The 121,896-nt window shown below is 41.5% G+C and overlaps 3 protein-coding genes across 4 annotated transcripts; all 3 read left to right on the top strand.

The window, feature by feature from the left end:
- The first annotated feature begins 426 nt into the window (after nucleotides 1-426).
- LOC136885934 (farnesol dehydrogenase) lies at nucleotides 427-53,434 on the top strand. The gene is made up of 6 exons (XM_067158633.2): nucleotides 427-708; nucleotides 30,312-30,519; nucleotides 33,490-33,619; nucleotides 39,144-39,270; nucleotides 49,555-49,680; nucleotides 53,270-53,434. Exons 1-6 carry the CDS (start codon nucleotides 577-579, stop codon nucleotides 53,309-53,311), a joined length of 765 nt encoding a protein of 254 aa, XP_067014734.2. The 5' UTR covers nucleotides 427-576; the 3' UTR covers nucleotides 53,312-53,434.
- An 18,336-nt stretch (nucleotides 53,435-71,770) lies between these two features.
- Nucleotides 71,771-107,729, top strand: LOC136886434 (dehydrogenase/reductase SDR family member 11). 2 transcript variants are annotated; one of them, XM_067159210.2, is made up of 6 exons: nucleotides 71,771-71,942; nucleotides 89,130-89,337; nucleotides 93,762-93,891; nucleotides 99,703-99,829; nucleotides 105,758-105,904; nucleotides 107,545-107,729. In XM_067159210.2, exons 1-6 carry the CDS (start codon nucleotides 71,811-71,813, stop codon nucleotides 107,584-107,586), a joined length of 786 nt encoding a protein of 261 aa, XP_067015311.2. In that variant the 5' UTR covers nucleotides 71,771-71,810; the 3' UTR covers nucleotides 107,587-107,729. The 2 variants fall into 2 exon arrangements, with proteins under 2 accessions (XP_067015311.2, XP_067015309.2); XM_067159208.2 differs by lacking the exon at nucleotides 71,771-71,942 and adding an exon at nucleotides 76,978-77,198.
- Nucleotides 107,730-117,212: 9,483 nt separating this feature from the next.
- Nucleotides 117,213-117,827, top strand: LOC136886758 (eukaryotic translation initiation factor 4E-like). The gene has a single exon (XM_067159564.2). The coding sequence runs from the start codon at nucleotides 117,213-117,215 to the stop codon at nucleotides 117,825-117,827; it is 615 nt and encodes a 204-aa protein (XP_067015665.2).
- Nucleotides 117,828-121,896: the final 4,069 nt, after the last annotated feature.

The following is a 121,896-nucleotide window of genomic DNA, read 5'->3' as shown; positions in this document are numbered from 1 at the left end:
GAAGTTCTTGATAATTCTTCGATAGAAGATACTGATAACTGTGCCATTGCTGCGAGGTAGTCGAAATTAGGGTCGTGTAGATAGAGGTTTGGGTCTATAGTTGGAAGGCTGGGATGCGTGAAGCATTGGAAACGGTCAAACTCTTGCGAGGACCGGGTTTTACTTGGCGCAACTCAGTGAGTACTGTCAGTTCAGGTTTAGGTATCGTATCTCAACGTGACAAGAACGGAACGGGTGACTACACTGAGCGCTAGACAAGATATGCTTTCTTCTTTTGTGTGCCTGCCCTGGGATTGGCTGGCTGGCTGGCGAGGAGCTGGTTGCGGGGCGTGAGACGGGAGCTCACGACTGCTGGCTGGTGTGGCGCGCTTCTGGTGGCTACGGGCGGTACTCCGTTGTCTGCTCAGAGCGAGTACTTGGCTGGGAATGAGTAAGTGAGTGAGTGAGTGCTCATGCCGTTAGCTTAAGGAGGGTGCTCTCTCAAGCCTAAATAAGGTAACATTCGTTATCTTATCACGTAACTCACTAGCGGACTATCATAAGCAGAGTTTAGTCTATTAGGCATCACCAGTGAACATGGAGCGTTGGTCAGGTCGTGTAGCGTTAGTTACTGGGACTAGTTCTGGTATAGGAACATTTATAGCCTACCAGTTACAAGACCACGGAGTTCATGTCGTCGGTGTGGCACGGAGAGCGGACAAGATAGAGGTGAGTATCATTTTTTGCTAGGGGCTTTACGTCGCACCGACACAGATAGGTCTTATGGCGACGATGGGATAGGAAAGGCCTAGGAGTTGGAAGGAAGCGGCCGTGGCCTTAATTAAGGTACAGCCCCAGCATTTGCCTGGTGTGAAAGGTGAGTATCATATGCCAGCACGTAATGTTATACGGTAAAAGTCAAATGTCACCGCCCTATTCCCTTTTTTTTTTTTTAATGGCTCATCACTGATGTCAAATTGTCTAGTTATATACTGAAATCATGAGACAAAACTATCAAAAAACTAACCTCAGTGTAAGTATCAATAATGGCAGCTCCCTTCTCCAAGTAAATGATCAGTCAAGATAGTCATAATTAAGTTGGTTTTCTAACTCAAATATTGTAGGTATTAAGTAAATAAACATTCTCTCTCTCTCTCACCCTCACTCTATTTAATGTTATATATTTCAACCTATGCCTTTGCTGGCAAGGTGTAGTGTTTACAGTGCACTATATCTTCTGGTATGGGATACAGCAATTTGTTACCTTCATTGACCTGCCCCAGTCTCATTCTTGGCCAGTGGCGTATACTGAGGGCTACCAAGGCTATCAGTGAAGCCCAAACCTCAAATGCGAGAGATGGAAATCTAAAGCACATTATATTGTAAGCATCTGACACATTGTTCCATTTGCAAACCTTGAAAGCAATGAGAAAACACGTCGCACGTATTTCTGGGAACAAGGCTTCGGAGACTGATATTGCAGCCCAGACTCTCGACCCTTCCCATCGACTCGCCTCACGCGGCTTGCTGCTGTCTGCCTACAGGTGCGGGGACCGGCGGAGGATAGCTGTGCTAGGCTTCGGTCCGTCAGATCGCCACTGCTAACTATCACCATGCGTTACTCATCGTATATACTTCCTCACCTCATCCTTCTGTCTTAAATATATAGATAACGGAGTGCTGGTATTTCACTCCCTTTTACTTCTACATCCTTGTAGGAAGACACTGCAGGGCTGCTCTTATAGGAGTAATATAGTTTTCTTTTTATTGGTAGATCTGCTAAAATGAAACGCAATCTTTCAGGTTTAGTGTTCTCTTTTGTTGGTTGGAATCGAACCCGTGATCATGGGTCGGACACCACCACTGATCTTCCGAGGAAGATAATTAACCATTGAACGATGGGTACGACCACTGTAAAATTCAACGTTGTTATTTAACGATTATGATGATGTTGTTAATAATAATAATAATAATAATAATAATAATAATAATAATAATAATAATAATAATAATAATATAGTAATAATGGTGCGTGGCATCTGCATAGGCTTGGTGGTGACCTAATAAGGATAAAATGAATGGCTAAGACGTCATAAAGACCCAGTTCCCAAGCCAGGGAAATTAACAGTATGAGGGGGTTGATTCTGAAAATTGAACCTGGGCCGTCGGACCAAAGGCAGGCATTCTATCCATTTAGCCTCAAGGCTGGACTTCAATTTGCTAAAACTTAGGCTACCAATTCGATTGATCAGGTGTTGAGTATTGGCGGTAGGAGAGGTCAGGGCAGTAGCTTGTGAAGCAGCCTTGACAACACAGCGCGCAGCTTCGTTGGCTGTTGGCTGCAGCTCAAAATGCTTAAGGCTTGATGTTCCCTAAACCAACTGTCGAAAAGGGGTAGCCTAAGTCTAGTGGTAGCCCACGTCTTGATACCAGCATACGCCACTGTCCTTGGCTTTGACGATGTGAAAGTGACCGAGGTATAAGTGACGCTAGTAATGCCAATCCTTATGCAGCCAGTCCCTGCTATGAATGGTGTGAAAATGTTGCTCATAGGGTCAGTTGATGCATGCATTTCAGTAGGCTTGACAGACTGATATGTAGTAGTGACTTTTGGCCCTGTGAACAAAGCAACGGGAAACTATTTCAGTCATTTACTTGGTATGTCTCCTCAGTGACACCTATGCTATCTATGACAGCTGTTGGCGGAGCTGTGAAAGATCAAACCAGCCTTCGGGCTGAATACCCAGCGTACATATATCAGCCTTTATTTTGATATACGCGTTACTATGACCGTAATCTTCAGTGTTTGCCTTGTGTAAATAATTCAGCTCCCTTCTTGCAATTTGCTAATACTTGTCGGACTGAAGAGAAACCACGCTATAATAATACACACAAGCAAATATATTACATGTACATATGCCGTAAGACGATAAGAATACACACAGGCTAAGTCTGCAGACCGTACCAAAGTCGTGAGAGGACGAGATAAGACTACGTTAGTTTAGATCAGGTTAGGTCATGTTAGGTTGATAACGAAATTTCCTTCTACTTCAAATGAATTGATCTTTATATAGATGAGGTAACGTTGATTTCCTCTTCAGAGGAGTTCTTGCAGAATTTTCTTACTTTTTATACATCATCATTGAAATCTATACATACGAATTGGATGAAGTCGGGCCGTAATAAAATGCGATCGTCACTTAAACTTCGTTATTAAATGTATTATTTTAAAATGCCACAGTTCTACTTACCTGCTATTACCCAAATGGATTTACAATCCTACAGAAAAAGAAAATATGCAACAGTAGTGATTTTTACAAGAAAATATGCTTCACTTATACTCGCAAAGGCAACAGTAGGGATTTTCACAAGAAAATGTGCTTCACTTATACTCGCAAATGCAACAGTAATGTTTTTCACAAGAGAATATGCTTAACTTATAATCGCAAATGCAACAGTAATTATTTTCACAAGCAAGTGTGCTTCACTTATACTCGCAAATGCAACAGTAATGTTTTTCACAAGAGAATATGCTTAACTTATAATCGCAAATGCAACAGTAATTATTTTCACAAGCAAGTGTGCTTCACTTATACTCGCAAATGCAACAGTAGTGTTTTTCACAAGAGAATATGCTTCACTTTTAATCGCAAATGCAACAGTAATTATTTTCACAAGCAAGTGTGCTTCACTTATAATCGCAAATGCAACAGTAATTATTTTCACAACACGACATGCAAGATTAACAGTAACTGTAAGATATCGTATCGACAAGTAGGGTCCCTAAACTGTTAAAAAATAACTATAATCACTACCTTCAGTATTAACAGGGGAGAAAGAGTAAGGTTGTACCCTTTGTGCAGTGGTTTACAACCTTTTTTGAAACCATGGCTGCCCTGACCAAGAACATCCATGCTGCGACTACCTTGTAAGAGACTTGACTTTTACTCTAAAGAATCTGTGAAAATATATACCAACCAACGTACAAGTAAAAAAACTTGTACAAACACAGTACAGTATGAAAAACCTTTACTAAGTTATAAAAAATCAAAACAGAATTTTTTTCTCTTTCTATTATTTTTAAAAATTGAAGACTAAATTAAAATGAAAGGAATATTACCAAAAAAAATATGATGGATAAAGTACAATTTCAGCGCAGAAACTTTTATCAGTGTGAAACCTCAGATTGCCAAACCTTGGCACTAACTGAGAAACAGCTGTTCTCATTTCCTTCTCTACACACAGTTTTGCAGTATGGGGAATTAAAAGTGCGGGGCAAAAAAAATATACAGACACCAAACAGTACCCGAGTTTGTGGAATATAGCGGATGAGGGTTACGGGGGTTATATGCATACAGTAAATATTGGAAAGCTTTTCTTTTTATGCTCTCTGAGCGAAATTCGACAGAGAGGTAAAGGTTGACAGTTTACCATTTTAATTGCAGTACAAAAAATTAGAGGAACATGTTTTTGAACGTATGCCATGCTTCACAAAACAATATCTCACACCCAGCTGTATTACCAACTAAACCTTTATTCTTTACCGTTAAAGTATACAAAAGAACATCGATGGATTTGCGTTCATTTTCAGAACACAAACGGAAATGTTCAAATAGGAGCGAAAACAAAGTGATAACAGTCCTCCAGGGTGGATTTTTATCACAGTTGGTGAGCTTCAGTATGGTGTATGTCCTCCACGAGCATTTATCACAACTTGGCATCTACGTAGTATGCTCCGTATAAGTCGTCGGAGGTCACGTTGCGGTATCAGGTCCCATTCTTCAATGAGAGGCTGTTCGAGGTCTTGGAGAGTCTGTGGTGGAACAGGACGCCCACGAACACTTCTGTCAAGCCTATCCCACACATGCTCAATGGGATTAAGGTCTGGACTCATTGCTGGCCATTCTATCCCTTGAATGTCCAGTTCTCGCAAGACAGCTCTGGTGATGCGCGCTACATGAGCCCTGGCATTGTCGTGCATGAGTACGTATTCAGGGCCAACGCCGTATGCAGCAACCAACACATGCTGTAGCAGTATCTGCTCGATGCACCCCGCAGTGGTAAGATTACCATGGACGACGACAAGATCCGTACAGCCATAAATATTGATGCCACCCCACATCATCACAGAACCTTGTCCGAATCGGTCGCTTTCCTCGACAATATTTGGCATGAACTGCTCACCACGGCGTCTTCATACACGTTGACGTCCATCACGCTCTGTCAGGGGAAATTTGGACTCGTCTGTGAACAACACGTCTCCGTTGGCGAAGTTGCCAGTTGACGTGGGTACGGCCAAACAGAAGGCGAGCTGCGCGATGTTGCTACGTTAGACGGAACACTCAAACAGGACGTTTGGGTCGTAAGGACAATTCTCTTAACCTGTTCCTTACTGTCTGGTCAGACACCGTAACTTCACTGACCCTCCTGAGGTCTTGTTGCAGTTCTCTGGCAGTTGCTGAACGACGCCGCAACGCACAGATGGTCAGATATCGGTGGGGTTGTCATGCGTCCACGACCTTGTCCAACCCTCCTTGTGAACTGGCTTGTCTCACTGTAGCGATTCTACAAGCGGTGAATAACTGACGGAGAGACATTGAGATCCACAGCAACATGAGGTAAAGTCCATCCATCCTGGATCAAAGTGACGGCCCTTACGACTTGAACCTCGTTAAAAATGCCTCATGGGATGTGCTGGTTGACGTACAACATGCTCAAACGACCGCAGTAGTCTGTGTACCTCACAAGGACACACGGACGCGCCGCTATTCACTTTGTTTTGTGGGTTCACCTGACAGTTTAATGCATGACTACACCTACAGATGGAGTATAACTTAGATATGACATACCCTGACTAGCTAAAGTCTCAAGGTATGCTGTACGACCATTGGAACCCCATCTACCAAATTAACGTTCACATACCGGACGTTACAAAACATATTCCCTTAATTTTTTTAGCTGTGTAGTTTTGTGAGATTTGATTCAATGCTATACAATAAAAGTTCACCATATGAACAATATTACACATTTATTACAAATATAAGTACGGCGTGAATATACAATTAAAATAATTTAGTATTTGACTACACATTAGGAAACTAAGACACTAAAGAGACTGCCAGACTGACGAATGCGCCCGGCAAGCGGGTGAAGCATACTTTAGTGTTCATGACCTTGGCAAAAAAATATACCTCTGCTACCCCTCCTCACACCACATGCAGTGTGTCCACTTCTGGTTGCGCCGCTATACAAATCGGTTATCGGCGACGAACGACATTTTGTGGGTATTTTCGCTAATCATTTTGTTAATAGTTCATCATCATCATCATCATCTGTTTACCCTTTAGGTTCGGCTTTTCCCTCGGACTCAGCGAGGGATGCCACCTCTACCGCCTCAAGGGCAGTGTCCTAGAGCTTCAGACTCTTGGTCGGGGATACAACTGGGGAGAATGACCAGTACCTCGCCCAGGCGGCCTCACCTGCTATGCTGAACAGGGGCCTTGTGGAGGGATGGGAAGATTGGAAGGGATAGACAAGGAAGAGGGAAGGAAGCGGCCGTGGCCTTAAGTTAGGTACCATCCCGGCATTCGCCTGGAGGAGAAGTGGGAAACCACGGAAAACCACTTCCAGGATGGCTGAGGTGGGAATCGAACCCACCTCTACTCAGTTGACCTCCCGAGGCTGAGTGGACCCCGTTCCAGCCCTCGTACCACTTTTCAAATTTCGTGGCAGAGCCGGGAATCGAACCCGGACCTCCGGGGGTGGCAGCTAATCACACTAACCACTACACCACAGAGGCGGACTTGTTAATAGTTAAAGAATATAATTGTAGAAATTGCTTTCTTTAATCATTCCTATCTTCAGCCAGCTAAAATGGAATAAAAATGTAATATTTTCTCCACAAAGTGTGTGTGGGGGGGGGGGGGGACAACTGGAGTCTTGATCTGTACTTGGTTTCTATGATTGCCACTGCTAATATGAAAAACTCCACGGCGCCCCTGGAGTTCATTCAAGACGTCCCAGGGCGTCGTGACGCAACGTTTGAAAACCACTGCCTTATTGTATTTGTTTATATGGCAGGGATTAAGCCAATGTAATTGCGGTAAGAGCATGTCCGGCACCTTTGCTGAGTAGTCGGTTCAAAGGATCCTGGATTCGATTTCTGACCGGATCGCGGATTTTAACTATGTCTGGTGAATCCCTCTATCTTGAAACATCTTCATTTATATGCATCACACTAGAAATTAGCACAGAAACACGCAATAGCGAGGACATCTCTTCGTATAGATTTTTTTTTACAATTGTTTTACGTCACACCGACACAGATAAGTCTTATGGTGACGATGGGATGGGAAAGGCCTAGGAATGGGAAGGAAGCGTCCGTGGCCTCAAGGTACAGCCCCAACATTTGCCTGGTGTGAAAATGGGAAACCACGGAAAACCATCTTCAGGGCTGCCGACAGTGGGGTTCGAACCCACTATCTCCCGAATACTGGATACTGGCCGCGCTTAAAGCGAATGCAACTATCGAGCTCGGTTTCGTATAGAGTAGGTCGGCTAGACACCAGTACGATACGATGTCTGTTGCAAGACAAATTTCCAATCAGATTCAGCAATGAGCTCGTCAAGTGATGTAGTAGTGTTTAAAGGCAAAGAAGAAAGTATTGGGTGCATCCGTATAATGTAATTAACGTACTTAAATCAGATTCGACTGCATTGGTCTTCCAGTCCAAACCTGTCTCCTCGGCTTTACTGTAATAAAATAGTAATCGTATGGCCTCAGCTACCGTGTGCAGACATTTCGATTTGACGCCATCTGGCTGTCTGCTCGTCAATTTCGACGTTCCGTTTTACTCTAGGCCCACTAGATGGCAGACCGAGTAAAGCGGATCTCTCTTGGGCGTCTATGGCTGAGATTTAATGAATTTTGGCGGGTAAACACCAAATGTGTCACCAGAGATCTTTTACATGCTGACATCGTACGACATGGAGTATCGAATGGACTTTTTTTCCGCCCTTCAAAAATCCGACTACCTCTGCCGGGTTTGAACCCGCTATCTTGGGATCCGGAGGCCGACACTCTACCACGGATCCACAGAGGCAGCTGGTTTTACTTTAATTAAAAAATAGTGCTTTTCGACAGTACTGCTTATCTACACCTAATTCCTGTTTCCTGGTACCGGGTCGGGTACGCTATTTACGGCCACATGCCCTCCCTGACGCCAACCTCAGATGAATGAATGAATGAATGAATGAATGAATGAATGAATGAATGAATGAATGAATGAAATTGAGTGCTTGTATCCACTGAGTTAACCAATTATCAGGAGGCTTTCAACAAACTTACAGTAGGGATAACCGAGAACGAACTTCAGTTATGAAAACAAAACTGTGTCAATGACTTTCAGGAAAGGAGGCAAACCGACAGTTAATGATGTTGTAATTTTTAAAATAGAAACACCCTCGATCGTCACACATTACAAACACTTAGGAATCACATTACAGGCCCTTGGAAATGTATACTGTATCCATGTTCGGGAGAGAGTTATAGCTGCCTTATCAACTATGAACAGTAGACGAAATTAACGGAAGTTACCATTAAATTCTGCGTTAAATAAATTTAAATTGAAAATTTGGCATTAATCTGGGACCAAGTCGAAAAGAAGAACCTCAAAGAAATCGAAAAATTAAAAGCAGGATTCCTGAAAAAAGGTCATATGCATTTCAAAGTATACACTCTCTCGCCTGGCATATGTAATCGCCAGAGAATCCTTCTACATTGAGGATTTGAGATATGAGCTATTCCTACCTTCAGCAGAAACAGCGACGATATATGATTAGTTTTCTTCGGACAAACTACAAACGGTGGCCTAGTCCTCGCTTTCTTCCCGCTGCTTTATCCTAATGTTGGATTTAACGGAGTCGTCAGGCAGGATTTTGTTTTGTATATCATATGTGTACACATGCACGTATATTACTCAGAATATAGTTAGTTATTTTAGAATCAGTTAAGTTATTCAGTGCCGGCCCCGTGGTGTAGGGGTAGCGTGCCTGCCTCTTACCCGGAGGCCCCGGGTTCGATTCCCGGCCAGGTCAGGGATTTTTACCTGTACCTGAGGGCTGGTTCGAGGTCCACTCAGCCTACGTGATTAGAATTGAGGAGCTATCTGACGGTGAGATGGCGGCCCCGGTCTAGAAAGCCAAGAATAACGGCCGAGAGGATTCGTCGTCCTGACCACACGACCCCTCGTAATCTGCAGGCCTTCGGGCTGAGCAGCGGTCGCTTGGTAGGCCAAGGCCCTTCAAGGGCTGTAGTGCCATGGGGTTTGGTTTGGTTTGGTTTAAGTTATTCAGTGGCGGCTGGTACAGAATGTTAGTTCTGTGCTGTAACGCATACCCCTCCAAAAAATAGAAATATTTAGAAACATACCGGTATGTGGTTTTCAAGAGGCTCTCCACTGAGTTTTCCACACTGAACAAACACGCAAACAACCCCAACACACATACACATTCCTCATAAAAATCTATAAAACTGTATAATTAAACACACAATAACACCTGCAATGCCAAAATATTCACGAACTCAAACACTTCGTGTGAGCGCGCAAAAACAGAACTTCCCAATGTTACCAACATCATTGAAATAAAACCAGCAACGTCGTAATGCAAAATTGCATGTTATGTTTTTATAGTGACATTTATAAACTAGACACTTTAATTAAAGAAAATCGCAATATCATGTCCTTATTTTGACAACATAAAAAGTAAAATTTTTATAGTTCATCGATTTATAAATGTGGCTATGGAATAGACAAGTTGGTAGTATTCTATCCTCTTTGGTATTTAAAGACCTGGCGGGAACAGCTCTACAGTATTTTGTTTTCCAGTTTGCTTTGAGCGATCCCCTCTTATATCCTACTGTACCGTACCCAGGGGTAAATACCCTCTAGGACGATGCCTCCATTCCTGTATGAACATCCGACTAACTCAGGGTTGGGCAGAGTGTGGGTTGGTTGTCGATTGGGTCAGGATAAAAGTCGAAGTTCAACACTAAAATAGCAATCAATGACAGGAAATGGAGGTATAACACGAATGAGAAACAATCATAGGGGGTAAGATGGATTTATTAACAAATATCCCCGATCAAATCACACGAAAATAATTGAATAAAAAAATAATAACTTGTAAAAAAAATGAACTCAAAGTAATAAAATAAATCGAAATCAGAAACGTTAAATGAGTGATAATACAAATTTGACATTAAAAGAAAAACAAGTTCAATAAAGAACATATATAAAAATCAAGACTGAGTATCTTCTCATAGTCCAATGTTTATGTTGTATGGCAACAAGTGTATGCAAACACTGCCATTGGTATTTCGGTATGGAGTTTCACATTATCGCATCCCAACGATACGGTTTCAAAATTAAGTTACTCCCGAGAGTCAACTATTTCCGTAAAATCAAAGTTACATCATGTGAAAAATTACGACGGAAAGAAAAAAATACTTAAGACGCACCGGACGCTATGTAAGGTATGCAAAATACTAGGGGCAAATCCTACACTATATTTACAATAATTCAAATAATCAAACTAAACATATATATACATCGGATATCGAGTAAAGTCTTAAATGCTACACTGCTTCTAATGTGAATCCCGGTTCACTACAAAAGATCTAGACAGAACTAGATAAACCAACAATACATCAGCACTCGGGCTGTTCCCTTTAAAAACAACGAGACAAGGTATACAATCACAAAATAATAAGGTAAAACCATCCTGTAAGAGAAAAACATATAAATAATCCTTGATGTCATGAAGAAAGCAATGGGCAACATTGCCTCCTTCTGCTGCGTTTGAGCGCTCAACAGCGCGGTCATCCGTCATGTACTTCCGGGTAGATTACGAGCTGTAAAGAAATATTGAACTCCACTACGCTAAAGATTGGATTTTGTCTCCCGTGGCCGCCACAAGGAAATACTGTCTCTTTCACACATGCCGATAACACAGGCCAGGACTCAACTTGCCATGAGATAACGCCCATCATCAACTACACGGAAACTCCCGTATATTAATTGCTTCTTAGCATGCTTGGGCCATTTAACAACATCAGACTCAATAGTCTGGAATTAACACTGTCCATTCTGATCACAATATACTCAGAAGACGCTAGGCAGACATACACACATCTGCACAATTTCTCTCTATCTTGTCAGGCATACAATCGGCCTGTACCAATACATTATAATTAAGCATGCAATTATTATCTCATCATTCCTCATGAATCCTACTGGCCTTTCCACATAACGAGACGCTGTTCAAGTCCTTGGCAGACCATCAGGCAAACAGAATCCAACTTAACTTCAAAGATCTTAATTTAACAACGACGTTCTGCAGCTCCTTCTGGCAGCTTCTGTAAAACCATGCATCATGCAAAATAGCTATACCTGTCTCTCTGAATAACCGAAATAAAGTGAATTGATACGTGTTTGACGTAATATAAAAATGAACCTGTCGATCTAGCCCTTCTAGCATATATTTAAGGAAAACTCGGAATATCCTACTCTAAGTACTATATTTACAACAATAACTGATCCTATCAATCCCTCATTTTCCCAAACATCTAATCATAAAGCAAAATAAAAATAAAATAAACATGCATTAATCTCGTATCCGAATCTACCATAGTGACAAAATTTAACAAATACATGCCGTCAGGCTTACTTTAAATGAAAATAAAAATTCTATCTACACTGCCCTAGTACCTTAACATAACTTACATATCATGCCATATATAATACGTGCATCTTACTTTAGATGACTCTCGGGGAACCAGGATAGCAGCTTACATCCCCACTAATTTTGGGATCTACACCATGTTAATCACATCCTTAACATGTGGGAATGCACTTCCTTCCTCTGCAGGTGTATCCATCATCTTGCTGGAAAACAATTCACTGGAACACAGAAGACTATAGTTGATAACCTCTTCGCTGCTTAATGCTGCGAGCCGAAATACCCTTTCTTTTACCAGATCAGCTAACACACTGATTCACATATATATAACACACTTCACTAAAAGGGTAAAATTACAGTTTTAAAAGCAGCCCACGGTTCGGTACGGAAGTTCCACGCGAATACGCGCCCGTCGCGAAATAGTGAAACACTAGCACGTTTCCACCACACTTGTTACTCAGCGGTCACTACACCGTCTTTATCGATTAAAAGTAAACTCTGTCAAAGCACAGTAAATATTACGACTGCACAATTTGAAGTATCAACGAGAACCAGTTACTATTTCTGGAATAACGCCACGTTAATTACAATCACCAGTCACAGAGTTGGTACATCCGCACTGTTCAAACTTTTCCTACAGAGTGCCGAGTTAATACATCCGTACTGCTCAAATTTCAACTACAGAGTGACGCTCTCCAGAGCTTGGATTACTGAGGAGGCTTCGGTGACGCTAATATTGTTGGGGTTCCCGGGTATCTGAACCAACCACCAATCAGAGAGTTCGTCATGTATGATGATACAATACTTATTGTGATATATTTATAAAACACAGCTCAAACATTAGCAAATCTCTTCCACCAATTTCTATAATACATTTCCAAATATATCTAACTTCAGAAACTGTGGAAAACCGATTGTCTACAGAAACTGACTTTATCCACAGAGCATGTTGGTCATCCTGGAATTAATATATGACGCGGTGTAGCCTCCATGTTTGCCAAATCCATAAATTCCCATTGGCTGAAATATCTTGCTTGGTCAGCATGTAATACACGTGTCGGTCCTTGCCAGCGCTTGGGTACGCTTACTTTCTCACGGTCATGCGGAAATATGAAGCAACATCCAGCGACTTACAGTCTTGCTCAACATCCGGTATTAACTATCTTGGGATACGATGCTTTAACATATTGTACTGTAACTTTTTATGAATAAAATTCACATGTTTGGTCAAATAATATTCCAATTATTATTATGGGCCGGTCGGATACGGCTCATCCTCCTCTTACCCAGGGAAAAAAAATGAATATGGAGTATTTATTTTTTTTCTAAATGTATTATTTGACTATTTATAATCATCTGAATGTATGCAATCTCTTTCCTTTAGTACTATTTGCCGTCTCGCAAATTTGTATTCTCTTCCCACAGTCTATCATTATCTTGGCGGATGTTGTAGTAGATGTCAAGTAACGCATGAAAACGTCTCTGCACACCACCACACTCTTCACAATCTTCTTCTTCTGAATAATTGTCTCTTTCCATCTGCGCGAAGTTGACATTCTCCGTGTCTTCTTCCGGGTCATCTGCATCCACCATCACAGGTTCATCATTCGGGTTTTCTTCTTCTTCTCCATCATCTTCACTCTCATCTTCTGCCATCTCTCCTTCTTCTTCTTCTCCTTCTGGGATATCGTCTATTCTATGTTTTCTGTGATCGTCATTGGGCTTTACTACCACTATTTCCTCTACTCTCGTAATTAGGAGCATTGGGATTCAACCTGTTTTCCTGTTGCCTTACACGGTATTCCCTGTACGCAACACTTTCAGCTCCATGACATTCTTCGTTACCATTAGCTTGTATGGCTCCTCTCCACCGGTCTTCCTCCTGCCTTTTTCCTCTCAACTCTTCAACGTATTGTCTTGATTCTTCTCTTCTTTGGTCACGGTTCTCCTGGTAATTGTCTCTTCCTCCTCTGGGGTTTCGCTCCTTCTCGTCCCAACGATAATATGGTCTTCTGGGTCCACCATAATTTCTATACTTGTACCTATAGGTCCTCCCATTATTTCCGTTTGGATAGCTACATCCTCGCTGATTTAGGCTATTACCTTGATAATTATTTCTTCGAAACTGGTCTCTTCTATCTCTCCGCTGCCAGTTACCATCCTGATGTACAGCACTCCTGTTGGCTTGCTCATGTGTCGCTGTTTGAGTCCCTAAGCTTTGATAATCATTTCTCTTCCTTACTTTCGGTGGATTACTTCCTTCTTCCACCCCTACCGTATGGATAGCCTCAACATGCCTCAACCTAGGCTGGTTTTGACTAGATGTTAAGTCTAACTGTCTTAAAGTCAATTCCGCCTCTGCTGCAGTTTTAGCATTAGCTGCAATTAATGTCCTCTGCACTTCAAGAGGTAGTTGTCGAGAGATTGCTGCTATAATTTCGCTCTCGCTTGGGGGCATGTCTAAATCACGAAATTTTAGCATCTGAGAAATGAAAAAAGGAGAATACTTCGTTGGCGTAGTAGCCGGATATCTACGTGAATACAATTCCATCCTCAGTGATTGCTGCGTAGATACGTCCCAAAACTTTTTAAGAAATGCCTCCTTAAACTCCTCATATGTAGTAAATGTATAACGGAAAGCATTCGCCCATTCAGCCACGGTTTCGCCTAGAAATCTTTCTACTGTCCTTAATTTACGCTCTGGTGGTACCTTGTAATCTGCTAAGAAGTCATCCATTTCACGCAAGAAAGCTTTAGGTGTTCTCTCATCATTCCCTGTAAACTTCCGTGGTTTTTCTTCATTGCTCCTCATAATATTATAAATAGGAACATTGTGTGTTTCATTCGGAGTTGAACAATGGACCTCCTGACGCGGTAACTGTAGAAGATCGCTCAACGCTACGTTATCGCTAACTTGACTGGGTGCCTTCTCTATAATGGTTTGTTGCACTGTACATTTTAATTTACTGAGTTCTTTGTCCGTTCGTAAATCCAACAATTCTAACTTATCCTTCATGTAGGCGATTTCCTTCTCAACAACCCCTATCTTCACTTGATTTTTCTGTGAAACCTCTGTCCACGTCTCCAGACTCGAACCAAGTACCTGTAGATCTTCCTTGTTCCTTTCCCGATCAGCCATTATCATGTCTTTGACTTCCTTGCCTGTCTCCGCAATGTCCTCCTTCATTTCCAATCGAATCTGAGTTTCTATTTCCTTCATTCTTTCCTCAGTCTCCGTTTGCTTCATCTTTAGTTTCAAATCAATTTTGTCTTCCGTTTTCTGCTGAGCTTCAGTAATTTGTTTACTGATGTCCACGGTGAACTCTTCCAACCTCGTCTCCGTGTCAATCCGTAACTTATCAATCGCGCCTCGCTGGAGTGTAATCTCTGCTGTAGCTTCTTCTACTGTATGCGATAAGTCTCCCAGCCGCTTATCTGTGCTAGTCATGTGTTCTGTAACCCGATCGGCAATTTCCTCAACAGAATCTCTAATCTTTTCAATTTGCGTCTGTGTTTTAAATTCTACTGTCTCTAGCTGTCTCTCTAATTTTCCCATGCCTTCTAAACAGCATGTACGAACGAAGTCAATTTTCCCCTGTAACTCATTAGTCGCCACCTTAAGTTGCTCCTCAGTTTTCTCCGCCGCCTGTGTTAATAACTGTCTAGTCTCTCTGGACTGTTCTTCGCTTTTTTCCGCAGCCTGTTTTAACTGTTCGTCAGTCCTATCTGCAGCTTGTTTAAATTGTTCGTCAGTCCTATCTGCAGCTTGTTTAAATTGTTCCCTAGTTTCTTCCATTGACCTATCCGCCGCTTGTTTAAATTGCTCCTCCAACTTACTCGAAAGTTCATTCATACGCTCCTGTTCCCTCATCTCGGCCTGCTCTGCCCTCTTGTCCATCTCCTCTAACAACTCCTTCATCGTCAACGCCATACCAAATACGTATTTGAGAAAACGCAGGGATGCTCGCCACTACCTAGTATCCTATACCGTATCTTGTGTACTCCATACGAAGACCATTTATTTTACTGAAAAGCTTCTATGATTTACGTTAATCATATATCAAGAAAACATGGCCTCAAAATACGCCATATAGAAGCTTCCTATGATTTGGGATATTTATCTTCTGCCGCGCATAACAAACAAACGCGTTATCATAACTTTAAAAATAAATTACTAATATCGTAGCCCCAAATTCTTTTAATCCAAACATTAGTAATTTTCCTGTCTTTTGGGCTCTAATCTAAGTACTAGACAACAGTACTGGACCATATTTACGATAAATACCTCCGACTCCAGACTAATATTCCAGCATAGGTTTACCAGTCCTGAATCATCAGCACTCATTGCAAATATCATCAACATTTTCTTAAGACTGAGGCGCTCTTAAGTTCCTAGCCTTACTCTAAATCAAATAAAATTATCGTTACTGTCAATTGAAATTTGATCTACACACAAATTCCAGGCTATATCAAGATCAACACATGTCTGAAGGACACGTCATCGACCACTTTACCTCATTAGAGAAATCTTTTTATAGTTCTCTGACTCAAATAGAGTTCCTTTACTACTACGACACGCCTTATTTATCGGCTATGTTCCTCATTCTTCCTAACATAATTTAAATCAAACTTTTTGCCGATGTCCCTAACGTAATGCATTTAGATTTTACTCTGTTTTCTAAACACACGATTTCCTATGAAATCTTGCCCTTTCATGTCCGCCTACTATCATTCGTAGTACTGAACATGGGACTCTAGACTCAAGTTGTCTGAACGTTAGGTTGCCAGATTCCTAAGTTGCGCCTATGGTTCGAAATTACCTATCTACCTTTCTTAAATTTAATCATTATCTGGATACCAATTATTGGTCTCTTCCAGCTTTCGAACCATGATCCTAATCCTATCTAGCCTTCGGAATAGCTTGTCAAATCACATTCACTCTCGTAAATCTCAATTTGACCTGCCCAAGTTTGTAAGAACAACCTAGACATCTTTGGGTAACACAAAAATACTCCCAGTGGGATACGAACATACACCAAAGTGTCTATTTGCCCTTAGTTGCGGCGCCAAATATATATGTACCGTACCCAGGGGTAAATACCCTCTAGGACGATGCCTCCATTCCTGTATGAACATCCGACTAACTCAGGGTTGGGCAGAGTGTGGGTTGGTTGTCGATTGGGTCAGGATAAAAGTCGAAGTTCAACACTAAAATAGCAATCAATGACAGGAAATGGAGGTATAACACGAATGAGAAACAATCATAGGGGGTAAGATGGATTTATTAACAAATATCCCCGATCAAATCACACGAAAATAATTGAATAAAAAAATAATAACTTGTAAAAAAAATGAACTCAAAGTAATAAAATAAATCGAAATCAGAAACGTTAAATGAGTGATAATACAAATTTGACATTAAAAGAAAAACAAGTTCAATAAAGAACATATATAAAAATCAAGACTGAGTATCTTCTCATAGTCCAATGTTTATGTTGTATGGCAACAAGTGTATGCAAACACTGCCATTGGTATTTCGGTATGGAGTTTCACATTATCGCATCCCAACGATACGGTTTCAAAATTAAGTTACTCCCGAGAGTCAACTATTTCCGTAAAATCAAAGTTACATCATGTGAAAAATTACGACGGAAAGAAAAAAATACTTAAGACGCACCGGACGCTATGTAAGGTATGCAAAATACTAGGGGCAAATCCTACACTATATTTACAATAATTCAAATAATCAAACTAAACATATATATACATCGGATATCGAGTAAAGTCTTAAATGCTACACTGCTTCTAATGTGAATCCCGGTTCACTACAAAAGATCTAGACAGAACTAGATAAACCAACAATACATCAGCACTCGGGCTGTTCCCTTTAAAAACAACGAGACAAGGTATACAATCACAAAATAATAAGGTAAAACCATCCTGTAAGAGAAAAACATATAAATAATCCTTGATGTCATGAAGAAAGCAATGGGCAACATTGCCTCCTTCTGCTGCGTTTGAGCGCTCAACAGCGCGGTCATCCGTCATGTACTTCCGGGTAGATTACGAGCTGTAAAGAAATATTGAACTCCACTACGCTAAAGATTGGATTTTGTCTCCCGTGGCCGCCACAAGGAAATACTGTCTCTTTCACACATGCCGATAACACAGGCCAGGACTCAACTTGCCATGAGATAACGCCCATCATCAACTACACGGAAACTCCCGTATATTAATTGCTTCTTAGCATGCTTGGGCCATTTAACAACATCAGACTCAATAGTCTGGAATTAACACTGTCCATTCTGATCACAATATACTCAGAAGACGCTAGGCAGACATACACACATCTGCACAATTTCTCTCTATCTTGTCAGGCATACAATCGGCCTGTACCAATACATTATAATTAAGCATGCAATTATTATCTCATCATTCCTCATGAATCCTACTGGCCTTTCCACATAACGAGACGCTGTTCAAGTCCTTGGCAGACCATCAGGCAAACAGAATCCAACTTAACTTCAAAGATCTTAATTTAACAACGACGTTCTGCAGCTCCTTCTGGCAGCTTCTGTAAAACCATGCATCATGCAAAATAGCTATACCTGTCTCTCTGAATAACCGAAATAAAGTGAATTGATACGTGTTTGACGTAATATAAAAATGAACCTGTCGATCTAGCCCTTCTAGCATATATTTAAGGAAAACTCGGAATATCCTACTCTAAGTACTATATTTACAACAATAACTGATCCTATCAATCCCTCATTTTCCCAAACATCTAATCATAAAGCAAAATAAAAATAAAATAAACATGCATTAATCTCGTATCCGAATCTACCATAGTGACAAAATTTAACAAATACATGCCGTCAGGCTTACTTTAAATGAAAATAAAAATTCTATCTACACTGCCCTAGTACCTTAACATAACTTACATATCATGCCATATATAATACGTGCATCTTACTTTAGATGACTCTCGGGGAACCAGGATAGCAGCTTACATCCCCACTAATTTTGGGATCTACACCATGTTAATCACATCCTTAACATGTGGGAATGCACTTCCTTCCTCTGCAGGTGTATCCATCATCTTGCTGGAAAACAATTCACTGGAACACAGAAGACTATAGTTGATAACCTCTTCGCTGCTTAATGCTGCGAGCCGAAATACCCTTTCTTTTACCAGATCAGCTAACACACTGATTCACATATATATAACACACTTCACTAAAAGGGTAAAATTACAGTTTTAAAAGCAGCCCACGGTTCGGTACGGAAGTTCCACGCGAATACGCGCCCGTCGCGAAATAGTGAAACACTAGCACGTTTCCACCACACTTGTTACTCAGCGGTCACTACACCGTCTTTATCGATTAAAAGTAAACTCTGTCAAAGCACAGTAAATATTACGACTGCACAATTTGAAGTATCAACGAGAACCAGTTACTATTTCTGGAATAACGCCACGTTAATTACAATCACCAGTCACAGAGTTGGTACATCCGCACTGTTCAAACTTTTCCTACAGAGTGCCGAGTTAATACATCCGTACTGCTCAAATTTCAACTACAGAGTGACGCTCTCCAGAGCTTGGATTACTGAGGAGGCTTCGGTGACGCTAATATTGTTGGGGTTCCCGGGTATCTGAACCAACCACCAATCAGAGAGTTCGTCATGTATGATGATACAATACTTATTGTGATATATTTATAAAACACAGCTCAAACATTAGCAAATCTCTTCCACCAATTTCTATAATACATTTCCAAATATATCTAACTTCAGAAACTGTGGAAAACCGATTGTCTACAGAAACTGACTTTATCCACAGAGCATGTTGGTCATCCTGGAATTAATATATGACGCGGTGTAGCCTCCATGTTTGCCAAATCCATAAATTCCCATTGGCTGAAATATCTTGCTTGGTCAGCATGTAATACACGTGTCGGTCCTTGCCAGCGCTTGGGTACGCTTACTTTCTCACGGTCATGCGGAAATATGAAGCAACATCCAGCGACTTACAGTCTTGCTCAACATCCGGTATTAACTATCTTGGGATACGATGCTTTAACATATTGTACTGTAACTTTTTATGAATAAAATTCACATGTTTGGTCAAATAATATTCCAATTATTATTATGGGCCGGTCGGATACGGCTCACTACCGCCGAGTCAAGAGGGTGCCACCTGCCGCATTCTCATATTGGTCGTAATGCAAGTGCTGCCTCTCTGTGTTCGAACGAACAATCGCTGTGAAGTAATGTCTTGGCTGTTGTTTCCATAGCCTATCGGAAAAATTGGGCACGCATGCGCAGAGTTCCTGGTTTCTGGCTAAAAGCTTAGAAATCCTCTCTGAGCTCTGATCTGCACAGCACCCGGCGTGGAGCGCACAACTCGTTACCTGGTTGTGAGGGGAGCTGAATAATTTCCTATTATTTAGCTGACGTCCTTTTAAATGCACTGTATTTGATTGTAGATAATATTTTTAAAGTAATTTATTTTTCAAATAAGCAATGTGCTGCAGCACTTCAGCACATAAGGAACGGCCGCCCCTGAAGTTATTGATGAACCTAGGTGCAGTTCCTACCTATTTAATCGTTTTCAGAAGGTTAGGTAAGGCCTATAGTAGATAAACAGTACGCAGCTTTATGTATACTCCCTGAGAGGGAGAATTATCATGCTCTATTAAAATTCAAGAGATCCATTTAGGTGAAATCTGGCGCCCATATTACGAACATATCTATTAATCATGTTATTAATTTATTTCAGTTAATTATTCAGTTATGTATTCATGTATATTAATAATCAGGGATTACAAACAAAATACGGGCAGATAAAACGAGTTCCATGCTTTAAATATCTCAGTGAGATCCTAGAACCAACAGGGCTGGAAAAGGAAGCACAGAAATTCCTATTACAAAAGATCAAAAGAGCATATTGGAAAACCCGTGACATCTACAACAAGAAATGCATGTCTATACACACAAAAATCAAACATTATAATACGGTGATTAAATCTGAAGTGCTGTATGCAAGTCAAATCTTGCTACTTAATAATAAAGGTGAACTGGAAAACATCTTGAAGGAGGAAAGGAAGATCTTGTGGGAAATTCTGGGCCCAGAGAAAAAAAAAAGAAGGTTATAGACTCAAATCACGCAAAGCTATGGAAAGACTCTCCAACCTTGCCACAGACATCAGGAAAAGAAGACTGAAATTCTATAGATACTTTCACAGACTATCGTCTTCAAGGCTAATCCACAAGATTTTGACATATACTGAAAAACTGAAGAACGTACCATGGATACAAGATGTTAAAAATGATCTGGAAAAGGCCCAGATAGAAAAATCAGAAATCTTTTACCATCACAAGATAAATAGATGGGTAGTAAAGCCAGAGAATGAAGTCCCTAAAAGATTGGGGACTAAGTGGTCAGAGGAAAGAAAACAGGCACGCAGTGAAAGAATGAAAGCAATATGGTCTGTTAGAAAGGCGAATCGTAAATGCAATGCGTGATCCAGCAGGGTCCACACGCAAAAATATTACAATTTTAACAAGAATGGAAATGAGAAGGACAATTTGGTGGTTGGTTGGGTGTATACAAGATTAAAGTCTCAAGAGAAATACCGATAGTCCTATATGAGGAATGTCAATGCATTTTATGCAATAAGGGTATGGAAGGGAGACTGCTGTACTCAGACCCATCTTTCCTCTCTGAACTGTGACGCGAACTCTGACAAGCATAGTCGGCTGCTCCGTTTAGTGAGCCACATTTGTACTATTTAAAAGGATAAACTCGAAGATATCAAAATAATTTTATACGTCTTCCTCAGAATCGCATGGCACACCAATGCTTGTTTCATAAGGAAAATAATACATTTTGATAGGACTTCTTTACAATAAATTCTTATATATGTTGGACCTAAAGGGAGAATCACCAATAGAAGTAAAAGCCCCAGAAGACCTGGATGTTCTATATAAGAACTTCAAAGCACAATAACGGGCCTTGAAAGTAAAGTGGTTATAATTGGTGTGATCTGTTTCGTAACTGTACAGTTGATAACAGAACATAACTTGGGTTACTTTATCTTATCTCTTTTCTAATCCATTGATTCCAAAAGTCACGAAACACGAATTATAGGTGGTATCGAATATCAGATAACATCTGTGTAAAATAATGTAAAGCCATTGCTATAAATTCGCCAGAGGAAACACAACACAATATCAGAGGTACAAACGCTGTATGATAAATAATTCTTAGTACCTCTGAATTTCGTCCCCAAAAAGGTCTGCAGGCAATAGCTAAACCTTGCATAAACTTACTGCCTTTCTGTTGTAGTTTATTGAAATGGACCCAGAAGGTTAACTTCTTGTCAAGCACAACTCCCAGATAAAGAATATGATTTTCCATAGTAATATTTTGTCCATTCATTTAATTTTAGGCTTTCTCAGTTTCCTTCACCTTGTAACAAGCATGGTCTTCGTTTTCTGGTGATTAAATTGTAACTTATAACCACAACCCCAAGTAAATAAAATGTCAAGAGACAAATTATGCTCTTACTCTCCGATTCCGCACATTTTCTGCTTACCGCACCACCTCTACTGACACAGCTCTTCTTATTGCTGGCATTGAGCCACTATTTCTGACGGCGAAAGCAAAAACTGAACTCACTTTTTCTGAAGAAAAACAAAGTATCACCAATGCCCATTCTGAATAACAATCTAGAGCAACCTTGTCATTTTCTACAGTCTGATCACCCAAGGCTCTTCAAAAACTTCATTTATGAAAATTTTTCAATTACCCATGACTGCTTTTTTTACACAGATGGATCTCGTATACCAAGACCAGATGAACAGGACAGAGTTGGATGTGCCTTCGTTGTTCATGAAAACGATTCTGAGGTGTTCTCATCCCAGTACAAACTCTCTTCCACATGCTCTATTTTCCAGGCTGAACTGTAGGCGATTAAGTCTGCGATCAAATGGTGCAAATTTAACAATAAGAAATCTCGGTTATGAAGTGATTCGCAAGCTGCGCTGAATGCGATAAATAATAAATATCATCTGAATCCAATAGCTGTAGCTATTAGAACCACAGCTCAACAAAGTCCGCACATCTGTTTTGACTGGATTCACGGTCATTGTGGAATATCTGGAAACGAGGAAGCTGATCTCCTGGCAAAAGCAGCGGCTACATCTAATTTGGAAATTACTTCTGACAAAATGTCACCTAGCTACGCTAAGAAAACATAAATAAGCACGTAATCCATCAATGGAACAACATTTGGACTTCTTCCAATAGAGGCCAAGTCACCAGAGAAATATTCTTCCCTAAGGTTTTGAACCGCTTGCAAAGTAACGTGTTGGTGCCAAGCTTTGAAATTACTCAATTTTTGACTGGTCATGGCAAATTTGATTATTATTTTCATCGATTTAGAATCAATCGTCCTGATGGCTACGTGTGAGTCTGTGGATCCTCACAAACAGTGGACCACCTACTGTTTGAATGTGCTGCATTTGAAAGAAGAAGGCATGGCTTGAACTCTCATTTGAATGATTGCAACATTGCATTATCAAAACCCCTGTATCATTTGTTTAAGAAGCCGTGCTGTTACAAATATTTTATTAACTTCATCCACTTCATTTTCCGCCGATTAGATATATGAATTCATTTTCATTGTAAAAGTGAATATGTATTTTAACTATAAACCTTATATACTATGTAAAACAGGGTTCCAAACTGCTATGGATATTCAGTAATAATAATAATAATAATAATAATAATAATAATAATAATAATAATAATAATAATAATAATAATAATAATAATAATAATAAAAGGTCCAAAATTCAGCAAGATACGACTTCCGATGTCGATAGTTCAGTCATTCAGTCATTACTTTCGTATGGTTCAGAAATTTGGGCTGAGTCTTCGAAGTTTGAAAACTACCGGCGAAGGATAGCAGCAGTACAGCGGAGATCAGCTTGAGAATTACAAGTGCATATTGCACGGTATCCAAACCTTAGATCCTTACGGTAGCAGCAGTACAACCGATTGACTTACTTGCCTTAGGGAGATAGGAAGCTTGGCGTACTCAAGAAAAGTTGGGAAAGAAATGTGCCAAGAAGCTGGCTTACGGCCAACGAATGGAACAATGGCAGCAAAGATGGGAGGAAAATCCACGAGGGAAATGGACTAAGCGGCTGAGACCATGTTTGGCGAAGTTTAATATTACCTTACGCAGCTCTTGACAGGTCACGGATTATATACGGAATAGGCAGAGCGAGTGTTTCAGGATGTATTTATTCCAATGATGCTGACGATGTACTTCACACTACGGAATTCTCAGAAACACTGACTTTGTGGTTTTCCTAACTGAAGTCAACATAGGTCATTACTAAAGCCCGGATTTTTATGCAGTTAACAGGTTAGACTGCAAACTAACTTGGTTAGTAGGAAGTGTCGGCCTCCCGCTCTTCCATAATGTAGCAAGAGTAACATAAATTTTAGGGGTTCTGATGGCCGTTCTCCTAATGTTTATGCGAACACCGTAACATAGTCGTTATGAAGGTAGACTATACTTGCTACTGACTTCAGTAAGTTTGCATTCTAACCTATCAATGCATAAAAATCCGGGCTCTAGTCATTACAAAAACGTCAGCAGGAATGTAGCGATTAAAAGCAATGTTATCATACAAAATACTCGATCAAATGAAAAACCGCACATTTTCTCACTTTTAACGAACAGTACTACGGTCCTGATCTAACAGTCCAAAGTTCCAGAGCTGGAAAGACCAGGCCGCAGACAGCCGCGAACACTCCTCTGCCATTATTCCTTAAATGTGCACACTGCTCATTCCAATCAGTACCTCAGAGTAGGAATTGAATAGCTCGAATGCTATGATGAACCAGTGTGTTACGTACCAGCAGTTTCAGCAAATTTTTGAACCAGAGGAATGGCATGCTAAAGAAGAAAGTTATCTTACTCCCCACCCACTTCCCGCCAATATTCAGACAGGCTGTTACACTCGGTACGACCAGGCGAGTTGACAGTGTGGTTAGGGGCGCGCAGCTGTGAACTTGCATCCGGCAGATAGTAAATTCGAACCCACTGTCGGTAGCCCTGAAGATGGTATTCCGTGGTTTCCCATTTTCACACCAGGCAAATGCTGGTTCTATACCTTAATTAAGCCCAAGGCCGCTTCCTTCACACTTCTAGCCCTTTCCTATCCCATCGTCGCTATAAGACCTATCTGTTTCGCTGCGACGTAAAGCAAATTTAAAAAATACTCGGTACGCAGCAGTAATCATATCTTAGGAGATGAGTGGCAACAGAAGACACAACGCAATCACAACAAACAATGGTCAATGTAATTTTATTGTAATCAATTTTATGAGCTTTCTATATTGTAGCCCTTCACATTTGGTTTTCTTTCGAATCTGCGATATTAGGGCGTCTTATAAAATTATTTATAGCGCAGACTGTAGTTCCTTATTTTCCGACTTTACATACCGATTTCCATCAAATTCTTTCTCGTGACTCGGCGCTGATATGGACTTAGTAACAAAAATCCAATGTCATGAATATTTCTGTGATCAAAGCCAGTACGGTAACAATGTATAAGACATAAATGATCGGAAATTTGATACTATATAACTTTAGTTATGTAGTATTTATCAATACGGCCACTAATAATATAAATTTTAGGCCTTCTCCATAACTATTATTTCGCTCAACGTAAATACAATTATTTATGACCTAATTATAGCGGTTTACTTATCGACTTTGCGTACCGATTTTGAAAAAGATACGACCACTAATGACATAAATATATGAGAATCAAATGTTAGGCCTTCCCCTAAACTACCATTTCACTCAGCGTGAATAAAATTATTTATGGCCTAGATTGTAGCAACTTATTCCCCGACTTTGCATATCGATTTTCATAAAATTCTCTTCAGCCGTGTTCTCGTGATGCGTGTACAGACAGACAGACAGACAGACAGACAGACAGACAGACAGACAGACAGACAGACAGACAGACAGACAGACAGGCAGACAGACAGACAGACAGACAGACAGACAGACAGACAGACAGACAGACAGACAGACAGACAGACATTACGGAAAATTAAAAAGTGCATTTCCTTGTTGCTGTGGACACGACTGACACAGAAATGCCATCTTTTCTTAAATTCTGAGCAATGTACAGACGTAACTCTTATTTTTTTATATATAGACTAGCTGATGTACCCGTGCTTCGCTACGGAATTCTATACTGTATACAGAACTGTAGGTTAGGTACAGTACACGTTGTGACCAAGACTGTATTAAATGGCATAGCTCTTAACGTTACCCTGGAAACGCAACGGAGAAATCACCAAACGTCTTTTCTCATATGAAGACTGGGTTAAGGAACTTTCATTGTAATGGTAGGCCCGCTGCCTAGCATCATTCACAATCAGGATGGGGATTATTAATTATAATGGCAGACACTCACTCTCCACCTGCCTTTTTACATCTTCAGGAAGACTGTCTTAGTGGTTTCCCCAACTGAAATGAACATACGTCATTACAATGATGTCAATAGAAATGGCGCGAGTAAAAGCAATGATTTCACATGAAAGAGTCGATCAAATGCAAAAACCACACATTTTCTCACTTTTAACGAACAGTAGTACGCTGCCGATCTAACAGTCCAAAGTTCCAGAGCTGGAATGACCAGGCCGCAGACAGCCGTGATCCGTGAACACTCTTAGTCTCTTTTCGGAGAGGGGGTCGAATAGTGGAGAGTCCCGAGGCAAAAACTATGCCCTTTTATTAATAGGTTTCCTAGGAGTACCCGATGAGTCGGAAAATCTTAATTCACTACACTGGCGGCGGGAAAATCTGAATTGGAGGCAATTTTTTTCCAAGCCAGAGGAGAAACCCCCTCTTCACTGCTAATTTTGAATAAAATGAATGTAGAATTTAATAAAAGTGAAGAGGAATAGGCTCTTTTTAAGAAACCGCTCTTTTTAGGGTTGAATTTTGAGTTATTTAGTGAATTGAGATGCTATAATTTGGAATATGCCTAAATTGTAATTCTAGACCAGGTCATACTACTACTATTACTACTACCGGTACTACTAAGTGATCCTCTGCCTTAAGAGTGCACACTGCTCATTCAAAACAGTGCGTCAGAGTAGGGATCGAATAGCTGGAATACTATGATGAACCAGTTGGATACGTACCAGCAGAACATCACGACAAATAATGGTCTATGTAATGTTACTGTTGATCAATGTTGTGCGCTTTCAATATTGTAGGCCTTCACATTTAGTTTTCTTCCGACTCTGAAATACCACTCTTATCATAGTCGGTAAAACTGAACAAAACATAAATGGTCGGAAATTGTATTCTCTATAACTTTTGTTATGTAGTATTTTTCGATAGGACCAATAACATAAGTATTTAAAAATTAAATTTTAGGTGCCATCCCCTAAACTACAATTTCATACAGGGCGAATAAAATTGTTTATAACTTAAACTGTAGTTTCGTATTCTCTGACTCTATAAACCGACTTTCATTAATTTATGTTAACCCATTTCCTCGTGGCTCGGCGTTGATATTGACTTGGCAACAAAAATAGAAATTCATGAATATCTGCGTTATCAAAGACGGTACGGTAACAATATATGACACAAATGATCGGAAATTTAATTCTATAGAACTTTAGTTATGTAGTATTTATCGACAGGACCACCAATATTATAAATATTTGTGATTTCAATTTTAGACCTTCCCCTAAACTACCATTTCACTCAATGTGAGTAAAATGATTTATATCCTAGATTGTAGTGGCACATCCCCCGACTTCACATACCGATTTTCATTAAATTCTCTTCAGCCGTTTTCTCGTGATGCGTGTACATACATACAGACAGATAGACAGACAGAAGTTACGGAAAAGTAAAAAGTGCATTTCCTTGTTACTATGGACATGGCCGATACAGAAATACGATTCTTTTCAAATTCTGAGCAATGTACAGACAAAACTCTTATTTTATATATATGAGCATTGGTCTATACAAAGAAGGTGTTTAGAAGTTGAAAAAGGAAAACTGTCACCCGAATCTATTGTTCTAGTGATGTTACGGAACCAAGAATGTTGGGATGAGATAGCTGTATATGTAGAAAGTATCCTACGACAGAAAAAAGAGGGATCTGGATGCTCACGAACGCCAGTATAGGAGAAACGAAAGTAGAAGAAGCCTGAGAGAGTAAAAGCACGATGCAGCCCTGAAGTAATGCGAGAACGGTTCCGGGGTAGGAAAAGGGCGTGTGGTTTTTAGTGGGTAAAAATCCCACCCACTTGTGGAGTGCGAACCCTTCACAAGTGTCACAAGTGTCTCATGTAAGATTTTCCACACTCCCTCGTTAAAACATTTCTTCTTCTTCTTGCGTTCCGGCCTTCTAAGGACCATGTTACAATTTCAATTCTTCCTCCTTAGTTGTTCTTTGCTTTTCTTCCAGTATTCTTTCATTGTTTCACTGTGCTTCTTTTTCCTGTCTTCAGTCCACTTTGTACCTGTTTTCTTTTCCTTCCTCCCTTGGAATCCTTCCATTTGTAAGACTTTCTTCCTAAAAATCTTTCTTTCCAATAATTCTTCTTCTCGTATTGTCCGACTCGTTGGCTGAACGTTCAACGTACTGGCCTTCGATTCAGAGGGTCCCGGGTTCGATTCCCAGCCGGGTCGTGGATTTTAACGTTAATTGGTTAATTCCAATGGCACGGGGGATGGGTGTATGTGTTGTCTTCATCATCATTTCATCCTCATCACGACGCGCAGGTCACCTACGGGTGTCAAATAGAAAGACCTGCACCTGGCGAGCCGAACCCTTCCTGGGATATCCCGGCACTAAAAGCCATACGACATTTCATTTCATTTCTTCTCGTGTTTATTATTATTATTATTATTATTATTATTATTATTATTATTATTATTATTATTATTATTATTATTCTTTCTTCTTTCTTCGTTTCGGCCTGCTGTGGACCACGTTATTTCAACCGTTTGCATCCTTGAGCTTTAATTCTTCCCCAGTACTCACGCATTCTCGTTCTGTGAGCCTCCTTTCTTTCATCAGTCCACTTCTTGCCTGTTTTCAACTTTGGCCTTTCTTGGAACCTCTTGTATCCCTGGAGCTTTTTCTGGAGAGGAGCACGTTTCTGGATGTCTTCGAGTGTGATTCCTATTTCCTGAAGGTCTTTTTCAACTTCGATAAACCAGGGTCCCTTGGTTTTCTTATTAAGAAAGTAGGAAAATATCCTATTGGTCTGTCTCTGTGTGCTCATGCGTGCTATATGGCCATAAAAATTAATCCTCCTTTTCCGAATCGTGTCCGTTATCCTCTCCATATGCTGGTACAGATCGCTGTTGTGTCGTCTCCTGTACTCACCATTTTCTTTGATTGGTCCAAGAATCTTTCTCAGGATTTTTCTTTCTTTAGCTTCTAGCTTCTCCATCAGACCTCTTCTGTTCATTGCAAGGCATTCTGCTGCGTACAGTGCTTCCGGGCGTACAACCGAACAATAATGCCTAAGCTTGGCGTTGATGGACACTGATCTTTTGTTGTAGACATTCCTAGTCAGCTGATATGCCATCTCCATCTTGTTGATTCTGTACATGATTGCTTCTTTCTCAGAGTTGTTAGGTACTATCCACTCACCTAAGTACTTAAACTTTTCCACCTGCTTGATTTTTCCCTGTTCCACAATGAGATCTCTGGGAGCTGGCTTGATGTTGGTTATAAACTCTGTTTTTTTGGAAAGAGATTTGAAGGCCAGCTTTTGCTGCCTGGATTCTCAGTTGGTTAATTTGTTTTTCAGCAGTATCTAGGGAATCAGAAAAGATCGCTAGGTCATCTGCAAAAGCTAGGCAGTCTATGATAAGATCATCTTTCTTATATCCTATTCTAAGGCCATTCTCAACCTCTTCCTTGCACATCTCCTTGCGCCATTCCCGAATGATTTTCTCCAGAACGCAGTTGAAGAGAAGGGGTGATAGTCCATCCCCTTGCCTAACACCAGTCTTGATTTCGAAGACGTGTGAAATTTCTCCCCTGAATTTCACCCTGGACGTAGTGCTGGTTAAGGTCTGTTGAATGATAGCTCTCGTTTTGTTGTCTAAGCCCATTTCCTTCAGAATGCGGAGGAGAGTGTGTCGATCTATGGAGTCATAGGCTTTTTGGAAGTCAACAAAAGTAACTACAAAATTCCTATTCCTGGATTTTAGGTACGACAGGACGGACTTAAGGTTCATGATCTGCTCTGCACAAGATCGTCCTTTTCTAAAGCCTCCTTGGTATTCACCCAACTGTGAATCAAGTTGCTCTTCTGCCCGAGTTTGAAGGGCTTTGGAAAGAATTTTGTATGTTACTGAGAGAAGGGAGATGCCGCGGTAGTTGTTTACATCTGTTTTCTCACCTTTCTTATGTAGGGGATGATATTATTATTATTATTATTATTATTATTATTATTATTATTATTATTATTATTATTATTATTATTATTATTATTATTATTATTATTATTACAGGGAGCTGTGGCCACAGCAAGGGAGGCAGCAAAATCCAGAGGTCGGTATCATGCAACGAAGGCAACTCCTGGTAAACTGTACGCCAAAAAATGTGACCTGACTAAGGAAGAAGACATCCTGGCTCTCTTCAAATGGATCAAGGAAACACTGGGTGGTGTCGATATTCTGGTAAACAACGCTGGAGTGTATTGGGGCACTGGTCTTACAGGTAAGAAAAATCTTCAGTTCTGTATCAAAGCAAGATTTCTGATAAAATATGAGGTGAAAGAAGAAAACATGGATTGAAAACGTAGAGTTTTAGGACATAAACTGAAACATGAAGCTCTGAGTATCGCATATTTCAAATTTGGGTCAAGTATTCTACTGTATTACAACTGAAATACACTGCTTAAGGGAAGACGTGCACAAAAGCCTTCGACACAAACATTTTTTATTTTATTTTTTATTTTGCTGAAATTGCTAGCTTATGTTGGGAATCTTGTCTTCGAAGGATTTGGTTAAATTCGGTAGGTACCTAAGTGCACTTGTGACCGGTTTCTTCAGCTCTGTCTTAAAGTTTACTTAACACACGTTAACTAAGAATTGTTATTAATTTAACTCCCCTCTTTCACAAACACATTTCTAGCATTTCTTACGAAACAATTACTGTTAAGGACAAATTAACACGTATCCGTGAGATTTCTGAACGCATTGTGCTGTGAGCGTCTTTTGTTTCTCGAGCATACAGCGCTCCGAGCGGTATATTGGAATTCTAATTTGTCACACATGGTTGACATTGACTATATTATAGGTTATGGTTAGCGGAGACCGCTAAGATGTAAACATGTGCAATAAGTGACAACAAGAACGCTATTATAATTAATACGAGATAAATGTTAGTAATTATCATAGATTTAATTTGAATATATGCGAGTGTGCTTGAAAAATAAAAAGGACGGATGGTTAAATCACAACAGTCAATGTATGTGAGTGCACTCGAAGGCTCCTTCAACTCCGAGAAAATGTGATAATTGATATAAGTCTTGAGTGATATCCAGGCATTCTTTTAGTGCGGGGGAAATATTGCATTGCCTTGCCAGTGCTGCAATGGCAGCAGGAGCTCTGCACATTCTACACACTATTATCTTGCACTCATGAACATAGTCTGCTACAATTACATGAAAAGAGTCTGATGCGTAATATCGAAATTTTCTGTACTTAGCTGCTGTCGTCCATTACCTTCAGCAACAGTGTTTTGACAGACGCCAGTTTCTTTCCTCCAGTCTCGGTCTTGGTAGCTAAGTAGGGAGATGATAGGAAATTCTGTATGCGAAAACTCTGTTTCGCGGGCAGGGAGGGGGAGTAGGGTGTGAGGGGAAAGTTGTAGGTATTGACTCTGTACATTGGACAGGGAAAAGGGAGTGCTGCTTCTTCATCTTATCAATTATTTTTGTGTTTTAGGGAGTAAATATAATTCTTTTGACGAAATAAAAGTAAGGAATTGAATTAATAAGTATATTGTAAGACATCATTTTTGTGGTAAATATTAACCTACTAAACCGTCTCGCTCTCGAAGACTGCGTAAATTCAGTGAATTTACTACGGGTAAGAATGTCTTAATCCACATGCAAGACCTTTAAGTCAGAGTAGCCTCGTATGGGATTCATTAAATGGTAATACAAAGTGTGAAATGATGTCCAGAAAATTAAATTACCCACTCGTTTGTTTCTGTTACGTTTACGAGGTGTTACACTTCCAGTTTCAAGTAATTGGTTGAAGAGGTTCACAAACAATTGTCCAGGTGGGTCACGTCTATTAGAATATCGTTCCGCGAACAGAGCACGAGTACGAACTGCATTCTTCCTACATTCTCCATACACCATTAACATGTCGGCTTTATCAGCAGTGGTAAATACCATCCTCCACCACGTCCTACTTCTTGATGTAACGCAGAGTAACTGACAACGAAGTCGCAATGCAATCAGTGTACTGCAAAGGAAACTAAGCACTTGAATGGAACAGACAACTGTCTGCATTTAAAATTTTGAAACAACGATAACTCGTAAAAGTTATTGTGGTAGAATCGTGAAAAAGCACCATTGGCATTCTAATTTACTCTAGTTTATTTTGTTAATGCCAATAAGATTTGTTCCATTTCAAAAATGTACCTTTCAAAAATAATTCGCATTCTAATAATCATTAAAATCTAGACATGATGAATTTACTGTTAATTGGTAATTGGTTGAAGAGGTTCACAAAGAATTGTCCAGATGGGTCACGTCTATTGGAATACCGTTCCACGATCAATTGTTTGAGAAGCCTATCTCGTGGACAGTCGAGATTTTCATCTGATGCCGCAGAGCAAAGTTTTCTGCGAAATGTAAAGAATTTCACCTTATTTTCTTGACACAACATAAGCCCAACATCCTATATTATGTCCACAAGTACGGGCCGTGAAAGCTTCAATGGCAACATCATTAAAATCTGTGTAAGGGCTACGATTATGAGCTCTTGATTACACTTCATTTCTGTGGAAACATCAATAGCACCTTCCATTTGAAACATATCTTCCTAACTCTAAATTTTTGATCACAGTCTGTTAGAGTTCACAAGTGTTAAAAACAGCTGAGTGGCTGTGTAGTATGGTCTTTCTTGTCTTGTTTTGATAAACAATCTCTCTGAAGCATATTGTTAAAAATCATGAAAGTAAATGGGAGTTGTGCTCTTTTGATCTACTATTATAAGAAAATAAAATTCTCTCTTAATTCATATATGGAAATCAAAGGTAGAAGTCAGTAGAGGACAGTAGCGTAGGCAGGATCGACCGATACTGGGGTTATAGTCACAAAATTATGATTTAACACAATGAAGGTGTTAATTATAAAGTGGACATTCTGAGCTCTCTAAAGTCTATTAGAGAGGGCGCCATGTAGTCTGCCTTACACGACGTCACAGTAGTCAAACAGAGGTACTATTAGCTGTTGAACCAACAGTTTTCTGACCTTGAAAGGAGGTGAATCTTTCATTCTTTTAAGTGAATGAAGGGAGAAAAAATACTCGTTGAGATATAGTGGTTACGTGTTCTGTCCAGACAAGGTTTTTGCCCAATATTAATCCTAAACTTCTAACTTAGTTTCCAGAACCGTAGTTCTTGAAATAGATCAACCAAGTTTTTAATTCATCTTGTATTCCTCTGTAGAGGCCCTGACAGAGCAGTGGCAATCCATGTTGAACGTACATGTCCTGGGACTTTCCATCTGCACTCGTGAGGCTGTAAAGAACATGAGAGCAAGAGGAGTAGATGATGGTCACATCATTCATATCAGCAGGTAAGTGCAAAACAAAACAACTGCCACAAGCAGGATTGGTTAGATGAAGTGATTTTCCAATTATTAAATCATCGTCTTCGAAGCGTTATCCAGATCGTACGACGTCCACTGTATTCCCCTGTCGGTCACATATTCTGGGGGTAGACATCAGAACGATAACAGAGTCCCAAAAATGTAAACGTGCATGCACAAGATATCTAAAGGATGGACACAAATATAGCACGACAAGTGGAAGCCAAGCGATACCAGGTGGGAAAAAAACTGGTCCAGAAAATATTTATAAGACTGACGCGTAATTGGACCTTGTTCAGGGGCGGCGCGTGACTTTCATCACTGGGGATTCAACAGAAGAAAAAACGTTGCCCCCCCCAAACCTCTCTTCTCCCCCCTCTCCCCAGCCACCTCTTCCGTCGTGGGCCGTAACCTTCTAAAATAAGATGACATAAGTTTTAGAAGTGTAATCAAATACCGTACGAGGGAAGCAGACAATACATGCCGAAATTGACGAGATGCAAAATGAGAAATATTTCACTATCAGCTTACCCTATGCAGACAGCTTATACAAAAAATTCATCCTGCGCTCCTTGGAGGACGCAAACTTATCTATAACTGCTTCATTGTGAAGTCCTCAGAGTCTCGAACCAAGTCCCTTTCAATTGACAACATATCAAGAGCATTAAGTCTATCCTCGATCAATGTGCTGCGCAAGAAAGTTTTTATTCTCTTCAGGGTTGAGAAACACCTTTCTGCTTCCGATGTCGTCACGGGAATAGTAATAACTATACTTAAAAGTTTTCTTTGGTATTATCTTGCCGCTATTTTTTGACTCAATGATTTTTAAGTTTATCTCCAAAAAATTATTATTCCAAAGAAGGCGAATGAATAGATGTTTAGTAGATATTGATATATTTGGGACAAGATATCAATTGGAATCTGGCAGTTTAATGTGACTTTTGGCAGTAATGACGCTTTTCAACACTAGCGCTACTTACTTGCACTATTCTTCCCCCTGTGGGTGGGGGCGGTAGAATAACACCCACGGTATCCCCTGCCTGTCTTAAGAGGCGACTAAAAGAGGCCCCATGGGCTCTGAACTTTGGAGAGTGGGTTGGCGACCACGGGGCCCTTGGCTGAGTCCTGGCATTGCTTCCACTTACTTGTGCCAGGCTTCTCACTTTCATCTATCCTATTCGACCTCCCTTGGTCAACTCTTGTTCTTTTCCGACCCCGACGCTATTAGGTTTGCGAGGGCTAGGGAGTCCTTCATTTTCACGCCCTTCGTGGCCCTTGTCTTCCTTTGGCCGATATCTTCATTTTTCGAAGTGTCGGATCCCTTCCAATTTTTCCCTCTGATTAGTGTTATATAGAGGATGGTTGCCTAGTTGTACTTCCTCTTAAAACAATAATCACCACCACCACCACCTTGCACTATTCTCTGATGCTTAGTTAAATTCCCGTAAAGGCAACAGATGGCAGGCACATATCTCAACAACAAGACTTGCGAGAGACTTGAGAGAGTGGCATATTGCGCATGCGTAAAGCACAGATATCCGTTTCTGCGATATCCTCGCCTTGCTTTAGTGCTGGCCAAGGTGCCCCCGCACCTCCCCACTCCCTTCGCCTATGTACGGACGGAGAGATCGCCTTGCAAGGGGGTTCATTCCAGACGAGTGTCCAGCCACAGACCTTGCGCAGCTCACATGAATTGAAAGCCAGTAAGAGTATATTACGGATAGAGGGACTTAGCAAGAGCTTCAAGATTGACAAGGGAGTTATGAAAATTACGTAGTTGAGTACAATTTGATATAAACTGGAGGTTCATTGCTCCATTGCTCTATACCAGAAGCCGCCACTGCTCTTGTTAATGAACAGGAGAACTGCCCGCCACAGGAAACGCTGGAAACCGTGATTTCGATGCACCAACCTGTTGCTGTCACATGTCTGCTCGTGTGCATCTCCCGAGTACGTCGTTCTGCCATTATGTCTGAGTGAGAGGAACAGACGTGTTTAGAGACCTGTTGAATGTAACACAAAATGATGCTCACGACAAAACAGCGCGTGGTCAATGTCGAGTGTTATGCGAAGCACGATTCGTGGAAAATCTGTGCGGAATTTTTTACGTAAGAATTTAAGAATGAAAATCTTTTAGCAAGCGAGTGAAAGGAGAAAAACACTCTTTGGCATAAAGCGGTCACGTCTTTTGTCCAGTCAAAATTTTTGTACAGTATTAATTCTAAATCTTTAACTTGGTTTTCAAAGCAGTAGTTCTTGAAATGTAATTTAATTTAATTTCGCACAATGTGCATAAGTAGAGGACTTATTCGTAAGCATTTTCACAGAATTTTGTCAGAGATATTTCTCTGCGCCTACATGTCATTACGTGATATCTGTCACATGGGTTGTCACAAAGTATGCATACGCATAGTTCATCCGGTTGGTGGTAGATATCTCACGTGCCGATACGGTGGTAATAATAATTTCGTGTGGCTATATCTAGCCGGGTGCAGCCCTTGCGAGGCAGACCCTCCGATGAGGGTGGGCGACATATGCCATATGTAGGTAACTGCGTGTTATTGTGGTGGAGGATAGTGTTATGTGTGATGTGTGAGTTGCAGCACAAACACCCAGGCCCCGAGCCACTGGAATTAACCAACGAAGGTTAAAATCCCCGACCCAGCCGGGAATCGAACCCGGGACCCTCTGAACCGAAGGCCAGTACGTTGACCATTCAGCCAACGAGTCGGACGATACGGTGGTCAAAACCATGAACAGTAAAACGCGTCATGAAGTGTCTCAATGCATAATTGGCTTTTATCCATTCTCTGTTGACCATAGCATCTGTAGCGTAAAATTCAGGAAATATTTCTTCTCTTTTTCCTTGCAGCTCTCGGAGTAGACTCTGGTATGCTTCTGTTGATGGCAGGCATATATCGTATCTCAAATCCTCAACGTAGAAGGATTCTCTGGTGAGAACATATGCTAGACGTAAGGGTGTATACTTTGAAATACAAAATGCCTTTTTCAGGAATCTTGCTTTTAATCTTTTATTTCCTTGAGGTCCTTCTTTCTTACTTGGTCCCAGGGTTCTTCTTTCTTAGTTGGTCCCAGATTAATGTCAAACCGTATGTCACTATTGGCGTGATTTTTCACTTAAATTTTTTTAACGCAGCATTTAATGATAACTTCCGAAAAATTCGGTATACTGTTCATAGTTGATAAAGCGGCGATAACTCTCTCCCGAACATAGATACTGTATACATTTCCGTGAGTCTGTGATGTGATTCCAAAATATTTGTAATGCTTTACGATCGATAGTGTGTACGTAACTCAGAGCATTAGAACAGAAAAGGTCAAATTGTACCCATTCGCGGACGACATGGTGCTTGTATACTCTGACTTAACGAATCTCCAGGAGGCTTTCAACAAACTTACAGTATGGGCAACCGAGAACGAACTTTCATTAAATGGAAACCAAAGTGTGTCAATCACTTTCGGAAAAGGAGGCAAACCGGTAGTTAACGATGTTATAATTTATAAAAGGGTTTATTGCATAAATCTTATTTTTCAATTTTTCCCATAAAAATCTCAAATCTTAAGATCTGGAGATCCTGCAGGCCACAGTGGTTTACTAATTACGCTGTTGTCAAAAATGTCCTCAATTAAACTTAATGACTCGTTAGCGGTATGCGCGCTTGTCGAGTCCTGCTGGAAATATCCACACTGGCATTCATTGTCCGTCAACTGTTAAAACATGGTACGAGAATGTCATTCCTATATCTCTGCCCAGTGGTTGTGGTTTCAAAAACTATAGGCCCTATTATCCACTTTGCAGTTACTGCCGCCAACACTCCCACGTTCACACTGTAGAAGAACTCAAACAAAATATCACGAGAGAAATTATTGAGACTCTCTCGGTAGATGAACTAATGCATATGATTGAGAATTTCCTTAGATAAAGCCAGAAATGTGTAGATGCAGGTTGAAGACATTTTCAACATATTCTGTGACAAAGTGAGAATTTGTTTTATTTCGATTATGCGTTATTATGTGTACTTGTTATTTGCATGTGATTCATACGGGCCATTCCCCAGCCCCAAGCTCAGCGAGTTGCCATGTGCTTGTCTGACCAGCTCGCCCATCTACTCGCTGCGCTGCGCCGCTCAACCGGCCGGCCCCACTTTGAGTGAAATACTCTTTAGTACGGTGCTTCTTTTATAGTGTTGTGCAGTGTGTCATCAAATACTTTTTCATGCTGTCAATTGTGATGTTTTGACGGTGATCCGATAAAATTCTCTTGCAGCCTGAGATGGACCGTTCAGCATCATAGATAGGCGCCGATGTGTATTTTAAAAGATAGAACTACCTGAGTGAAGTATCTTCCAAGCTTCTTGAGCGCCACTAATAATCTTTCAAACAGATACACACGTAGCTTGAATAACCTGGATTTCGTTTCAAGACTGCAAGGAGGTTATTAGAAACTCTGATCATTGTAAAGCACCTAGCCATCGCGGATTCTGAGAAATGATAAGCGCTGTTGAATTCAGTAAAGGCATTGGGACCTACTGTATTTCAAAGACAGAGGCTTAGAAATCCCACTTTTAAAGGAATTTTAAAGCCAGATTTAGCGATTGGAATATATTCTATACGAGATAAATTTCGCCAATTATTTCACTAAAGTCTGACAAGTAAACAGCTGAAACGACGTTTTAAAAATGAATAATTACCTAAATATGTATACAAATATTACATATTCACATAATATGTAATACTGTATTACTAAGAGTTCGACTCCTTGGCTGAATGGTCAGCGTTCAGTCCTTCGGTTCAGTGGGTCCCGGGTTCAATTCCCGGCCGGGTCGGAGATTTTAATCGCCTTTGATTAATTCTTCTGGCCCGGAGACTGGGTGTTTGTGTTTTTCCCAACACTTCCCTCTTCATATTCACACAACACACCACACTACCAACCGCCACAGAAATACGCAATAGTGATTCCATTCCTTCGTATAGGGTTGGCGTCAGGAAGGGCATCCGTCCGTAAAACAGGGCCAAATCCACATCTGAGACACAGTTCTCACCCACGACCCCACAGGTGTGGGAAAAATTGGTAGACAAAGATGAAGATGTAATATTACTAAGAATGGGTAATAATATGTAAAATGAAAAGCAGGTATAATCATATCAGAACCACAATTCGCCGACATTTTCTGTTGTCTACAAGTAAAGGCGTATTTAATTACATAGGAATCCGGGCCTTTCTTATATGTACTGCTTCCGCCAGCTACGCTTATACTGACAAAGTTCACAAACTGTCCACATGGAGCGCTGAAGCACTGCCGTTGTCTCAAAACAAAGCTGGTTCGAGCTACTATTGGTTGAATTTCGTATAAATCGTATAAGCCTGTATGTGGTTTATATACTTCTGCGCGTTAAAGTAGTGGTCGTGAGTGATAATTACGAAATAATTATAACCTTATAATTTTGCCCACCTCCTATAACAAGCATTATATAGCTGTGTTTGTTACAGCACCGGCGGTCACGCGGTATTTTCCTCCGACGGCGCCATGTACTGCGCCTGCAACCACGCTGTGATGGCTCTTACAGAAGGCCTCAGGAAGGACTTTGTAGAGCACAAGAGTAACATGAAAGTCACGGTGAGTTTTTCGTTAGTTAATAATTATTAGTAATTTATCTGAGGCAAAAAGGAATTGAAATTGGTCACCCTGAGTATTAATAATAATAATAATTGTACCGGGGGTACAATATCTCTCTTTGAGTATTTCGTGAGCTGTTCTCTACTATGACCATCTTGGTTAAAGACTCTGAACCTTAAAATATTGTAACATTTTTCTTCAATGGTTAGATGGCTCTGCCATCGATATATAAGAGACCTCTTGAGGTCAAAACACTAATTAATCCTAACAGAAAGTCTGTATCTCTCTGTTGGTGAACTTGTTGGTATGCTGTTGTTGTTATTTTTATTTCTTTCTCTACCACATCGTCTAGTTTTGTATCAGCTTATCTCAAATCAGAATGTAATTTTCTTGACCAATCAGGGTACTTCTTTGTTAATGGATGACGTCCAATCCAAACCTTGGATTTTAAACATCCAGATCTTTCGGACTCTCTCTCTACATAAGCTGTGGCATTTTCGCCCTCAGTGTCTTGCATTGCAGTTGTGATGCTGTGCGCCGCGTATCGACCGAGGAGAGAGGTGGTCTCCCTCGGGGACATCTTGGATTTCGGGGATTTCGGCCTGAAAGAAGTCCTAATGAATAAGGTACCGTGGAATGAACTTATCTAAGTGTACAGAACTGCGTGTGAAGTGTAGGGGAGAATTTCGCATCTATCGTCTGAATGTAACTCTTAGGGCTTTCTCTTCTCATCATAATGTAGCATGGTCTTCGGACTTAAATAATTATATCCCTTATGGGAAGTTGGTTGAAGGTTAGGGAGCACGAGTGGTTAACCTCGTAATTCTCCAATTGAAATTGTATTGGGTGACTAAGTTTTGTAACAATAAAAATAAACTCGCGTTTTTTTGCCTTAAACGTTTCTCCCGCTTAGTCAACCCTTAGTATGCGGTTAGACTCTGCTTCATTGGGCATTCAGCCCACTTAGTGTTTGAATATCTTCCGTTCTTTTTGGAGTGCATTGATTTCCGCCTCTTTTCAAATTAGTTATCGGCCAGCTGTGAAGATTTCCTTTTTTTAAAAATCGGTTCGATGTGTCCAAGAAGTAAAGGCCTTCGGCCTCTGTATATACGTTTCTTTAAGGCTAATTTTAGTAAGTAAGCAAGGGAGATCTGTGTGCTTCAAAGTAATAGGTGAATTTGGTATCACCCATGCAATTCTAAAGACCGTTCCTGTAAAAGTATTGTGAAATGAGTGTGACCCATATTCGGAAAGTGCAATAAGGGACACGGTCTTCTCCTCAAATTGGTCTGAATATGTATCAAGTTGACGTTATTAAGAGTGACCACGATCATTGTCATATGAAGGGGAGCTTAATCCCTTGATAACTGCACCTGCTAGGAGCTAATAGGTTCATGTTGTACCGGTGTCAGAATTTCTCATCTCGCATTTTGTTTTCTGGAGCTGAAGAGCTCCTGTGTTGTTTAAAAGATGTAAAGGTTTATATAGCAACCCTGCTCTTCTAAATGTTGTTAACTTGTTGTGATGAAACAGAAGTTTTATTAGAGAAGAAATAAATACAATGTCTTGAATTTTGTTAGTTTAACTGATACCTTAAATCTTGCCTGTCTGCCCATTCAACCCAGAGGCTTCCTACTCCTCTGTGAACCATGGGACTATGGTATTAATAATAATATTATTGGTGTTACGCCCCACGATCATTTTTATGGTTTCCGGAGACGCCTAGGTGCCGGAATTATGACTTGTAGGAGTTCAATTGCGTGCCGTTAAATCTACCCACACGAGGATGTCGTATTCATTCGAGCACCTTCAAATATCGATGCACTGAGGCGGGATCGAACCCGACAACATGAGAACAGGAGGGCAGTGCTTCCACTGTCTGAGCTACTCAACTTGGTAATGAATGAATGAATGAATGAATGCATTATTTAATTAATGAATGAATGAACAGAATACATTTCTCTTCAAACGAGGGATTACCAGTAAATAGGAAAAGAGTGTTTGTTAATAATAATAATAATAATAATAATAATAATAATAATAATAATAATAATAATAATAATAAACTGGATGTTTTATTTTGCCATTAAGTTTCTTTAAACTTTTCACACTGTGTCCTTTTAATACAATCATAAGAATTAATGCGTTCGATTTTTTAAGTCTGATTTTTTCGTCATGATTTCATCTCTTTATTCGTGATGTTTTTATGTCTGTATTAGCTGTAGTAACCGGCGGTCTCCGGGTACTTTTTTGAGTGCTTACTTTGAGGATTTGTATTACCTGTTAATTATGTGTGAAGTTACAATTGCATTCATTATTGCTATCTAATACAAGTATGTGTGTTAACAATGATTCGAAATGAATTTTTAATACAAGAATTTAAAATAAAATATTCGTTCCAAGGAAGGAACGTCCCCATGATACTTACAGCATTCCCTCTCTAGATAGCGATGCCGATGCACTGCCGGTGACACTCAGTAGCTCGGAAATCGTCTGTGATGTCCTGTAACAGTGTCCCGATTTCATATACGAGTTTCTTTGCTTCAAAACACCATGGTCAAAAAACTCAAACAGCAAACGCGATGTGAACGTAATTATCGAAAATGGACCTATATTCCTCTTTAAAAGAATCGATGTTTCTGTTGCCAACCCAACTACTATAGAGGTGGTTGATAAATGTGTTGCTGCATCAGCATCCACGCACATTGTATCTCATACTAAGGATTTTTCGTTCTTCCAACGTATGACTAATAGCTAGAGACCTGCATTTTTCGTTTTATTTTTTTATGGAAATCGCGGTTATTTTTGAAGCATTTCGCGTTTTTTTTTTAGAATTTCGTATTATTTTTAATCATGTTATTATCATACTTTGGGAATTTAAAGTCACTTTTTCATGTAAATAAATTATTGAAGAACAATTTGTAGTTTTTTTAAAGACACACACACATTTTTATCATTCAATTATCACTGAAAAGGCATAATATGAAAGAAAAATACATAATTTCTTTTTCTATTTGTCAAAGGAGAACATTGCCACTTTCCTGTTGTAACGCAACTCGCTCAAAACTCCTGAGTAAAAAGAAAAGAAACGTTCACAGTCAACATCAGCACATGGTTACCACACTGATTGGAGAGTTCTGCCACTAAACTCAGGTTGACTCTCAAGCAAACTAATCAGAACTTTCACAATATTTATTTTTCCATCTCGCAATTTGATTCGTTTGTTCTTGAAGTTCACCGAACCCTTTTGTGATCACTGAAACATTCTCATTTTTAAAGAATGGAATAGACTTCAGTTTTTCCACTAGTGCTCAATCGACATTTCTGTTAATAAAATTCTGTTTATAAAATTTATAAAGTTGACATATTCGCGTTATTGTCTCATTCCGTTTTATTTCGCGAAATTTTCGAACTGTTAACAACATTATGTATAGGTAACTGTTTCCCAAGCATTTTAGGGAATAATTTTTAAAAGTCGGTTTCATCGCAAACGCGAAAAAGCGCAGGTCCCTACTAAAAGCCGATCAAGACGTTCACTAGTTCCTATATGTTCCAAAATAGCTTGAGCGCCCGCAGACGTCAAGGCCTTTTTGATAATAATAATTATTGTTATCATCTTCGTATTCTAAAGGTTAAGCCTTATCGCTACAGCCAGAGATGTCTATCTTGAGCCAGTCTTTTCAACTTAATGTAGGTCTTGCAATTCATCCTCAGAAGCAGGATCTTGAAATAAGACACTCTGGGTCGTACTCTTCCTCTAACAATAAAAATTTGATGGGCACATGAAGACTATAAATCCAAAGAGACTGGCGCACAGGATACGAAGTCTACAAGAAAAGTGGAACGCACAACCTTTATGGCTTAAGAAGGTTCACAAGGATTTGGAAGAAATTGCGATACAGGAGAGAGATACACAAAAAGAACAACTTTTAGGAAGAACGTTTTCTGAATGAGGGATGCACCGGAGGAATTCGTCAAGTCACGCAACATCTCGGTTGAAGAGTTAAAAGAAGAAGTCAAAGACTAAGAACATGTGGGAGGCGTGCAAAGAAAATGGAATACGTCTAAGAGGTAGAAGATCTGGTGGATTATGTAAACGTACTCCTTGGATGTCGGTTGTTTTTGTTGTTTGATTCATCAGTTCATAGACTGGTTTGATGCAGCTCTCCATGCCACGCTATTCTATGCTAACGTTTTCATTTCTACGTAACAGCTTCATCCTACATCTGCTCTAATACATATTCATACCTTGGTCTAACCCTACCGTTCTTACAGCCTACACTTCCTTCAAAAACCAACTGAACAAGTCCTGGCTGTCTTAAGATGTGTCCTATCACTCTATCTCTTCCTCTCATCAAATTTATTCAAGTCAATCTACTCTCACCAGTTCGATTATCCCTTCATTCATGATTCGATCTATCCATCTCACCTTCAGCATTCTTCTGTAACACCACATTTCAAAAGCTTCTATTCTCTTCCTTTCCGAGCTAGTTATCGTCCACGTTTCACCTCCCAGCAATGAGACGCTTCAGACCAAAGTCTTCAAAGCTCATTTCTAAATCCTATATCAATGTTCGAAGTGAGCAAAGTTCCTTTCTTAAGAAAGACCTTCTTTGCTTGTGCTAGTCTGCATTTTATGTCCTCTTTCCTTCTACCATCGTTCGTTACTTTACTTACCAAGTAATAATATTCATCGACTTCCTTAAAGACTTTATTTCCTAATCTAATATTTCCTGCATCACCTGACTTCGTTCGACTGCACTCAATTACATTATTTGTTTTCGGCTTATTTATTTTTATCTTGTACTCCTTCCCCAAGACTCTATCCACACCAACTCAGCAATTTTCTTAAATCTTTTTCAGACTCAAATAAAATAACAATGTCATCGGCGAATCTTAGGGTTTTGACTTCTTCTTCTTGGATTGCGATTCCCTTTACAAATTCCTCTTTGATTTCCTTTCTGCAGAAACACTGAAAAGGAGGGGGACAAACTGCAACCTTGAAAAACTCTTTTCAGGATTACTGCTCCTTTTTTACAGCCCTCGATTCTTACTGAATTTTATACAGATTGTAGACAATTCTTCATTCTCGGTATCTGATCCTGATCGTCTTCAGAATCTCAAATAGCTTGGTCCAATGAACATTATCGAATGGCTTTTCTATATCTACGAATGCCATATACGTGGGCTTGTCTTTAATTCGATTTTGTAAGATCTGACGTAAAGTCAGGATTCCCTCACACATTTCTACATTTCTTCTGAAGCCAAATTGATGTTCTCCCAATTCAGTTTCAACTTGTCTTTCCATTCTTCCGTAAATAACATACATACATACAATATCATTATAGACTGTTATGCCTTTCAGCGTTCAGTCTGCAAGCCTCTGAGAATTTACTAAACGTCGCCACAATCCTCGATTTGCAACTAGTGTTGTGGCCTCATTTAGTTCTATACCTCTTATCTTTAAATCGTTAGAAACAGAGTCTAACCATCGTCGTCTTGGTCTCCCTCTACTTCTCTTACCCTCCAGAACAGAGTCCATTATTCTCCTAGGTAACCTATCCTCCTCCATTCGCCTCACATGACCCCACCACCGAAGCCGGTTTATGCGTACAGCTTCATCCATCGAGTTCATTCCTAAATTAGCCTTTTACTAAACTAATGGTGCGGTGGTTTTCACACACACTTATCAGCACAGGCTTTCTTGAGGATAGGTATAACACATTCTGCCAGAAACCGGATGGCTCATCTCCTATATTATAGATCTTACACACTAAATGGAATAACGTCGCCATGCTGGTTTCTCATATGGCAGTCAGTAATTCAGAGGGAATGTTATCAAGTCCAGGTGCCTTGTTCCTATTTAGGTCTCTCAAAGCTCTGCCGAATTCTGAGTTCAAACTTTGGTCTCCCATTTCATCAGCATCAACAACCTCTTCTCGTTCAAGAAACATATCATCTACTTTTTTACCGTGATAAAACTGACTTGTTCCTACCACCTCGTCTTTCCCCAGAAGTGGTTTTCCATCTGAGCTGTTAATATACCTAGTTTTCCTTTCTCCAAAGGTTTCCTTGATTTGCCTGTATGCAGCACCTACCTTTCCTACGACCATACAACCTTCAACATCCTTGCACTTCTCCTTCAGCCATTCTTCCTTATCTGCCCTGCACTTTCTATTTAATTCATTCTTTAATCGCCTGTATTATTTCGTGCCCTCGTCATTTTTTGCATCCATGACGACTGCGTCACGTTTCCCGCCAAACGAGAGAGCAGAGTGCCTGGAGCGCGAAGCCTGTCAGCCAGGCCTAATACTTTATGATATTGAATGATGTTTAATAAACATGTGAATAAATTTCGATGAGTATTTTCGAAATTATTCTCTGATACTTTGAGATAACTAATTTAGAATAACCCTGTACAGTATACCTGATGTCCCAGGTGGAATGGTCAATATTCAGGAACATGATAGGAACGTTCTTTTGATGCAAAAATCTTTATATAGATAAATGCCATATTCCGAATGGTTCCCGATATAGAACACATTTAATATAATCTTTTCTTGATGGAGAGGTAGTGGCGCGCAAGTATGTGAATTACCCACCCAACCTCTTTGATGTTTCGAAATGGGTACAAGTTTTCCGCGTGTAATATTCTCCATACAAGTGCTCGTGCAGAAAGTCACAGTGTGCTGGTAGAAGGACTACGCTGCTGTTCCTAGATACATTGTTGAACTTCACGTTCATAAGGAAAATGGGAATTTAGAAGAATACCTGTTTAACGCAATGTGCTGAAAACTCTGGTAAACACTCGGCGTGTCGGAAATTAATAACTGGTTCGATAGAAGGCAGTTCGGTTTTAGGAAAGGTTATTCCACTGAAGCTCAACGTGTAGGATTCCAGCAAGATATAGCAGATATCTTGGATTCTGGAGGTCAAATGGACTGTATCGCAATTGACCTGTCTAAAGCATTTGATAGGGTGGATAATGGGAGACTACTGGCAAAAATGAGTGCAATTGGACTAGACAAAAGAGTGACCAAATGGGTTGCTATATTTCTAGAAAATAGATCTCAGAGAATTAGAGTAGGTGAAGCTCTATCTGACCCTGTAATAATTAAGAGGGGAATTCCTCAAGGCAGTATTATCGGACCTTTATGTTTTCTTATATATATAAACGATATATGTAAAGGAGTGGAATTGGAGGTAAGGCTTTTTGCGGATGACGTTATTCTCTATAGAGTGATAAATAAGTTACAAGATTGTGAGCAATTGCAACGTGACCTCGAAAATATTGTGAGATGGACAGCAGGCAATGATATGTTGATAAACGGGGTTAAAAGTCAGGTTATGAGTTTCACAAATAGGAAAAGTCCTCTCAGTTCTAATTACTGCGTTGGTGGGGTGAAAGTTCCTTTTGGAGATCATTGTAGGTATCTAGGTGTCAATATAAGGAAAGATCTTCATTGGGGTAATCACATAAATGGGATTGTAAATAAAGGGTACAGATCTCTGCACATGGTTATGAGGGTGTTTAGGGGTTGTAGTAAGGATGTAAAGGAGAGGGCATATAAGTCTCTGGTGAGACCCCAACTAGAGTATGGTTCCAGTTATGGGACCCTCACCAGGATTACCTGATTCAAGAACTGGAAAAAATCCAAAGAAAAGCAGCTCGATTGTTCTGGGTGATTTCCGACAAAAGAGTAGCGTTACAAAAATGTTGCAATGTTTGGGTTGGGAAGAATTGAGAGAAAGAAGAAGAGCTGCTCGACTAAGTGGTATGTTCCGAGCTGTCAGCGGAGAGATGGCGTGTAATGACATTAGTAGACGAATAAGTTTGAATGGCGTTTATAAAAGTAGGAAAGATCACAATATGAAGATAAAGTTGGAATTGAAGAGGACAAACTGGGGCAAATATTCATTTATAGGAAGGGGAGTTATGGATTGGAATAACTTACCAAGGGAGACGTTCAATAAATTTTCAATTTCTTTGAAATCATTTAGGAAAAGGCTAGGAAAGCAACAGATAGGGAATCTGCCACCTGGGCGACTGCCCTAAGTGCAGATCAGTATTCATTCATTCATCAAAAGCACCGACAGTATTCCTCGACAGCAGCAGGGGACTTCTTATTTTTCTTCTATATGCCTTGCCCTGTCTCCCGGACGTTGGCGATCAGTATGGACAGTGTTCGTCGAACTTCAGCAACACGGTAGAGTTGTGCGATGGTTCGTATTCCAGTCCAGTCTTGAATGTTCTAGAGACGTGACGTTCTTTTCCTGCCTACTCCTCGCTGTCCTTGGATTTTGCCCCTTAAAATGAGGTGTAATTCTGCATAACTTTCACAACGTAACACATGCCCCAAGTACGCAATTTTTTCTGCATTTGATGTTGATCAGTAAATATTTTATTTCTCTTAGAATTAGCAGGGGACTACCATCGCAGAAGCCGTAGGAAACATATGCTATATCTGCACATTCTTCATTAATGTAGATATAGGGGTATTTAAACCATCGCGTGTACAAACACAGTTTACCGATGCTTTTCTCTAATACACTCTCAATCCCTCACACTACTTCACTTACAACACACCATGGACAACTGAGCGTTCAACGGGCTGGTGTAATGGCAGAAAGACATCCCGACCAAAGACATTGAAAACAACGAGGTAGGTTGAGCAAGAAATAGGTTGGGTAGGTAAGACACGTACATGCGCGACACTAGCCCCCTACCCCACCCCCGCCCAAAGAATATTTAATGTGTCCTATCTCGGAAAGCAATCGGAATAGGACATATGTCCATATGAAGTTTTTCCTTCAAATAATCGTTGCTGTCATATCCCTGAATATTGACCATTCCTCCTGAGACACCCAGCATAAACAAGAATAACTAAATTAAATACAGTGAAAACCGTTTATCCCCTTTAACAGCGTACTGCATATAACGGCGAAATGTATAAGTCACGTCTAAATTCTACATAGTTCTGTGTTTAAAAAATCGATCGCTTATTACGACATATCGTATAATACAACGTTTTTTTGATCACACTTTCCGAGAAATGTATCGGCTATAACGTCCAGTGTTGATGTATGTTTGTTTCATACTTTGGGTTTGCTGATAACAATGTAACGCTTTTTAATGTAGATATCAAATCAGTCTGTTAAACAGTCAAGACAAGCATCGCTGTGAAGATGTCTCGTGAGTAAAGGAATGTGTTCAATACTGCAGAAAAGTCATACATAATATGGTGATTAGAAAATGGGGAAATAAACGTCGGCATCTCGAAGGAACTGGGTGTATTACAGTAAATACGACACTCTCTTTTCAAAGAAAATTCTTTAAAAAATCAAGCTGGCCAAATCTATTGAGCACAAAGATATTGATTACAGGGTTTAAGCAGCAAATTGCAAATAATGTGCCGATTAATTGATCCATTCTTCAAGTGAAATCCAGTGAAGTTTCTTGCAGTCTCACTCCACAAATACTGTGATGTTAATAACCGATTTTTCGAATATCGGCTATAAAGACCACTGATTGACGGTCCCTTTCGTGTCGTTATAAACGATTTGTGCAACTACCGGCTATAACGACCGTTGATTGGTTATACTTTTGGGGTAGTTATAACCGATTTATGTGACTACCGGCTATAACGACTGTTGATTGGCAGTTCCCTTGGGCTCGTTATAACCGGTTTGTGTGACTATCGGCTATAACGACTACTGATTGACGGTCCCTTCGATGTCGTTATAACCGATTTGTGCGACTACCGGCTATAACGACCGATGATTGGTGATACCTTCCGGGTTTTATAAACGATTTTTGTGACTACCAGCTCCAACGACTGTTGATTGGCGGTCCCCTCGGGGTCGTTATAACTGGTTTGTGCGACTATCCGCTGTGAAGACCACTGATTGACGGTCTCTTCGGTGTCGTTATAACATGTTTGTGCGACTATAAGCTATAACGACCGCTGATTGACGGTCCCTTCGGTGTCGTTATAACGGGTTTGTGCGACTATCGGCTATAACGACCACTGATTGACGGTCCCTTCGGTGTCGTTTAACCGGTTTCTGTGACTATCGGCTATAACAACCACTGATTGACGGTCCCTTCGGTGTCGTTATAACCGGTTTGTGCGACTATCCGCTATAACGATCGTTGACTGGTGGTCCTTTCGGGGTCGTTATAACTGGTTTGTGCGACTATCGGCTATAACGATCGTTGATTGGTGGTCCCTCGCGGGTCGTTATAATCGATATCGACTGTATGATTTTCTTTAAATGTTTCAGTGCGTGAGTCCTGGTTATGTGCGGACAGGATCCACCCCAGAGGAAATTAGTACATCGCCTGCACTGGAGCCAGAAGACGTCGCAGATGCTATACTGTATGCTATTGCAACACCTCCTCATGTACAGGTTAAGTATTCTCTAAGTCCTAACAGCTCAGTGGTCCAGCAACTTCGTGTATCTGTCGCAGGATAATTTCGGCCTTTTTGTAAAACAAAGGGTAGCCACCTATTTGTAGAAAAAATTGATTATTCAATTAGAATGGAGATTCCTGGCCTCTTTGCAATTTGTTTGAAAGAAATATATCGTTTTATTTAAAAATATGATGAAGTTAGGATTACAAATATCCTTTGAGAAAAACGAGATCATTCCAATGAAACCCCTTGACATAAACGAAGTCATCATGAATTATAAAAAAATTAATATAGTCCTACAATTTAAATACCTTGTAGAAATCATTATGCACAACTTAAGCGAAAATGGAAAATGAAACAACAAAATGAAAAAAGTACAATTTCTAACCTGGTCTACTTAAAATGCTTGTCAATAGATCCATCACTACAAAACTGTAACTTTGCCCGAAGCCGCTTGCGCTTGTGAAACTTTGTTCGAAATTAAAAATGATAGAACTGATCAGCTCCTCAAAACTGAAAGAAGAATTATCAGAACTTGTATAAATAAAAAGTACCAGGTTTAAGGTGTCTGGAGAATCCTCCCCAAATGAAACTGTCTATCGAGGGACTGACCCAGTTACCAGTAACATTGAACCTCTTGAGGTCCATCGTAGGATACCTACCTTCCTTACCTACTAGCAAATCGGCATGAGATCTTTCTCTTGAGTCGTCTACGGGTCCTCCGTCACTTGTTTAGGTAAGAGACGGGTTTCAGTAATTTAAACTATCTGCTAAATGAGAGGAATCGAGTCAAAGAAATGGACGTTTTATTGACCATTGACGATGAAATAAAAAACTTGTCATTTTACCAAACCTAAACAACGAATTCAGTCTTGTCCGTTAAAAAAAATAACAATAATAACGATAATGAGAGATACTGGCTTTGGAGACTTTAACTCAACTGCCGGGGGGGGGCATCCTTACTAGAAACCACTGTCTTAAGTTAAGAGTGAAATAAAGATAATCTGGAGATCCCTAAGATCGGCGTCCGTGTAAGACTGCATGTACCATCATAATGATTCGTGATGATCCAGCCCCCGATGCACGAGCTCTGGACTCTTGGTATAATTAAGGCAGTCCAATCGGTATGTGCCACACAGTGGTTGTACGGCATGAACCCTTAATTGAATCGATGTGATCTGCGACAATGTCATGGACCGACATCTAACCTTGTAATTTACGTTAAAGTGATTGTGGTGACCGCAAGGGAAATGATGCTATAATGGCAGATGGCTCTAATCTAAGTCACTGAGGTTGATGAACCCATTACCATCCAAATTTATAAGCTGGAGGCTGAACACAATTAAGTCATAGTAGTAGACCACCAAGGTTTCCACATTAATAAATCCCCAGCACATCTGATGCTCGACAAATCAAAACTAAAATAATAATGATAACAACAACAAACGCTCACAACACTTGTGGCAGTAAAGTCCCTTTGATGTCCCCTAAATTGTTACGTTAATAAGTTGATATTTCCCAGCAAATAAAACTAAGATTTCCAGAATACATTTTTAAGTTAGTCACTTGGTTTTAAGCTAATTCTCAAAAACGATTCCACTGAATTAAATAACTTAATAAATGAAGTAATCTCATAAACCTAATTAACAACGATTTTTTTCTATCCCGGACAAATGGTTTCTTTAAACTCCCTAACTATTTAAATACATTATTGTTTTATTGCTCATACTTTTATTCATCGTTGTTGAAAACGGGATTCTTTTATAATTACCAGTACTATTTATTTATTTCATGACGTCACTCAGCAAGCTAACGTTATAACACTAACAATTATTATGAAATTAGTTTGGATAATCCTAACATGAAATCCTCCAATCTGCATAAATTTACACACAACGCAAAATAAACAAATCCCTGTTACATCGCTTCCTGACATTCAAATAAACCTTTGTACACCCTCAAGTGATATCAGACAACATCACTACCGATTCTCAAATGTTGACATCGCTGAAAATGGTTATCTCCAACCTATCATTTCATCGTCTCATTTCCATCGCTTCAAGAATGAATTAAAGTCTCTACTAAAACGAATCTCTCGAAGTAATGAAATCTAATTCCAAACATTTTACCACAAATTACAAATTTCAGTTACAGTTAGTTTCTTTCTCATAGCGAGCTAAATAGACTATTGTTGGGAGATCAGAAGAATGCATATGCTCGGTGAGGCACGGGGTGAGGGAATTTTCACTAGCACAGCCAGTGACGCAATGGTTACCATAGCAACTCCGCTACTACCCAGGCGACTTTATATTGTCTTCTACTGGCAGCTCTTCGCTCTTGTCAGTTGTAATCCAGCAAACTGCAAGGTGTGAGTCAATGTTTTCGTGTAGCAGTTAAGAGCAGATAAGAGCCGATCTGTCTGGGCAAAACAGGAAGTTCGTGCTTGCAGGCCACATTCCTCATACTTGCATTCTTCTCATCTCCACACAGTACCTAACAGGTGGCTGGAGTAACGGAACACGAGTCCTCCCCACGTTATCGCTTAGACACACATGTGCTAGTCGCATTTTACCCTGCGACAAATGAAAGATAATAGTATTTGGAGATTTTGATTCAATACTATACAATAAAACTTTCTCCAAAGGAACAGTATTGCACGTGCATCATAATTAAATAGCGTAATATTATACAATTAAAAATCATTCAGAATTTGACTACACACTAAGGCACTAACAGACACTGAAGAAACTACCAGACTGGACGAATGCCAAGGCAAGTGGGTGAATCATACATCAGTGTCCATGCATGAGCTTGGAAAAAATATACCCCTGCTCCCCTTCCTCGCAGCACATGCAGTGTCCACTACTTGCTGGGGCGCTATAGAAATCGGTCAGCCGCTACGAGAGACATTTTGTGCGCATCTCCGCTGATCATTTTGTTGTTTCTTTGTTGTTTAAAGAGGCCTAACATATAAATATGTCATCGGCCCAATAATTTTGTTAATAATAATTAAATAAAATAAAAGAAAGAATTAGCTGATAAGACAACAAGGACTTTACAAATGGCTTTTTTAATAATTCCTAGATTCATCCGGCTAAAATGGAATAAAAATGTAAGGTTTTCTCCCCTCCTTCGCAATCCGGCCCCTAATTGTCACTACTGAATACCATGGTTGAACTGTCAAAAACATAGTAGTGGTCTTCAGTTTTAGGTAAAGTTCTTGGATATATTGATGGAGATTTTGATGTTAGTTTATTTTCATCATAGCTAAAATTGAAATACTATAATTAAGTCTTGCAATATAAGTTTTGGTTAGATTAGACTTCAGTTAACATGATTAGAGTTAAGATTCATTCCTTAATATACATTAATTCTTAATAATACATATCTTAAAGTAATTCGTGTAGATTTGGTATAATTGGGGTGCTTTCGCCCTTTTGTAAACCAGAGAAAAAGTACAATACTAAAATAATAACTTTGTTCACCACAAAAAACCATAGCTTTATTTTTCACGATATGTTCATATTACTGTATGAAATGTTATTCATGTTTTGATTGCTAATGCATGTCTTTATCTCTTTCAGATTCATGAGATTATTATCACGCATGTCGGTGAAACAGACTAACAAGATTTGTAATGAGCGCCCTAGCATGCGATTGCTTGTGCTTACATCTTCACATACCAGCAGTATATTACTTCTATGTACAGTAGGTAAATAAAATATAATATAATAAACTATGAACATATATTTCTTATGTATTCCTAAAATGTGCAATCTTTTTCTTAATCATCGTTATCCTGTCGATTTAGATTAGGAGTTTGCCTTTTTCTACCACTACGAGCGCTGATGTGAGTCAATGCAGAGTTTCACTTAAGTTATAACTACATTCGGTATGGGCATTTTTCAAAACATCAAAAACCACCTGAGGGTATGGAAACGAGGAACATATTACTGAAAGCATTATGTAAATAAGTTAATTCGGCACCGGGCGAGTTGGCCGTGCGCGTAGAGGCGCGTGGCTGTGAGCTTGCATCCGGGAGATAGTAGGTTCGAATCCCACTATCGGCAGCCCTGAAAATGGTTTTCCGTGGTTTCCCATTTTCACACCAGGCAAATGCTGGGGCTGTACCTTAATTAAGGCCACGGCCGCTTCCTTCCAAATCCTAGGCCTTTCCTACCCCATCGTCGCCTATCTGTGTCGGTGCGACGTAAAGCCCCTAGCAAAAAAAAAAAGTTAATTCGGCTAGGACAGGCCCTCTCAAACGCCCAAAATATCACACGTGCAAAATGAGGCGCAGGGTTCCTGTGCACAGTGCATCGGTCCCATTCGGGTCGGCTCGGACCAACGCTTCGTCTCTGGGCTACTCGGCTAAGCTCGGCTCAACTCGGCTCGGATTTGGAGCGCTACGGAGCAAGTGAGGAAGAGGGAGACAGGCGTGGGGAAAGAGAGGGACCGCGCTATTGCTCCAAATCTAGGAGTGGGGATCTGCACTCTGGTCAACCAAGCGAAGTTGTCTTTTTGCACCGTGCACTCTGAGAGGCCCTGGGCAAGGATTTGAATAAAAAAAGAAAACGAGTAAAGAAACAAGCTATTTTAGGCTGTTTTTCCGAAACTGCATTTAGGCCGGAAGTGATTTTCGAATTTTTTAAAAAAAATTAATAGAGCTATCAAAGACTCCCAATTTGAAACCTTTCCGGCCCTGTAGCCCTTCAACGTTTTGACGTCTTACCCTACATTACGAACCTGGTTCACAGCACCATTTCAAAACAGCTGCATTCTCACATTACTGAGAATAATTACAGATTCTAATAATAATAATAATAATAATAATAATAATAATAATAATAATAATAATAATAATAATGTAATTTGCTTTACATCCCACAATTGAGGAAACTGCTCAATTTTACGTTTTTCGTAGTATAGAAACCTCTATCTTGTCGGATAAGAATTTTTCAGCATTAAAACCTGTACCTATGTAATCGAAAACTATCCTTTGAGTTTTACTCAAGACACTGAACTTCTGTTATTAATCCATGACAAAGGAAAAATAAAATATCAATACCAACTTTCAAAACTTGTGAGTAGATATATAAATAGGTTGTTTTCATAAATAATCTTGCTGCTTATTTGTCTGTCGAAAATACTGTTAAACTGACTATCAGTCATACCCTGCCCTAACCCACAATTATTTTTGCATGATTGCAACTTAATTCAAGTAAGTTCATTTCACACTGTCAAACATTGACGATGGTATGAAACCAATAGTACACACAAATATCTACACTCTCAGAAGGAAAAAATCAACAATACTTCGCAAACTCAAGGTAGACACAATAACCCACGCTGATCTGAAAACAATACCTTCAATAGTTTTCAATAATGTGGAAGGCAACTAAATGTATAAGCATTTGATTGTGATTATCCAGTGTATTCATTATCGTCAAGCTGAGGTTCATGAGTACAATTTACAACTGCTAAAGCTAGTTAGAACCTACATAACCCTTACTATGGCCAAACAAACAAAATCATATTTCCCTTCTCATAGGAAACGGGATAACTTATTATCTGATCCACGCCACCAGAGAAATGAGTTTACATAGATGATCACACATGCAATTTTCTCTTTCAGTTTCCTAAATATAACTGTACATCATGTAATTTCTAATTAAATAAATGCCACTTTGAAGAAACCTTTACCGAGCTCCATAGCTGCAGTCGCTTAAGTGCGGGCAGTATATACAGTATTCGGGAGATAGTGGGTTCGAACCTCACTGTCGACAGCCCTGAAGATGGTTTTCGTGGTTTCCCATTTTCACACCAGGCAAATGCTGGGTACTGTACCTCAATTAAGGCCACGGTTGCTTCCTTCCCACCCCTAGCCTCCTCCTGTCCCATCGTCGCCACAAGACCTGTCTGTGTTGGTGCGACGCAAAGAAACTTGTAAAAAAAGTAAAAAGAAGAAACCTCACATAATGTATATACAGGGTGTAACAGGGATGCTCTTCGTGTTATGTTAAGAACGCTGGTGCGATGAGAATGGCGGGAAATCTTTTTCTTTTCGAGAAAATGGGGTTTCTATGTTACTTCCGTGTGCGCGATTCAAATTAACGAACTCGCCATATTTTCTACGTCAGAGCACAAGACGCTACTATGCTTCAGACAAGAGAAGGGGAGGGAGCGGAAGTGGGGTGTACGATGGAGACAGAGATAATGCTCCGCGTGTATGCACAAGTTTCCTCGTTCGACTCTCACATGATTATCCTTGTCTCTTACAGGCAATATCCACAGTTATTTTATTAAACAGCCGTAACTGCACACACAGTACAAGAACACACTGCAATTAAGACGCACTTGTCAGTCAAGGATTGCGCCAGATCGTTTCTCCTCTCGTCTATTGGTCGCAGTAATGTTCTTTATTATTTTAACATACTCGAAGGTGAAATGCTGCCGCCCTACGATTGTGTATTCCTTCACTCACAAGGTTGTAAATGAATGAAATACTTAACGAAGGAAGCAATACGCCCAATGGTTTGATTAAAAGTAGATGTTATACATTGCCCCCTCCTACTTCGATGCACAGTTCATAACGGTGTAGTATTGACCTTTGGACTCTGTTCAGTGCGGTGTGTAGCGCATTACCTCTGTTTCCCACTTCCCACTTCCCCTCCCTTCCCTTCCGTCCTCTGCTGCACAGCAACAGGTAACGACTGGCATAGCAAATACGGCAAGTTCTTCAATTTGAATCGCGCGATCGGACGTAACAAAGAAACCTAATTTTCCCGAATAGAACAGTTTGCTCCTCCAATCCTTCTGCATCATCCCCGAATGTTTTTGTCGGCATAGTTCTGATACACTCTGTATACAATCAGCACTTTACTTGACATGGTTGGTTCATGAAAACGTCCTAAAAGTCCCTGTATGCCAGCATAATCATACAGAGCAGGCCCTGTAATGAAAATAGAAAGATTGTCAGGCCTTAATTCAGCGGTTATTTCCTTGGAATAAATTACAAGAAATGGTCACAACTCAACATTACTCAGAGAATATTTAGACTGACCGAATTTATTTTAACAGAGACTCTTACCATAGTGACATTTGACCATATCCCTTGTTCCAAAATCAACATGATGTAGAGCACTTGTGATCACTCAATGACAGGTCCAACTTCAGTAACATGAGTATAATTAACTATAACAAGATTCAACTTGAGGAGGAACCTTCAGTGAACGGAGAATTTGTCTCACGATGTCTATCAATCCCATACATTCCAACAAAACAATCTCCAACTCACATAGTAATCTTCGATGAACATACGACTTATACAACGCCTATCAATCCCACAACAAAATACGGAAACTCTCACAGCCTGAACCACATCTCAATAACTGGGAATACTTCAATTCCTATCAGAACACGTTGCCTCACTGTAACTGACTGGAACACAACTACTGCCTCGCTGCAATTAACGAATTCAACCTTTGGGATTATTCTTACACTACTCTACACATTCATAATGTCAGACATAACAAGCTGTACCATAGCTAGCCTCCTAATGAATGTCAATTAGGCTGTACATGATGGAAACTCACAAAGTGATTGGAATACGTAACTTACCATGAACTGTATCAAAATCATTCTATCTCATAGAATACGTATAACTACTGTCGCCCACCTAAATATTACTGGAGATGAGATAAATATTATTTTAAGATGGGAATCGTTGTACAGGGTATGTCAAACCTTTTGAGTCAAATTGAAACAGGTGATAGTAGGTCCACATTCATTCATTCATATCCTAAAGGCAAGGCCTAGTCGCTGCAACCACATTTGTCTCTCATCTGCTGAGTGTTTCAGATCAACATATTTTTTTCAAATTCAGCCTGTCCATCGCGGAATCCAGATACTTCTTCCTCGGTCTTCCTCTTCCCTTCTTACCCAGAACTTTTCCTTCCATCAGAGTCGTGAGGAATGTGTTATGTCGAAGTGTGTGGCCAAGGAATTTGGTTTTCCTCTTTTCTACAGTGTTGATCAATTCCCTTGTTTCGTTTATTTCCTTAAGGACCCTATTGTTTGATTTTTTCTCTGTCCAACTAATTTTCAGCATCCTCCTCCATATCCACATTTCCATTGCTTCCAGGCGTTTTATATCCTGTTTTGCTAAGACCCATGTTTCGCAACCATACAACAAAACACTCCACACAAACATTTTGGCAAATTTTTTCCTAATTTTAATGTTAATGTTCCTGCTTGTCAAAGGCTGTTTCTTGTTATTGAAGGCTTGTTTAGCTAGAGCAATCCTCCTCCTGATTTCTGTGGTGCACCTGTTGTCCTGAGTGATAATGCTTCCCAAGTAGCAAAATTGACTTACTTGTTGTACTTTTTCATCGCCTACCTTAATGTTTATTGGTATTTCCTCAGTTGATTTCTTGACAACTAATACTTTTTTTTTCGAGGTGATCAGTTTCAATTTTGATTCTTGTAGTGTTGATGTTAAAACTCGTAGCATCTTACTTATTTCCCTCTCTGAATCTGCAATTAATGCAATGTAATCTGCAAACCTTATACAGTGGATTTGTTGTCCACAACCGATTATATTGAGATTGGGAACCAATGGCCGGAAATGCATAGTTATCGTGTTATGGGCATACACCGCATAACAAGAACGTAGCTCATAGTAGTTGTTCAAAGTAACAACCGCCATTCTCAATGCATGCATGGCAACCGCGCATGAAGTTCTGCCGTGATCTCTCAAAGATCCCTGTTGTCTGTTGTACCTGGCGACAGACAGTTTGGGCCCTAGCAAGCAGGTCTTCTTCCGTTTCTACGGGGTTTCATACACCAAAGACTTGACGTAACTCCAGAGGAAAAAGTCCACAGGTGTGAGATCCGGAGATCGCGCTGGCCATGGGACAGGACCTCCCCTTCCAATCCAACGATGGGAGCATGTGTTATTCGAAGAGGGCTGCTGCACCGTCGTGTTGAAATCACATTCTTTCGCGGACAACAAGGGGTACAGTCTCCAGGAACTGTGGCAGCACGTGTAGCAGGAACACCAGGTAACGGGGAGGCAGCAAATAAGTAATGTCCTATTAGGTAATCTTGGGATATGCCCGCCCATACGTTGACAGAGAATCGTGGCTGGTGGGTGGCGCGGGGACTGTCCTCACTCCAGACATGGCTGTTAAAAACACCATCACGGCTTACTGAGGTCTCAGCCGTAAAAAATACAAACTGTACAGAGCTCGGCACTACAGAACTGCGGTGGGTAATCCATTGACAGAAGTGAAGGCGGGGCTCAAAATCCGTTGGTCCCAGTGCTTGCACACGTTATTTATGATAGGGGTGTAATACCTGTTCCGCCAGTACTCTCCATACTGTATTCTTTGAAGTGTGCGTTTCACGGGCAAGTTGACGGGTACTTATTGCTAGGTGGTCGGCCACACGATCCAACACCATCTCCTCAAAATCTGTTGTTTGGACATGTCTTCGGCAGGAACCTTGGCCTGCTTTCCGTGCTGTGAACGACCGCATCTCTCGTAAGCTGGTATCCGCGGAGATGAACTTCTTCCGATTAGAATGACGCCTGTTGGGAAAGCGTTCTCTGTACATTCGTGTTGCTTTACGGGCACTACATGCTGCCGCACAGTCTGCCAACTCTCGTGGCGAGTAACGTTCCATCTTTGACTACGCGTCATGCACTGTTCAGAGTAACACACCTCGCCATGGACACATCACAAGCTGTCTGAAGCAATGGCCAACTGACACCAGGGGGATAGTGGTCTGACACGCGTGCTGTGAGCTAAGATGTGTACAGTATGTCAGTTTGGTGGACAGGGTTGTACTCTGTTTGTCACCCGCTGCCTGATCCAGTGTAAAACAAACACCCGGGATCGTCGAAAGAGTGCGACAGAATTTCTTGCGACGTTGCAATACATGCATTGAGATTGGTGGTCGTCACGTTGAACAATACGTTGTTGTTATGCTCTGTACGCTGTGTATGCCCCATTGGTTCCCTATCTCAATACAGTCGGTTGTGGATCCACTATGACCTGTTTCAATTTGACCCAAAAGGTTTGAAACACCCTTTAGGTTACAATTAGGCTCATTCAGCGGTGTTAGCTGGATGAAATAAACATCCTGTAGTTCTTGTTAATCTATTTACCCTCCAGGGTCAGTTTTCCCTCGGACTCAGCGAGGGATCCCACCTCTACCGCCTCAAGTTCAGTGTCCTGGAGCTTCAGACTTTGGGTCGGGGATACAACTGGGGAGAATGACCAGTACCTCGCCCAGGCGGCCTTACCTACTATGCTGAACAGAGGCCTTGTGGAGGGATGGGAAGATTGGAAGGGATAGACAAGGAATTGGGAAGGAAGCGGCCGTGGCCTTAAGTTAGGTACCATCGCGGCATTTGCCTGGAGGAGAAGTGGGAGACCGCGGAAAACCACTTCGAGGATGGCTGAGGTGGGAATCTAACCCACCTCTACTCAGTTGACCTCCCGAGGATGAGTGGACCCCGTTCCAGCCCTCGTACCACTTTTTCAAATTTCGTGGCAGAGCCGGGAATCGAACCGGAACCTGCGGGGATGGCAGCTAATCACGCTAACCACTACACCACAGAGGTGACTTACATCATACTACTGAAGAAAATATATGTGATTTGAAAATATATCCACGACAGACATGATGCAAACAGCTGCTCATTACATATATACACACATTGCCTTTAAAAAAAATTGAAACACCTGGAAGGGGAGAAGGAAACAAAATAAAACTTCCATCCCCGGAGGCCCGGATTCGATTCCCATCTCAGCCATCCTGGAAGTGGTTTTCCGTGGTTTCCCACTTCTCCTCCAGGCAAATGCCGGGATGGTACCTAACTTAAGGCCACGGCCGCTTTCTTCCCTCTTCCTTGTCTGTCCCTTCCAGTCTTCCCATCCCCCACAAGGGCCCTGTTCAGCATAGCAGGTGAAGCCGCCTGGGCGAGGTACTGGTCATCCTCCCCAGTTGTATCCCCCGACCCAGAGTATGAAGCTCCAGGACACTGCCCTTGAGGCGGTAGAGGTGGAATCCCTCACTGAGTTTTAGGGAAAAGCCAACCCTGGAGGGTAAACAGATTAAGAAGAAGAGGAAGAAAACTTCACGGTGTTGAGAGGGTAAGTGATGCTATTTCAGTGATTAAAAATCGAGTCAGATTTACAAAGAATTTCGCAGTATGGGCCCACTCTTCAGTATGACGTTTTACCCACTCTCGCCTGGAGCATGCACTGATTCGGTTGGGAAGGGCAACTGGTCCTTGATATCCTGGATGCTGACATTGGGACGCAGCTTATATCCGAAAAAAAGTGCCCGGATTTGTGGAATAAAGCGTGTGTGTTCGTTCGTTCGTTCGTTCGTTCGTTCGTTCGTTCGTTCGTTCGTTCGTTCGTTCGTTCGTTCGTTCGTTCGTTCGTTCGTTCGTTCGTTCGTTCGTTCGTTCGTTCGTTCGTTTTAATCAAAACTGAAAAAGAAGGTACAAAATGGTAAGTCCTTTGATGCTCTCTGATCGAATTTCGACAGACTGGTAATGGTTCACTGTTTAGCAAGTTAAGTGCGGTAAAAATAGTTTGTTGAGATTCTGGTTCAGTGCTATACAATAAAACTTTGAGCCTCCGTGGCTCAGGCGGCAGCGCGCCGGCCTCTCACCACTGGGTTCCGTGGTTCAAATCCCGGTCACTCCATATGAGATTTGTACTGGACAAAGCGGAAGCCGGACAGGTTTTTCTCCGGGTACACCGGTTTACCCTCTCATATTTCATTCCATCAACACTCTCCATTAACATTTCATTTCATCTGTCAGTCATTAGTCATTGCCCCAGAGGAGTGCGACAGGCCTCGGCAGCCGGCACAATTCCTATCCTCGCCGCAAGATGGGGGCTTCATTCATTCCATCCCTGACCCGGTCACTGACTGGAAAACAGGTTGTAGGTTTTCACAATAAAACTTTCACCAATGGAACAATATTATACAGGTATTACAATTAAATAGAAGTACTGTACGTCGTGATTATTCAATTAAAAATCATTTAGTATTTGATTACACACTACGATACTAACAGACAATAAAGTAACTACTAGACTGACGAATGCGTACGGCAGGCGTGTGAATCATATTAATATCTCAGTGCCATGTCATGATAAAGCCCGGATTTGTATGCATTAATAGGTTAGAATGCAAACTTACTGAAGCGAGTAGCAAATGTACTCTACCTTCATGACGATTATGCTATGGGGTTTGCATAAAACTTAGGGGTACGGCCTATCAGAACCCCTATAATTTATGTTACTCTTGCTACATTATTGAAGAGCGGGTGGCTGACACTTCCTACTAACCAAATTAGTTTGCAGTACTGCATACAAATCCGGGCTTTAGTCATGACCTTGGCAGAAATATATCCCAGCTTCCCTTCCTCACAGCACATGCAAAGTCTCCACTACTTGCTGTGGCGCTATACAAAACGGTTAGCAGCGACGAACGACATTTTGTGCGTATTTTCGCTAATGGTCTTCTTAATAATTAAAGAAAATAAAGGAAATAATTTGCTCAGCTCGCCTGGTAGCCATGATCATTAAGGCGCTGAAGTCTAAACGGTCTGACACCGAGGTTAGCCGGTTCGATTCCCGTTGGTCGAAAAAATTCACCATCAGAATGTTGGCCGGCAGGGTAGGGGAGGTGGTGGTATACAATTTCTAATCACTACATTGCATGCCTAAAGCCTGGATTAAATTCCAAACCTCTCCACAGTGCTCATATGAAGTGAGGGCTCATGACGCTGTTGATGGTGATTCGTCCGTCGGATGGGGACGTTAAGCCTTGAGCAGAACCCTTGGTGCTATTCGGCAGGAGTAGGCTATGTGCCGGCACCGGGTTTCACCCTCTCCCTACTATCATATATCAGGTCATTCATACCATCTCATTAACTCTTCTGATCCCCCTGTGGGTGGAGGCGGTAGAATAACACCCACGGTATCCCCTGCTTGTCGTAAGAGGCGACTAAAAGGGGCCCCAGGGGATCTGTACTTTGGAGCGTGGGTTGGGGGCCACGGGGCTCGTAGCTGAGTCCTGGCATTGCTTCCACTTATTTGTGCCAGGCTCCTGACTTTCATCTTTCCTATCCGACCTTCCTTGGTCAACTCTCGTTCTTTTCCGACCTCGACGCTATTAGGTTTGCGAGTCTTTCATTTTCATGCCCTTCGTGGCCCTTGTCTGTCTTTGGCCGATACCTTCATTTTTCGAATTGTCGGATCCCTTCCAATTTTTCCCTCTGATTAGTGTTATATAGAGGATGGTTGCCTAGTTGTACTTCCTCTTAAAACAATAATCACCACCACCTAACTCTTCTGATGAGGTTGACGACAGATTCATCTCACGTCATACCCGACCCTGTAGGGAAACGGGACAAGGGTTGGACAAACAACCAAGGAAATAATTAGCTGATAAGGCAACAGGCTTGTACAAATTGCTTGTTTTTAATTCCTAGTTTTAGCCGGCTATAATGGAATACAAATGTAATGTGTTCTCCACGAAGGGGGGGAGGGAGGCTCCAGCCCTAATCACTGCCACTGCATGTTCTATCGAGGACAGATCTGGAGACCTTGCTGGCCATTGGAGTACCTCAACAATACGTAGACAGTTCACAGAGACATGTGCCTGTGTAGACGTGTATTGTCCTGTTGAAAAATGGCGATCTGTAAAATTTAGTTTGGCATTGCTTAGGTTAGCGTAGCGTAGCATAGCAGTCCATGTAACTTCATTGGTGAAGGGAACTAATATCTGAAGACTTGAAGGAAAAGAAGCTACGTGAATAACAGAGACTGACAGAGAGAAATAGAGAAGCTCATCTAACACAGTGACCTTGTATAAAGATACAAAAAGCTGGAAGAAGAAAAAGAAAACTATACTAATTGTTGATTGAAATGTACTCTGCAGCTAAACGATATTGCCAGTACTAGCCATGAATTCTTCTTCGTCTACCGCTTTTCCAACACCTGTGGGGTTGCGGGTCCGAAATGTCTCACACATGTGGATTTGGTCCGGTTCTACAATCAGATGCCCTTCCTGACACCAACCTTATATGGAGGGACGTAATCACTATTGCGTGTTTCTGTGGTGGTTGGTAGTGTTGTTGTTGTTATTTTTTCATGAGTCATCTGTCCATAGACTGGTTAGATGCAGCTCTCCATACCACCCTGTCATGTGTCAATCTTTTCATTTCAACGTACCTACTGCATCCTATATCTGCTCTAATCTGCTATTCATATGCATGCCTTCTTCTACCTCCACCGTTCTTACCACCTACCAAACCAAACCAAACCCCATGGCACTACAGCCCTTGAAGGGCCTTGGCCTACCAAGCGACCGCTGCTCAGCCCGAAGGCTTGCAGATTACGAGGTGTCGTATGGTCAGCACGACCAATCCTCTCGGCCGTTATTCTCTGCTTTCTAGACCGGGGCCGCTATCTCACCGTCAGATAGCTCCTCAATTCTAATCACGTAGGCTGAGTGGACCTCGAACCAGCCCTCAGGTCTAGGTAAAAATCCCTGACCTGGCCGGGAATCGAACCCGGGGCCTCCACGTAAGAGGCAGGCACGCTACCCCTACACCTCGGGGCCGTATTCTCACCACCTACACTTCCCTCAAAAACCAACTGCACAAGTCCTGGGTGTCTTAAGATGTGTCCTATCGTTCTAACTCTTCTTCTCGTCATATTTAGCCAAATTGATCGTCTCTCAACAATTCGATTCAGTATCTCTTCATTCGTGATTCGATCTATCCATCTCACCTTCAGCATTCTTCTGTAACACACATTTCAAAAGCTTCTATTCTCTTTCTTTTTGAGCTAGTTATCGTCCATGTTTCACTTCCGCACAGTGCCACACTCCAGATGAAGATCTTCAAAAACATTTTTCTAATTCCTATATCAATGTTCGAAGTGAACAAATTTCCTTTCTTAATAAAGACCTTCCTTGATTGTCCTACTCTGTATTTTATGTCCTCCTTACTTCTGCCATCGTTAATAATTTTACTACCCAAGTAACAATATTAATCTACTTCCTTTAAGACTTCATTGCCATATCTAATATTTCCTGCATCACTTGACTTTGTTCGACTGCACTCTATTACGTTTGTTTCGGACTTATTTATTTTCATCCTGTACACCTTCCCCAAGACTCTGCCTTTACCATTCAACAATTTGTCGAGATCGTCTGCAGTCTCAGATAAAATAACAATATCATCAGCAATTCTCAGGGTTCTGATTTCCTCTCCCACCGGGCGAGTTGGCCGTGCGCGTAGAGGCGCGCGGCTGTGAGCTTGCATCCGGGAGATAGTAGGTTCGAATCCCACTATCGGCAGCCCTGAAGATGGTTTTCCGTGGTTTCCCATTTTCACACCAGGCAAATGCTGGGGCTGTACCTTAATTAAGGCCACGGCCGCTTCCTTCCAACTCCTAGGCCTTTCCTATCCCATCGTCGCCATAAGACATATCTGTGTCGGTGCGACATAAAGCCCCTAGCAAAAAAAAAACAAAAAAAAAATTTCCTCTCCTTGGATTCAGATTCCCTTTCCAAATTCCTCTTTGATTTCCTCTACCCTCTGTTCTAAATAAGCCGGCCCCGTGGTGTAGGGGTAGCGTGCCTGCGTCTTACCCGGAGGCCCCGGGTTCGATTACCGGCCAGGTCAGGAATCTTTACCTGGACCTGAGGGCTGGTTCGAGGTCCACTCAGCCTACGTGATTAGAATTGAGGAGCTATCTGACGGTGAGATGGCAGCCCCGGTCTAGAAAGCCAAGAATAACGGCCGAGAGGATTCGTCGTGCTGACCACACGACACCTCGTAATCTGCAGGCCTTCGGGCTGAGCAGCGGTCGCTTGGTAAGCCAAGGCCCTTCAAGGGCTGTAGTACCATGGGGTTTGGTTTGGTTTGGTTCTGTTCTATATAACCATTGGAAAGGAGGGAGGACTAACTGCAGCCTTACCTCACTCCTCTGTGGATTGTTGTTTCTTTTTCAAAGCCCTCGATTCTTATCACTGCAGACTGGCATTCTTTTATAGATTGCAGATATTTCCTAGTTCTCGGTATCGATTCCGATCACCGTCAGAATCTCAAATAGCTTGGTCCAATCAACATTATCGAATGCCTTGTCTAGATCTACGAACGCCATGTACGTGGGCTTGTCCTTTATTCGATACTGAACTTTACATATGATAACAATGATATTTACAATAATATACAAAAGTTGAAAATTAGAAAAGCGACTGGAATTGATAAGATTTCTGGGGATATACTAGGATATAGTACCATAACTGAAGGACTTATTTTATTATTGATTGGTTGAAGGAGCTATACCAAATGAATGGCGAGTTGCTATAGTAGCCCCTGTGTATAAAGTAAAGGGTGATAGACATAAAGCTGAAAATTACAGGCCAGTAAGTTTGATATGCGTTGTATGTAAGCTTTGGGAAGGCATTCTTTCTGATTATATTAGACATGTTTGTGAAATTAATAACTGGTTCGATAGAAGGCAGTTCGGTTTTAGGAAAGGCTATTCCACTGAAGTTCAACGTGTAGGATTCCAGCAAGATATAGCAGATATCTTGGATTCAGGAGGTCAAATGGACTGCATTGCGATTGACTTGTCTAAAGCATTTCATAGGGTGGATCATGGGAGACTACTGGCAAAAATGAGTGCAATTGGACTAACGTTAAAATTTTAATAATTGAAAAAGAGGTTCAACCTATTCAATACATAAGAGAAATAAATGTAGTGAATGCATTCTTATTTAATAGTAATTAGAATTGGTACCGGTTTCGACCCTAGTCCAGGTCATCGTCAGTCGTTCAAAACATAAAAAACATAAAAAACAATGCATATGAAAAAGAAAAAGATTAAGTGAACTCTGGATCGGTATAAGATGAAATATAAATTGATTATGGGGGTAGAAATTGTGAGTCACTTAAAAGAAAACAGTACGTAATATTATGAATGGTAGTACGGCACACGCAATGATAGGTAAAGTCTCACAATGTTTATGAATAGTGGAGAACGGTGAAATGGGTCAGTTTTTACACACCGTCAGGTACAAAGTCACAACACTATCGAACAACATATGAAGATCCATAAATATGTTGAAGTCGAAGACGAATAGATTTATAGAAGCAAACTGCCAGCTCCCTGTGATCAGCGCGGCACACTCAATGTCATGCGCTGTGATCTCTAACGCCAAAGTAGAATGGAGAATATCCTGAAGATCCAGTATTTGCCTCGGTTGCGGGAAGTTAAGTACGTATATATAGAAATATACAACGCAATTCAGTATAATTGAATGAGTAATTGTGACTGGATGGGTTGCTATATTTCTAGAAAATAGATCTCAGAGAATTAGAGTAGGCAAAGCTTTATCTGACCCTGTAATAATTAAGAGGGGAATTCCTCAGGGCAGCATTATTGGACCTTTATGTTTTCTTATATTTATAAATGATATGAGTAAGGAATTGGAATCAGAGGTAAGGCTTTTTGCAGATGATGTTATTCTGTATAGAGTAATAAATAAGTTACAAGATTGTGAGCAACTGCAACATGACCTAGACAATGTTGTGAGATGGACAGCTGGCAATGGTATGATGATAAACGGGGCTAAAAGTCAGGTTGTGAGTTTCACAAATAGGAAAAGTCCTCTCAGTTTTAATTACTGTGTTGATAGGGTGAAAGTTCTTTTTGGGGATCTTTGTAAGTATCTAGGTGTTAATATAAGGAAAGATCTTCATTGGGGTAACCACATAAATGGGATTGTTAATAAAGGATATAGATCTCTGCACATGGTTATGAGGGTGTTTAGGGGTTGTAGTAAGGATGTAAAGGAGAGGGCATATAAGTCTCTGGTAATGCCCCAACTAGAGTATGGTTCCAGTGTATGGGACCCTCACCAGGATTACCTGATTCAAGAACTGGAAAAAATCCAAAGAAAAGCAGCTCGATTTGTTCTGGGTGATTTCCGACAAAAGAGTAGCGTTACAAAAATGTTGCAAAGTTTGGGCTGGGAAGACTTGGGAGAAAGAAGACGAGCTGCTTGACTAAGTGGTATGTTCCGAGCTGTCAGCGGAGAGATGGCGTGGAATGACATCAGTAGACGAATAAGTTTGAGTGGCGTCTTTAAAAGTAGGAAAGATCACAATATGAAGATAAAGTTGGAGTTCAAGAGGTCAAATTGGGGCAAATATTCATTTATAGGAAGGGGAGTTAGGGATTGGAATAACTTACCAAGGGAGATGTTCAATAAATTTCCAATTTCTTTGAAATCATTTAATAAAAGGCTAGGAAAACAACAGATAGGGAATCTGCCACCTGGGCGACTGCCCTAAATGCAGATCAGTATTGATCTATTGATCTAAGATCAGACGTAAAGTCAGGATTGCTTCACGTGTTCCTACACTACTTCTTCAGCCAAATAGATCTTATCCTAGCTCACTTTCAGCTTGTCTTTCCAATCTTCTGTAAGTAGGTAAGGGTTATTCTGCCCGAAGGCAGGTCCGAACCTCCGCAGAGGTGTTCCTGAGCCGGAGTTTACGTGCGGTAGGGTGGCCAGTTCCTTTCCGTCCTCCTTTCCCTTACCAACAGCGCGTGGCAACCCATCCAACTCCTGACCACGCCCAATGTTGCTTAACTTCGGAGATCACACGGGATCCGGTGTTTCAACACAGCTACGGCCGTTGGCTTCTGTAAGTAATACATGTTAAAATTTTTCAAGCGTGAGATACTAAACTAATGGTGCGGCAGTTTTCACACTTGTCAGCACCGGCTTTCTTGCGAATAGGTATAACAACATTATGCCGAAAGTCGGATGGCACTTCTCCTGTATCAATGGTGTCTGAATATGAAGAGGAAAGTGTTGGGACAAACACAAACACTCATTCCCCGAGCCAGAAAAAATAATCAGAGTAAAAGCCCTGACCCGACCGGGAATCGAACCCGGGACCTTGTGAACCGAAAGCCTCAACACGGACCATTCAGCCAAGGAGTCGAATTCATGAATTACACTACATTAATTTATTAATCACCCATTACGCTGTATTCCCTACGTTTCGTGCCATCTTAAATCCGTTCCTACATCCCTACAATTTTCAAAGAAGGCAGAATGTTGCTATGCGTTGGGATATGTCGATACGGTTGACAACACAGGGCTAAAGAAACCTAACCTTCGCAATAGAATTATAATTAAGGTGCTTAGCTTCATTTATCTCCCGCATGTTAATGTATGCCTGGAAGAGCATCTGTTGTTGTACAACGTACAAATAAAGACATGCTTCAAAATGTACTGGACGTCAACATTCAAGAAAGTACAGAATGGTAATCATTATCACAATCGTCAATCAATTGCCATTGATCTGCATTTAGGACTGTTGCACAGGTGGTTGATTTCCTACCAGTTGTTTATCTATTTTTTTTTTCCTAAATCATTTTAAAGAAACTGGAAATGTACTGTCTCCCTTGATAGAATGATTCCACTTGCTCTAAACGAGTATTTGCCCGAATTTATCCTCTTGAATTCCAACTTTATATTCATTTCATTATATTGTCTACTTTTTAAACTTATTTAAGGTTTTTCGTCTACTTAGGTCATTCCAAGCCGTCTCATCACTGACAGCTCGGAACATACCGCTTAATCAAGCAGCTCATCTCCTTACTTCGAAGTCCTCCCAGCCCAAATTTTTAATATTTTTGTAACGCTACTCTTTTGTCGGAATCACCCAGAACAAATCGCACTGCTTTCCTTTGAATCTCTTCCAGTTCTTGCATCAAGCAGTCCTGGTGTGGGTCCTATATCCTGGAACCAAACACTTACTGGGGTCTTACCAGAGACTTATATGCCCACTTCTTTTCATCCTTACTACATAATAGCCTCATTACCATATGAAGAGATCTGAAACATTCACATACAATCCCTTTTATGTGATTTCCCCAATGAAGCAGGCCATCTCAGGGTGCATATACCAGTGCATTGCGCGGCACAACGTGCAAAAGACGACTTCGCCAGGTTGACCAGAGTGCAGAACCCCACGCCTCGAGTTTGAATAGCGATGTCTCTCTCTTTCTTTACGCCTGTCTCCCCCTTCTCGCTTGCTCCGAGCAGAGATGTGCCGAGCTTAGCCGAGTTGCCCCGAGACAAAACGCTGGTCCGAACCGAGCCAAGTAAAAAAAAACTCAGAACGAACATTCATCTCACTTCATGTTCGACCCCGTACAGTAGAGAAACGGGATAAGGTTGGACGTACATACAGTTCTGCGATGACGAACCCTTGAATTTATTTTCACAAATAGAAACTATACCCTCCAGTTTTAAAATAATTTGCACATGTGTTGTTTAGAAAGGAATCCCACCCTCCAACCTGCACACCCCCAAGAGTTAACAGTTCATAACGGCGGTGTTGCGAAACTTAGGTCTCTCCTTGTCAACACTCCGCACGCTACTGGGGTCTGTGCTACACTGACTGACAGAGCAAATGCAACACCGAGAAGGAGTGGTCAGAACTTTATGCCAATTGCAGGGTAGACTGACGTCACTGAGGTATGCTCATGATGTGAAATGCGCCGCTGTGCTGCGCACGTAGCGAACGATAAATGGGACACGGCGTTGGCGAATGGCCCACTTCGTACCGTGATTTCTCAGCCGACAGTCATTGTAGAACGTGTTGTCGTGTGCCACAGGACACATGTATAGCTAAGAATGCCAGGCCGCCGTCAACGGAGGCATTTCCAACAGACAGACGACTTTACGAGGGGTATGGTGATCGGGCTGAGAAGGGCAGGTTGGTCGCTTCGTCAAATCGCAGCCGATACCCATAGGGATGTGTCCACGGTGCAGCGCCTGTGGCGAAGATGGTTGGCGCAGGGACATGTGGCACGTGCGAGGGGTCCAGGCGCAGCCCGAGTGACGTCAGCACGCGAGGATCGGCGCATCCGCCGCCAAGCGGTGGCAGCCCCGCACGCCACGTCAACCGCCATTCTTCAGCATGTGCAAGACACCCTGGCTGTTCCAATATCGACCAGAACAATTTCCCGTCGATTGGTTGAAGGAGGCCTGCACTCCCGGCGTCCGCTCAGAAGACTACCATTGACTCCACAGCATAGACGTGCACGCCTGGCATGGTGCCGGGCTAGAGCCACTTGGATGAGGGAATGGCGGAACGTCGTGTTCTCCGATGAGTCACGCTTCTGTTCTGTCAGTGATAGTCACCGCAGACGAGTGTGGCGTCGGCGTGGAGAAAGGTCAAATCCGGCAGTAACTGTGGAGCGCCCTACCGCTAGACAACGCGGCATCATGGTTTGGAGCGCTATTGCGTATGATTCCACGTCACCTCTAGTGCGTATTCAAGGCACGTTAAATGCCCACCGCTACGTGCAGCATGTGCTGCGCCCGGTGGCACTCCCGTACCTTCAGGGGCTGCCCAATGCTCTGTTTCAGCAGGATAATGCCCGCCCACACACTGCTCGCATCTCCCAACAGGCTCTACGAGGTGTACAGATGCTTCCGTGGCCAGCGTACTCTCCGGATCTCTCACCAATCGAACACGTGTGGGATCTCATTGGACGCCGTTTGCAAACTCTGCCCCAGCCTCGTACGGACGACCAACTGTGGCAAATGGTTGACAGAGAATGGAGAACCATCCCTCAGGACACCATCCGCACTCTTATTGAGTCTGTACCTCGAAGTGTTTCTGCGTGCATCGCCGCTCGCGGTGGTCCTACATCCTACTGAGTCGATGCCGTGCGCATTATGTAACCTGCATATCGGTTTGAAATAAACATCAATTATTCGTCCGTGCCGTCTCTGTTTTTTCCCCAACTTTCATCCCTTTCGAACCACTCCTTCTTGGTGTTGCATTTGCTCTGTCAGTCAGTGTATTTTAACACTGGCCCTCCAGCTCTTGCAGAGTTACATTCTCATCGTAGGAGAAAAGTGTGCTTCGCTCAATTCTGCTTACTCATCTCAAGAAGGTCACATTCGTTACGGCATTTATTATCACTTAACTCAATAGCGGACAGTCATCAGCAGAGATTAGTATACTAGGGATCGCCAGTGAAAATGGAGCGTTGGTCGGGTCGTGTAGCTTTAGTGACAGGAGCTAGTGCTGGTATAGGAGCAGCTGTAGCGTACCAGTTACAAGACCACGGAGTTCATGTCGTAGCTGTGGCTCGGAGAGTGGACAAGATAGAGGTGAGTGCCAGATACCAAGATTTAGCTAATGAGAGTAGGCCTCAGTGGTGAATGCTGGGATCAAGAGATGGGCTACCACTAGACTTAGGTTACCTCTTTTCGATGTTTTTTTTTTTTTTTTGCTTTACGTCGCACCGAAACAGATAGGTCCTATGGCGACGATGGGATACGAAAGGCCTAGGAATTGGAAGGAAGCGGCCGTGACCTTAATTAAGGTACAGCCCCAGCATTTGCCTGCTGTGAAAATGGGAAACCACGGAAAGCCATCTTCAGGGCTGCCGACAGTGGGGTTCGAACACACTATCTCCCGATTACTGGATACTGGCCGCACTTAAGCGACTGCAGCTATCGAGCTCGGTGATGGTTGTTTTACTGAACGTCAAGCCTTACGCGTTTTGAGCTGCAGCCAATAGCCAGTGGGGAAGCCTACTGTGTTGTCAAGGCTGTTTAACAAGCTACTGACCTGGTCTCTGCTACTGCCAATAATCAACACCTGATCAGTGGAGATGGCAGCCTAAGGTTTAGCAAATTAAAGTCCGGCTGTGTGACTAAAGTGATAGATCACTTGCCTTTGGCCCGATGGCCCTGGTTCAATTCTCAGAATCAACCCCCTCGTACTCTTGATTCTCCTGGCTTGGGGACTGGGTGTTTATGAGGTCTTCGCCATTCTTTTCATCCTCATTAGATCAGCACCAAGCCTATACAGATGCCATGCACTATTTTCTTTTACTTTACATCGCACCGACACAGATAGGTCTTACGGCGACGATGGGATAGGAACGGCCTAGAAATGGGAAGGAAGTGGCGGTGGTCTTAATTAAGGTACATTTGCCTGGTGTGAAAATGGGAAACCACACGGAAAACCATCTTCAGGGCTGCCGACAGTGTAATTCGAACGCACTATCTCCCGGTTGCGATCTCACAGCTGCGCGCCCCTAAACGCACGGCCTACTCACCCGGTATTATTATTATTTTTATTATTATTATTAAATTAAAATGTTGAATTTTACAGCGTCCGCCTCTGTTGTGTAGTGGTTAGTGTGATGAGCTGCCACCCCCAGAGGCCCGGATTCTATTCCCGGCACTGCCGCGATATTTGAAAAGTGATACGAGGGCTGTAACGGGGTCCACTCAGCCTCGGGAGGTCAACTAAGTAGAGGTGGGTTCGATTCCCACCTCAGCCATCCTGGAAGTGGTTTTCCGTGGTTTCCCACTTCTCCTGCGGGCAAATGCCGGGATGGTACCTAACTTAAGGCCACGACCGTTTTCTTCCCTCTTCCTTGTCTATCCCTTCCAATCTTCCCATCCCCCCGCAAGGCCCCTGTTCAGCATAGCAGGTGAGGCCGCCTGGGCGAGGTACTGGTCATCCTCCCCAGTTTCATCCCCCGACCCAATGTCTCACGCTCCAGGACACTGCCCTTGAGGCGGTAGAGGTGTTATCGCTCGCCGAGTCCGAGGGAAATGCCAACCCTGGAGGGTAAGCAGATTAAGAAGAAGAATACTCTATCGACCAAATCGGCAAAACTGAGTTAGTGGTACTGCTCGCAGCCGACAACACGGTTCAAGGGGGACGAGAAGGCGTTTAAAGATAGTGCTGATAACGTATCATATATCCAATATCATTACATATCAGTTGTCAGTCATTAATCATTGCCCCAGATGAGTGCGACAGGTTTCGGCAGCTCGCACATTTACTATCCTCGCCGCTAGATGGGGACTTCAATCATTCTATTTTTGATCAGGTCGAATGACCGGAAACAGGCTGTGGATTTTGCGCTCGCTATCCACGGGCTTATCAGGGTGAAGCAGAACTCCCCCGACAAACTTACGGAGGTGGTTCAGGGATACCGTCTGAGTATATTGGTATAAGGGACCCGTGGCTTGTTACAGAGTATTTGCATTTCGTTTGGATTGTTGCCCTAGTTAGCTTTGTACCTGCATTGCAGTGAAAATAACAAATTTTACTTCTTGGCAAACGCCGGAGTGCCGGAATTTTGTCCCATAGGTGTCCTTTAACGTGCCGAAAGCCAACGATTCCGTGATCATCGTGGTTGACCTTTTTAAACAATACCTGTAAGGGAACAGTTCCGCATTTGTTACGTACTGCTGAGGTGTGCTGATTTTCGTATGGTTTGGTTATTGCAAATTACAGGCTTTGCATTACTCAGTGTTTCGTGTGTACAGAACAGATTTAACACACTGTGGCAAAAGTGTACGTGTTTCGCCTGAGAGTTGCTGCATTACTCTGAGTTTTGTGTTGTACGTTTTGGTTGTTCCATATTACATATAGTTTCACTGATATGAAGGTATTTCCACAGAAACAAGGTTGATTGGGGTGTATGTTGGGTATTCAGCCCGAAGGCTAGTTTGATCCTCTGCAGCTCCGCCAACAGCTGTCATAAATAGCCTAGGCGTCACTGAAGAGGCGTACTAGGGAAATGAGGAGTGAGGTAGTTTCCCGTTGCTTTCCTCACCGAGCCAGCCGTTGCTGTTACATATCAGTCTGCCAAGTCCACTGAAATGTATGCACCAACCGACCCTATGAGCGATATTTTCACAGCATTCATAACAGGGACTGGCTGCATAAGGAATGGTATTACTAGCATCACTCATACCTCAGTCACTTTCATATTGTCAAAGCCAAGGATGAGACTGAGACAGGTCATTGAAAGTAACAAATTTGATATAGCCCATACCAGAAGACACTGTAAACACTAAATCTCGCCAGCAAAGGCATATGACTGGGGTAAGAAACCGAAAAATTCATACTTACGTTATTAATCTGCAACGAACCAATGGCGACCACAGGTTCCTTAGGCTATACCAATAAACTCCGAAAGTTTGTTGGTGAAGTTGGCTTCAATCCGTGTAGCATAAACTTGCAACTTTATATCAGGTAGGACTGTCCGACTCGTTGGCTGAACGGTCAGCGTACTGGCCTTCGGTTCAGAGGGTCCCGGGTTCGAATCCCGGCCGGGTTGGGGATTTTAACCTTAATTGATTAATTCCTACTGCACGGGGGCTGGGTGTAGGCCCTATGTGTTGTCTTCATCATTATTTCATCCTCATCACGACGCGCAGGTCTCCTATGGGCGTCAAATAGAAAGACCTGCACTTTGGCGAGCCGAACCCGTCCTGGGATATCCCGGCACTGAAAGCCATACGACATTTCATTTCATCAGGTAGGACTGTGTGCTCCTTCACTGTCACATTCATTTATCTTAAATTCCACTGGCGTAGTCTCAACAGTTTTTCTGTAATATCCTTAATCTCATCATCATTATCTCTCTCCTGCAGCTGTCCGGGGACGCTGTTATAGAATCCCGTTGTATGCGTCTCCCTTAGGACTTCTGCTATCCATTCAGTAGCGGCCAGCCCTTAAGGACTCCCGGATGATGTCCTCCCTAGAGAACGAAAATGTTCTTTTATTTTCTCTCGACACTTGAAATCAAATATCGGACTCGATAATGCTAGGCAAGGTACATTTCATTGTAAAACTGTAAATTCCCATCAATAAGGAAGACTGTTCGGCAATAAGTTATCCATCTTAGGTGACTGACTTTCAGCGCGCAGTTCACTGGTAAATGATTTCAGGTTGAAGATAAGGCACGGACTCTCGAATTTCCGTCCGAGGATATAGTATGGGTGAGGGGTTAAGATGTAAGGGAGAAGTGCGCAGATAGACGGTTTCTTGGGCGGGGGGGAGAGGAAGGGAACGGGAAGAGGCTTTCACTTGGGTACAGTTCGTAACTTGGTGTGAAAATGGGAAAACACGGAAAACCATTTTCAGGACTGCCGACAGTTGGGTTCGAACCCACTATATTCCGGAGGCGAGCTCACAGCTGAGCGCCCCTAACCGCACGGCCAACTCGCCCGGTTTCTTTGATGATGATGATGCTTGTTGTTTAAAGGGGCCTAATATCTAGGTCATCGGCCCCTAATGGTACGAAATGAGACGAAATGTAATAATAAATTAAATGTCCAAAATCCTTCACTGACCAGAATTCGAAAGGTGAGGACAAAAATGAATGGATGGATATGAATTTAAAACAATCAGTGGATCCGACCCGTAATGCATCATACCATAAAAGTAGAATTGCTGACCAAGGGACTGCTTCTGCTGCACAATACTCAATCGATGATGCTTGTAGTCTAAAGGGGTCAAAAATCCAACTCATCGGCCCCTCATAATGGTACTTATCGCTAGGAAAGTAGAAGCATGGTATTTATCATGTTGCGGTACTAATCAAAAGTAGCGTAGACTCGCGGTATTGCACACATTATGGTACTACTCACAGGTAATGAAATTCCCACATGTAACACAGACCTGTGGTGTTTCTCACATTGCGGCGCCATTTACAGGCAACCTATAGTGTTCATCACATAAGTGTACTAACCACAGAGACTCGTACTACCATCCCGTGGTGTTCCTCATATAGTCGGTACTAATCACAGCCAAGCCAGAACCATGGTGTCACTCACCCATAGATTAGTGCTAATCACAGATACCGTAAAACCCACCCTGATTCACACACTGTCGCTACTAATCACAAACGTATTGTGTACCTAACATAACCGCAATACAAATCATATAACACATTATATAACAACTGTTCGCTTGATGGTTACTTCTTTCACTCTATAAATTGCACTGTCATCTTGTAACACTTAAGTACTTGATTATCTCATCAACCTGGCCTTGACTTGCCTTTGAGAATATAACGGAGATCCACCACGCAGAGAGCAAGTTACAGGCAGACAACATGGAGCATTATATTCTCAGTTAGTAACATGTTGAGAAATATTTTTCATTTATATTTGTGTTACGGACGAACTCTGATTTAACCAACATGTGTTCAGGGTGCGGTAAGTGCTGCCATCTGCAATGTCGCTGTAAACGCAATTCTCACGGCACAGAGCAGGCAGTTTATAGAGATTGAGACGGCGGTGATCTCAACACAAGTTACATAACAACGGATATTTTTACGTTCGCAACATCACTCTATCAACTGCACTGTCATCTTACAGCTCTCACGTACTGTTTATCTCGCCAACCTTGGCTTGCCTGTGAGAATATAAAGGAGCTCTGCCTCTCACACAGCAAGTTCCTAACAGGCAGACAACATGGAGCGTTGGTCGGGTCGTGTAGCTTTAGTGACAGGAGCTAGTGCTGGTATAGGAGCAGCTGTAGCCTACCAGTTACAAGACCACGGAGTTAATGTCGTAGCTGTGGCTCGGAGAGTGGACAAGATAGAGGTGAGTGCCAGATACCAAGATTTAGCTAATGTAAGTAGGCCTCAGTGGTGAATGCTGGGATCAAGACGTGGGCTACCACTAGACTTAGGTTATCCCTTTTCGATGGTTGTTTTACTGAACGTCAAGCCTCAAGCGTTTAGAGCTGCAGCCAATAGCCAGTCTAGAAGCCTGGTGTGTTGTCAAGTCAATTTCACAAGCTACTGCCCTGGCTCAGAAAGAAAGAGAATAGAAGCTTTTGAAATGTGGTGTTACAGAAGAATGCTGAAGGTGAGATGGATAGATCGAATCACGAATGAAGAGATACTGAATCGAATTGGTGAGAGGAGATCGATTTGGCTAAATTTGACGAGAAGAAGAGATAGAATGATAGGACACATCTTAAGACACCCAGGACTTGTTCAGTTGGTTTTTGAAGGAAGTGTAGGTGGCAAGAACGGTAGGGGTAGACCAAGGTATGAATATGACAAACAGATTAGAGCAGATGTAGGATGCAATAGCTACGTAGAAATGAAAAGGTTAGCACAGGATAGGGTGGCATGGAGAGCTGCATCAAACCCGTCTATGGACTGATGACTCAAACAACAACAAACTGCCCTGGCCTCTTTTACTGCCAATAATCAACACGTGATCAGTAGTGACAGCAGCCTAAGGTTTAGCAAATTAAAGTCCGGCTTTGTGGCTAAATGGATAGAATACTTGAACTTCGTCCGATGGCCCTGGTTTAATTCTCAGAATTAAGCCCCAGCTTGGGGACTGAGTGTTTATGACGTCTTCGCCATTCACTTCATCCTCATTAGATCACCACCAAACCTATACAGATGCCATGCACTATTATTATTATTATTATTATTATTATTATTATTATTATCATCATCATCATCATCATCTGTTTACCCTCCAGGTTCGGTTTTTCCCTCGGACTCAGCGAGGGATCCCACCTCTACCGCCTCAAGGGCAGTGTCCTGGAGCTTCAGACTCTTGGTCGTGGGATACAACTGGGGAGAATGACCAGTACCTCGCCCAGGCGGCCTCACCTGCTATGCTGAACAGGGGCCTTGTGGAGGAATGGGAAGATCGGATGGGATAGGCAAGGAAGAGGGAAGGAAGCGGCCGTGGCCTTTAGTTAGGTACCATCCCGGCATTCGCCTGGAGGAGAAGTGGGAAACCACGGAAAACCACTTCGAGGATGGCTGAGGTGGGAATCGAACCCACCTCTACTCAGTTGACCTCCCGAGGCTGAGTGGACCCCGTTCCAGCCCTCGTACCACTTTTCAAATTTCGTGGCAGAGCCGGGAATCGAACGCGGACCTCCGGGGGTGGCAGCTAATCACGCTAACCACTACACCACAGAGGCGGACATTATTATTATTATTATTATTATTATTATTATTATTATTATTATTATTATTATTATTATTATTACATTTTATGGCCTTCATTGGACCACTCTAGCCAACTTTATACCAAGAATTTTTCAGTTTCCTGTCAGCCCAGTACTTCTTCAATCTCTCTGATCTTATCCTTCTTTCTTCATCGGAAATCACCCTTCCTATTGTCTGTTTGTTGATTCTGATTTGCAGTCTGGTTTGTATGTCTCTGAGTTTCTTGATTTGTTGTCTGCCTGTAACTTGCTCTCTGCGTGGTGGATCTCCGTTATATTCTCTAAGGCAAGTCAAGGCCAGGTTGATGAGATAATCAAGTACTTAAGTGTTACAAGATGACAGTGCAATTTATAGAGTGAAAGAAGTAACCATCAAGCGAACAGTTGTTATATAATGTGTTATATGATTTGTATTGCGGTTATGTTAGGTACACAATACGTTTGTGATTAGTAGCGACAGTGTGTGAATCAGGGTGGGTTTTACGGTATCTGTGATTAGCACTAATCTATGGGTGAGTGACACCATGGTTCTGGCTTGGCTGTGATTAGTACCGACTATATGAGGAACACCATGGGATGGTAGTACGAGTCTCTGTGGTTAGTACACTTATGTGATGAACATTATAGGTTGCCTGTAAATGGCGCCGCAATGTGCGAAACACCATAGGTCTGTGTTACATGTGGGAATTTCATTACCTGTGAGTAGTACCATAATGTGTGGAATACCGCGAGTCTACGCTACTTTTGATTAGTACCGCAAGATGACAAATACCATGCTTCTACTTTCCGAGCGATAAGTACCGTTATGAGGGGCCGATGACTTGGATTTTTGACCTCTTTGGACTACAAGCATCATCGACTGAGTATTGTGCTGTAGAAGCAGTCCCTTGGTCAGTAATTCTACTTTTTTGACGTCAGTTTCTGTGAATATGAGGCATTACGGGTCGGATCCACTGATTGTTTTAAATTCATATCCATCCATTCATTTTTGTCCTCAGCTTTCGAATTCTGGTCAGTGAAGGATTTTGGACATTTAATTTGTTATTACATCATCATCATCATCATCATCTGTTTACCCTCCAGGTTCGGTTTTTCCCTCGGACTTAGCGAGGGATCCCACCTCTACCGCCCCAAGGGCAGTGTCCTGGAGCTTCAGACTCTTGGTCGGGGATACAACTGGGGAGTATGACCAGTACCTCGCCCAGGCGGCCTCACCTGCTATGCTGAACAGGGGCCTTATGGAGGGATGGGAAGATTGGAAGGGATAGGCAAGGAAGAGGGAAGGAAGCGGCCGTGGCCTTAGTTAGGTACCATCCCGGCATTCGCCTGGAGGAGTAGTGGGAAACCACGGAAAACCACTTCCAGGATGGCTGAGGTGGGAATCGAACCCACCTCTACTCAGTTGACCTCCCAAGGCTGAGTGGACCCCGTTCCAGCCCTCGTACCACTTTTCAAATTTGGTGGCAGAGCCGGGAATCGAACCCGGGCCTCCGGGGGTGGCAGCTAATCACGCTAACCACTACACCACAGAGGCGGCTGTTATTACATTTCGTCTCATTTCGTACCATTAGGGGCCGATGACCTAGATGTTAGGCCCCTTTAAACAACAAGCATCATCATCATCATCATCAAAGAAACCGGGCGAGTTGGCCGTGCGGTTAGGGGCGCTCAGCTGTGAGCTCGCGTCCGGAATATAGTGGGTTCGAACCCAACTGTCGGCAGTCCTTGATTTTGTCGGTTCTGTTTCTTAGGTCTTCCACTGTAATTTGTAGTTCATCCATATCTTCCTTGATTTCTGTAACCCATTTAATGTTGCACCTACTATTCCATAATTTTTCTATTATTCTCCTGATGATCCTGTTCTCTGGTGTTCTGATTAGATGTCCAAAAAATGAAATGCGTTTCTTCCTGATTGAGCTCATTACTGGTTCTATTTCCTTGTAGACTGTTTCATTAGAAGCTACTCTCCAGTGTCCATCTTTTTGGTATGATTTGTTGATGCATGTTCTAATGATTCTTCTCTCTATCTTGAGTATTTTGTCTATTTGTGCAGTGTTAGTTGTTTTGAAGATGGTTTCGCTTGCGTATCTTATTTCTGGTTGAGTGACTGTTTTGTAATGTTTTAATTTTGTTGCTAATGACAGACCTTTTTTGTTGTAGGTATTCTTGGTGACATATTGTGCTCTGGCCAGTTTATTTATTCTGTTATGCCATGCTGGCTTTTCATTGAGGTTATATGTTATGATTTCTCCCAGATATTTAAACTTATCTAAATTTTGATTTCTTAGTTTCCTATGGCAATTTTGTTTATGAGTGGTGGGTCAGTAAACATGATTACTGTCTTTTCAAAAGATATTCCAAGACCAATTTTCTGTGCTATTTCCTGTCTGGTTTCCTGAATATTGTTGGACAAGAGAGCAAGGTCATCGGCAAAACCTAGGCAATTTAAACTTATGTTGTGTTTGGGTCTTCCAATTCGGATGTTCTTTGGGTTACTCTTGTACCATTCCCTCATTATTATTATTATTATTATTATTATTATTATTAAATTAAAATGTTGAATTTTACAGCATTATCAGTGGTCGTACCCATCATTCACTGGTTTATTAGCTTCCTCGAGAGATCAGAGGTGGTGTCTGACCCATGATACCGGTTTCTATTCCAACCAACAAAAGAGAACTCTAAACCTGAAAGATCGCATTTCATTCTGGTAGATCTACATAAATAAAAGGAAAACTATATTACTCCTATAATAGCAGCTCTGCAGTGTCTTCGTACAAGGATGTACAGTAGAAATAAACGGGAGTTAAATACCGTCACTCTGTTATCTACATAATTAAGTCAGAAGTATGAGATGAGGAAGTATATACGATGAGTAACGCATGGTTGTCCGTTAGCAGTGGCGACCTGACGGAGCGAAGCCAAGCACACCTAATCCCCCCCGTCCCCGCACCTATCGGTCAGCAAGCCGCGCAAGGTGCGGCGAGGGGAGGGGGACGCAACGCTTGGGCTGCAATATCAGTCGCCGATGCCTTGAACTGAGAAATACGTGCGACGTTTTTTCTCACGTTTTCAAGTTTTGTAAATGGAAAAAAGTGCCAGATGCTTACATTATAATGTGCTTTAGATTTCCATCGCTCTCTTTTGAGGTTTGGGCTTCACCGATAGCCTTGGTAGCCCTCAGTATACGCTAATGATAGGTCTACGTTAGGCCGGTAGTACACTGTAAAAGAAGTTGGATTCAAATAACTTGAATCAAATGAATTTGATCATCTCTCTCTCTCGTTTTCTAAGCTCAAAAACGTATCCATTATTCTATGCGTTTCTGTTTAGTGGAGAAAACGTAAGTGCGAAGTTTCTTTAAGTTCAAGGCCCCTTCTGAAGCCCTGTTCATTTTTAAACGAATTTAAGCTATGGTTCTACTCGCCCTTATCCCAATAAGAATACTAAATTTCATGAAAATCAACTGATATATTCTTCCATGATACTCTAAAAGATAAGCAGACTGACAGACAGACAGGAAAACGTAAACAAATCAAACTGAACCGGATATAAGGCTATTATTTCTCCTGCCCGGTATAAAAATCAAGTATCAGGTTAAAATATAATATAGTGTATAACTTGCTCAAAGCGGAATCGCCAAGGACCAAAAAAATTCTGGATTGTACACGTGCCCGCATTACACAAAACACCGGTTTCCTTGCCTTAAAATAGTAATTTTAAATATTATGTACAGCTTACTTGTGTCTCCCTACTGATGACGCTCGGCTATGAAGATTAATTAGTGTTGTAGTACACTGATTTGTTAATTAAAATTAATTATTATTAATTATTATTATTAGTAGTAGTATTGCACTTCATTATTACATACTGAATGATACACAGTATATCATTTTACAACTAGCATAACACTATATTATACTACTGTATTTCAGAATACTGGATATTCGCTCCTTAAACTTATTTCCATCACAAAACTCTATACAGTACTTCAGAACACTAAGCTTTCTCCACAGATCAAACAAAGAAACTTGTTTCATCTTCCTTCTAATTGTCTGTCTCTGTCTGTTAGGTCATCAGCCCAGAGGCTGGTTGGATCCTCAAATAGCGCCAACAAAAGTTATGCGGTTATAAGGAAACTGCAAAAACCAATGGCAGCACCAAAATGAGGCGTACTAGGCAAGACGAGGAGTGAGGTAGTTTGCCATTGCTTTCCTCACTGGGTCAGAAAGTGCTATTGCAGCACGACTGACCCTATGAGCAACACCTTTCATAACACTCAGATGCACTAGTCGTGCTCTGAATGTCATTACTCAGCACCACCCATACCCCAGCAGCTTCCATATTGTCACAGCCATGCATGAGACTGGGACTTCGGTGAAAGCTACACTTTACTCTGGCCTGTGCCAAGAGATGGATACAAAAGTACTGTATCCTTCATGAAATGGCAGCAGGCAACCTTCTAATCGTATCTTTCTGAATGCAGTTCTCTGCTGAGTACATTAAGGGCATACGTAACAATTAACATTGTCAAAATCATCATATTTTATGTTTTGACATTTTTTGAATCTCTTAAGTCTGCCCTTTAAAAGTGTGTTTAACCATTTTAACCATTAGAAATTGCCATCAATTTAATTTTAAACATGCGCTAACAATAGGAAAATTGTCCGCAATGCCAGCGAAAACGAGATGAATTACAATGCCATAACTGATGCAAGCATTTAAAAGCAAAAGGAGAAAGAATTTCCTATGTCCTTTCCAAACACACACACATCATTCTCTTGCCTGTACGGAGGAAATGAAGCCCATTTGTAGAGATCTGTCCAGTCCCCAGCTGTTCGAGAAGGTGTCTTCATGGCAAAAGGCAAAACACCAATGAATCGGTGAACAAGTTATATGGTCTCACATTCCTAAAGGCACTTTTGTGGGCATAAAAACATTAAGGTTTGGTGTTTTGGATGCAGTGACCAATTTTGAAAATAGTAACATTGCCAAATATCATGTATTACAGGAGTTAGGACTAAACGTAGGAAGGAATTGTGTCAATGCCATGACGGAGTTGGACCGATAGAAACTACAAGTTGAAGAAATGGCTCAGCAAGTGCTAAGTGACAAGGCTAACGGAAATCTAGAAGACTTTGTATGAATCACATGAATATCCAGATTCTGCTTCGTATGGGACAGGGATGCACTGAGATATGAATACATGTGGAAAAAAAAAATTTTTAAGTGCCGTTTTCCCACTTTCTTATCTTTTTCATGTATGTTCCTTTTTCTACGTGACTATTATTCACAGAGTTATGTAATTTTCACCATGAAACTTTCTTATATTGATCCACATTTTAACGGATGCATTATGCAATACTCTTTGAGATTTGGCTGCTTATTTTAAGAAAACGTAATTACAATTTAGCACTTTAAAAAAATATTCTCTCACTCAGCTGAAGCCCAGTCAAATAACGGCTGTGCTGATGTATTAAGTTAGCTATGAAGAATATGTGGCAGAAATTTCATCATCATAACGTTATTTGATCCTGAGACAAAGGAACATGAACTTAACAAATTTAAAATTGGCGAGATAGACGGTTCCGTATCCCCTTCATTCAAGAAGAGTGGAAGAGTCTTCTTGCTCGTCTCCTCCTTTTTCTTGGACTTTCTCATTGCTAGAAGGGCTGTAGGGGATTCGAAAATGTGGCTAGTCGTAAGTTGTCCATCACTTCGAATGAAGTTTTGTACCTCGCAGGAACGTTTCTTGCTTGACAAAAATAGGATACTGCCGATGCGTTTTCAAGCATTTTATTCGTTCCAGTGTCCGTATTATAATTCTCTCCAAACACGTACGCCAGTTTGTCCAAACAATGGCACCGTACGAAGGACTACAGCAGTTTCTAATATTTTCCGCATTGTACAAGTAAGTGTTAAAGAAATCTTTCATTTTTCGTTTCCATCTGTGTGTCGAGGAGATCCCGCATTATGCAAAAGTAAGAACACTATAACGCCGTAGGCTTCGCTGAAACCGATGAAATATTCCGTAGTGGACAAGTTTACTCTTTATTCAAGTTCCTTTTTCAGCACGTTTTACTATATAAAGCAGGGCCTCTCAGGGTGCATGCACCGGTGCATTGAACGGCGCATGGTGCATAAGACGACTTCGCAAGGTTGACCAGAGTGCAGACTCCCACTCCTCGATTTCGAGCAATAGCGCTGTCTTTCTCTTTCCCTATGCCTGTCTCGCTCGCTCCGTCTGTCTCCCCCTTCCTCACTCGCTCTGCAATGCTCCACCACCCGAGCAGAGTTGAGCCGAGCTTAGACGAGATTAGCCGAGTCGCCCCGAGACAAAACGCTGGTCCGTACCGAGCCGAGTCGGACCGATGCACGGTGCACAGAACCTCTGCGCCTCGGTTTGCACGCGTGAAATTTTGGGCGTTTGAGAGGCTCTGCTATGTAGTATATATACATAAGTAGAAGAATCTCTAAACGTCTGTTATCCTCCTTCCGATTCCTCATTGGCTGGTGAAGATCGATAGGGATCTTCTAAAGTAATGGAATTACAGAAAGGGACATTCAACTCCGAACAACACTCAAACACAAACTTAGACAAGTTCATCAAGAACTCCCAACTCGACTGAAGGACGTCCATTCCGATGCGTTGAAGAAAGCACACTAAGAACACTCCGAAAAGACGAAAACCTGGTGGGCCTACGAGAAGACTAACAGTTGAGATCTAGCGATGAATAATAACATGCATACATCCACTGTTATGCCTTTCAGCGTTACGTCTGCAAGCCGCTGTGAATTTACTAACCGCCGCGGTAATCCTCTATTTGCTTTGTTTGTAACTAGTTCTGTGGTCTTGTTCAATTCTATACAATCGTTAGAAATTTAGTCTAACCATCGCCATCTTTGTCTCCTTCCACTTCTCTTACTCTCCATGACAGAGTCCATTATCCTCCTACGTAACCTATCCTCCTCCATTCGCCTAACATGACCCCACCATCGAAGCCGATTTATGAATACAGCTCCTTTTATCTAATTAATTCCTAACTTATCCTGTATCTCCTCATTCCGAGTACTCTCCTGCCATTGTTCCCACCTGTTTGTACCAGCAATCATTCTTGCTACTTTCATGTCTGTTTCTTCCAGCTTATTAATAAGACATCCTGAGTCCACCCAGCTTTCACTCCCGTAAAGCAAAGTTGGTCTGGAAACAGACCGATGTAGAGATAGTTTCTCCCGAGAGCTGACTCCCATCTTACAGAATACTGTTGATCGCAACTGCGTGCTCACTGCATTAGCTTTACTGCACCTTGATTCAATCCTGACAGAACACGCAATCTAAATACTTGAAATGATCTACCCATTCCAGCTATGTATCCCCAATCTCAAAAATCAGTTCTCTTGGATTTCTTACCTACCGACATCAGTTTAGTCTGATTTCATACCATACAGAAGGTCGTTCGACGTTTGAAGGGTTATAGTACCTTATGAAAATTCATGTCTCCACCAACGATCATGCTTAGTTGGAAAGCCAGCATTTCTAGCTATAGCCCGACGACGTAATTTCCATTGCAACAGACTTTTTCGCAGAGCTAGCATGTCTAACTTATCCCTGACAGGCTTCTTATTTCCTAAGACGGTTTTTAGGAGTCTAAATGCAAAGAAGTCCGAGGGTGAGCCATCGGGTGCCTTCACCGGAATGTCAGTAAAAGGAATTGCACGGATTCCAGTTTCCATCTTCATTCTCTCTAAGATGAGACGAGTCCAACGAGAGGTGTGGCTGGATGCTTCATCTTGATGTACCCATACCTGATCTTTCGCCTTCCCATACACTGCGGGATATCTCCGTTGTAAATGGGTGTTAAAACCTCATGGTGATAGTATGTAGAGTTTACCTTCACATTATTAGCGACACGGCGAGTGGTTAACTTGCCATTGTAGCAGTATCCAGCGATGATCATGAAACCCCTTTGGAAATCTTCCTGACATTCTTTATACAATGTTTGGTTTCTAAAGAAATTGTCTCTAGGGCGGTAGTAAGTCGAGCGGGGTTTGTTACGGTAACTAAGATACACATATGCTTCGTCCAATGTCATTTTTCCATCTATACCCTGCCAGATAGCCCTCGTACAGCTTTCTTGCGTTAGTGCGACGTTCCGAAATGCGACGAGGCAACACCATGTGATCCCGGTACTTATGCCGTTTTCCTAATTGCGGGTTCTTGCTGATTATGATGTTAACCGTTGAAACAGACATATCCAACTCACGCGCGATAGTTCTTTGGGGGTCAGGGTTACCGTCTGAGACAAGGGCCTTCACTTTCCTCACCACTACTGGTGGCTGGTCGTGGATTTGCCTTTTGTTTTTATTCAATACAGCACTGATCCCGTTTTTTATATCAAGAAATCACGCTTCTGTCACTTTCCTTGGATTACAGAATAACTATATTTAGCTCTGGAAAGGGCTGTTATGTAGCCCTCCCTGTAAGGGTCAATTCGCTTCGGCATCGTTGCTGCTAATGTCACGAAACTCTACACGCACGTTATCAGTACTGTTATAATTGGCGTATGGCAACAAGTTAGATACATATGTACAAGTATATAACATTTAGAAATATACACAGACAAGAAACATGATTTAGAGCAGAATGTCCAGTTGGGTGGTCCACTGTATGGCTTCCTCTGTTGGTTCCAAAAAGTCACTCGGGCTACCTGGGTAGGAACGTCGTGTACATTCACTTACAATATGGGGGATCATCTGCCGAGATCCGCCACAGTCGCACTCTGGTGACGAAATATATTTCCACCTATAAAGGGCATCCCTGCAGCGTCCACGATTTGTTCTCACCCGATTTAGAGTGGTCCAAATCTTACGTGGTAGGTAATGTCCACCAGAAAGATGTTCACCAGAAAAGATGTTGTGTAAGGAACTATCTGTGGCAACTTTCCAACGACTTCTCCGTTCTTCTAAAGGGTAAAAATTCCCATTAGCCAATGTGACAGCATCACGCAAAGGTAGATGACGTGAATTGAGCCTCGTTATTTTGAGAACAGGAATATCATCCAAAACAGGCAGTTGAGGGTTCATTTCTATCTTCTTGAACTCTCGAATGACAGCATTTGATCTTCTTAAATCAGGTGGCATTATACCTGACAGAATTGGGAGCCAATAAAGTGGCGTGGCCTGGATAGTACTTCCCTTGTTTTTCTTTCTTCTTGCTAGTTGTTTTACGTCGTACCGACACAGATAGGTCTTATGGCGACGATGGGACAGGAAAGAGCTAGGAGTGGGAAGGAAGCGGCCGTGGCTTTAATTAAGGTACAGCCCCAGCATTTGCCTGGTGTGAAAATGGGAAACCACGGAAAACCATTTTCAGGGCTGCCGACAGTGGGGTTCGAACCTACTGTCTCCCGAATACTGGATACTGGTCGCACTTAAGCGACTGCAGATATCGAGCTCGGTAATGAGTCTTGTATATGGGCTATTCAGCCAAACTGGTGCACAGTACTCAGCACACGAGAAAACCAGTCCCAAAGCAGAAGATCTTAAAGTCTTTGCTGATGAACCCCAACTTGAGCCACACAATTTCTGAAGGATATTATTTCGTGTTTTGAGCTTTTTGGGCAGATTCATAAGATGTTGTTTGTAAGGTAGTGTGCGATCAAGTGTAATTCCCAAATATTTTGGATACCAGCTGTGCCAAAGTTCACGATGACAAAAACGTACGTGAAGTTCAATGCCAGCTTGGCGATTATTCAGGTGAAAACATGACACTTCTGTTTTGTCAGGGTTCGGATTCAGTCGCCATTTCTTGAAATACGTTCAAGTGAAATCAAGTCTCTTTGTACCACTTCTTCTGTCACACTAAGGTCTCGATGTTGAGTGGCTAGTGTTATACCTCAGTATTGAGTACGATTCCCGGCCGGGTCGGAGATTTTAACCTTAATTGGTTAATTCCAATGGCACGGGGGTTGGGTGTATGTGTTGTCTTCATCATTTCATCCTCATCACGACGCGCAGGTCGCCTACTGGAGTCAAATAGAAAGGCCTGCACCTGGCGAGCCGAACCCGTCCTGGGATATCCCGGCAACTAAAAGCCATACGACATTTCATTACTGACGTGAATCATCACTCCCCGGTTTGACGTGTTCGCGTTGATAAAAGCGCCGACAGTGGCCTTCAAACTCGTCACCAGAGATCCCGAACGACCTTCTGTAATCATTGGAACTATTTTCAAGTTCCAAGACATTAGACTTCAGGCTTTCGGCACAATCTACCATTGAGACCAAATCGTCTGCACAGGCCAAAGTGCTTACTACATTTTCACATAACTGAATCCCTCCCTGCCACTTAATACATTTCAGCTGATGATCGACGTAATCTGTGAACAACAAAGGCGAAAGAGTACAGCCTTGTCTAACCGCTGTAAGTATCTTGAACCAAGAACTCATTCTACAACAATAATAATAATAGGATTTTAAAAATTATTATTATTATTATTATTATTATTATTATTATTATTATTATTATTATTATTATTATTATTATTACAGAAAGCTGTGGCCGCAGCAAGGGAGGCAGCAAAATCCAGAGGTCGGTATCATGCAACCAAGGCAACTCCTGGTAAACTGTACGCCCAGAAATGTGACCTCGCTAAGGAAGAAGACATCCTGGCTGTCTTCAACTGGATCAAGGAAACATTGGGTGGTGTTGACATTCTGATAAACAACGCTGCACTTGCAACGGACTCCGCTCTTTCAGGTAAGAAGATCCGTAAAACAAAGCAAGGTTGCTGAGGAAATCACAGTTGAAAGAATAAGAGGACAAGACTTGAACTAGATAGCCTTGTCATTATGCAGGCATTCGCTGCATTTTGAGTATTCGTTTTCCCAGTCCCACAGCGAATAGGTGTTCGGTTCCATGGCTAAATGGTTAGCGTGCTGGCCTTTGGTTCGTAGGGTCCCGGGTTTGATTCCCGGTCGGGCCGGAGGTTTTAACTTTTATTAGTTAATTCCCATGGCTCGAGGGCTGGGTTTTGTGACATCTTCAGCATTAAGCAGGGAACATACTGCTTCAGTTCCGCACGCTTCAAAATTTCTCCCCCCTCCTCCCACCATCCGTTCGGTCGAGCTTGTCTTCACAATAGGGTGGGGCACTATGACCCTGTTTCGGCACACTGTGCCGGTGTATAGTTATGTTCCTCTGTTCTGGAACACGGAGCGTCAGTTGTTCCGAAACATTCTCAAGCGAGACCGAGACAGTGACTCGCTGTCCCATCAGCAGCGCCGCTATGCACTGCCCTTCACCTACTAGCTGACTGTCGATACCGGCAGTGTGTCGCCATGTACTGGAGTGTTCCGTGTTCCGTCCTATCCTCTTTGTTCTGTGAGTTCCGTTGCACCGGCAACTGCCCTTCGGTACATGAGGATAACTTAATTTGTTCTGTTTTGTAAGAGCCTTGAAGCCTAGAAATATATACCGTACGTAAGACGGTAAACTTTGCATTATGTCGCAGCGGACTCCTGTTTAGGACCTTTTTACTAGAACAAAAACGGGCAGGGTGAAATGCAATCTATGTTCTTCTGTTCTGTCTGCAAAGGGATCTTCAACCGGCACAATGACGAGACATTTCCAAATTATACATCCCGCAATTTTTATTTTCTTGTTCTGTTTGTATAGTTTTATTTTTAATCTCCTATTCCGCTTGTAGATAATGTTTAGTTTTTAGCTTCGTGTTTTGCTTGTATGGCTTAATTTTTATTTTCGTGTTCTGCTTGTATAGGCCTAGTTTTATTTTAATCCCCTGTTCCGTTTGTATATAGTGTTCAATTTTTATCTTCGTGTTTTGCTTGTATATTGTGTACGTAAAGAATACTGACGAATGTTTCTTCAACTGTGCGAGTATATTTTAATTGGTGGAAATAACATTGTGGCAGTTGTAAACACATCTACTGCCAGTGTAATTGTGACAGGTGTATTTCAAAATGAATGAAAACATTCTTATCCTGGAAACAATATTTAGAGATGATTTTCTGGGTGCCTAGTTCCAATTGCTTTTTCACGTGCCGTGAAGTTTTATCCTGGCCCTAATTACTCACAATACAGGCCGATACATTCAAATGCTGAACATGTCCTTGGATTAGTTACTTTTAAACACCTGTACTGCCATTGTAACCGTGTTACGTGCATTTCATATTGACCGAAAACATCTTCACCTAAAAGCAGTCTTTGAACGTTATTCTTGGGTGAGAATTTCAGTGTTCCGACCGTTCCTTCACGTTCCGTGCAGCTTTACGCTGGTCGTAACTACATACAGCACGTCCGGTACAGCAACACGCGGAGCTTGTCATGTTGCCTCACGAAGTTCTCTCTACCGCGCAGTTAACAGTCCCGTGTGCCGTGTGCCGTGTACCGGCACAATGTACCGAAACACTCCACGTCAAGCTCCTAATATTCCGTAACAATTGACTGTTCCGGTCTGCCCAACCCTACTTCACAAGCGAAGTTGAAGGAAAACGGAATGTAGACAAACGAGTGAGCCTCCGGCGAAGTGTTTTATTTGAGTTCAATGAATGCGATGGTGTCCAGACATATCGTGCCACATGCATTCCTTACCACTTGAAGTTCGTTCCAACACACTCATCACCAATCCCGGACTGATGTACGTATTCAAATTCGGCGTTCCAACATACATCAAACTGCAGTTACAGACCGTCAGAACTCGTCCGCGGGCTGTGGCATGTAGGCCTATCAGTCAGTCACTACTGATCTGCATTTAGGACAGTCGCCCAGGTGGCAGATTCCATATCTGTTGCTTTCCTAGCCTTTTCTTAAATGATTGCAAAGAACGTGGAAATGTATTGAACATCTCTCTTGGTGTCCGACTCGTTGGCTGAATGGTCAGCGTACTGGCCTTCGGTTATGAGGGTGCTGGGTTCGATTCCCGGCCGGGTCGAGGATTTTAACCTTCATTGGTTGATTCCAGTGGCTCGGGGGCTGGGTGTTTGTGCTGTCCCCAACATCCCTGCAACTCACACACAACACTATCCTCCACCACAACAATGCACAGTTACCTACACATGGCAGATGCCGCCCACCCTCATCGGAGGGTCTGCCTTACAAGGGCTGCACCCGGCTAGAAATAGCCACACGAAATTATTATATCTCTCTTGGTAAGTTATTCCATTCCTTAACTCCCCTTCCCAATTTGTCCTCTTGAATTCCAGTTTGATCTTCATATTGTGATCTCTCCTACTTTTAAAGACACCACTCAAACTTATTCGTTTACTGATGTCATTCCATGCCATCTCTCCACTGACAACTTGGAACATACCACATAGTCGAGCAGCTCGTCTCCTTTCTCCCAAGTCTTCCCAGCCCAAACTTTGCAATATTTTTGTAACGCTACTCTTTTGTCGGAATTTACCAAGAACAAATCCAGCTGCATTTCCTTGGATTTTTTCCAGCTCTTGCATCAAGTAAACCTGGTGAGGGTCCCATACGCCTACCGGTAGTACGGACATGCGCAATGGAATACATGCGTGAGAGAGGGAACTCACTGGACAGACCGCGTGCATTTCCATTCCTTTTCTGTCCCTTGTTCTTCTCACATGTGATTTGTTTACATTGCCATAACATCTAAGCGGTAATAATTATTTCTAAATCTGTTACTGAATTCTGTTAATATACTTGTGAGTTGAGGAGAAGTAATAGTAAATGAGTAAAAAAATTAGTAATAATTTGTAAATAACTAATTAATAAATACGCAATAAAAATGTCAATTTTGGGGGATTTCGTTGAATCTTTATCCAGTGAAGATGAGTTGGATATGTAATTAGCAGCGCCAAGGAAGCGAGAAAATTATTTACGTAATTTTTATTGTTGATAGTTGAATTTTCGAGGTTCTAATCGTGTCATTCTGATTTCACTGTTCAAACTCAGTAGTGATTATTCTAGTTGGTGTTTTTCCTAATGGTAGAAAATGACAGCTTCACGGCCACATAAAAGTTAAAGTGCACATTCTGGAAAGATAGAAATATTCAGGGGAGACGTTGGACGTTGCATGAAAGGGCCGAAGATGACTGCCGTGGTGACCCTCACTTTGGGGGTTACGTTTCCGGAGTATCCGAGGAATTTCATGGCATGTCCAAGAAGTAAGTTTGATTATTCTTCTTACTATTATTATTATTATCTTGTTTGTTCAATTTTTGTTTATTGCGTGTATTATTTTTCTTTTCTTTTTTCTGTACAGTATGTGGAGTTTGAAAGAGTGAACTTTGGCGTAGGCTGGACATTGTTATTTTTCTCATTTAACGGATAATAAAGTATCATATCATATCATATCATATCATAAAAGTTCATTCGTAATTACAAACTTGTAGGTAAACTTACTTACCATTTTTTCCACTGCTTGCCTCTCACCCTAGTGGGCCCCAGGCAGCGAACTGTGTTGTACGTGTTGTGGAGGGACATATTTTCTATTACGTGTTTCTCCATTGGTTGATTGGTCGGTAGGTCAGTTGGTTGGTTTTACGTTTATGAAGAGCATGTGTTGAGACGAACACAAACACCCAGTTCCCGCGTCCGTGGAATTAACCAGACCTGGCCAGGAATTGAACCCGGGACACTATGAACCGAAGGTTGTAACAATGACCTTTGAAAATAGTTCATTATAATGATAAGTAATAAAGAAAGTGCAAATGTATTTATTTTCATACTGAGCGAGTTGGGCGCGCAGCTGTGAACTTGCATTCGGGAGATAGTGGGTTCGAACTCCACTGTCGGCAGCCCTGAAGATGGTTTTCCGTGGTTTCCCCGGTTTTTTTACTATCTGCTTTACGTCGCACCGACACAGATAGGTCTTACGGCAACGATGGGATAAGAAAGGCCTAGGAATGGGAAGGAAACGACCGTGGCCTTGTTTAAGGTACAGTCCCAAAATTTGCTTGGTTTGAAAATGCGAAACCACAGAAAACATCTTCAGGGCTTCCGACAGTGGGGTTAGAACCGACGATCTAACAGCTACGCGACCAAACAGCATGGCCAACTCACTTCATTTAATTCAATTACATTCTGTATATATCAAAACTCAGAGTTTTATTAATCTCATATACAACATTTATTTAAACACTGTCTTTCTTGAACTATATCCACCCTGTTTTAATTCATCCTTCGCTCTTCTACAGAGGGACTGACTGATGAATGGCGACTGACGTTGAACGTAAATGTCTTGGGCCTTTCCATCTGTACCCGTGAAGCTGTGCTCAACATGAGAGAAAGAGGAGTAGATGATGGTCACATTATCCACATCAGCAGGTAAGTAAGAGCCACACCAACTGCCACTCGCCTGATTGCAACGCTGCAATCGAAAAAGACTTCGACATTTGGTTTCAGTGACCTCTAGTGGTAGTAGAGAATGATTTTCGATCATCACATACCGGGAAATAATAATAATAATAATAATAATAATAATAATAATAATAATAATAATAATAATAATAATCTGAAACACTGATCATTGGCGGCAGGGCACAAATGAAAAGCATTGAGAAACTAGAGAGGAAAATTCTCAGAAAAATCCTAGGACCAAAGTTCGAAAATGGAATTTGGATGAAAAAAGAAACCACGCGAAATTTTTCAATTCACAGAAAAAATCACAGATACCATCAGAAAGAGACGACTAAAATTCTACGGACACCTACACAGAATGGATAACAACAGGCTGACAAAGAAAATTCTAAATCTAGCTCTAACCCTTAAAATCCGCAACAATTGGTTAGCAGAAATTCATGAAGATCTGCACGAAATGGGTATTGAGGACGAAACCATTCAAGATAGAATTAAATTTAGAAGCTTAGTAAACAAACATAAATTTGCAGAGAAACCAACAAGAAAAAATACAGGCTGGACAGAAACACGCAGAAAGGAACACAGTGAAAAAATGAAGAGATATTGGGAAGAAAAGAAGAAGAAACATTGTGCAAAATAAGTTCAAACGCGCTCCACAGTTGGGCACAACGAATCAAAATAATAATAATAATAATAATAATAATAATAATAATAATAATAATAATAATAATAATAATAATAATAATAAACGATCGTAAATAAGCCAATGATGTGGGTATATTTGGCAGTTGGAGGAATTAAGACGAGAATTGTCTCAGTGTATTCACCATGTGAGGGTGCCGATGAGGATGAATTTGACAAGTTTTATGAAGCATTGAGTGACATCGTGGTCAGGGTCAACAGCAAGGATAGAATAGTGCTAATGAGCGATTTCAATCCGAGAGTTGGAAACAGAACTGAAGGATACGAAAGGGTGATTGGTAAATGGAAGATATGGAAGCTAATGGGAATGGGAAGCGTTTGCTGGACTTCTGTGCTAGTATGGGTTTAGCTGTTACGAATACATTCTTCAAGCATAAGGCTACACATGGAAGGCTAGGGGTACCAGATCCATAGTAAACTATATCTTAACCGACTTGATATTCAGGAAGTCTGTTAGGAATGTACGATTTTTCCGGGGATTTTTCGATGATACAGACCACTATCTGATCTGTAGTGAACTAAGTATCTCTAGTCCTAGGATAAAGAAATTACCGGGCAACTTGGTCGTGCGGTTGGGGTCGCGCAGCTGTTATATTGCATCCGGGAGATAGTCGGTTCGAACCCCACTGTCGGCAGCCCTGAAGATGGTTTTCCGAAGTTTCCTAATTTCACACCAGGCAAATGATAGGGCTGTACCTTAATTAAGGCCACGGCCGCTTCCTTCCCACTCCTAGGCCTTTCCTGTCCCATCGTCGCCATAAGACCTATCTGTGTCGGTGCGACGTAAAGCAAATAGCAAAGATAGAGAAAGTGAAATCTGTCTGCAAGCGAATAAGGGTAGAAAAGCTCCAGGACGAGGAAATTAGACAGAAGTACATGGACATGATCAGTGAAAAGTTTCGAACAGTCGACAGTAAGCAGGTTCAGGATATAGAAAGTGAATGGGTGGCATACAGGGAGGCTGTAGTGGAAACAGCAAGGGAATGCCTAGGAACAACTGTGTGTAAAGATGGGAAAAGGCGAACATCTTGGTGGAATGATGAAGTGAGAGCGGCTTGTAAACGTAAAAAGAAGGCTTATCAGAAATGGCTCCAGACAAGGGCTGATGCAGACAGGGAATTGTACGTAGATGAAAGAAACAGAGCGAAACAAATAGTTGTTGAATCCAAAAAGAAGGCATGGGAAGATTTTGGGAATAACCTGGAAAGGCTAGGTCAAGCAGCAGGGAAACCTTTCTGAACAGTAATAAAGAATCTTAGGAAGGGAGGGAAAAAGGAAATGAACAGTGTTTTGGGTAATTCAGGTGAACTCATGATAGATCCCAGGTTCATTAACTTTTCGAGCATGTTGATAAACAAAATTTCTTTAACTTCTGGGAATGAAACTTTTTATTAACATTTCGTGTTTTCGTTAACATTTCGGTTCGCACATGCGCAAAAACGCAATTAGAACGCAAATTCGTAGCGCGGAATACTCAAAATCGAATCGCAAGCAACTCGTATACACCCAAGACGGACACTTGATACACCATACAAATACATAAGTGAAATGTAGGAGTCACCAGTTGCTAAGGAATCTTAAAGTTATAGCTAGCCTAACATTAAAGGAGATGGCATTCCGATAATTTGTATCATTTCTTGCAATTTCAGGCCCAATTACTGTCAACAAGAACTGAAAGTCATGTGAGGACATTCTCAGAAAGTTTTGAAAGCCTGCTGCATTATGAATTAAAAGTTATTTTTTCTATTTGCTATTTGTTTTACGTCGCACCGACACAGATAGTTCTTATGACGACGATGGGACAGAAAGGCTTAGGAATGAAGAGAAATCGGCCGTGGCCTTAATTAAGGTACAGCCCCAGCATCTGCCTGGTGTGAAAATGGGAAACCACGGAACACCATCTTCAGGGCTGCTGACAGTGGGGTTTGAACCCACTATTTCCCAGATGCGAGCTCACAGCTGCGCGCCCCTAACCGCACGGCCAACTCCCCAGTAATTAAAACTTCTGACATAAGTGTCCTCTCCAAACTCAATTCTAAACGCTTTACCAATAATTTTTTTTGCCATACTTTGCGTCTGCGCTTTTATCTAATTGCACTCATTAAAATAATGAAAGCTGCAGCTGTATTTTCTTCTTCCTGACCCTATCCATTGTAACCTCACAAACAGATTTTGGTATGGACACAATGTTAAAGAAGTTTGTTAACAAAAGTTTATTTGGTGTGGACACAATGTTAACCCTCGACTGGCGTTGTGAAAACTTTGGTACGTAAATGGCGTTGTGGGGTCGAAAATGATACCATAGAATGGATGACCTCAAACACCCTTTATTTAAGTTTCAAGAATAAATACATGTCAATTGTATTTCCTTATACCTTTTACTTTACCTACAATGAGAAATTAATATCTTTACCTATTATAGATGGTGAGATAATGCACAGTTGTTTTACCGTCACTGATTTTAAAAGAAAATCGCACTCCCATGAATTATATTTAAATGAAAACAAATTTTAAATGTTCATTGCTCCAAAGCAAATTCAAAGATACATTTAAATATTAATAGTATACAAAACTCATAAAAACTTTTGAATTTCACAGTCATTTACGTCATTTTCACAACCACTTAAGGCTTGGAAGTTTGACAATAATGTTCTGACTTTGACGTCTCACTTGCCTGTTGGGTTCGGTAGCTGGCCACTTTTATCTGTTCCTACCAGAGAAAGATGACGGGCGGTTATGGACGTTTAGATTGTCCGTGAAAATCCTCTTCGTCTTCCTCACCTTCTTCTTGTTCCGAATCCGTGTAGTGCTTGGAATTGTAATCTGGATCATTTTCATCTGAGGGATCGCTGTCGTCATCTTCCTCTAAAACACTGCGATCCTAGGATCACACACTGACATGCCAGGGCGAAATGTGGAAGCCATAGCAAGGCTTACACGAAGAAAAACTACCAAACACGCACTTCGAATGAAATATGAACACTTTCAAAATGTTAATTCACGATAATCTTCGTAACACAAACGCCGTTGTGGGGTCGTAAACGGCACCACACAATATTTAAATCAAGTTCCTGTGAAAACCAATATTTACTAAATGCTACAAGTCCAGATAGCAGTTGACCTTGCACTAAGTAACAGCTACAGTGAACGGCGATCGTCAGAACGCAATACGGAAGGAGCGCCAGGGTTGTACAAAGTCACCGGTGTCTTTAAAGACCCCACAACGCCAGTCGAAGGTTAAAGAGGTTTGTTAACAAAAGTTTATTTGATGTGGACACAATGTTAAAGAGGTTTGTTAACAAAAGTGTACTAACATATTGAGAAATGTTTTCGTTAACATTGTTTATTAACTTTGTTTCGTTAACATTGTTTATTAACTTTGTTTCGTTAACATTGCTTATTAACTTTGGTGTGGACTATCCATAACATTGTTTATTAACTTTGTTTCGTTAACATTGTTTATTAACTTTGTTTCGTTAACATTGTTTATTAACTTTGTTTCGTTAACTTTGCTTATTAACTTTGGTGTGGACTATCCATAACATTGTTTATTAACTTTGTTTCGTTAACATTGCTTATTAACTTTGTTTCGTTAACATTGCTTATTAACTTTGGTGTGGACTATCCATAACATTGTTTATTAACTTTGTTTCGTTAACATTGTTTATTATAACTTTGTTCCGTTAACATTGTTTATTAACTTTGTTTCGTTAACATTGTTTATTAACTTTGTTCCGTTAACATTGTTTATTAACTTTGTTCCGTTAACATTGTTTATTAACTTTGGTGTGGACTATCCATAACATTGTTTATTAACTTTGTTTCGTTAACATTGCTTATTAACTTTGTTTCGTTAACATTGTTTATTAACTTTGTTCCGTTAACATTGTTTATTAACTTTGTTTCGTTAACATTGTTTATTAACTTTGTTCCGTTAACATTGTTTATTAACTTTGGTGTGGACTATCCATAACATTGTTTATTAACTTTGTTTCGTTAACATTGTTTATTAACTTTGTTCCGTTAACATTGTTTATTAACTTTGGTGTGGACTATCCATAACATTGCTTATTAACTTTGGTGTGGACTATCCATAACATTGTTTATTAACTTTGTTTCGTTAACATTGTTTATTAACTTTGGTGTGGACTATCCATAACATTGTTTATTAACTTTGTTTCGTTAACATTGTTTATTAACTTTGTTTCGTTAACATTGTTTATTAACTTTGTTTCGTTAACATTGTTTATTAACTTTGTTCCGTTAACATTGTTTATTAACTTTGGTGTGGACTATCCATAACATTGTTTATTAACTTTGTTTCGTTAACATTGTTTATTAACTTTGTTTCGTTAACATTGTTTATTAACTTTGTTTCGTTAACTTTGCTTATTAACTTTGGTGTGGACTATCCATAACATTGTTTATTAACTTTGTTCCGTTAACATTGTTTAATAACTTTGTTTCGTTAACATTGCTTATTAACTTTGTTTCGTTAACATTGCTTATTAACTTTGGTGTGGACTAACCATAACATTGTTTATTAACTTTGTTTCGTTAACATCGCTTATTAACTTTGTTTCGTTAACATTGCTTATTAACTTTGTTTCGTTAACATTGCTTATTAACTTTGTTTCGTTAACATCGCTTATTAACTTTGTTTCGTTAACATTGCTTATTAACATTGTTTCGTTAACATCGCTTATTAACTTTGTTTCGTTAACATTGCTTATTAACTTTGTTTCGTTAACATTGCTTATTAACTTTGTTTCGTTAACATCGCTTATTAACTTTGTTTCGTTAACATCGCTTATTAACTTTGTTTCGTTAACATTGCTTATTAACTTTGTTTTTTTAACATCACTTATTACCTTTGTTTCGTTAACATTGCTTAATAACTTTGGTGTGGACTAACCATAACATTGTTTATTAACAAAGTTAACGACACGCCTCAACAGGCTATTGCTGGGGCCGGTACCGGCATTTGTACAGTATATACTTTCGCGCATCAGTGTAGTGTTATTGCTTCCTCAGTGAACGTTACGGAAGACTGACAAACTTGTAACTTTGTTGCAGTACCGGTGGTCACAAAGTTTTTGCTTCCAATCTCGCCATGTATTGCTCGACTAAGCACGCTGTGATGGCTCTTACAGAAGGTCTCAGGAAGGATTTCGTAGAGCACAAGAGTAACATGAAAGTCACGGTGAGTCTCATTTATTTAATTAATTAAATGTATTTAATAGCTAGACTTGAATGAAGAATACGAGAAACCTTGTTCAACTTGCTGCCGCTCTTGCAAACTGCAACGATCAAAGTAAAGTTCTTTAGGATAATGTCCGCCATCAGGGTAGACATCAGTGTGAGCTTAATTGGTCTCCCACCTCCGCCCTTCACTCTTCCCACCCTCTGTGCCTCATCAATATCTACTTCACTAAAATTTATCTTCATTCTGTCCCGTATCAAGTTCACTATCTTATAAACTAATGCCACCTTATCTTCTTTCGCTGTTTCTTCAACTCCGTATATAAAAATGTTTCTCCTCATTCGTACCTGGATCCCATCGACCATTTCTCTCTTTAGTTTCGCCACCTCCCCCTCCAGCACCTGGACTTTTAATCGCATTTTCTCCGTCTCCGCCTCATTTCTCCCCACCTTCTCCTTCAACTCGTCCACCTCACTTTTAATGCACTGCCGCAAGTTCTTTAGCTCCTTGGAATGGTCACGTATCATCTCCTTCAGTTGGTCTATCTGACACGCCTCCTTCACTACTTCTTTTAGCTCCTCTATCTCTTCCCACCCAGGGCACCAATTGGGCCTGGCCCTGCGTTTAACTCCACTCCACCTATTATGAGCAGCGCTGATAGCACCGCCGCCACCAGCAGTCCTGCCAACACCCCTACTTCCTCACCCTTCATCCTCTTGCTCAAGTCCGTTTTCTTCTTCCTCCTGCATTGCCAACTCCCAATCCTCACTCGATAGAGCTCCAGCGCTGTCCCCATTCTTCAGCACACACTCAGCACATCCGTCCTCACTGCTTACTCGATTGAGTCTGCAAAGCAAAGTTGTATACATCTATTTCATAGATTATGTTCAGGCTTTTCTTTGTATCAGACATTATTTTCTGATTTATATTCTGAGGAGTAAAGGATAGTTTCCACGATTACACTAGGTTTTGCAACTAATTTTATGAAACAGATTTCATGAAAGAAATTGCATGGATGGTTGTACACATGAAGACACTAATGCATACTGTACTGTAGTTTCATATCTTCTGCATTTTGCTTCAGTATTATGGATACTCACGTCCTAGAGCCAGCTACAGTGGTGGCAGAGAAGTCGGCAGTGACTCGAAAAGCTGAGAAATAAAGGATTAATATGGAATGGGGAATATAAAAATAGAAGAAGGCATTTAGGATTTCTTGCAACTTTACTGAATAATATAACGAAAATATCTAAATCTATATTTTAATGTGACATTTTGTTAACGTTAATAAACCATGCGTAACAGATTTAAATAACTTGTTTTGGAAGTCACTTTCGTCAGGAGGGCATACTCAATCAATCAATCAATCAATCAATCACTACTGATCTGCATTTAGGGCAGTCGCCCAGGTGGCAGATTCCCTATCTGTTGTTTTCCTAGCCTTTTCTTAAATGATCGCAAAGAAATTGGAAAATTATTGAACATTTCCCTTGGTAAGTTATTCCAATCCCTAACTCCCCTTCCTATAAACGAATATTTGCCCCAATTTGTCCTCTTGAATTCCAACTTTATCTTCATATTGTGATCTTTCCTACTTTTAAAGACACCACTCAAACTTATTCCAGTATCCAGTATTCGGGAGATAGTAGGTTCGAACCCCACTGTCGGCAGCCCTGAAAATGGTTTTCCGTTGTTTCCCATTTTCACACCAGGCAAATGTTGGGGCTGTACCTTAATTAAGGCCACGGCCGCTTCCTTCCCACTCCTAGCCCTTTCCTGTCCCATCGTCGCCGTAAGACCTATCTGTGTCGGTGCGACGTAAAACAACTAGCAAACTTATTCTTCTACTGATGTCCTCCCACGCCATCTCTCCACTGACAGCTCGGAACATACCACTTAATCGAGCAGCTCGTCTCCTTTCTCTCAGTTCTTCCCAGCCCAGACTTTGCAACATTTTTGTAACGCTACTCTTTTGTCGGAAATCACCCAGAACAAATCGAGCTGATTTTCTTTGGATGTTTTCCAGTTCTTGAATCAAGTAATCCTGTTGAGGGTCCCATACACTGGAACTATACTCTAGTTGCGGTCTTACCAGAGACTTATATGCCCTCTTCTTTACATCCTTACTACAACCCCTAAATACACTCATAACCTTGTGCAGTGATCTGTACCCTTTATTAACAATTATATTTATGTGATTAGGGAATCAGCAATGTTGAACTAGAGGATTCTCGACTAATAAATTTATTCCGTGCCACTACTGGACTTCTCACTATTCTCTGTCTTTCTGGTTGTCAATTCACTCGTGGGGATATTACTAATAGGATGGATATAGTTCTCGAGTTCAACAACTGTCGGCCCATCCGTTTACTACCTTCCAGAATAGATTCACTCCTCTTTATTTTTAAATTCGTTCAAATCCTATAAAAACGTCTGGTCTGCGTACAAGTCGAGGCATTTCACTATTTCTTTCACTTCGTTTTGCAAACCAAGTAACGAATCAAAATATTTCATCATCATCATCTGTTTACCCTCCAGGTGCGGTTTTTCCCTCGGACTTAGCGAGGGATCCCACCTCTACCGCCTCAAGGGCAGTGTCCTGGAGCTTCAGACTCTTGGTCGGGGGATACAACTGGGGAGTATGACCAGTACCTCGCCCAGGCGGCCTCACCTGCTATGCTGAACAGGGGCCTTGTGGAGGGATGGGAAGATTGGAAGGGATAGGCAAGGAAGGGGGAAGGAAGCGGCCGTGGCCTTAAGTTAGGTACCATCCCGGCATTCGCCTGGAGGAGAAGAGGGAAACCACGGAAAACCACTTCCAGGATGGCTGAGGTGGGAATCGAACCCACCTCTACTCAGTTGACCTCCCGAGGCTGAGTGGACCCCGTTCCAGCCCTCGTACCACTTTTCAAATTTCGTGGCAGAGCCGGGAATCGAACCCGGGCCTCCGGGGGTGGCAGCTAATCACGCTAACCACTACACCACAGAGGCGGACATCAAAATATTTATAACCCCAAAATAATCAGTTTAGTTCCACGAAAAGTTGGAAGTAGCCGAAAGTTGTTAGTATCGTAATGAAAAAACTGGGGAAAAAAAATCAAAAGAAGTTGTAAATTTACCAAGCATCTCCCGCGACGAATCATTCCAAAACCTAATTCATCTTTCTATAAATGAATATTGCATCAAATATGTCTTCTTGAATTCCAACTTCATTTTATGATCTTCCTTTCTGAATCTGTGTACCCTCCCTCGGACTCAGCCAGACTTTGGGTCGGGTGATACGACTGGAGAGGACGACCAGTACCTCGCCCAGGCGGCCTCACCTTCTATGCTGAACAGGGAGCCTTGTGGGGGATTGGAACGGATAGACAAGAATAAGGGAAGGAAGCGGCCATGGCCTTAAGTAAGGTACCATCGCGGCATTTGTCTGGAGGAGAAGTGGGAAACCACGGAAAACCACTTCCAGGATGGCTGAGGTGGGAATCAAACCCCCCTCTACTCAGTTAATCTCCCGAGGCTGAGTGGACCCCGTTCCAGCCCTCGTACCACTTTTCAAATTTCGTGGCAGAGCCGGGAATCAAACCCGGGCCTCTGGGGGTGGCAGGTAATCACGCTAACCAGTACACCACAGAGGCGGACTATGATCTTTCGTACTTTTGAAAACTTCACTCAAGCTTATTGTCATCTCTCCATTACTAGCTCGAAACCTTCCGCTTACAAGTAGAGGTCGCCACGTGATGTTCTAGAAAAGTTTCAAATTTTGAAGATTTGCCCTTCATTAAAAAATATTTTAGCCCTGTTCGAGCGTTTTTGCCAATGGGCCTTATTTTGTTCAAAATTTAGTGTTTCAAATCTATCATCACACTTTTGTAGTCTTATTCCCGCACATATTTTCAAATTGACTCCGTGGCGTAGTCGCCAGCGCGTTGGCTTTGGAGTTTCAAGTTCGAGTCCGACCTTCCCCAGCACTTCTTTTCTTTTACTGACACATCCTACATTTTATTTTTTCAGTTATTCATTTTCTGTGGTGTCTTTTGTTTTAGAGCTGTTTCCAATATTTAAAACCATTATTCGTTTCTTGTCGCTTGAACGTATCCTAAATTCTATTCGTTAGTCAAGTTCAAGCGATTCATTGTCAGACGAACAGTGAAAATGTGACAAATATTCTAAATAATGTAAAAAGGTATTAATATTGTAAATAGAAAAGAAAACAAATAATGAAGTATTTTATGTAACCTAAAAAATGAATATTGTACCAAAAAATGAAATTTTAAAAATGGAAAAGAAAGAAAAAGGAATAAAATGTCAACGGCGGATTCGAACTCGGACACTTCAATTACCAGTGCACTAGCGGCTACGGCACGGAGGCAAGTCAGAAATATCTGCGGGAATGAGACCACAACAGTTTTAGGATAGATTTTAAACGTTAAATTTGGAACAAACTAAGGCCCATTGGCAAAATCGCTCGAACAGGGCTGAACTATTTCTTAATGAAGGACAAATCCTCAAAATTTTTGAACATTTTTCTAGAATATCGCATGGCGACCTCTCCTTGTTAGTGGAGCAGCTCGTCTCCTTACTTACAAGTCTTCTCAACCCAAAGTTTGCGACACTATAGTCAGGAGTCAAAACAGTGGTACTCGCATATGTCTGAAAATGGAAAATAAATTAACGTAGTATTACAGTGAAAAGCGTACAACGAGACTGTCCTGTTCTTGAATGTCGGATTTGAAGGGACGGTCACGCAACGTTGACGAATAATCCTTGTTGCCTGCCTATTTTGCAGTTTGTTAGCTCCTAACAGTCGCTCTCTAGTTATTAGGTTGCAAAGGTCTGCTAGATTGTTCATCGTGTCACATTGCTTTGGAAAATGAATAAAAGTGTGAGGTGTTGCACTACTTCGTGGTATTCCAGTGAAAAAGCTGAAGCTCCTCAGGGTGTTACTTAGGAACCACCGTTCCGAAGCCATTGTTATGTTTCAAATATATTGTTACGAATGAAACTCCATCTGCTTTGTTACTCAAATGTATTTCAGGATGACCTAACAAATGCATACACGCATATTTAAGCACACACAATTCTAAGCAGTTATGAATGGCCACACTTATTAATTGCAAGTCTATTCACAAGTCCCTCTTCCTTATGGCACAGTAGGCGGTCCAGCCCGTTGTTATACTTGCGGACGCTTAACCGTTACTTTCACTTTCTCCAAGTCCTGTCACATCACACAGCAGCTGTGTGTAGACCGCTGGATCTGATCACAGCGCCGCTGGCTACACGACACACGATGACTGTTCGTTGGTTCGATTCCAGAGCCAGTCCAGTAATTCACACAGTCACATGCAGTGATGAACTAAACATCTCAACAGTATTCAACAGCAGGACGATACTCACAACGGCGAGCTTTAACGCAGGTCCATTTACCCTCGCACTCACTATAGCGGGTTTCCTTGCTGACTCACGGAGATCCTCAGTCCACAGAAATGCACAAGCACACAGTATTCTCAGGTAGTGCACAGTCTTCCATTCCGTCGTCTCCTGCCCACCTACTCACTGGACTATCCGACACCACAACAGCTCCTAGTTCAGACCTCGGTGAGACACTAGCGACAGAAAACACTTCTGCCGCCCTCAGCCCAGCCACCAAACCCCAACACACCGAGTTTCACAGTGACTGACTGTCCGCGGCTAGCCTCCCTTTTTATAGCTCGCTTGATTTGAGTCAGAATTTTCGCGATGTCACTGGAGGCAGAACATTGCCGCCGGATCTCCAAGAAACTCGCAGGTAAGCCGGCCGACGAGAACAATACACAGGCCGGCTGGAAGATCCCAGGTCGTCTGAGTCACCAGCCCTTTCCTGGAAGTACCGAAAGGGGCTACCACGGGGCTGGAACGTAATAATATACATTTTCTCCTTCAATGTTTCAGTGCGTGAGTCCTGGTTTTGTGCGAACTGAATTCATCAATAATTTGCCTAAGTACAACACAGAGGAAGTTCGTAAATTGCCTGCACTGGAGTCAGAAGACGTCGCAGATGCTGTACTGTATGCTATTGCAACACCTCCTCATGTACAGGTAAGAGTATTCTTATTAGTCATACTCATAACATTCAGTCCGCGCTTCTCCTTCTATTGTCAGCAAACCAGCTGGCGACTAAATTTCGCTCCCGGTGGCACAGCAGTAAGTTACCCACTCCATCACCTTCCTTCCAATCCTTTACCCTCGAAGCTCGTGGCTTCGCGCAGGTTTGTGCCATCAGAGAATAATTGAATCTACCAAGAGGTTTCTTGGGTCCTTGAAGTTACTCATTAATTCATGTCTATCTTCATGTATACGTTCCTAAACACCGAGCAAACTGGTTACGCCCATGTCGGCGGCTCTGAAGATGGTTTCCTCTAGTACCATAGTGAAAGCCACGATCACTTACTTCCCAGTCCTATCTCGTAGTCGCAATAAGACATGTGCGACGTAAAACAAATAGCATTTCTCTAATCATCAATTTCCACTTACCTATCTTGGTCACATCTTGTTCTCGTCCCACCCCGACGGTATTAGGTTTACGAATCCTAGGGAGTCTTTCATTTTCCCGGCCTTCATGACCCTTGTCTTTCTTTGGCCGATACCTTCATTTTTCGAAGTGTCGAATCCCTTCCATTCTTTCACCTCCGATGAGTATTAATAGAGGATGGTTACCCAGTTATACTTCTTCTTAAAACAATAATCACCACCAGCACCATAACCATCAATGAGTTAAGATGATTGGATGAATTGTCTAAAACATAGTAGTGACAGTAAACTTTTGGTTTTCCGTGGTTTCCCATTTTCACACCAGGTAAATGCTGGGGCTGTACCTTAATTAAGGCCACGGCCGCTTCCTTCCAACTCCTAGGCCTTTCCTATCCCATCGTCGCCATAAGACCCATCTGTGTCGGTGCAACGTAAAGCCACAAGCAAAAAAAGAAAACTTTTGGTAAGATTGTTAGATTGACTGATGAACAGTTCGATCGTTGATAGATCGACACCGAGCTCGATAGCTGCAGTCGATTAAGTGCGGCCAGTATCCAGTAATCGGGAGATAGTGGGTTCGAACCCCACTGTCGGCAGCCCTGAAGATGGTATTCCGTGGTTTCCCATTTTCACACCAGGCAAATGCTGGGGCTGTACCTTAATTAATGCCACGGCCGCTTCCTTCCCATTCCTAGACCTTTCCTATCCCATCGTCGCCGTAAGACCTATCGGTGTCAGTGCGACGTAAAACAAATAGATAGATCGACAACGTTGTTCGTTCAATCAATCAATCAATCAATTAATCAATAATTTGCATTTAGGGCTGTCACCCAGGTAGCAAATTTCCTCTCAGTTTTTTACCTAGTCTTTCCTTAAATGATTTAAAAGAACTTGGAAATGAATCGAACACTTCTCTTGATAAATTATTCCCCAATTCCTCTTCCTTTAAAATGAATCGTTTGCCCCAATTTGTCTTCTTGAATTCCAACTTTACCTTCATATTACATTTCCCACCTTTAAAAGTTCCACCGCTTAGTCGAGCAGCTCGTCTCCCAAGTCTTCCCAGGCGAAAGTTGGCAACATGTCCGTAACTCAGCGACGTTCGCTGCGAACAAATCATAGCTTTATTTTTCACGGTATATTCCTAAAATTCCTTGAAATATTTATTCAAAATTTTAATTACTAATATATATATATTTCTCTTTCAGATTCATGAGATTATCATACAGCCTGTCGGCGAAATGAACTAACAGGTTTTGGAACGGCTGCTCTAGCATATGAATGCTTACATCTTCTCTTCACATACCAGCATTTCATTACTCTGATGTATTAAAGCATATACTGTGTTCTAATGGTAAGATAGCTTTAAAATAAAGATCACTTTATACTCAAACTCCTTTCCTTCCCACCTAACTCGGAAATGAGTTACACAGATGAGGCCTGTATCTTCAGACCAGCGAGTCTTCATCGCGTCCTCAAGAAAAATCACCAATATTTTTATCCTGACTACGAGTATTACCTAATGTATATATAGTAAAACCTGCCTTGTATTGAATCGCAGGTAACCGGAAAAAAATCTGCAAAATACAGTTTCCGTATAGTAAAGGCACACTAGCAAATGAATCCTCTAGATTCAAAACCCCCTAAAGACCATTTAAAAAAAATTGAGATAAGCATAGCAGTAGATTTCCAAGGATGAGTTCGATCGGTTGGTGAACCTCTGAGTTTCAAAACTCGCTAAGTTACATAGAACGAGCTACCTGAAAATGACTGTTAAATTCAAAATCCTCTATATCCACCACCAATTACTTTCAAAAGCCTCTATGTGTATCAACCAATGAGAAATTCCAGATATATTGTGGAATAAGAATGATGTCACTTGTTTAGCACGGCAGCCAACTCTTGCGATCTTCTCTTAACCACATATTTTGGTATACTAATGGACCTGAATGAAGACAAAACATAATGATTGTCAGAGGATAATTTGAACGCATTCATGGGGGTTTTGATTAATGTAAAAGGCTTTAATCACTGGAGAAAGGACAAATTGTGCGTTCTTTCTACCTCGGACAGGAGAATTCTAAAGCAGTATGTTGGCAATATGCATTAAGTTATTCTGATAGTAGGTGGCTTTCTAATGCATTAAGGAGAAAGCGATTTGTTGCCAGTTTCCTTGGCATCATTTATTGAAAAATGAGGGGCGAAACTCTTCTTGTTGCTAAAGCAACTCCAGGAAGAGGGCGAAAAAGGTTGCGGTATGTGGATACTTGGAAAAGGTCTAGGGAAAAGCGAGAAAGTTGAGTAATGTTTAGCGATTAAAGTATTATTGAAGTTCTTATAGTTACATTGTTGACTGTGATTCAGAAGTTTTTATTAATGATTACTAGGCCAAGAATACAAAACAGTTGTATAAAATGTGATTCAGTGATCTTATATTGTTTAACACCATTTTCGTGGTAAGAGTTGAAGTAAAAGTATGAAGGATGAGTTATCCACCTAATCAATATTTTATTTTACATAGTGTCAATAGATTATAGTAGAGTTGAAGTAAAGCGAGTTAGATTCAAAATGCTCCATATCCAGTAATATTCATGATTATGAGTTTCAAAATCCCCTATGTTCATACTTAACACTGATTTTACTGCATATGAATCTCTCATAATGTATTTTATATAGCTTATAATTGTTCATGGATCCTCGTTGCATGTTTAGATAACACAAATTGTTCAATACCATTTCAACAATTAACTGTCAAAGAAAAAAATGACTTCCTGAACAATTTATGGAAGTGGATATAGAGGACTTTGAATCTAGAGGATTCACATAGTGTACAATCGCGATCACAAGAATTCCGTGTGGAAAAGGAAACAGGTAACGTATGGGCAAAGATTTTGGCGAACCCTGAGGATGAAGCAGAAGTAACCAAGGCAACGTGACATGTGTTCATCTCCCAGGACGTGTGGCTTGCGACGTTGTGCACTCAGAGGTCACTCCCAACTCCATTCTTTTGGGAACTGATTAAGATGTTTCTATGGTTAAACAGTCTGGCTGGCTATAGTAGCTTTTCCTAATGAAGGAAAATAATGAATTAACTGTAATTTAACTGCGATGAAGTGTGCACGATGTAACCCCACTCCAATATATGGCATTTAATTGTTTGATCAGCGCTGACAATATCTTCAAAGGAACGGTTTTCCAAACGCCCTTGCGCCTCTAATAATCATAATTATTTAATACCAGGTTATTTTTACTTTGGGTTTTGAGGATAAAATTATTATTATTAGTAGTAGTAGTAGTAGTAGCAGTAGCATTTAACAGGGCCTATATTGACGAAAATAAGGAAATGAGGGTCATTCTTTCTTACAGAGGTTGAGCGCGATGCCATTTTATAATGAGGTCAAAGTCGAGACCGCTAATATTTCAGCCAGATTTCTCACACAAGAATTACAAAGAAACTGGAGAATTTGGCCCTCAATGAGTTGACATGCACATTACGTCTGTTGCCTTGTGGTTCCTCCCTTCATTCCCCTCACCCTTCATTGTCGACCCAGTGGGACGTGTGGCCAGGCGGGGAAGCAAGTAACTTCCCCTCCGTGTGTGTTTCGTTCAAGCTAGATATCCTCGTACTTCCTTTTCTCCACCTCCCCTCACTCTCCAGATATGTGCATGTGTTAACGTGTCTAATTGATGTGACCATTGAGAGAGAATGTGCGTGAGCAGGTACTGGGTGGTTCTGAGGGCTGTACTGATTTCTTGCCTGAAATGAATATTTCTGGCCACGAGATACAAAAGATTTCGAGTGTGCATTCTCTATTTATACGCACTACCGTAGACACTTGAGCACCGAGCTCGATAGCCGCAGTCGCTTAAGTGCGGCCAGTATCCAGCATTCGGGAGTGAGTTCGAACCCCACTATCGGCAGTCCTGAAGATGGTTTTCCGTGGTTTCCCATTTTCACACCAGGCAAATACTGGGTCTGTACCTTAATTAAGGCCACGGCCACTTCCTTCCCATCCCTAGCTATTTCCTGTCCCATCGTTGCTATAAGACCTATCTGTGTCGGTGCGACGTAAAGCAACGTGCAAAAAAAAATAAAAGACACTTGAGCATATGTAAAACATTCACAGAACGCATTAAACTGATCATGTCTTACTAGTACGGTACTGTACTTCACCTTCTACACAGGGGCGTAGCCAAGGGAAGATTACTGGGGGTTAGCCTGCCCCCCCCCCCCTCCCCACCCAAGCGCCTGACTGGAATTTTTACAAGCGAAAGTCGAGTCACTTGGTTGGTTCTTTTGAACATTCACAGAGACATCACTGTAGAATCAACAGATCCTTAATCTATGTTCTATGAAGCCTCGAAAGTTGTATTTTAGATTGTAATCTGAATATCAACAGATGACGTTCTCCAACGACATATTATAGATTCTTATAAATACAAATAGATGTGATATTTTCTTATTCTGTTTATGAGGAAATAGACGTATTTACACACGGTGTTATACACCGATAAAATGGTCGGGTAAAATTTACCCAGTGCGCGCTTGTACGTCACAAAACCGAGCGCGCTACCTGACAGTTCAAAATATCCTGCTTGTGGACAAAGTCAGCTGAATCGTTGCTTACGACAAGCATCGTCAACCCAAAGCGAAATGCCGTCGGAGCCAGTCTGCTCAGTGCTTTGAAGGGGTGGGATTAGTTAAATGAGGAAAGGAGAGGAAGTTTGTAAAGTCATGATATCAAAGCTAGAGCTGCTTGACTGACAGTGCGACAGTTAAATAAGTATAAACACACTGGTTTTTATACTGATAGTCCGACTCGTTGGCTGAATGGTCAGCGTACTGAAATTCGGTTCAGATGGTCCCGGTTTCGATTACCGGCCGTGTCGGGGACTTTAATCGCTTCTGATTAATTATTCTGGCTCGGGGACTGGGTGTTTGTGTCCGTCCCAACACTCTCCTCTTCATAAACACACTACACACTTCACTACCAACCACCACAGAAACACGCAATAGAGTTGGCGTCAGGAATGGCATCCGGCCGTAAAACAGGGCCAAATCGCCATGTGCTACGCTGTTCGCCTCCACGAACCCACAGGTGTGCGAAAAGCGGTAGGAAAATAAGAAGAAGAAGACACTGGTTTTTATACTGATATTCTGCAAAGGAGAATCACTAGATGCCACGTGTAGAAATCGGCGGAGTTCCTTCAACTTCGGAAATAGGTCGAAGGACTCATGTCTAGCTCATATCAGGCTCGTAGATTCCTGCTCACGTCTTATCAATGGTGACAATACACTGCAGAAATGCGTCTCCTTCGTTACGGTATCTGTCCAGGAGGATGGTAGCCCGTGCATACCGGTGCCATTTCTGTACGTCGGTGAGTTGATGTGGGACCCAACGGGTGACAATTTTCCTCATGTTAAGATATTTCGTCAGTATGTGCCACACCGTTTGATGACCGAGACCAACCTCTACAGATAATTCCCGGACAGTCCACCGACGGTCTGCGAAAACGAGACCACTCACGATGTTAATCTGGTCTTGAGAAATGGACCTGTGCAATCTCATTCCGACCCACACGAAACGCCTTGACCCATCGTGCAACCGTTCTCTACGATAATACATTCTCGCCACAGACTTCACGTAATGCTCGATAACATGATGATGCATTTCTGCCACGAACAACCTCGATTTTTATCCACGAACACTGATCGCCTTTTGAGAACATGCTTTAGAGCGGAGATATCGACACTCTTCACGTCAACGCAACACAGCAACAACACTCCCAACTGGATGCCCGTCAAATGCACACTACATCGACAACAGTGCCATATCCTATTTGCGCATGGCCGATCTCTGTGAGTGTCTGGACTACGTTGCCACACCTTAATTTACAGCTTTGTGGCTTATGGCTGTGAAACCTGGACTCTATCAAAAACAGTAGAGACAATACGCAACAATGTGCGAGATATCGAGGGACAGCGATTACAGCTCTCTCTAGCGGAGTGACCTGGAGTTACTGATTCTGTCATAAGAGCATGTGTATTTGTTTGTGAAGTTTTTGGCGTTATTTATGCGTTTGCAGTAATTTGACATAAGTAAAGAGTTGCGTGTGTCATCCCTTTATATCTCCTCTCAACATGAGAGGAAAGATATGTGCTGCGTTTGGCTGCAATAACTATGAAGGATTCACGGTCTATTTTCCGTTTACCTCGTGACAAGAAAATGTAAGTAAATATTGTGTTTGCATATATATTCTTCCAGTGACAAAGGTATTTTTATAGTACTTTCTAAACTTCTGACCAGAACGACCCCTATTTTAACTGGCTTAAAATATAATAAGCTTATTTTAATGTATAGTGCACCAGTTAACCTTCAATACCGATGTGTTGTTGTAGGTGTGATCTGTGGGTTTTGATTTAAATCAGGAAAGTACGTGTGTGGTGGGGGGGTCTGGTTTTGTTCCAAGTTACCCTCTTTGGAATGCCGTAATGCGTTGTCAAGCACTGAAGAAAATATGGGTGACTTAAGAAATGTGCATATTTTGTTGAAACAATAGATGATGCGAATTTGCTTTACCCTAACGTAATGGCAAGTATTTCTTATAGGGAAATTTTGAATGTTTTTGAGGCTAAATTTATAGATGTTCTTTCTGTTAGTAGGCTTCAGGTTAAGAGGAAAATTGTCCAGCTCTTAAATGTTAATTCATTGAATCATGTGTGTAAGGAATGTGCCGATATTTTTATTGACAAGTGTCTTAATGTGATGATGCAATGTTTTTTTAAATGAGAAAATAGACAAATCTAGTCGTGAAAGTTCAGGCAGGAATGCTAAAGCTAAAAATGTAATGCATGAATGAAAGATCAAGCCCTTTCACAGCAGTTCATTTCACATCTTGATTACCGGTACATGTTTAATGTCATCTTTAAATAACAATATGTTAAATAATTCTGCATTCATTTATTCAGAATTGCTTTAGCAACTTTGAAGCTAATATCTTAATAGCACTTTCTTTCTAGACGTAATTTATTTATCCATTTCCGTATGTGCATTTCCATTGATATTTGAATTTAGCGCGAATTTCCATGTCACGCCACTAGGAGCGCAACTTGCGAACTATCTCCCATTTTAACAAGCCTATATCCGGAAGTGTCGCGTATTGTCTCTACTGTATTTGACTCTAATAAAGGCGGATAAGGAAAGAACAGATGCATTCGAAATGTGGTGCTGGCGTCGAATGTTACAAATACCTTGGACTCACAGGTTAACACATGAAGAAGTTCTCAAGAGAGCTGAAGAAACTATCAGTCTAGGGAAAATGATCACGAAAGGAAGATGTTGTTGAATAGGTCATTTACTCCGGCATTCATCACGGTGCACCACACCGCTTGAAGGGAAACTGGAAGGAAAGACTATAGTAATCGCCACGTAAGGAAATACCCCAGAAAGTAAATATCGCCGCCCGATGCTCTTCTTTTCTCTTTTTTGTAATGGCTGATCACTGCTGCCAACCTGCCTGGTTACATATTAAAATCACCAGACATACCATAACAAACTAACCTCAATGTAAACACCGATAATGAATGTTTCCCTACCCTGGTAAATGATAAAAGATAAGATGAAATAAATCAAGATAATTATGAATATCTCGTCGATTTCCACGCTCAATGAGGAATTAAGGAAATAAACACACTTTCTCACTCAAATTATCTGTCTTTATTTTGATATACAGTAGGCGTACTATAACCATATTCTTGAAAAGAGGGGCATGTTAAACGATGCAGTTTATTTAATAAGTCTTTGCAGTGTGATTTTCGAAAGTTCCAGACATCCAATGACTTCCCTTTCTTTTGCGCGAACATATTCTTCTCTCTTCAATACCGGTAACCAGTAAGGAGAGAGATTATTGGGCATATTTTCAGCCTGCAGGCTGGTTATATCTTCAAGCTTATCAGGAAACATATAGGAATACTAATGTGCCAAGCTCCGTGAACGGAATTTAGGTCAGCTTTCAAGTTCACTGCGGATTTGAAAATAATAATGTTACAAGTTCTACTGCCAAAATTTCGTCCCGCAAGAGTTATTTCATGTACCGGTAGATCTAGACATGAGACTGGCGTATTTGAGCACTTTCATCATTTCACACAAACAATGTTATTAAATGCATTATCCGAACATGCCACAATTCTACTTACCTGGTATTAGGCAAATATATTTACAATCCCACAGAAAAAGAAAATATACTTTAAATATTCACGCAATTCACGCTAGAGCAGTGATTGAACGTTGCCAACGTGCCAGATTAACGGTAAATGTAAGACGTCGTATCGGCAAGTAGGATCCCTAAACTGTATGGTTACCGACACTGAAAAAGACCCAACAGCAAGAAAAGTAACTATAAATCAGTACCTTAATATTACAGGGGAGAAAGGATAAGGTTGCACCCTTAGGGTACGTCCTTACACGGAGAGGACTATAGACGAGGACGACCAAGAGCAGGGCTCCTCGATGGCATTAAAGGGCGACGTCTATATCAACTAATCAAGCAGCTGGCTCAGGATAGAAGGTCGTTGGACGAGGACAGTCATCTGCCAACCAATCATCAGATTGAGGAGAACGAGAGAGAGTGTGTGTGTTAAATACGAACAGATCCACATATTTGAGCAAACTGCTGTTAATAATAACGAAGAAATAGGCTCACAGATCTGAAGGTAAATTATTGCATTGCGACTTGCTAGTGCGTAAACAACCCCACCCCGTAGAGCTGCAGGGCATTTTTTCTGCTATTTGCTTTACGTCGCACCGACACAGATAGGTCATATGGCGACGATGGAATAGGAAAAGCCTAGGAATGGGAAGGAAGCGGGCGTGGCCTTAAATAAGGTACAGCCCTACCATTTGCCTGGTGTGAAAATGGAAAACCACAGAAAACCATCTTCAGGGCTGCCGACAGTGGGATTCGAACCCACTATCTCCGGCACGGCCAACTCGCCTGGTAGCTACAGAACTATGGCCGGACATACTTACATAAATGTGGTCATGACAGCAGCTGCCATATTGCTGGACGTATACCACAGCCTCCTCGCTAACATTGGCTGCAGTATCTGTTACTGAAGTAACACCTAGCCGTTACCTACGAGAACTAGCATGCTCTCAAATAGCCATAGAATATTACGATGCTCTCTCTGAATACAGCTAAGACTCTGCTCAACGCTAAAATAGTACCAATTATCACGTACGGCTTGGAACAGATCTGGGAATTCCTAACTAACAAAGATCTAGAGACAATAGGAAAAGTAAAAGCCTGCTTCCTGGAATAGAGCCCTCGGAATAGCAAAAAACGCACCCTCAAGGCTTGTGTATAAACTTGTAAGGGAAACTTTCTTCATTGAGGACTTGAGATTTCACTTAATGCTACCATCAACCAGTCAAAAGAGGAAACTACTGACCCTCCGACGAGACAAGCGGATGAAAATAGAAAATTTCCACTCAAAAAGACGCCATGAATGATAGAGGATGGACAAAAGAAAACCATGACATGCGTTCTGCACTGACAAGGCTGGCGATACATTGATTCCACCACAGAATATGCGAGAATACGAAATACCATGAACCGAACAAAGACTATTTATGTAGTTTGTGAGACCAGTTCTGTGCAACGACATAAAAGATATAGACTGCTAATCTGATGGCCATCTTTGAATCTACTTGAACCACTGGCAGCCATGACACTTGTAGGTAAAACATATGCTTATTTCCTCTGAATCTGCCATAGAAAGGATCTGGAGAAGTTGCTGTGTGATGAAGTTAGGCCTTTGAGAAGGTGTGCAAGGTTAAACTAACTAACTAAATGAATAAATAAATAAATGTAGGCTATGAATTCAGTAGAATGAAGTCAGGCGAGACTTGACCAAGAGAGGTCCGGTAGAAATATTAAAGTGGTAAAGCTGGTAGGATACCGCATGTGGAAGGAATGCTACACTCAACCAGGGGTCCGGTGGTCTCAACTTTAGAATCTAGGGTTACCCCATTTAATGGCCCCTTACGACAGGCAGAGGATGCCGTAGAGATATTCTACACCGCAACCAACGGACGTATGAGCTGCATGTTGCACAGCAGTTCTTAAAAAGTAGCCGTAAGTAGCAAAAAACATAAAACATAACAAACCATACCAAGAAGCAAAATTCAAAAATTATACCAGAATGACACTGAAGGTATGTCATGAAAAGGCAGTAGTATCTTCTTCTACGCGTGTGAATTCCTCAATGAACTGCTGTACGTATAACATGTCTTTCTGGAGTGAATGACTTTATTGTTAGTGCATGACGCCGAATTATCCATCCTTCTACATATGTAATTCTTGTTTTAACCAAGCAAATACTCACCATATTTACTACGCTTATTTTATTATAACATCAATTCAACATTAAACATGTTTGAAGATGTCGTGTTTATTTTTAAATAAATCTTTAATTTGCAATAACATATAATCTCATCAATTCATTGTCAAGACCAAGAAGTGGTAGCTGCCATGACAGTTATAGGCAAAAGTTAGTTCGCTGTGCTTCAACCAGGGGCGCTGTAATGAGTATGTTTAGCAGTCTATATCTTTCATGTCTTTGATTCTGTGACAAATATCACTTCTCCTGGTGCAAGAATCGCAAGAGAATAGCAGTTACCAACCACAATTCTCTATGTACATTTGTATGCTCTTATTAATTGATAATAAATAGTGTTATTTACTCCGATGACAAACAGGAAGTGTGAAAGAAGTATCCTTATATAGTTACACTTGATATTCCAAGACTAGATTCATAAAACAGGAGAAGGATGATAAAGCATATGTTTGTCTCAACAACTACAAACTCTACACAATGGCGGCGGTAGAAGTAAATAAAATAAATGACCACGAGAAAAAGAAAAAATGTCCATCTCCAGACTTTTCTGTAAAACACTCCTTACAAAACAGCTGGACTTTATGGTATAGTCACAACGATACGAAGTCTGACTGGGCAGAAAATCAGCGACAAATAGCGACCTTCAATACGGTTGAAGACTTTTGGAGCCTCTTTAATCACATTAAGAAATCGAATAAACTAGATCAGGGACAAGGCTATGCGCTGTTCAAGACAGGAATACGTCCGATGTGGGAAGATGAAGCCAATACCAAAGGTGGAAGATGGCTGATCAATCTAGAGAAAAGAAAAAGAGATAAGGACCTCAATAAGTACTGGCAAGAAGTTTTATTGCTGTTAATTGGTGAAGGTTTTGATGAGCATAGTGACGATGTGTCAGGAGCCGTAGTAAACCGTAGGGTGAAAGGAGGTAAGATTGGTGTATGGACTATGGATGCACATAAATGTCTGAGTGTTGTAGAGATTGGACGGAAATTGAAAGAAAGATTATTCATTGGTCGAGATGTTACTATGAATTACCAAGTTCATTTGGATACAATGATGAAGACAGGTGCTGTTGCTAATATCCAGTGATATCCAGTTTTACAGAAAGCTATATTTTGGAATGACGAAAATTTTTAACATAATCGTAGCATAATTTTCTCGTGTCATATTCAGTTACGATAATTTAACCTATATCAGAAATGCATCGTGGAAAGTAACCACTGCTTTTGTATAAGTGTATTTATAGTCGATTGTATCATTTAAGAATAGCATTATATTTGTAGGTCTTTTGAAGATGAAATGAAAGATTTATATTGTAAAAAGTTACTTGCTGACTAAATTTAAATGAGGAATTTACTTGTTAATATTAGAAAGTGTTGTAATTTTAATTCTTAATAAATTGATTTACTGTTTTAATGATAAGGAAACTAGTACCGGTATGTCAAGTTTTCATCGTCGTCGTATTCCGAACGCCTTTACAGTCGTTTGGTGGCTACATTGTCATGATGGTTGCGATTCTAGCCCTACAGACGATCAGATTTGATCAGGTAGTCAGGTGGATTTGGACAGATAAGGCACTAAATCAGGTAGTTGTGTTCTAACCTACAGACGACCTGATTTGTCGGCCCGACAGTCATCCTGAACAAATCAGGTGTTGTCAACAGAGGGCCTGACAGATCTCATCAGTTGGGTTTAGTTCTTGAACAGAACACACACACATCATACCTCCCGTGTTATCGAAACGCCGAAAGGATAGGATCGCGCTTGTGGCCTCGTTAACTAATGTCAGAAGAAGAAAGAAGAATTTGGGCAAAGAAATGGCTAGTGGAACGGGGAAAAAAATGTAGTCATGTGAAGTTATTAAAGTAACTGGATTCTGATTACTTCCGTAAAGATTTGAGAATGGACTACGAAAGTTTCAGTACATTGTTACACCTAGTGAGTCCGCTGATATCGACACAAAATAGCGTCATGTGAAAAGGAGTCACTCACTCATATTTTCTTCTTCACTGTCGCAATCGCTGCGTCGCTTTCTATAACTCTGTACCTGAGAGCCAAGCGAACGTGTCACATTTTATGAAACTTACAGCCATATAAACGTAAGTCCACTGTCATGTTATTCTTATGGCAATAACATGATAATTAACCATTTTAAGTGTAAATTATATTAGTGAATGTGTTCAGAGATGAAAATTACACAAAATATATCAATAACAATTATGAACATTCATTGTCTGAGATCTGTACATGTATTTAGTTTCTCTCTTCTTTAACATTAATAATAATAATGTTTGGGTCACGTAGTTGTCAGCTTGTACTCGAGAGATAGTGGGTTTGAACAGGCCGCAGATCTGTGCATTCTGTACCTCAGAGCTAAACCAACGTAAATCACATTTTAATCATTTTACACGAGAGAGGGAAAACGTCAGTTAAAGAGCATTTTAGCTGCATTGTGACTTAGGTAATAAATTTTCTTCATTGTTCCCGATGTAGGCTATTTTGTGTAATTTTGATCACTTAACACATTCATTAATATAATTTACACTTAAAATGGTTAATTTGTCTACTTGGGAAGCAGTCTCAACGCACAGTGAGACCACGATGCAGTAATCAAAGCTCGAATAGAAATCGCCAGATCAAGAATTTGGGCAAAATGCGCATCATTAAGTGTTATGTCTAGATACCCTGTTCTGTTGTACGGAGTAGAGGCGTGGATACTAAAGGCGGCCATACACGAGCGGGATTTCCTCAAGGTTCGGCCTGAACAGTCCAATCCGTGAGGAATTCCGCAACGTGTGTGGCAGCGTCTTTGAGGCCGCGCTGGGTGCGAGAGATCCAAAAATCCCGAACAAAATTCAATTCTTTTCCGCCTTGAGGCCAAGCAGGCCGGATTTTCCGAGTCTCTTGCTGCGTGTATGTGTTGACGGCAGTAGGCCTTGAGGATTTGTGAAGTGAAGTGATTGTCGGGAGTGTCCTATATCGTCATGTCTCGAGAAATTTTAACAGAATTTATACAAATATACCAGAATGAACCTTGTTTGTGGGAAGTGAGGTCAAAAAATTACCACGATGAAAACTATTTGCAGTACCAAGTGAACAACCAACCACCACCAGTCAACCTGGAGTTGAACCTTGAGAAAATCTCCAAGGCCTTTTCCGTGAGGATTTCCTCGAGGAAATCCTCTCCGTGTGTGGGCGAGGTTTCGGTTGAGGAAATCCCCAAGGAAATAACGGAGGCTTTTTGATTGAGGATTTCCTGTACGTGTATGGCTAGCCTAACACACGCAACTGAGAGGAGAATTTGGATCTATAGAAGGCTGCTCAGAATACCTTGGACGGACCACCTGACCAACATCGTAGTACGTGTTTGTTTTACAGAAATGATGGCAACTTGATCGAAGTTATGAACTTGTACGACAATCTTTCGTCGTTAATTTTCCACAAATTCATTCACCATGCAGACAAGCTATCTACACTTTAACAGAAGGTTCATGAAGACAGGTTCTGTATTTGACTTACCACGCTGTGCCTAAAATCAGCAACTACGGTACAGAAAAATATCTGCAGGTGGTTGCACAGCTATTCTTTCATTCATTCAATCACCCAAGAAATCAACAAGAAAAACTTCAACAATTTACTTTACGTCGCAAAGGCGACAATGGGATAGGAAATGGCTAAGAGTCGGAAGGTAGTGGTCGTGGCCTTAATAAAGGTACAGTCCACTGTGCAAATGTAAAACCACGGAAAATCATCTTCAGGGTTGCCGACAGTAGGGTTCGAACCCACCATCTCCCGAATGCAAGCTGATAGCTACTTGAACAAACCGCATAGCCAATTGTTCGGTAAGAAGAGATTCTAAGGAACTGCATACAAGTTTCTAACAGAAGTGTAAGGGGAATGTTAAAAATGTTACATCCGAAGACTTTCTCCCCCTGTGGGTGGGGGTGATAGAATAACAACCACGGTATCCCCTGCCTGTCGTAAGAGGCGACTAAAAGGGATCCCAGGGGCCCTTAACTTAGGAGTGTGGGTTGGCTACCACGGGCCCCTTAGCTGAGTCCTGGCATTGCTTCCACTTACTTGTGCCAGGCTCCTCACTTTCATCCATCCTATCCGACCTTCCTTGGTCAACTCACGTTCTTTTCCGACCCCGATGGTATTAGGTACCGAGTCCTAGGGAGTCTTTTATTTTCACGCCCTTCGTGGCCCTTGTCTTTCTTTTGTCGATGTGATACCTTCATAGAGGATGGTTGCCCAGTTGTACTTCCTCTTAAAATAATTGCCACCACCACCGAATATCATTCTTCTCACACTCAGCAGGTTGTACTTCAGATATCGAACTTTAAGTGGTTTAGGAGACCTATTTTGGATTTAAATTCACTGTACAACTTTCCTCGTGGCTGTGGTGGTGATTATTGTTTTAAAAGGAAGTACAACTGGGCAACCATCCTATATTAACACTAATCAGAGAGAAAAAATCGAAGGGATCCGACACTTCGAAAAATGAAGATATCGGTCAAAGGAAGACAAGGGCCACGAAGGGCATGAAAATGAAAGACTCCCTAGCCCTCGCAAACCTAATAGCGTCGGGGTCGGAAAAGAACAAGAGTTGGCCAAGGGAGGTCGGATAGGATAGATGAAAGTGAGGAGCCTGGCACAAGTAAGTGGAAGCAATGCCAGGACTCAGCTAAGGGCCCCGTGGTCGCCAACCCACTCTCCAAAGTTCAGAGCCCCTGGGACCCCTTTTAGTCGCCTCTTACGACAGGCAGGGGATACCGTGGGTGTAATTCTACCGCCCCCACCCACAGGGGTAATTTCCTCGTGGGAAGATATTTGTAACCATTTGGAGAGTTTTCTCAGCGTCGGGCTACTCTGGCATTGTTTACATCGTGCGGCCGGTTACATCGAACAGACCATAAAAACTACTATTAAAATGTTTTCATTCCTCCCCTGAAGGGGGAGGCGGGCCTCTTAGACGATAACGTCGTCTCTCAGGCCGGGAGATTTGTGATGGTGAAGAGGTTCGCGGCCATGGCTTATACTAGGGCAGGGATGGCCAACCTATGCCACGCGTGTCACTGGGTGACACGTGAACACTTTTTCAGTGGCACGCCACATGAACATAATGTTTTTATATACGTCTTGTAGTACAGACAAT

Source organism: Anabrus simplex, chromosome X (genome assembly GCF_040414725.1).
Source record: "Anabrus simplex isolate iqAnaSimp1 chromosome X, ASM4041472v1, whole genome shotgun sequence".
Taxonomy (NCBI): Eukaryota; Metazoa; Arthropoda; class Insecta; order Orthoptera; family Tettigoniidae; genus Anabrus; species Anabrus simplex.
The sequence above is the reverse complement of the archived record's forward strand: the minus strand, read 5'-3'. Positions and strand labels throughout refer to the sequence as shown.

Bases quoted from the DNA above. Each gene is read 5' to 3' on its own strand.
- LOC136885934 (XM_067158633.2), top strand. From the start codon at position 577: ATGGAGCGTTGGTCAGGTCGTGTAGCGTTAGTTACTGGGACTAGTTCT. The intron at 709-30,311 runs GTGAGTATCATT...TTATTATTACAG, and splicing joins GGAGAGCGGACAAGATAGAG to GGAGCTGTGGCCACAGCAAG. The intron at 49,681-53,269 runs GTTAAGTATTCT...TATCTCTTTCAG, and splicing joins CAACACCTCCTCATGTACAG to ATTCATGAGATTATTATCAC.
- LOC136886758 (XM_067159564.2), top strand. From the start codon at position 117,213: ATGGCGGCGGTAGAAGTAAATAAAATAAATGACCACGAGAAAAAGAAA.
- LOC136886434 (XM_067159210.2), top strand. From the start codon at position 71,811: ATGGAGCGTTGGTCGGGTCGTGTAGCTTTAGTGACAGGAGCTAGTGCT. The intron at 71,943-89,129 runs GTGAGTGCCAGA...TTATTATTACAG, and splicing joins GGAGAGTGGACAAGATAGAG to AAAGCTGTGGCCGCAGCAAG. The intron at 105,905-107,544 runs GTAAGAGTATTC...TTTCTCTTTCAG, and splicing joins CAACACCTCCTCATGTACAG to ATTCATGAGATTATCATACA.